The following is a 144,179-nucleotide window of genomic DNA, read 5'->3' as shown; positions in this document are numbered from 1 at the left end:
TTTCAATGAAAAAACAAAACACATACCTTCAGCTGCTTGTGGAGGTAGACGATCTCATTACTGTAATCTAAGCTACTTCCTACGTTTACTGTGTACCTTTCTTTAAAACTTTCGTTTCCTAAGATATGTAAATACACTACAGAGGAAGCGAAACTGCATTCCATGTACTATAGGGGCGTAACTGGGTGTGTAGCACATATAGGCCTTGGGAAATCCCAAGAATCCCTCAAAAAGTCACACAGGGTCATGTTACAATGGAAAAAAGAGACTTGTACAATCAATTGCTTATAATACAGGCAAAGAAACATTAGTGGTAAGTAGTAGAACCCAAGGATTGATACTACACTATATACTGGTGACAGAACCATCCCATTAACCCCTCAGCCTAGTCAACATGAAGATGGAAGGTTGGATGATGTTACAAAGGGGTAAACAATTGTGAAGTAGGGTGTTGAGAGAGGTAGAGATAGTCACCAGGACAAGAAGGTTCCAGTACAAAAAAAAAGTATTTATTTTAAGCTGCCGGCAGGTTGACACAAGACAAACAAGTACATTTAGGGCTCTATCTATAGCGATCTAAAATGCATGGTCACTGGCAAATAGCTCATACATTTAGGTAGTTTTGTTATGAAACGTCAGGCGCCTAGTGAAAAAAGGCGGCTCTTATGTTTCTTACTGTAATTGGGGGCCAAGCAGAGAAGCTGCGAGGCAACCCATAGTGTTTCTACATGTATGTGTTCTTATTATTATTATGACGAAACGCTCATTTGCCATTGAACCATACAGTAAAAAGTGGGGAAATTTGGCACATTGATTCGGTATAGTCATATGATTCATTTCACTAAGTTTCATGTCAAGTGTTCTAGCGCCCCCAATGTGTCAGATCTTGCATTACATCTATGCGCTTAACGTTTCAACCATACAAATTGAGGTATACTTGGAATCCTTGGATGAGGCCGAACTCAACGCCCCCCATGACGTCAATTTCCATGTTGGATCTTCCGCCATATTGGATTTAATCAAAAACACTTAAAAGGCATCAAAGGTCATAAAGTTTGTCCGATTTTGACGAAACTTGGCGCAGATGATCGTTAGACCATGACTCACAAATGCATTGCTTTTTGGAGCCATATTCAAAACCCATCGCCTGTCGTGACCAATCAAGTTTGGCGGCAAAGCCGTCAAACAGGAAGTGAAGTGATATCACCAAGGCTTTCGCGTATCAACACCAAACTCAGTATAGGGTCTCAGGGCCCAATTAGGAGGAGGCTCAATAAATTTGATGACTTTTGACCTATAGGTGGCGCTATAATTAGCAAAACTACATTTTGGCCTGTATGGGGTGATGTGTTTCAAATTAAAACATATTAGTGATCTCTGTTAATACTTTGGGAGGTCCTTAGGCTGACACATATCAACTTTGACATTAACATAATTGATTGGACCGCCATATTGGGTTTCATCAAAAACACTTAAAAGTTTTCACAGGTCACACATTTCATTAAATTTTCTTGAATCTTGGAAAAGATGATCTTCAGACCATGCCTCACAAACCCATTGCTTTTTGGACCTATATTCAAAACAGGTCGCCCGTGACGACCAATCGAAATTGGCGGCAAAGCCGCCAAACAGGAAGTGAACTGTTATCTCAGCCAAGCTTTCACGTATCAAACCCAAACTCGGTACATGGGCTCAGGATCCAATTAGGAGAAGGCTCAATAAATTTGGTGGCTTTTGACTACTATGGGGGCGCTATAATCACAGGAAGTAGGCTCATATCTCAGCAACACTTTCACATATCAAAACCAAACTTGGTGCATAGACTTGAGACCCCATCTTGAGGGTGCATAATAATTTTGGAGTCTTTTGACCACTAGGGGAGTGCTATAATCACAGGAAGTAGGCTCATATCTCAGCAACACTTTCACATATCAAAACCAAACTTGGTGCATAGACTTGAGACCCCATCTTGAGGGTGCATAATAATTTTGGAGTCTTTTGACCACTAGGGGCCAGTGCTATAATCACAGGAAGTAGGCTCATATCTCAGCAACACTTTCACATATCAAAACCAAACTTGGTGCATAGACTTGAGACCCCATCTTGAGGGTGCATAATAATTTTGGAGTCTTTTGACCACTTGGATGAGGCTATAATCACAGGAAGTAGGCTCATATCTCAGCAACACTTTCACATATCAAAACCAAACTTGGTATATGGACTTGGACCCCATTCTGAGGACACACAATCAATTTGGTGACCTTTCACCACTAGGGGGACTTTAGAGTTACAGGAAGTTAGCTCCTATCTCAGCAACGCTTTCATGTATCAAAACCAAACTTGGTACATGGACTTGGGACCCAATCCTGAGGACACACAATACATTTGTTGTACTTTGACCACTAGGGGCTATAATTAGCAATACTTTCCTGTATGGGGTGATCAACCTCAAACTTGTGATCTCGTTAATACTTTGGAGTCCTTAGGGCCACAACCTAAGGATGCACAATAAATTAAGTGACCGATGACCACAAAAACACTTAAAATTCACAACACTTTCTTGTAAAGATGATCTTCAGACCAAAAACTTTGTACATGGACTTGTGACACCATCCTGAGGACATGAAAAAAAATCTTTTGACTTTCGACCACTAGGGAAGGCTAAAGTTATATGAAATGAGCTAATATCTCGGACTTGAGAGGCTTTCAGGTATCACAGGAAAGCAAACTTGGTTAATGGACTTGGGACCACATCCTGAGGGCGCATAATAAATTTTTGGAGTCTTTTTGAATCCTGAGGACACACAATACATTTGTTGTACTTTGACCACTAGGGGCGCTATAATTAGCAATACTTTCTCGTATCAACCTCAAACTTGGTACGTGGAGTCGTGGCCACAACCTAAGGATGCACAATAAATTAAGTGACCGATGACCACAAGGGGCGCGATAATTCACAACACTTTCTTGTATCGACACCAAACTTTGTACATGGACTTGTGACACCATCCTGAGGACATGAAAAAAAATCTTTTGACTTTCGACCACTAGGGGGCGCTAAAGTTATATGAAATGAGCTAATATCTCGGCAAGGCTTTCAGGTATCGAAAGCAAACTTGGTTAATGGACTCGGGACCACATCCTGAGGACGCACAATAAATTTAGTGACCGTTGACCACAAGGGGCGCTATAATTAGCAACACTTACTCGTATCGACATCAAACTTGATACGTAGACTCGGGACCACATCCTGAGGACGCACAATAAATTTAGTCACCGTTGACCACAAGGGGCGCTATAATTAACAACACTTTCTCGACACCAAACTTGGTACTTAGACTTGGGACCACATCCTGAGGATGCACAATACATTTAGTCACCGTTGACCACAAGGGGCGCTATAATTGGCAACACTTTTTTGTATCGACACCAAACTTGGTACGTAGACTCGGGACCACATCCTGAGGACGCACAGTACATTTAGTAATGTTTGACCACTAGGGCGGCGCTAGAGGAACAGGAAGTGCTGATGCATGTCAGTTGCAGTGCAGTGCAGTTGAGAGACCCTTGGCAATGGGCAAGTGGTGCAGTAGAGACCTTTAGGCAATTGGCAGGCGAAGCAGTAGAGACCTTGGCATTGTCAAATTTATTTGCCATCTCGGCAGCTCAAGTATCTGCAACCAGCTTGGCCCCTCATTGCTGCTTAGCAGCTATATTTAATCATGGGTGTGTTTTGGGCATAACATCCTTTAAAGGGAATGGCAGATGTCATTGGGGGCCAAGCAGCGAAGCTGCGAGGCAACCCATAGTGATTCTACGTTTTCTTATTATTATAACGAAACGCTCATTTGCCATTAAACCATACAGTAAAAAGTTGGGAAATTTGGCACATTGATTCGGTACAGTAATATGATTAATTTCACTAAGTTTCATGTCAAGTGCTCTAGCGCCACCAATGTGTCAAATTTTGCATTACATCTATGCGCTTAACGTTTCAACCATACACATTTAGGTATATTTGGAATCCTTGGATGAAGCCTCAACTCAATGCACCCCATGATGTCAATTTCCGCGATATTGGACCTTATGCAGTTACTACCGTTTGTGTCGGCACCGGTGCCATATTAGAACCGTCTTTCGGTGCCCAACCCTACTTGTATACTATGGTTATGGTTATGGTTATGGGATTTGGCAAACGCTTTTGTCCAAAGTCCGACTTACAAATAAAACAATACAAGTTGGTAAGACTACATTAAGGAGAAATTAACAATAATAAACAATAACGTCAATGCAATCAATAGCCTAATGAAAATAAACAATGAAAATAAACAAATACTATAACATATAATTTACAAACCATAACTCAAAATAAATTATTTTCTACACAGATATGCCTTTAGACCCCTCTTGAAAGACCCAAAACTGTCACAGCAACAGAGAGTACATATACAACAATACAAACATACAATTGCAGATAGACAGGGAGACACCATTACTAGCAAATAGTTAGGCCACCGGAGCTTACCGCCACTAATTATTATTATTTTGACATTTTGAAAGATAGTGAGGAAATCTGCTGCAGTCTAGTTTTAGGTCCCCAGTGGGTCTTCCAGCAATTACCCACATTTTAGACTTTTTTGACCACACCAAAATCCAGGAGGCTCTCTCTGAGCCCAGATCTCAATCCTATTGAATATCTATGGTGGGAGCTCAAGGTTAAAGTCTATACTTGAAAATCACACAATTTGGATGAGCTGGAACAATTTCCCATGGAAGAATGGGCTAAGATTCCTAAAGAGAGACATATGGTAGTATCTGTAACTCAATTGGCACAAGAGGTTATTGTCAGTTTTGAGTCAGAAAAGTTACACTTTTTGCCTTGTCATTGGGGGCCTAGCAGCAAAGCTGCGAAGGCACCCATTGAGTTACTAGCTTTTTCTATTATTGGGGGTCTAGCAGCGAAGCTGTGAATGCACCTATTGAGTTATTAGCTTTTCCTATTATTATTCTGCCATTGGACTCACTCTAGCATCACCAATGGGTCAAAACTGGATTGCATTCATGCATGTGACCATTGAACGGTGCATCTGATTTTCACAAATCAGGCATTGTTGGAATCCCTAGACTCCAATTATGTTACTTTCCGCCATATTGAACCTCCGCCATATTGGATTTAGTCCAAACTCTACGAAAAGTTTCAGCGGTCACAAATTTCATCCGATTTTGGCTGAGATGATCTTCTGACTGAGCCGCACAAACGATACTTGCCAGATTTTTCAATTTCAACTTTGTTTGCCCGTGACAGCCAATCAAATATGGCGACAAAGCCGCCAAACAGGAAGTGAACATCTCGGTGACGCTTTGAGTTAACATAACAAAACTCAATACCATTAGTCAGGACACTGTTCCAATAACTCACAGCAATTTTTATGCATATACATTAAACGCTCTAGCGCCACCACCAGTTCAATGTTGGACATGCGTTCATGCGCGGGATCCTTGACTCTTTTGCCTGATTTTCACAATCGTCTGAGTCCTTGGACCATCCTGAGTTCATCGACCCCTATACTGTCACTTTCCGGCATATTGGACCTCCGCCATCTTGGATTTAGTACAAACTCTACGAAAAGCTTCAGCGGTTACAAATTTCATCCGATTTTTGCGGAACTTGGCGGAGATGATCTTCAGACTGAGCCGCACAAACGATACTTGTCAGATTTTTACATTTCAAGTTTATTTGCCCATGACAGCAAATCAAATATGGCAATGAAGCCGCCAAACAGGAAGTGAGCTCTTATCTCAGCAAGGCTTTGATTTTTGAAGTCCAAACTTGGTAGGGGGACTTGTTAACTGATTGTGATGTCGCACTAGGAAATTGGAATCATTTGGCCTCTATAGGGGGTGCTGCAATACAGAAAGTGAGCTCATATCTCAGCAATGCTTTGATGTACAAAATTCAAACTTGGTATAAGGACTTGGTTTAATGATTGTTAGGATGCACTAGGAAATTGGCATCATTTGGCCTCTATAGGGGGCGCTGCAATACAGGAAGTGAGTTCATATCTCATCAACGCTTTGATGTACAAAGTCCAAACTTGGTACAAGGACTTAGGACCTGATTGTGATGACGCACTATGAAATTGGCATCATTTGGCCTCAACCATCAGTTGGTTGAGATGTAGAGGGTTATTAAGATCGACTTTGAACACAGTGAACCATACAACTTTACAATCACACTGTATCATAGTGTTTTTGATGTACAAAGTCCAAACTTGGTACAAGGACTTAGGACCTGATTGTGATGACGCACTATGAAATTGGCATCATTTGGCCTCAACCATCAGTTGGTTGAGATGTAGAGGGTTATTAAGATCGACTTTGAACACAGTGAACCATACAACTTTACAATCACACTGTATCATAGTGTTAATGTGTTGAGTGAAGCTAGACATGTTTCGAATATTTTTGTTACCATGTGTGTTTATTCCTGCCGTTACAAAAACTAGCATCTCAGTTAATGTTAGCGATTAGAGCTAGCTCACGTCACAGGCGACATGTAGTCTTTCTCGTTATGTCTTTTCCACAACTGATAGCCGAAGAATCATATAATATACTGTCAAACTCGTAACATGAAAAATTATATTAAAAATTCACAGACAACATATGTTCACATTCATGGCACAATTCAAATGGGACCAGAAAATAATTATTTTCTCACATTCACTTGCATTGACGATTTTTCAATCTAGAGGTCCACTGGGGGTTTAGCGGATGGGCGGGACTTACCAGCTCTATAGGGGGCGCTGCAATACAGTGAGCTCTTATCTCAGCAACACTTTTTGATGTACTAAAGCCAAACTTGGTACAGTGACTCGGTACTTGATTGTGAGAACGTGATTGGAAATTGCTGTAATTTGGCCTCTAGGGGCGCTGTAATGAAGTAAACAGGCTTATTTCACAGCCATTCTTTATCCAATTGCCATCAAACTTTCTGTGAGTGCTTGCTCATGCCATGGCAACGCCACTCCTGCTAGCGCACTGCTAGGCCCCCACATTGCTGCTTGCAGCTATATTTTTTGCTCTTGTTTTAGTTCAGGGCATCAGTAAAATATTTAATTACCTAACACTAACATGCAGCAGACAGCTTTCCTGAGGTATAGTATAGTCTGCGGTATCACCATTTCCTACAGTAACTACACGTATCATTTTGTTTATTTTGGAGGATGTTCTTTCAAATTATTGTCCACAAAAGCTGTATGGCTGTGGGTATGGCTTTTGGGTGTATGTGGATACAGATATTGAGCAGCTGATCATGGAAATCATTAGTCTGGGTGAACTCAGACGAACTTATCATCAAATTTGAATTTGCTCTGCAGGTCCTGAACAAATTCAAATTTGCCAACAGGTTTGTCTTGGTTCACTCAGGCTAGCAAATCACCTATAAAATGTGTCATCAGTTTTGCAACTGCTGCAAAAGATGCACTTTTAGCACTTTTTTGCGCTTTAGCACTACTGCAGAAAATTTGAAAGTAGGCCGCTTTTCTGTTTAGCTAAACATTGTCCATCATAATCACAAGTTTTTTGTTTCCAGAAAGAACAACTTAAAAGGAAATGTTGTCCGCGTATAGTGTAATTAGATTATAGATAATTCACCTGCAGAAATAAAGTGTCCTGGTCAAGTCTGGAATTAGGGGGGAAAAGTTTATTAAGACAATAGACCAAGAGGACAACTAATAAAAAATAGACTAACAAAAGTATTGTAGAAAATCACATGCATAACAATATTTAGGCTACATTTAAATGTTCAATATACTGAATTTATTTTTATTTGTTAAGCAAAGAGAAAACCATAAAAGAAAACAGCAAAATCAGTTGCAAGACGAGTAACTTCAGGCTTTAACAGAAATAAGCATGATCAGGGCATGGCTTTCACAACATGGACTGAAAAAGAAAATAATCATGAAGCAATCCAAAAGTTTTATTATATTGGCCTCTTTAAAGAATTGTACAGCACCTCTCTTTCTTGCGTGTTGTAGACCTAATGTTGGAATCCATATCAATATGGACATCTGGTCTTTGTCTCGTCTTTGCCTTCGACTTTCCTTTAATGACCTCTTCCAAGAAAGTCTCACAACTAGCAATGTTGTGAATCTCATAGAGAAGGCTCTCGCTGAGCCGGTACGTGCGATCATGACTAAAATTTCTCAGATCCTCATGTTGAGTCACATAGACTTTATAGATTTTTCCATTTGAATCCAAGCCAATAATAAGGCGGTCAGAATTACTTCCATCTATGTGGTGAGTGAAATTCTTTCTTACATAGAGAGGTAGGTCGTTTGCTCCCAGTGAGTGTAAGTTACCAACTTCATAGTATGGGCTGCTCTGACTGGGTAGAAGACGACCATCTTGATAATTATCAATTCTGTTTTGGAATCGATGGAAGCCAAAGCGCCCCTCCCTTGGATTGTATATCATGACAATCTGGTTATTGTTGTCAAACGTAATATACTCTCTAGCAAACCAGAACAACAGCTGTAGCCCATGCCTGGGGGGGCTTGGCTGACCAAATCTTGAACGACTCAGGTCCTCAATTTCCATCAGGGGTTTAATCGTTGCCATGGCCCTCTGGAAAAGCTGGAAAAATATGTCATCTGTGATGAATCTTTATAGAAATATAATTCTTCTTTATCATTTTACATTTGAAATAATATTGCATGTACGTTTTAAGGGTAATTTCACAATCAGGCTTTGTTTCAAAAGGGTCAAAAATTATTATACTGTCTGTCATGAGTAAATATCCCATCTGAAGCATTTCAAATCTTACTTATGGGTAGTACACAGTCTGCCCTGCAATAAATATTTGTATTTTTGCCGTAAGATATGCATAATTAAGACACCCATTTTTATAAATATAAATAAATCTTGTGTAATTTGTTTTGCACTGAATAGCCATATCCCTTTTAAATTATTACTTGTCTCTCATTTGAAAGCTCCTGATGTTGTTAGACAACTGTAAAAAAATTGGATATATCTTGAGCTGTGTCTGATGGACTGTCAAACATTTGAGTTGGAGTGGACATTTTAGGTTTCTTTGGACAGTTTCTTTGTCTAAACACACAGATATTTTTCTTCTAAAATGGTAAAATGCTGATACTGTTTGTCTCAAACACTTTGTTGGATCATATTATGGTATCACTGCATGTTTTCACAGGTGCATAATTATGCTGTTATGCTATTTAATTGGATTTGTAATCACAATTGTAATTTCAATCAACTGTGCTTCACCCTCTGAAGGTGGAGAAGCTGATAAATAAAATCAAATGGGTTTCAGTTTCATTAAGTGAGCCTTTGCATTGACTAATCTGAAACTTTAGTGGTTAGTTTTTTACTTTACATGAGCCAGCCAAGTCAATGAGCAAAAACTGAACGGCAAGTCTCCAGAGACCCAGGAGATCATGCCGAAAATGTACTGAGCTAGAACAGAGGATGTCTACTTTGGAATCAAAGATTAATGCCCTTCCATCAAAGACGGATGAACTACGAGAGACATCTCATGAAGTGATTACAGCAAAAAGTGGAAATGCAGATAAATGTAACCCAGCAGTCTAATATCACTGCTAAAAGAGCAGATGAATGCATCGATATCACAAAGGAAAATGTGAATACAGAGCCTTGGCACAGGCAAGGTGCTAGACCAAAAAACAAAAAACGTAATACAAGAACTGTCCTTACCTCAATGCCAGTACTCAGATGTTAACTTCAGACCTCATATTAGAAATACAGACAGATCAACAGACTACTACAGGGCTTGTGGTCCTAAGGGAAACCCACAGCCCCTAAAACTATGGAACAGATTTGAATGCCTCCAGGACCTAAGACAGGAATTTCCCAAAGCAGGCAGCGATCAAACCACAATAGAAAGATGGGCACAGGCAAGAAGCAGCACTCGGCACCTGTTCATCCCACAACCCTCATTCTAGACGACTCAGCTGTGAGACTTTTAAATGGGGTTTAGGATGATTGTATGTTGTTTCCCAAATGCTTTAGTGTCTGACACAAAAAACAAACTTGCTTTTCAGTTGAGATTAATTTTATTGACAATTTTAACCTTTTCTGGAATCGCAGGGAATATTTCAGACCAAATAGCACAGAGCTGAGTTGGACTGGGGCCAAGATCTTACCGGAAAACTATCACCTCTCACTCCTGCACCCAACATTTCTTCCACCCTTGAGCCAAGCCTCTGATAAGCGCTCAGTAGCCATACAGACGGAACAAGCTGATGGCATCAACAACTCAGGATCAGCTAAACAAAAATACTCTGCACTTTACTCTGGCTGAAACAGAGATATGCCCCCCCCCCTCCACTGAAAGGCAGACCTTGGAGAAACATCAACAACCTGCTCAACAATGCCCAGCCATGTCCACTGGACAAGATAAGATGGGTGCTGCTGAAGTCATTCACTGGCGTCAAACTCCCTGGAATCTCAGCAAACAAATGGATGTAATGAGCATGAGGAGATAGCACCTATCAAAGCTGCTGAGAGGCTACTAGAAAGGAAGGGTCATGTTGCAACACCAGTACCAATACCCCTCCCCACCTCCTTGCCACCACAAAGACACAACAACATGGAATACACTACTGGAATACCTGCTGAAAGCGGAGCGTCTGCAACAAACTTCCCAGAACCTCAGCAGGCAGATGGAGACTCTGGATCAATATTCAACCCCAACCTCCTTCATTTCCCATCACCACCCCCAATCACCTCCCCACCCAATCAAACTCCCCAGGCCACACAAACCCCCCTAATCTCCCATCACCATCCCCACCCAAGCACATGATGTTCCCTGCAAGAATGGACAGACTGGGTCAGGAAAGGTTGCCACTCTCCTTGACACAAAAGGGTTGAAAGCAAAGGATACTGTTAACAATCTTGGTGTATTAATTGACAGTGATCTAAATTTCAACAGCCACATGAAAGCGATAACTACAGTAAATCAAAAATATTGCCAAACTTAGAGGGCTGATATCAAAACATGATGTAGAAAAACTCATTCATGCATTTATCTCCAGCAGGGTTGATTACTGCAATGGACGGTTCAAAGGCCTTCCCAAAAAGACTATCAAACAGCTTTAGGTGATACAAAATGCAGCAGCTAGGATTCTCACAAAAACTAAAAGAACTGACCACTCCAATTCTTAAGTCTCTGCACTGGCTTCCAGTAAGTCACCGAAATTGACTTGAAAGCACTACTTCTTGTTTACTGTATGAATCAGTAAATGGAGCAGGACCTACAGTACATACCAATCAGACATGCTTCAGCAGTACACACATTCTCGTCTTTCAGGTCTCAGGAGAAAAAACTGTTATAAAACCTGCTGTTAGAACTAAATATGGTGAAGCTGCTTTTAGCTGCTATGCAGCTCAGCTCTGGAACCAACTTTAGGATGACATTAAAAAGGCCCTTTGTTAAGCTATGTTTTTTTTTTAAATTATGATCTTTACCGTTTTACTATATTGCCATTCTATGCTTTGTTCTATATTTGTTATTACTGATTGCTTTTGTTTATGTAAAGCACATTGAATGACCTCTGTGTATGAAATGCGCTATATAAATAGACTTGACTTGACTTGACTTGACTAAAACCCCTGAAAGTGTCAGGGTTCGACCAAAACCAAAATCACCTGTGAATTCCATGACAACATCTCATAGTTAAAGCAGACAGGGCAGTGTATGTGTGGAATTTAAAGAAGAGAAATCCCTCCTAATATGAACAAATGACTGAAAGGGACAGATAAGGTGTGTGACCATTGTAAAGGTCTTATGATATGAAAACATGACTGTTTATTTCATCTTTTGAGGGGTACATAGCTTGCCTGGTAAGCTAAAGTCATTCATGAGTGAATAGTCTGGTCACTCACGATTGGCATTACAACGCTAGCATGGTGACGGGCATAGAAATATCATTAACTTTGAAATCATTGGTCAATCTCATTGATCAGAGTCGCCCAAACTATAAACAAAACAGGCAGTCAGGAAACAATGTATGTGAGTCTACATTTCTGCATTTTTTCCATCTACAGTTTTTGTTTGCAGTCTTGCAGGCATCGCTTCTGCCATTTATTAGTCCGTTTTGATTCCGTCATCATCATCATCATCATTTTCATTTGACAGAAAACTTTGGTGATGAAAGTTTAGGGTGATTTCCCAGAAACATACATGCTTCTGATGTTCAAATTGGTTCTGGGCATGTTGTTGGGAGGTTGTTGCTTGGTATGAAATATAGCAAAGGTACAGCATACTCTCTGCCAAATGGGGTCAATCAGTTGAGCTCTTTCTAAGACTAATGTCAAATTTCCGTCAGACGGATTTTTTCCTTTACTTACAACACCCACTATGTCTGGTAACGTTACACTTTTTTCACATTCAATTTGTTTAGATACAAAATGGCCTGATGTGGTCAAATTGTCTATTCATAGTATACATTTGCTAATATGAGTTGTGGAAGTGGTTTAGATTTAAAATGAAACACCAATTTGTGCATAAAAATGATTAAAGTTGCATTTTGTGCCAATAAATTGTATTTTTAACATTCTTTTTTCCAGTTGTCAAGATGCTCCTAAGTCTAGCCATTAATAATAACATATAATGTTGGAATATTATGACATACTTAGAGGTACACAGGCCTGTGTATGAAAAATGTCAAGCGCACACCCTGATTGTGAAACTACCCTTAAACTAAACGGATTGAAATTACTGCATTGCATCTGTTCATGAAGTAGCAGCTCTCAATATACTATAATCAGACACATTGTCCCAACACCCTCTTGGAAGTTTCCCAAAAACTACAGGATAAAAGCTCATCTAATTATTATTATTATTGGAAGGTCCTTTGTTAAATTCAACTGCCGGTATTTTGTTCAGATGCCAACTTAATCCACCTCACAACACTTTCTTATCCGTCATTAAATCATTTCTTCATTCTTAACTCTTTCAATGGAAAAACAGAACACATACCTTCAGCTGCTTGCGGAGGTAGACGATCTCATTAACCTACATGTAACCTATGTCTATGTTAACTCTGTGCCTTTCTTTGAAGCTTTCGTTTCCTAAGTAATGTACTGTAACTACAGAGGAAGCGAAACTAATTCCATGTACTGTGCTTAGGGGCGTAACTGGGTGTGTAGCAAATAAATTGGCCTTGGGCCTATAAAAAGGTTAAATATTTCCAAATTACTAGTATATCCCAAAAAGGTCAAACAGGGTCATGTTACACCAAAAAGACAGACTTGTACTGTATACAATACAAACATACATGATTTATAAAAATCAATTACTTAAAATAGGCAAAGAAACACCATTAAGCAGTAGCACCCAGGGATTGATACTACACTATACTAACTGGTGACAGAACCATCCCATAAACCCCTCAGCCTAGCCAACATGAAGATGGAGAGTTAGATGATGTTACAAAAGGGTTACAAATTTTGAGGTAGGGTGTTGAGCGGCAAAGGTAGTCACCAGGACAAGAAGGTTCCAGAATAAAGAAAACATATTTATTTTAAGCTGCCGGCAGGGGGACAGACAAGACGAATGAGTACATTTAACATTAAATACATTTCACCAGTAGCAAAGACCTCATACAGGCAATAACTGTAATTACTGTGAATCAGACAACCTCTCACCTCAGAGTCAGACGCCCGGAACAGGCTGAATCCCCATTACCTGTATGCAGGTAATAACAAAAAATTGGATCTCTGCTCTATAACACCAGTTAATAACACCCGCAACTCCTAAAACTCCTGATGTTTGTCAGCAGTTTGCTGATTGACAGAGGCTTACTGTCATAAGTCACTAGGCAACTTAAAACACCTCTGGTTAACCCTCTGTCTTTACAGATTCGAGCAGAGAATCAGCCAGCCCAGGCTCAGTGTCACGGCTCATTGAGGAGAAGCAAGCTGCTGCAGAAGGAGGGTCCTGGGGTCGTTGGAGAAGGCACTGCTGGAATCCCTGGAGCTCTCTGTGAAGGAGTCGCCCTGGATCAGGACAGATCTGGTTGTAGGAGAGATTGGATCTGTTTTCTGTGCACTTGTCTGTGATTTTGGTGCATTTGGCCCTGTGGGTTGGATGGGGGCAGGAGAGACACAATGCATTAACACTCACACATGAACACTGGCCAGTCAACAAAACTATGTCAGTGCAAGAATAGGTTGAGGTAAAAGGTTACAGCCATTGGTCAAGTATTGAGTATAAGGTATTAAGCATCAAGTACGGCCAAAGTCCAGGAGGGGTTTGTGCAAATGTGCTAATATACTGTAGCATGTAAACAGACTATGCAGAGAAGTCCAACTCTCCTCTACCCTTAAGTGAAGCGTTGAACAGTTCAATGGCCCTGGGGACAAATGACTTCTTCAGTCTATCAGTTGTGCATGACAGTACGAAGTCTCCAGCTGATCAGCATTAACACTCACACATGAACACTGGCCAATCTGGCCTGCCTGACTGGGTCGGATCTGAATTGGATCTGGACTGGATCTTATCATTCTGATCAAACTCTCTCTCTCCCCCTCTAGTTACAATAGAGATTGCTCAACACTGCTCAACACTGCTCATTGACCTGGACTAACAGATGGGCACCGGAACCTACCCCTTTATGATGAGTTTATAGTCTCCACGCTTCTCTGAGTCATGCAGGAGTTTGAGGCCTTCTTCAGTCAGCAGACCGTTCCCAAACTGGCCTCCACTCAGCCTGAGTGAGAGAAAGACAACAGCAGGGAAACGTTTAGGTGTGTTAGTGTGTGTCTGGCATTTGCTCTCCATTGGCAGGGCTACAGTGCTTAGAAGAAACACTCCTATAGACTACCGGTATATGTTACACACTTCTGGGCACTCTGAACTCTGAAACTGATTTAAACTCTCTCTCTCTCTCTCTCTCTCTCTCTCTCTTACACACACACCCACACACACATACACACATACACACAATCTTTTTTTCTCTCTCTCAAAGAGACAACTGAGATGATGTTATGTCAGCTTGGCTGCTGTTCTTACTGGATGTTGTCCAGAGTAGAGCATGCCTGCATGAGTGACAAGACCCCAGTGGCCCAGCAGGGGTGCACTATCCTGGGGTGGACCTCCAGCTGCACTCCCTTAAGACCCGGCACCAGGGCCAGGGCGCTCATCTGGCCATCCACATGCGCAGGTAAACCACCCCTGCAGAAACAAACAAACAAACAAACAAACAAACAAACATGCACTGTCATGGTCATGGGGATACTTAGGTATGCACATGTATGTGTACACACACACACACAGACACACACAGACACACACACACACACACACACACACACACACACACACACACACACACACACACACACACACACAAATCATAGTTATCACACATATATGTAATTTAATTTAATTCAATGTTTTGTATTTATAGCAACAGTTTATTTGTCCCAAAGGGCTTTCCTCCCAGGGCAAGCATTTCGGCAAACTTACATGTGTGCACACCAACACACTCGCACAAACACACAAGGTGACTTACTCCTTTTCTGTGAGCCAGAGTGTGTGGCTTCTCTGCAGGACGTCTGTCCACTGGAAGGACGAGAGGTCAGCTGCTCTGAACAGGCTGAGTGAGAGCGCTGAGATGGGGCCCGCGCTCCCAGACTGGACAAAGCCACAGCGGGACGAGGCCACAAGGGTCAGACTGCATGGGCGCACACACACACACAACATTATTCAGTATTCATGTTTAAAGGTGGAACTAATGATGACTTTAGGGTGTAGTCTAACAGGTGTGAGTGTGAATGCGATGGATCTCACTGTGATGTATGTGGTCTATTGGGTGTATATGGCTGGCTGTGTAATTGGAATTGGTCCACTGGGGGTGGATGTCATTATGGTATTGGGCTGTGGTCCTCACCTGAAGCAGTTTCTGCCCTTGGTCGTCTTTACTGTGAGGTACCAGCTGAGGTAGTCCTCCTCCTCTACTTGATTACTGGCCCATCTGAGACAAGACAGGGATGAAAAAACAAGCTTAGACCAATAACACAGAAACAGACATATTTTTAAAAAACGCAGTATGGAGTTTTTGTCTGAAGGTTGCAAGGTAAAAGCTTAAAGTGAATAGTCTTTGTGTGTGTGTGTGTGTGTGTGTGTGTGTGTGTGTGTGTGTGTGTGTGTAAGTATCTTACCTAACACTAGCTCTGCCCTTGGCATTTTGCACGTAGTGGACCAGGTGTTTCAGAGTTCCTGCTGTGAGGGCACTCAGGCTGAAATAGGCGTCCACAGACGTCTGCTTGGCAAGGGCACATAGGACCTTCTCCACACCGCTCTCAGACAGCAGGCTGTCTATTGTCCTAACCGGCCAACCATACAAATTAAGATATGAAGTGTGGTGACAGCATGGAGAAATTAACTTTGTAAAATATGTGACTCCAGCATGGAATTGTTTTAGTGAATTTACTTGAATTTCCCCTGGGGATCAATAAAGTATCTATCTATCTATCTATCTATCTATCTATCTATCTATCTATCTATCTATCTATCTATCTGTGAATTTGTGTTGAGTTGTGTCCTTACCTCAGACTCAGGGTTTTGCCTGCCCCCAGAGCACCAGCTAGGTTTGCTACATCTTCATCAGTCAGTGCTTCTACTTCCAGACTACAGGGGCAGCAGAGAGCAGAGACCATCATCAGCTCTAAGTACAACATACAAATCACAGACATGACACAGGGGGCAGCAGAGAGCAGAGACCATCATCAGCTCTAAGTACAACATACAAATCACAGACATGACACAGGGGGCAGCAGAGAGCAGAGACCATCATCAGCTCCAAGTACAACATACAAATCACAGACATGACACAGGGGGCAGCAGAGAGCAAAGACCATTGTCAGACCCAAGCACAACATACAAGATAAGACAAAAAGACATCACAGACAGAGAGCAGAGAGCAGTGAGCACTGTATCCAAGCACAGGATCCAAGTCATAACTCAGATAGCTAACTCCTGTCCTCCTTTTGTTCATGATTATTTATATAATTAGATTTGATTTAGCTGTACAATGAGATCATATGCATTTAGGTCATTCAGGGGTGCTTTTCCCAAAACCATAATTGCTAACCTGTTAGCAACTTAGTTGGTTGGCAATGGGAAATGGGAAACAAAGTTGCTAACTTAGTTAACTTAGTTAGCAACTAAGTTAGTTAGCAACTATGGTTTTGGGAAACATGCCCCAGTTCAGGAAAGTTGATGCTGATATGCTGGAATACTCCAGGTTTTCACATCTGATGAGGCCCGGCTGCAGCATGCGCAGTTTGGTGGGCGTGATGTTGCAGTATTGGAGCTTGAGACTCCCGACTTTGGGGCAACACCTGAGGCAGTAGAGCAGCACCCAGCAGTCTGTGTTGTTGAGGGGCAGGAAGCTGAGGTCCAGGCTTCCCCAAAAGTCCATGACGGCGGCGGTGTACTTGTCCTTGTGGTGCTCATAGAGGCAGTGGAGCAGGAAGAGCTGCATTTTGGCCTCCGACGAGATTTTGTTCTCCAGCTTCACCATGTGGGCTATCCAGCGCTCCAGCCGCGCACGGATCACATCCACTGCGGACGGGCTGATAGAGAACGCGTTGCTGAGGGTATCTCTCACATCTCTGTTCAGCAGGCCGCAGATGAACTGGACAACAGGGCGCAGGTGAGACTGTCACGCACCGTCACCCTGTCCCTCCACAGAGAGCAGCAGTTTGTCCATCTTGCTCTCAGCCTCGGCCTCATCCAGGAGAAGGTAGTGGAGAGTGGCGAAGAACTCCTGGAAGCGGAGGTGCATGAAGGTGAACATGGTCTGGAGCCGGCCAATCTTCTTCTTCAGAAACTTGCACAGGAATGGGACGCTGCTGGGATCAGAGACGGCCTCGGAGATGCTGCGCTCGTCGAACAAGACCTGCTGCCTCTCGATCCCGCTCTCGGCCAGACGCCCGATGTTCCTAAGCAGAACCTCTGGCGGCTGGTTCAGGTTTTGGCAGTGGTGCTCCAGCAGCGTGTTCACGAAGTGCACAAAGATGGCGGTAGTGGTCTGCAGTCCTGAGGTCATGTCCAGGCCGTCCTCGATCCTCTCCTTCAGCACGGTGCATATGATCCAGCAGATGACGGAGATGAATCAAGCCGTGTAGAGCGTCTCTGCGGCAGCTGCTTGTCTTTGAAATACTTGCGGAAGTACTTGCGCACAGCCTCGTCCGAGAAGCCTAGAATCTCGTTGAAATGCAGCTTCCTCAGGCCGTCCGAGGCCGTGGACCGGGTGGTGACCATGACGGCAGAGTCTGAGAGGACCTTCCCTCTAAACAGAGCACTTAACGATGCCTCCGTGGGAGCTGGTGTGGACACATCTGTGGGAAAAGACACCGAGGCTGCTTCTCGTGAAAACCTGAGCTCGTCGAAGCCATCTGCGATGATAAGCACTCTCTCCGGAGCGGTTCTCAACACCTGGGAGACGGCTGGCATGAGCTTCTCACTGGTGCTCAGGATCTCCACCATGCTCTTCTCTCCAGAGTAGTAATTCAGTTCCTTGCACTTCAGATGGAAAAACAAAATCAAATACGCCATCATAGAGCTTTCGAGCATAATCTTGCGCGTGGTGAAGGTTTTCCCGCTCCCGGAATTCCCCTGGAGGATGACGGCCTTCGGGCAGCGGTGTGGCCCTGAGCCCGCAGGAGCTGGTCAACACTAGTGCTGCGGTAGGCCTGAGTCTTCCTGGCACTGCAGACCTGCTGGAGGTCCTCGCCCCGGGAGCTCCGTGTAGCGCTCCTCCAGCTGAAGGTTCTCCCCGGGCAAGGAATTGTACTCCTCAAATACCCCGTAGGCGGTCCGCACCGACTCCTTATACTGGTCAATCAACTCACTCAGCTCTGAAAGACAAAAAAATCACTGAGATTACAGCGCTAAAATATCAGAGAGAGAGAGAGAGAGAGAGAGAGATCCTCCTTGTACAAGCCATACTGTATCTATATATCTATATGACTCTATATCTTTATCTCCATCTCTCTATATCTAGGGCCTTTACAGATCCCAGTTACAATTTACGGCATGTTTTTGACTGCCGCCAGCCAATTGTGCATTGCTATTGTATCCCATGTACTGTAAAACATCTTAAAATATCTTATTTCCTAGAGATAACAGGTCACTTTACGTATTAAATGTTATTTATAAAACAGCAGACCTCCTAAAACAACCAAACACAAGTAGGCGTGGATAGACAACTTCATGACAACTTTTGGAAAACAAACTTTATTTCTAAAAACAGTATTCACACACTGTGGTTTGGCAAAATTTCACACAGTACTCGTGCAGAGAAGCTGTCATGTCCTGAAATCAGGAAAGAGGGTGTGAGTGAGACGTAATACATATCATTTGCCTCTAGGGGTGCTGGAGGAATGTAATCAGTAACTGGGGAGAAAAACAGCAACAGCAGTGGTTGATAAATGTTATCTAGAAGACTAAAAATAAAAAAAGACATTAGAAGAGTTTTTATTAAAACCCTTGATTCTTGAACATTTTTTTTTTGTTGTTATATAGACATCCGGTTAACTTTGCCCTTGTTGGATCCTGCTGTACAGTGTGTGTTCACTGCATTTTATTGTTATGCTAGGAGAGTTACTTACCGGTCTCCAGCATGCCCTTGATGTCCTGGATGTCTTTCTGTGTCTGCTCCAGTTTGTCCTGCACGTCATTGATGTCCCTCTGGGTGCCGTCCACTGTCTCACGCACAGCGTCCACACCTTCTTTAGTGCTTGTCGCCAAGGTTTGCACGACTGCACAAAAGGACAACAAAACTTAGTACAGTATACACATTTCAAACCACAATACTGTATACACATTCAAACATAAGCAAGACAATGAGAACATCTCAGGCACGGCCAAACTTTAAACAGACACATACACTATGCCATAATACACTATGCACATTATAAACCATGATATGCTTTACACATTATAAACTATGGTACATTATAAAAATGAACACAAAGGCATGATAGGCCCAGAGAAAAATATCAAATATACCTCAGCTCAGCACACACAAAGACTCACACACACACACAGAGACACAAAGACAGAAAGAGAGGGAGGGAGAGAAGCTAGTGTTTGTTCTCACTTGTCTGCCATTCTTCCAGGTCAGCCCTCCTGTCTTCCTCGTCCTCCTTTTGCTGACGCAGCTCATTGTACACCTCCTGTAGACGGTCCCTGTAGTGATAATAAAGAAATATAAATAATAGGACAAAATTAACAAACCTAATGAATAATAGACAAGGACGAGAGTTGTTGGTCCAGACGAGGGCGAGAGTCTCCCATACCTGTGCTCCACCTGCAGGGCAAGGGATAGTGTGTCGGCTGCCTGGCTGAGTCGCACGTTGAGCGGGTCGAACTGTTGGCCCATCTCCTCTGCGTTCCACATGCGCTCGATCCAGCAGGCCTCCACGTGGTGCTGCACCAGGTCCTTGGCCGTCTGCAGCACCTCGCCCAGCTCCGTCAGGGCCTTGCGCACGAGCACGGTCTTGTCGCACAGGTCCTGCTCCCGTGCGGCCTCCAGCAGCTCCACCAGCAGAGACGTGCTTGGAGAGGCGCGCACAGCGCTTCTTATTGCTCTTTACCTTCTGGCACAGGTTGTACACCTTCAGTGCTATTTCCAGGATGGGGTTAAGGATGGAGCTGATGAGATCCATGTCTGGAATGAAGGAAAGAGAGAGAGAGAGAGAGAAGGAAAGAGAGAACATATATAATTTGATGTATACCTATATTTATTGCAGATAATTGAAACAGTTATGGGAGATTTTTCTTTGTTTGGTTTTGTTACACACACACATACTCACACACTCACAAAAGCCTAGAGTCTCAGTACTCCAAACAATACATCCCACACTAGGCCATAATCATTCCTCACTTATTCATTTGGCTGATGCTTGTTTGCGGCAGATTTGCAGAAAACTTGTGGGTGATTTATGGGAAACAAATGAGTTCAGTAGAAAATACTGGCAGAAGTTTGCCAATGTTGGCCGCTAGAGGCAAACTTACTGTACAGCAAAGTTCTGGCAACAAGTTTGCCACTAAAATTTGCGGCAACTGTTTGCCAGAACCCTCGCATGAAATTTCTGTAAGGGCAGTTTCCCTAGCCTGGCCCCGCCCGACTCATTCACAATGTGAATAGAGTCTGGGAACTCTCGATAGGGAACCGTTTGCAACACTGATGACCGGCACTAACTTTGAAATCATTGGTCCAGCTTTACCAGAGATTCCTAACGTTACGTCCTATTTCGCCTGAACTTTCCAAACTGACAATAAACAGCACCAACAGTCAGGAAACAATGTATGTGGGTCTACATTTGCCGTAAATAAATTTCTGCATTTTTCCAACTGCATAAGTGTTTTTCCAACAAAATAAGTTTTGGTTTCGTCTTCCCCTCTCGTCGCTGCTTGGCCTTACATTTTTCTTTGTCTGAGGGCAACAGTTATGAACTGTGGTATGCCAGACTAGATCTCAGGGGCGATTCTAGACCTAGAGCTTTGCTGGGGCACAGGCCCCCAACTCCCAATACATTAAAAAAAAAAATGACTGCCCACAATATGAAATTAATGGCTAGCCTGATTTGGACCATCACATATCTCCCCTATAGGTCACAGACATCCTCCTCCATACTCTGAATAGTTTTACGTCTAGCCCCCAGTATGTCCTCATCCGTTTCTTGCCTGTCTCTCTCCTCCTCCTCCTCCTCCTGCCTGGTATTGGACTGCCCAGCCTGTGCTCTTTCTCCCCTCTCTTCTCCCTCTCTTCGACCTTCTTCTCCTCCTCCTTCTCCTCCTCTAGCACTCTCTCCCTCAATTGTTGTAGCAGCCACTATCCAGCAACATCCAAACACATAGGCATAAGTAGGCCTATACTCTCTGCATGAATTTAATAGGCTTTCCTACTAACACAAGGGAAGCTTATTTTTAGTCAAAATTGAGATATACTTCCCTCCCATCCCAAGATATACTTCCCTCCTATAGACATCCTGGCAATACTGCAGTTCTTTGTATCTTAAATAGTGTTAATTTTGTCACCTATTTTTAATTTAGTCTTAGTCTTAGTCTTGTGACGAAATGTCCTTTTTAGTCTTTGTCATATTTAATCATTCAAATATCATTTTTGTTAGTCAAGTTTTAGTCAACTAAAAGTCTCGTAATTTTAGTCTAGTTTTAGTCAAAAGAAAACTAAAGCTATCTTAGTCAGTTTTAGTCAAAACATTTCAGTCTTTTTTTATAACAAATTATTTCAGTCAGTCAGTATGTTTACATGCACAGGTAAGTCGAGCTACAGTTATAGCTCGGCTGGGATTTGACCATAGACAGTAAAAGATTTGACTGGACCACTGTCATGATCTTCGTAGACCAGTGTTTCACAAAGTGTGGTCCGGGGACCACTGGTGGTCCATAAAGCTATCCCAAGTGGTCCACGAGCAGACCTGGTAAAATATAATATAGATGAGTTGTTTGCAATATTGAACCAACTAGTATGTAAATTCAAACAGTTCTACAACACTGTCTATGTCAGATATGCCAGTTTAAATCATATGAATCCTCTGACACAATTAAGCAAAGTGCAAAGACAATAAGCAAGGTGGTTCAGTGAGTATTGTGTAGGCTAATATACTGCTAGGTCTATTTTTAATTGTTTTTAGCTAGGTAGTCCGTGCGTTTCTTTTTATTGATTAGTTAAGTGGTCCTTCATCTGAAAAAGTTTGAGAAACACTGTCTTAGACTCAAGTATGAATGTTTACTCCACACGCTAGATGGCAATATGCTTCCAAACGCAACACAAACTCTCTATCTTAGCTAACTTGCTAGCTTAACTTTCCATATTAGCTTACTTGCTAGCAAACTTTGCATCATCAGTGTAACTAGTTAAATAGTTGACATTACTTGCTGAAAATTTTCGTATGGACATTCTGGGGGATGTTAATCTGTATATGTATGAGAGAAGCTTCAACTTCTGGGTATGTAGCATTGTGGCCTAATGCCTAGGTAGTTAGCTTGCTAACTCTGGCAGAAATCTCTGGTGTTCTTGTTCCATGTAGTTTCGTACAGGGTTGCAGCAGAGAATGTCTAGTTGCAGCAACAGCAACGAGACTAGCCTACAGGAAAGCTGCTGCGCATGAACCTGAACTCATTCGGAATATTTTGAAAACGTAACAGCTATTCTGGCTTCTCATTTTTTAGACGAAAATTAAGAGAGATTTTATCTTAGTTTTTATTTCATGCAAAACATTTTAGTCTCGTCTTTTTTCGTCAACAATAATGCATCTTAAGATAGTCTTAGTCAGTGTTTCAGGACATTAGTGCAGTCTTGTCATCGTCTCGTCTTAGTCATGGAAAAAAAGGTTGTTGACGAACATTTTTTCTCTAGTCTCGTCTGACGAAATTAACACTAATCTTAAATAGCCTACTAAAGCCTTGACTTTTGGTGATGATTTGCAAATGTAGCCTATAATAATCTACACAGATGGCTACTCTGATTCTGTGTATATTATTATAGGCTACATTTGCAAATGCAGCAAACTTATTTAAGTTTGCCATTAAACCATTGATCAAATCACAGCACTGGCTATTACCAGCATAAATCTTAATGTTACCGTTAATGTGGGCAAAATTATCATACCTCCCTCATCCTCCCTCACTGTTCCTCTCCCTCTGCCTCTGTTCAGGAAGAATTTTCTGATGTCCATCTCCATCTGAATAGTTTATCAGAAGGCTATGTTTAGTTTTACAGTAGGACAGCTTCACAAACAGTTTAGGCTACTTTTAAAGGACTCTCTCTACAGTATCAATATAAATCCTTATTAATTGTCCGCGATGTGTGCATGCAACCTACGCATGGTGTGGTGTGTGTGTGTGAGGGAGAGAGCAAGTTGGTAAACTGTTGCTAAATTTAGGCTACAATGACGCTAAGCATTGAAAAACAGATGCTAGTTATGTGGGTAACACTCTCTCTAACAGCGATCAACTTGTCATTTTTCTGTCAAACAAGTTGTGAATTTGTTGTAACATTAAACAGGGGACGACTTACTCTATGCTCAAAGTGATGTAACGAGCTCCAGCGGATTCCACAGTGTATGTGTGTGCAGTACAACGAAACACTCGGAAGAATCATGGGAACGATTTTCATTGGTTGTTGCGTTCAATCTTAGCCAGCTACATAGGCAGGGATGGATTACTGAACGGGCCTACAGGGCCCAGGCCCAGGGGCCCAAGGGGTCAGGGGGCCCTGAAGCCCAAGCCTTTGCATGGAATCATTGCCTCAATATCAACAAGTCAGGATGTAGGCTATGAATCTGATTGACTTTAGTATTGTCCATCCCCAAAATGCACCAGAATACAGGAAATCACATCAAACAATTTAAAAAATTTCTGGGGGAGGACCCCCAAACCCCCCACCCACATATACGACAATTAGTGGGGGGCCCTTAATACATCTGGGCCCAGGGGCCCGAAAGTTCATAATCCGCCCATGTACATAGGTGCTATTTCCTGATTGGCTATTATGGCCCCTTTCTTTATTCCTTGTTTTTTTTTTATTGGCTGGTAAGTGACAGGCTCTGGTCATGATTAAAGCAGGCACGGAGATGCGCTCAGGGATGCCGTTTCCAGCTAGAGCCGCGCTAGAATTTTACTGGGGCACTGGAGACTTTTACTAAGGCACGTGCCCCAGTGAATAAGGTCTAGTGACGCCCCTGCTAGATCTCCCTGAAAGAAGTTTCCCCAGAGCAACTCAGTGTTACGTGCATTGCTCAAGGGCACAATGGTGGAAACTGGGAACCAACTTACAACTGGGAAAAACCTGGCTACTGCTTGCTGCCCTTTTAAGCCCAGCTCCTTAACCACTATGCTACCACTCAATTGATCTCCTTGTTACACACTCGTCTTTCTTCTTACACAAGAAAACATCTCCTTTTACATTACAGTTCGATACCAATGACTGCAAAGTTAACACTGCATCAGGTAGGAAAGGGGGAAAGTATATGCACATCAGCCTTCACAAGTTCTCTACATGAGCAATAAAACATAGCACTGAGAACACAAACATTCAATCTGCCCCAGAAACTCACCTGAGTGTTTCAAATGTGTGCCTGCGCTCTTGGTATCCTTTTTGGGTTCTTGCTTTTTAAGCGCTGTCTCCATTGAATGAAACCCTTGGGAGCAAATCTGAGTCTTTTACATGCATACCCCTCCCTCGCCTCCTCCTGCCCCAGGGTCAGCCGATATCAGAGACAATACCCCCCCCCCCGCGTGCGCGCTCATCGAAAACCCACCAAACCTGATTCCAGGGGAGAGTGTAAGTGCATGCATGTATGTGCGTGTGAGTGTGTGCGTGTCTGCATGTCTACGAGCTAGTTTGTGTGTGTGCGTGCGTGCCTGCATGTGTATGTGTGTGTCTTTATGTGTGTGCGTGTGTTTATGTGTGTGTGTATTTATGTGTGTGAGTGTGTGCACATGCGTGCAGCAAGTACATTTGTGTGTGTGTGTGTGTGTCTGTGTGCACGCATGTGTGCAGTAAGTACATTTGTGTGTGTGAGTGTGTACACATGTGTGCAGCAAGTACATTTCAATCATCCTCTACCAGCAACCCATCAATCAACTCCACCTTATACAGGCTGATTGGTGTACACACTAAAAGGTGTGGAAAATGTACACATAAATTAATTTATTGCATGGCCCCCCAAGAATGGAATTCCACATAACTTGGCATGCAATCAGACGCTGTCATGATCATACACTTAAACTTTCGTGCAGTTTTGAATAGGTTTGCTGACAAAAGCACTGTACAAAGTGCAATCAAACAAATAAAAATATGTATACACATACATCTACACACTAACAAGGAACAGCACACAGACACAGAAATGACAAGCATCGCAAGTTGGACATTAGAGGGCCAAGAAGGCCAGAGAATACAGGTGAGTTTTGAGTTCCAATTTAAAAACAGTGAGGGAGGGGGCATTTCTTATACCAGGTGGCAGCTGATGTCACATGCAACATGACACAAAAGGTAGTACTGGAAAATCATTAAATCTATCCAGGAGCAGGATCTGGTATGCAGACTACATGTTTTTTTTTCTGACTATAGTTCCCTGTGTGTGTGTGTGTGTGTGTGTGTGCCCTATGTTGGCTTTAACTGAATATGGTCATGCTTCCTACAGTCCAGGCACATTCATCATCAGAGAGAGAGAGAGAGATAGACAGAGCAAGACAAAGAGGGGAGGGGAGGGAGAGAAAGATAGAGAGATAAGGACATAAGCAAAACAAAATCTAAATCCATCATTCATCCAGGCAATTATGTAGGAGGAAACTCTACCTGAAAATGTGAAGTAAACTGACCAGTTGTTTTGTGTGAGCAGATGCATACAGTACACACACTCATGCAAAGCTGACTACAATATAATAATAACTAGATGTACCGCAGAGCGGTACAAAATATGACCGCCGCCCAGTCCAGCACATTTTTTCCACAAAAATAAATCACACTGAAAGGCCTATATTCTAACTGTCTCACTAAATTGCATTATCCACACTCAATTCTGACTGGTATCTGCTAGACAACAAGTACCAAAACATGATTAGTTCATAGATTTCACATGTAAAATTCATTTTATACAACCCCACCTCCATCTTGCCTGTTCATAATTCTGAGAAATTCTTGAATTGTGTGCATGTGTGCATGTACATGTTTATGTTATGTGTGTGTGTGTGTGTGTGTGTGTGTGTGTGTGTGTGTGTGTGTGAAAAAAGTGGTCATCCTAGGCCCTACCTTTCTCAAGATATTCACAGAGAACTGTGTCTGCCCTACCTTCCTTTCAGGGGGTCCAGTCCAGTGGGGGGGGGGGGGGGGGGGGGGGGGGGCTACAGATCAAAACGAAAAACGATGGTTCCATGCTATCCATGTGGGGTTATATGCCCACCAAGTTTTGTGTACCCCGGTCTTTCATTGTCCCGGGAATCCTTATTGGTGTACATCACTAAATGTACACATAAATTATTTTATTGTAAGAAATGAACGAAAAGTACACAAAACTTCGCATGCATTCGGAGGGTGTCATAATGATCCTACACTTTTAATTTCGTGCAGTTTTGACCATGTCAGCCAGAGATATTGTGAAGAAAACACCTAATTTTTTGCTTTTTCATTTTTAACTAGGTGGCGCTATACATGAAATAAGTGGTAATAGGATGGGTTGACATGCCCCCTTAAGACCAACATACTTAAAAAAGGTGGACCTCCTAGGCCCTACGGTTCTCGAGATATTCACAGAAAACTGTCTCCGGCCACCTACAGGCCAGTTGGTGTATAGTAACATAAATTAATTTATTGTGTGGCCCCCCATGAACGGAATTCCACAAAACTTGGCGTGCATACAGAGGGTGTCATAATGATCCTACACTTCCAATTTCGTGCAGTTTTGACTATGTTAGGTCACAGATACCTACGATTACAACACCTCATTTTTACTTGAGATCAACATACAAAAAAAAAATGGTCCTCCTAAACCCTGCGGTTCTCGAGATATTCACAGAAAACTGTGTCTGCCCCTCGTTGCCCTCCTTTCGGGGTCCAGTCCAGCGGGGGGGCTACAGATCAAAACGAAAAACGATGGTTCCATGCTATCCATGTAGGGTTACATGCCCACCAAGTTTCGTGTACCCCGGTCTTTCAGTGTCCCGGGAATCGTTGGCGGAAATTTGGGCATGCAAAAAATAAAAAAAAATAAAAAATAAAAAATCTGACTAAACCTACATGACCTTTCGCTGCGCGGCGGTCATAATAATAATAATAATAAGCTTTACTTGTATAGCGCCTTTCATACGCAGAATGCAGCTCAAAGTGCTTTACATTTGAAACATTTAACACTATAATAGAGAAGAAAATAGTAATAATAATAGTAAATTTTGAGGCTAATGCAGCAAGTTGTTGCGGTAGTATATAGGCTTTGTTTACAAATGCCTACAAACAGCAAGCCCTTGTCTCGGACAAGTTCCAACACTGTGGAAGACATCATGTCTCACCCCCGTCCCTATGAAGCCACACCCAAGTGAGCTCAATGACTACAGGCCTGTCGCTCTAACATCACATGTGATGAAGACTATGGAGTGACTGGTCTTAGGTATACTCAGACCCCAGGTACGCCATGCACTAGACCAGCTACAGTTTGCGTACCAGGAGAAAGTGGGCGTGGATGATGCCATCACTTATCTCCTGCACAGGACACATTCTCACCTAGACAAGGAGAAAAGTGCTGTGAGAATCATGTTCTTTGATTTCTCAAGTGCTTTTACAGTAACACCAACCAACCCCTCAGACTGGGAGACAAGCTCTTGCAGATGGGTGTGGACGCTCACCTGGTATCCTGGATTACAGATTACCTGACCGAGCGGCCACAGTTCGTCAGACTGAAGAACTGTCTCTCTGACACTGTGATCAGCAGCACTGGAGCTCCACAGGGGACTGTGCTCTCTCCAGTCCTGTTCACCCTGAACACGTTCTGCTACAACACTGGCCACTGAGTCACAGGCCAAAATCAGCTTTGCCACCACACCTCTAAATTGGCCATCATAACCTTATTCATGGAAGACACCTCAAGGCTATTCCTCAACCCTGTTCACAAAGAGGCAGGATCTGCCCAACATCTAGTGTGAATCTGTTTCAGAGACAACCTGATACTTGACACCAGAAAACTCCAGCGTTTCCATAACAAAGAACCGTGAGTATTGACGATATTGTGTTCCAGGTGCTCTAAATTCCTCACATGTGTAGGCTAGCTCACTCGCTGAGAAAATTGGTTTCAATCTGCAGCTGTTAGGAATACATTTTGCAGAAAGAATAGAATATGGAGTGGAGAGTTTAGCTGAGAACTAACCCTGTCTAACTAACTAACCCTAACTAACACACACACACACACACACACACAATTAAGAGAGTACAAGAGAGAGAAAAAAATATAATAACTCATTAGTCTTCAATCATGAAAGCTCCAACTTACCCCCAAGGCCCTGGCTCAATTCGCCCCACAGTTACAATTTTGGAAAGAATTCCTTAGAATTCCTTAGTCTAGAAGTCTGTGGTCTACCTAGACCCTACGGTTCTCGAGATATTCACAGAAAACTGTGTCCGCCCTACCCTCCCCCTCGGGGGGTACAGTCCAGCGGGGGGTCGACGGATCAAAAGGAATGTCACTTGAATTTGATTAATGCCATGTCATTGTACCTCCTGGCAAATATTGTACAAATTGTTATATGACAATGAGTTTTTTGTACTCTTTGATATATGACCATGAGTTTTTTGTATTAATTTCCGTTAAGTGCACAGAGTTGCTGTTCGATTTGAGATGACACTATGCTTTTGAAATTGACATTCTATGCATGTAGCCTAAGCACACAGCACAGGTTACTGACAGAAATGAAGACAGAGTGTAAATGAAGACAGTGTGTATGTGGTTAGACAAGATTTGTTTAGGTGGTGAATGATACATTTTCTGTAGAAGTATATGGTATATGGTATATATTTTGAATGCCAATGCTTTCTAAATGACCACAACCAGTTGGTCACCACTGGAGCAACCAATGATGTATGGAGTAATTTGTCCACTTGGTTCTAGAAGGTCAGCAGATTAATAGTGTTTATAGTTTAGAGAATTGTGTCTGTCTTTTGGTAACATTATGGTTTGGAATGTTCGGTTCATAAGTCTGGTTATAATAGTGTTTAAGCAATCAAGAAAAACTGTTATGGTGCCCATCAAGAATTGAGATTGAGTTTTATTGTCCCCTACTTACCAGTAGAGGGAGATAGTGAGCTATTTAATAATGGCCTAAATTGAGCCTGTTCATGTGTCACTTGAATACTTACTTACCAATGTATGTTGTTTTGGTGTGCTTATTTGCACAAGCTTACACACCTCCAATTATGCACACATCAAAACTCACACATAAACACACACACACACACACACACACACACACACACACACACACACAGTAGTCTGTATCCCTGTCATGCTCCTCCCCTCCTCAAAGTCTCATTTGTCATAGCCCTCCAGCCCCTGTGACAGTCAGCCGTTTATGGCCCACAATTTATTAAGCTATTAACTTTTATTATTGCTCCCTCTGTCCGGGACACTGTCCACACACTCCAACAAGGCCGACTTGGTGGTGGGGATCCCGCACCATAAACACAAAAATCTATCATGGTCTCCTTTTTATAGTATGTGTGTGTGTATCTGTGTTTATCCTATCGTGTGTGTTTGAAAGTGCTCCACCATATGGAATGAATCCTGACACATTGTGGCACATTCGCCAGCTATTAGGCGTCTTTGCATTTGAAAGTGGTTCAGACGCCATAGCCACTTGTGCCATTAGTGCACCCAAGAAATGTATAAATTAAACAAAAAAGCACACGTGCCACTATTATTGGTTCTCCTGGATTTAATGTTCTTCTCCTTTAATATCTCATAAAGTTGGAGAACACAAACCAGGGAATTTGAGAGCATTCCTCTTTATATAATATTTCCAGATCATCCAGATTAGTCCTGTACAATCTCTTAAGCCAAAGTCCTTTTAGGCAAGTCCCTCCACTCAGCAGCCACTCTGCAACGCTTTTTGGGTAATCATCAGGCATCCTATTCGGCAGAAATGCGCGTGCGCAAGGCTTCACAACACCAACCGTGCTCCAGCGGCGAGATCACAACACATGATTGGCACGATGTCTGCACAACACAGCATATAATTGGCTCAATGTAGTCACATCACACCACATGATTGGCTCAATGTATATACACGTCAACGTTTTGGCGAGGAAGGGGTGGGATATGTGTTGACAACGGCCATATTGGCGTTACAAACTAACCCCATGCATTTCTATGGAGGATTTTTTGAGTGCTGTGTCTTCTCATTAGAAAGTCTCTGCTTAAGCTCACCTCACTGTTTTTGTATGGAGTTCACATCAGGGAACTGAGAACAATGGCAGAAACTTGATGTTGTATTACAGTGTAAGTAAACCATTTTTTTGGCCACTTATAAGGCCAATGATGGTGGTGTCATCTGCATATTTGAACATTTTGACTGAGTGGTGGTGAGATATCAAGTCATTGGTATAGATGGAGAAAAGCAGAGGAGCCTTGTGGAGCACCAGTGTTGAGGGTCAGAGGGCATGATGTAGCATTATTAACCTTGACTGCTTTTCTTCTGTTGCTCAGAAAAGTCCAGTATCCAATGGCACAGAGTTGTATTAATATTCATGCCTTGAAGCCTGAGAATAGCATGAGAGGATTGATTGTATTGAAGGCCGAGCTGAAGTGTGTTTTTGTTTAAATGTTTTATTTCTTTACGAGGATTTATTTATCAGAACAAATTTCCTTCCCTTCAAAGTCACATTCCCCCATTGTTTTCATTGTGAAATGAAAATAATATGGCAAAAGATGATTTGTATACCTTTTTTACTGGGTGCCAATGTGGAGGGCACTGTAGTGTGGATGGCACCTCGGATGGTTCATTATTGGTTGTGATGTGCCTGTTGGTCTGGGTTTTGGATTTTTGTTTGAAAATAATCATCAGATTGCTAAAACCATGTGGTGATCCTTCACTGCTAGAGGAGATGAATTACCCCAAAAAACTAAGAGTCAGCATCTAGTCTGTATGTCTTGTCTTCACCGTGGGATAGTGAGAAACGTAATTTCGATCTCTTTGTATGTCTGGAACATGTGAAGAAATTGACAATAAAGCTGACTTTGACTTTGACTTTGACTTTGATCTAGTGTCTGTTTCCCCCAATTTCTGTCTTTCTTCACCAGCAAACCTGACATGAACATATTCCCATGGTCCTTTGTGATTGGACTGATGGTTGATGATTTATGATGTACAGTGTAAAAACTTGCATGAAGTGTGACAAAAGAACACTATAGCATCAGTCAAGTCTTTAGACAATGACAAGGCTGCTAATTAGAATGAGTATTTAATGGAAATCTAAAAAAAGATTGCCAGCAGAATATCATACAGTTTTGTATGTGTGAATGAAAGAGAAAAAAAAGAGAGTGAACAATGGATGAGGAGAGAGAAGGAGGGAGGGAGGGAAACACCAGGGATGAGAGGCAGGTTCAACCTCATTAGACGTTTCTCTGGGCTGTCTAAGGTAATTAGCCTCATTTGTGACCCATTGAAGCAGCACAGCGAAGAGAAAGGAACAGAGGATGAGAGAAGCTAAAGAATAGAAGCACCCTCCCCTTTCTAAAATACTTACTCACTCTTTGCTCCTCTCCATCTCTTTTCCTAAACCCCACCCTACTGCTTCTCCTTTGCTCCTCTCCATCTCTTTTCCTAAACCCCACCCTACTGCTTCTCCTTTGCTCCTCTCCACCTCTTTTCCTAAACCCCACCCTACTGCTTCTCCTTTGCTCCGCTCCATCTCTTTTCCTAAACCCCACCCTACTGCTTCTTCACTGGTGCCTCCCTTGATGTGAGCTGTGATGTTTAATGCTTTGTAAGACAAAGACGACTTCTGAGAAATACTTACAACCTGACTTAGCTTCAACCTCCACCTGCAGCCATGCGTTGGCAGCAGCCCTCTGGTCTTTGATCCTCACCTACTCCCAGCGTCCACCTGTTCATATCACGATAAAATCTTGCTTTTTCACCTTCAAAGTCCTACATAACCTTGCTCCCCCTCAAGACCTGTGTTTCATTTCTCTTCCTCCTCTACAGCACCCCCCAGCCTTCCCTTATTTGCTTTAGCTTGTTTGTACATTATAATGCATTTTATAGGGATGCTGGGTGTGTGAGAAAAGATGCTATATAAGCTTATTCATATGTCTGGTTATAATAGTCATGTGACACTAACACGAGAGGGATGATTGAGAGGGATGGATGTATGCATGCATAGATAGATAAATAGATAGATAGATAGATAGATAGATAGATAGATAGATAGATAGATAGAGGGAGATAGAGAGGACAGAGAGACAGGCAGAGGGAGGGAAGGTGAGAAAGAGACAGGGCTGAGTGAGCGCTTGTGTGGCGGTATGAGAGGTAGGTAACTCGCACCCATCTCCCCAGCAGACAGGGGGCTGTATGAGAGATAGGTAACTCGCACCCATCTCCCCAGCAGACAGGGGGCTGTATGGGGATAGACCAAATCAAAAGCGGAGTGAGGTGCCGTAAGCTGGCCTTGCCAGCCATGCAAATGACAACACAAACTACTACTAACAAGGTCAAATGGTAACAGATGGGGACACTGTGGGCAATGGAAAAAGATTCCTGCCAGCCCACCCACCCAAGGACGCACGCACTTGTAATGGGAAAGCAACGACTGTGGTAATATCAATGCTGTCAGACGTTTTATCAGACAGACCCCTCTTCTGGCTGTCAGCCTTTTTATTGCCCCTCTCTTACGCACTACTCCGTTTCCGTGGCAACCTGACGTGGTTTGGAATCTCTCTCCCACTCTGTGTGCGTATCTGTCTGCTTTTTTGGCTCCCCGGTGTGGCCCGCCTGGAGTGTAAATACTGTGTGTGTTTGTGTGTATGTGTGTGTGCTCCTCTCTAGTCTAAGTCACTACACACTCTGTCTCTGATTATGAGAACAGGCCTGGGCCAGGCTCCAAGCCGCATAGCCCTCTAGTGGAGAACCTTGACACTAATTTAAAAATGTGTTGCCTCTTGCTGAAGGTTAGGCAAGAGAGAGACCAGTACCTGCAATCATTGTTCATTTTGTTTGTTGTGTGTATGTGCAAAAGTAAACATTTGTATAGACATGTATGTGTGTGTTTGCATTTGCGTATTTTGTCAAATTTTGTATTCCATTTCTGTATTTTCAATGAATCAATGTTTCTGTTTCCATGTTGTACACTTTGGCGACACTATGTCCTGTTAAATGGCCATGCCAGTACATTGTAATCGATTGAATTGAATTGAGAGTGGGTAAGAGAAGGAAGACTTGAGGAATGGCGAGGCAGGCAGTGAGTGGGAGCTCTTGTGTTAGTTTCATCTGTCTCTCCCATCCTAAAACAAAACAGCCCTACTTTAACAATATCCATGTCTGCTTTCTGTATAAAAATACTTGTATTAAAACTACTCCCACCAGCCAGCTTGTTATAGACTCCATTACATGTGAAAACCAGACTACAGAGTCAAACAGTTACAATAACACTCCCAGCAACTCAAACAGTTACAATAACACTCCCAGCAACTCAAGCAGTTACAATAACACTCCCAGCAACTCAAACAGTTACAATAACACTCCCAGCAACTCAAACAGTTACAATAACACTCCCAGCAACTCAAACAGTTACAATAACACTCCCAGCAACTCAAACAGTTACAATAACACTCCCAGCAACTCAAACAATGTTCTATTCTCTTCTCCTCGCTCCCCTCCTAGGCCACATTCAAACCCCAGGATGCACCTGTGTTTTGAGTGGGAGGTCAACACAGGATACACAAGGGCTTTTCTTCAGCTCCAGGCCTCATGACACCCTCCTCCAGTCAGAGGAGTGGGCAGCAGAGCTCTCGGGCCTGTCTGTCACTCTTCACGCCTGCGTCCCCCAGGGTTCTCACTCCGCCCGCCCGCCCGCCCGCCCACAAGCTCAGCTCATCTCTCCTGTCACTTCCACACAGACATTCTACAATATTCACGAGATCATCATCTCTCTTTATGCCACCATGTCTCCTGTACACCAACGACTGGTTCCGTGTAACCCAGTGTCTCTGCATATGCAGACAGAGATGGCACAATTCTACACCAGTGTGCAAATTTAAGAGCTTAAGATAGTTTTCCGGTAATGCAGCAACATAATCATGACGTTTGACATAACATCTAGGTTAATGAAAATATTGTCTTTCTCTCTCGCTCTGGGTGTGTGTTTGAGGTTCTAATCGGTTCTAAAGATATATCCAAGTACAGTATTATGGGGGTGGGGTGGGCAGGCACAGCAGGAGGAAGTCCACACACAATGTTGGCTTCCGAGACTTCCTGGCAAGGCACCCCACATGTGGATACTCTATTGGATGGGCAAAATATAGCTACACCATCACATCGAAGCCATCAGTGGATACACACACTACACTGACTACAATACAAATACTCTGAAAGATAACAATGAAGAAAGACGCTCACTTAGTTGGTTCACTAGACTAGAGGACTTGGAAAGGCTTATTTCTGTTTGCTTTTCATGGGAGTTTGTCTGTCCAAGTGCAAGGATTAGTTAAGGATTATTTCTTTGTCGATTGATATTACGATCTCTGTAGGCTACTTTGAGAACTACACAACACACTTACAAGGCTTTAAGTCACAGAACTACACAACATACTTACAAAGCTTTAAGTCAAAGAAATTGTGAGATGGCCAAAAGATGAGAGTTGTGCCCGGACCTTCCTGCAATACCGTAACCCTTGATAAGTGTGTTGGAGGATGGCCAGGCTTCTCGGGGATTCATCTCGCCGTCTTTGGCTTATATTATTAGCTGTGACAACTAGTAGAGGGAGGGCAGGGCTCTCACAAACCAGACTGCAAGAGAGGGGTGCCATCTTGCTAGCTCTCTTAACAAACACACACATGCACACACACTCATGGAGGCACTGTGTTGTGTAAGCTTTTCCTGGCAGTGGGGGCACCGGTCATCTGGCCTGATCTATAGGCTTTTAACAGTAAATGCCAGAGCACTGTGTGCAAGCTGCCTGGAAGCTGAATGTGTGTGTGTGTGGGGGGGGGGGGGAGTGGCCGCCTTGCCCCGCCCGAGCTTGCTCTTAGTCAGGCCCAACGGCGCACACACTCCGCTCTGATCAAAGGCATCTCACACTCCACCCTAGTGTGATCCATTACATCGGAGCGCGTCCCAAAAAGAGGGCTGGTGAGGAAAAGCTGGATACAGAGAGGAAGAGGGGGGTGCGGGTGGGTTGAAAGAGGGGCGATCGAAACAAAGAGAGGGGTAGAGAAAGAGTAGGAAGGAGGAGAGTGAAGGAGAAAGAAGAAACCCATTTAGAAAAAAAGAAGTAGCCATTTTTATACAGAGTTGGTAGGGCAGTATCAGGCTGTCTGGCATTGATTTCCAATAGCAGATTGCTTTGCGCCTGCAGACATCACCCTGGATCTTGGGGATTAGGGTGAGGAGGCAGCAGCAGCAGCACCACCACACTGTAGACAAAAAACTCTGCAAACAGTTTTCCATTATCCTCAGAGACATTAAGCTCTTCAGCCCTTCTGAACATCCAGTATTTTTTTTTTGTCCTGGCTTAGATTCCAGCACAGTTCTCACTGACACGACTGTGGTGGCTGTTGTCAGTATACTTTAACAGGCGAGGGAATATGACACTTTATAAGGCCAAGTTGAGACCGTGATGGAGAAGGAGAGGAGACAGATTCAGAATTGAAGAATATGTAAGCAGAGGATAGAGGAGATGGAGGGAGAGAGACCTATATTTAAAGTTGGGGAGAGAGAAGAGAGATAATTAAGGAGAGATGGAGAGAGTGAATGAAGGAACGTAGGAGAGAGAGAAGAGACAAAAAGAGACGGTAAGAGCCATGCTGGATTGTAAGTGTGGGTGGCTGTTTGCTGGTACTGATGTACTGAGAAACACCGAGCAAAGGCCCCCCTGAGATCTGGGTCCTCTTAGATAACACTGCATTTGTTTGCTCTTGTTTGTGTCAGTGACAGGGAGGGGGAAAACCAAAATGGGAGGATGAAGAAACACCAGCAAATGCACACAGCCCCACACACCGACACAACACACAAATCTGGAATTGCAGGTGGGAAAACAACCTTGACACTCTGTGGTAAGAAACAGCACATGTTCATTCAACTTGGCCTTTATTCACATAGCTGATATGCTGAGGGCAGCCCTGTCCATACATTCCACTGCCTCACACACACACACACACACACCACCCCTATAGGCAGACAGTCTGTGAGATGTGGTAGTAGATGTTGTCATCATCATCATCATAATCATAATAATAATAATAATAATAATGTCATAATAATATTGTCATAATAATAATAATAATCAGTCATACCACTACTACTAATAATAAAAGCAGCATTCAGTAAAAAAGCCTCAGCTGAAAGATGTGAAGGTCTGCCACAGCAATACAGAGTTGGTCTGCACGGTCCCACGATCATTCAGTTAAAAAGGAACTAGTTCCTGATAAATAAACATCATACTAATAGACAGCATAAACAGAATCGTCATCATAGTCATCATGGTCATCAGAATCAGAAAATAAAATGCACACATAATCCAATCAAGGGTAGAAACTTAGAAATAAAAAAGTGACTTAAGCTCTTTGAGAGGGTGTATGTGTGTATGTATGTCTGTTGTGCATATTTTAGTGCACTTACATGTGTATGTGTAACGGTACATACTGGGAAGACAAAGACATCCTCCCTGGACCCTATAATGGCTGCTATGTGAGTAAATGTGTATGCATATGGATATGCGCACGCGTGTGTGTGTGTGTGTGTGTGTGTCCCTGCAGCTCCTGCCAGGGTAGAGGAGCTGAAGGTCTTTGTCTCTCCAGTCAGCTGGACCTCTGGACTTGCTTTGTCCTCAGTCCCCTACAGAGGAGCTGGCAGGGGAGGACACACGTCCTGTAGTGCCTCTGGTGGAGACTTGAGGAACTGCGAGCCAATCCTGATACCATACGGAGAGTTCCGTCCACTTCAGTTCAGTTCAGTTCAGGCCAGTTCGGCTCGGTTTTGTTTGGTTTCGGTACGGACGGTGAGGTTTTGGATTGGTTTTCTTCTCGAAAAAACAAGGCCTCCCAAGGTTAGTGTGCTGTCTGAGCATGCTCATAACCACCCACTCCAGTCTCTTCTCGCTTTTTGTCCATCCCCACAGCACCTCAGGCGTCTCCGCGGCAACCAGCCGCAGTGTAGTGATGTAACTAACCACCCCCCTACCCCCCTCCTCGAAGTCACAGCCATCTCAATAACTTAAAAAATAAAAAAGACTCAAGAGGGAGAGAGGTAGAAGCAAGAAAGAGAAATGGTGAGAGAGGGAGAGAAAGAGAGACAAAGCGGAAGGGGGAAAAAAAGACAGATCATAAAAATCTCCCTTGCACTGATTAAAAACAGGGGAGCTCAGGTACCCCACCAGCGAGTGCCGTCGGCAGCTCATGAATGTAAACATATCCCATGGGGCTGAGCGGTGACCTACCCCCCCTCCTCCCTCCTTACACCCCCTCTGTCAGCCTGGTTCTGTGCAGTGCGGTCCAGTTGGGTGTGGTGTGACCCGGTTTCACTGGTACTGGAGGTAATTTTTAAGGGACTGGGGCAGAGGCAAGGTCTCGATCTCCTGTAGCCGCTCCCGGCCCAACGCCAGACGAGCCGCCCGCCGACACAGGTCCATCAGAGGAAGAGGCTCCGCTGCAGGGAGAGAGCGAACAGAAGAGAAGTATTACAACTCTGTCTCCTGACAAATAATGTTATACACCATCAGGGTTTTTTTCACCTGAAAAATCACTGAAAATAAAAATACAGAATAAAAGGTGTGGGGTGGGGGTGAAGAGACAGGGAAAGGATAGAGACCAAGAAGAAGTGAACTGGAGACAAAGAGGGACAGAGAAGAGAGTTGATCTGATGGGTTTAATGAAGATGTTTCTTTCTCCTTATTCCTCCCTCCCTGGCAGCTGTGTGTGTGTGTGTGGTGTGTGTGTGTGTGTGTGTGTGTGTGTGTGTGTGTGTGTGTGTGTGTGTGTGTGTGGTGTGTGTGTGTGTGTGTGTGTATATGGGTGTGTGTGTGTGTGTGTACACGTGTGTGTGTGTGTGTACGTGTGTGTGTGTGTGTGTGTGTGTGTGTGTGTGTGTACGTGTGTGTGTGTGTGTGTGTGTGTGTGTGTGTGTGTGTGTGTGTGTGTAATGTGTGTGTGTGTGTGTGTGTGTGTACGTGTGTGTGTGTGTACGTGTGTGTGTGTGTGTGTGTATGGTGTGTGTGTGTGTGTGTGTGTGTGTGTGTGTGTGTGTGGGGTGTGTGTGTGTGTGTGTGTGTACAGGTGTGTGTGTGTGTGTGTATGGGTGTGTGTGTGTGTGTGTGTGTGTGTGTGCGTGTGTGTGCACGTGTGTGTGTGTGTGTGTGTGTGTGCGTGTGTGTGCACGTGTGTGTGTGTGTGTGTGTGTGTACGTGTGTGTGTGTGTGTGTGTGTGTACGTGTGTGTGTAGGAGCAGAAGGGACACATCTGACAGGCTGCTTTAATAATGAAGGCTCTTTTCCACCAGTGTCATGCTCAACCCTGCATGGGAGACAACTCCAGTGCAATACATCTGTTCTACACACTTGCACGCATGCATGCACACAAAGCAAATGTGTTACACAACTGACATCACACACACACAGAACCAGTTACCAAACACCTCCTCAGCAACCAAGCCAAGGAGAATCATGGAAGCAACAGTCTCTATGTGGCCCAAACAAACAGCAGAAGTGTCCATCGTGTGACAGTCTGAGTTGCAGGGAACAGTAGTTTCTGCAGTATGTAATAGTGAAGGGAGTATGTGTTCAGTGCAAACAGAGGAAGTGATCTTAGGAGAGTGCAAAACAGAGAAATGCTGATCTTGAAGTGTAAACAATTAGCCTGGCTAACGCCAAACCTCATCTCATTGAGATGGGGTCTGGGAACTACACATTCATTTCTACACATTCGAGACGTGGTTTTACGAATGCCCAGAGCCGTTTATTGGGCACTACGAATGTCTATCAAATGTGTCTGTGCGTGTATGGCAGCATTGGGAAACCCAGGCTAGTAAACAATGAGGGATGGAGCGACCGAGAACCAAAGGAGGAAAAGGCAAGCAGAAGACTGGCCTCATCAACCAAAACAAAACAACAGCACAGTCATAAAGGACCAGTGGTGTTAGAGAGCTTGCTTGGCTCACGTGCAGGTGTTCGTGCACAAGCATGTGCACGTGCACAGACATGCAAACAGACTTGGAGTACTTAGGCTACATCAAACTAAATACAATTAAGTGCGAAATCGATCTCAGACGTTTAAGCTGTTATGATTTGGTAATGATCTGGCCATTCAAAATAAGCAGCCGGATATCAACTGTGAATCAAGCCCATTCACACCAACAACACGTGCGTACACACGCACACACACACCAGGGCTGTATCAGCAGAACATAAAAGGCTGGATTATTGCAAGAATTACCAGGAATTAAAGTCCAGAAGCCTATAAAACATTGCAGTAATCGTGGACCTCATAACACACATAACACTAATAAGAGAGTGTTGTGAGGTGAGACATGCAGCTGAGGCTCAGTTCCGTGTGTGAGCATGCATTATGAGAGTGTGTACTGTGTGTGTGCGTATGAGAGCGTGCTTGTAAATATCTGCATGTATGTATATGTGTGTGTATATATATATGTGTGTAAGCCTGTGCTAGACAGGCTCCCTGTGCTACAGCTAATAAACATCAAAACACCAGCTGGACTGCAGGACCGCACGAGAGAGAGAGAGAGAGAGAGAGAGAGAGAGAGAGAGAGAGAGAGAGAGAGAGAGAGAGAGAGAGAGAGGGGGGGAGAGTGAGGGGGAGAGGGGCACACAAATACACCGTCTCTGCAGCACTCCCTGGCTCGGCTACACAGCAGGGACAAAATACAGCTGAAAAATTGAGTGTGTGTGTGTGCGCCATGACTTTATTCTGCTTTTGTTTTAAAACCAAAATAGTCTTCGCCCATATGAGTGTATTCAGCTCCGCATCTGGAACGGTGTGTGTCCTACATTCCATTACACAATACTAACTCTCGGAAAGCTCACATAACATGAACATTCTTGTGGTTCAAATAAATAAGAAAGAGAAAGAGGAATAAGGACAAAGACATGAAAAACTCTGTGTGTGTGTGTGTGTGTGTGTGTGTGTGTGTGTGTGTGTGTGTGTCTGGAGTAATTAACACTGCTGCTCTGACACCGTCTAGCCACAGGTCATCTCCGCATGGCCCGCGGCTCCTTCTCAGGCTGTGTGTGCGCCCTATGTAGGTCGGACTTGGATGCACCCGGCCGGGCCCCTGGTGTGGCGCAGACTCACTCAGGAGGCCTGCAGGAGGAGACTCATGCGGTCTAGCTGGTGCACTAGCAAAGGAGGCTGCTGCTGCTCCACGCATGCATGCATGCACGGGGCTAGGAGTCTAAACTAGACAAAACAAAACAAAAAACAGACGAAGGAAAACAAACAAAACAAACTCAGAGGTGGGACAGATACACAGACCTCTGTCCTGTGATTTTCCTTGTCCTCCATCTCTCGTATACGATTACATAGTACAGTACATTAATGTTAGCTCTACTCAACACAAATGGGCCTCTACGCCTAGCCCTGTCCGGAGGGGGTTCTGCACTGGTGGAGGATGCTTCAGGACAGGAGCTCTGAGGCGGTTGCACATTGCTCACAGAGAGCACAGGAATGGAGCACAGTTCCACGCAAATCTCTCCACACCACACCGGTCAGCACAGCTTTCAGCCCAGTGATTAAGTACAGGGGTGAAGGTTGCTGACTCGGCAAAGTGTCCAGAAAGGGTGGACAGGAAGAAGAGAGAAAGGCAGAGAGGAAATTAGAGCGCCAGTGAGAGAGAGAGAGAGAGAGAGAGAGAGAGAGAGAGAGAGAGAGAGAGAGAGAGAGAGAGAGAGAGAGAGAGAGAGAGAGAGAGAGAGAGAGAGAGAGAGAGAGAGAGAGCGTATAGGACAGTTTATGGGAAGAGAAAAGAGAAGCTGAAGAATCTGATCAGCTTTTGTATCGGCAGACACACACACACACACACACCACTGTATACCCCTATATTTTACACAATGCCAAAGGTCCATTCCGCCCTCATTGATGACAGAAATTGTCAGCCTCTGCCCTTGTAGCTTCACATCACTGAGTCACCAAGCCTGTGGTAAGGCAATATTAAACCATCCGTATTAGAGTGGCGAAGGTTATATGTCTAGTTTAACGCCGGAGCTTGGCGAATGTGATATTTGAAATGTGTCTTTCAAAGATCCAGTTAGGGGTCTTAGAGGCACTTGGAGAAGCTGGACACACACAAACTCCCTCACACTTCTATTCACATGCGCACACACACACACTCTTCACACTCTCAGTGTCTCCTGCCTTTCTCTCACTTATTACACAAATACAGTCTCTTTAGCATTCTCTTTCCCTCTCGCTCACTCTCACACACACACTCTTCTCTTTTGGCTCTCACACACACAGCATGGTGGAGCTGTGAGACAGTGTGTTATCTGAAGATGGAGGAGGCAGGAGCAGGAGGGTGTGGCAGGCCACCGGCCCCCCGAGGTCACTGGATCCACTGACCGCCTTGGCTGCAGTGTGTACCAGACACAAAGGCTGAGGGATTATATGTGGGTGGGGGTATCTTTCTAATCTGTCTGACAGCAACAGAAGAAAACAAACACATAAATGAACTTATGTGTGTGTGTGGAAGGAAAACAGTGTTTGTACAATTGTTTGTAGTGTGAGAGAGAGAGAGAGAGAGAGGAGAGAGAGAGATATAGAGATATAGAGATAGAGATAGAGGGAGAGAGGGGGGGAGAGTGAGGGAGATTACAGCTACAGGTGAGCACAGACTGCAGCCTTAACTTGAGCTCGAGGGACATTACAGCTACAGGTGAGCACAGACTGCAGCCTTAACTTGAGCTCGAGGGACAAAGTGGTTAAAGGCACACAGGCTTGGCAAACTTCAATGAAAATGTACTTCCTGAATAGTGTTATATGTGATGTGACAAACAAGTCATATCAGGACCAGCTCTGACTTCAGACGGACCTAGGATTGTGTGTGTCTGGTTGTGACTAGTTTTAGTAATGCATGAGTGACAAATGTCTACAGGGATGTCTGCAGTTGAATAGGATCTCTCTCTCTCACACAAACAGATAAACACACAAACACACACAAACAAAAACCCAGACACACCGATAAACAAAGCTGTATAAAGACACACATGTAAGACTCTCCTACACACCCAGCCTCATTCTTTCTCTTCCTTTTATAGATAGATAGATAGATAGATAGATAGATAGATACTTTAATGATCCCCAGGGGAAATTCAAATTTCAAATTCAATTTTATACACATATCTGCAACACACACACAGGTCCCCTGAGGATGTGTAGTAAGAGTAGCGTGTGTCCTTGACGGGGTCTTCAGAAAAACACTGCTGGTGATTCTAACTGCACTGATAGCAGACACATGACAGACACATTATGTCCTTGAGACACAAAAGGCATGCAAGGGAAAGGAAGGATGATGTAACAATCACCCGCACAGCGTCCAATCGCGGGATCGTTCCCTTTTAATTAGGCAGTCAGATTGATGTGCGTGTCTTATTGGACTCGGGGAATGTAGGATGGTGTCGGAGATTAATTACGGCTTCTGTTCCTGAATGCTGGGAATTGTTAGCGGAATGATCCTGTGAAACAAAGGGCGGAATCTCATTGGTGATCTGATATGCCCCTATTAAGGCAGGCAAACTGATGGAAGCCCAGAGGAGACCATGAGGCAAACGCCAACATCTCTTGAGAACATGCACTTCAAATTGTGTCCGATCACTGTCCGATAAAAAAATAAAAAAACACCTTTAAATTGGCCTGGTGCTCTTTTTCCAGGAATATTCGATGTAATGAATCCCCCAGAGACCCACACTCCCCACACACACGTCTTTAAGCATGGGCGACACATGGGCCTAAAGTAGACCTGGTGGGGCGACAGAAGGCCTTGGCCACCGGAGATGATAGAGGATAGGCCAAGAGCAGAGGGGTCCTCGAGGAGAGCCAGTGCTGATATATGACTGAGGAGGGGGAGCGGGGAGAGGGCTGTAAATGAGGAGAATGTATGCAGTAGTGCAGGCCTGAGTTATGGGTCTGACCGCCCACAGGCCAGAGGGATCTCTACCTGATCAACAGATACACACTGAGCACAGGGGGGCATAAATATCATAAATAATACCAATACAAGATCCTACACTACATACACGCAGCAAGAAAGAGGCTGTAGCTGCTTTTCTCGCTTGTGTGTATATATATATATATGTGTGTCTGTATGTGTATACTGAAGTCTTATGTTAAGGCATCTGTTAGACTGTGTGCCCTGTGAGATCATTAAACAGCACGGAAAGTACAGAACACAACGTGCTCAGACAGACTGACCAACGGCCGGACGGAGGGAGCAGGCACCACTCACGCAGCTGATGAGTCACACAAGCCTCCCTCCTACCAATGCCACATCCCACTCCTCCTCACAGTTGCATTCTCACTCCCTGCTCCCAGTCTTCCTGTCCCAATTCCCTTCTTTCAGTGTCCTTTTCCTAGTTTTATCCCCCCACTCCCATTCTCTCTCCCAGTCCTTCCCCCTCGTCTCATTCCCATTTGCTCCCCAGCAGCGTTGTCACAGCCAGAGACGAGGGCTGGTAGTGTGGTGGGTGGCGCGGACTATGCCTCAGATGGACAGGGCTGGTTATGGATGGTGGCTGCATATTGAGCGTGGCACGCCTCAGACACACCTGATTTCCTCCACGGCCAAGGGGGACCAGACGCAGCAAGCCAAGCCAAGCCAAGCCAGAGGCAGAGCATGCACACACACAGTGTGACTCACCATAACACACGTGTGAGGAAGAAGAAAAAAAAAAAAAGGAAAGAGACAAAAAAATAATCAGCCCAGCCAGAGGCAGAGCAGCTTTGTCAAGCTGACAGTGGGCACACACACACACACACACACCAGACTGGTGTTTGGTTGACTGCACCATAACACTATACATGTGTAGGAAGAAGAAAAAAAAAAAGGAAGAGACAAAAAAAGATAATCTCCAGACTGGTGTTTGGTCTCTACTCTCTCTGACTCTCTCTGTCTGTCTGTCTGTCTGTCTGTCTGTCTGTCTGTCTGTCTGTCTGTCTGTCTGTCTGTCTGTCTGTGACTGTACATGTCTGTCTGGGTGTAAACAGTTTGTCTGTCTGACAGTGGTCTGCAGTCTGTCTGTCTGGAAGTCAGAGGTCTGTCTGGTGTCTGTCTGAAGGTCTGTCTGTCTGTCTGTCTGTCTGTCTGTCTGTCTGATGTCTGTCTGTCTGTCTCTCAGTCTGTCTGTCTGTCTGTCTGTCTGTCTGTCTGTCTGTCTGTCTGTCTGTCTGTCTGTCTGTCTGTCTGTCTGTCTGGTCCTGTCTGTCTGTCTGTTTGTCTGTTGTCTGTCTGCAAGTCTGTCTGTCTGTCTGTCTCTCTCTCTCTCTCTCTCTCTCTCTCTCTCTCTCTCTTCTCTGCTAAATACCTTAACTGCGCCAAATTACTTAAAACATCTTTCTCCCTCCCTGCTTTCACTCCTACTTTCCCTCCTTCTTTCTATACTTTTAACTCTCCCTCCATCTTTGTCCCTCTCTCTGCACGCCACAAAACAGCGCGGCTCTGATGAGGCTGTGGGCGTGGAGGCCAGAAGAGCCTCAGGGAAGGGGAGGAGAGAGGGATGGAGAGATGAAAGAGAAGAAAGAGAAGACGACCAACAGACTTGAGGGGAGAGTGGCTGGAGAGAAACAGATAAGCTATGGAGGAGGGAGATATGGCTTGAGGGAGTGTGAAACGTTGAGGGGGAAAAAGGGAGGAAGAGAGAGGAAGAAAGAAGGGGGCGTCGGCCTTGGCTAATGCCGACCATTCACAGTGAAAGATGGACCACCTGACATGTTCGTGCTGCAGGAACACGGAAGTCGGACAGTAATGACCTTTTCAACTTCAGCATGACTGACATGACTGAGACATAACCATAGCATCACCCCCCCCCCCCACCCCCCACACACACACACACACAGTTGGATGGGAAGTTGATAGCATCTCTTTCCCTGTCTACTTTTGACCGCACAAATGTGAAAAAGGAAGCAGACAGTACCAGACGCATATCCAACATCTCTCATGCCATTAAAATCACCTCAACAGCCACCTCCACCAGTACACAGGCTGTCCCCAAAATAACCACTTCCTGTAGCAGCAGCAGCTCTCGTATCCCATCACCCCCCCCAGCCACCCCCTCCTCCTCTGCCTCGAGGCCGTCGCTGCCGTTTAGCCGTAACATCACACCAGCCGCCGGCTCCAGTAAAGCTCCCCCGTTTCATTTGGCTTTTAATAAATCTCTTTTAAGTGCCTCTGGGGAGCAGGGGTGTGTGTGTGTGTGTGTGTGTGTGTCCTAAGAAGCCAGTGGCTGCTGTGGACAGGAGAAGAGGGGAGAGAGGGGGAACTGTCAGGGCCACAGCACTATAACTCGCATAAACAATTTACGGTAAATCTCATTTCACACACACCAGAGGAATTGAATCACAGATTATAATCCCAGGATGAGATAGATAGATATAGATATATATATATATATATATATATATATATATATAAATAAATAAATAAAAACATAAACAATGCAACCTTGTGGACATCATATATATTGCAATATTTACCAGAATGCCAAATAGGCTGCCTCTCACTGTTATTGCTACAGACAGAGAGAGTAGCCAAGAGCAGTAATATCATATCATATCAAAATTATGAGTCAACCAACCAGGAATCTCACTACCGAGTTGCCAGTCAGCATCAAAAATGACGCATCCCTCTTTAACCTCATGCTGAAAACAAACCAATGGCTAGATGGATGGACAGGCGGACGCATGATTGGATGGAATAATGAGTGTGCAGTTGGAGGAGCACACCATGTGATTCACTGCCATGTCCACATGCTTGTCTACTCAGCTCTGAATAAAACCGCCCATGTGACCACGTGACTGTGGGAGCGAGATGGCCCCATCAGGCAGGCAGTAAATAATGTGTTTTATATCTGCCTGATTGTGTCCATTGAGATCGGCTGCAGATTGAGCCCGTGTTGCGCTCGGCCGTGTAATGTAGCCTAAGCTCCCTGTGATGCATTTCATAAAAACAAAATCCCTTTGTAATTTCAATTACACGGCTTGCTGAGCACCAATCCAGCCCGTTTACACACACACATCTGGCACCAAAAGACTTTTATTAAGAAATCCTGGAGCTGAAATGGTGGGGCAAGGTGCGAACGCCTCCAGGGTCGGGGATGTGTTACCCAGGGAGCACTCGGCCTGATGAAAAAGTGCATCACAGTACGTGCTACAATGCAATGGTATGAACCACATGCGTAAGTGGAAAATAGGTCTACATTATGCCCTGTAGTAATGCGGCTTCTATTTTGCAGGTGGCTATGAATCAAGTACTCAGGAACAGCTGAATACCACAGCTGAAACCGTGTTTATTTCCAGGGACTACATCCCTGTATACACATATGAAGGCTAGTGTCTCTGCTATCTGTAAGCTATATGGACTAGTCTTCCTTCTGTCTGTAAGCTATATGGACTAGTGATTCTGCCGTCTGTAAGCTAGGCTATATGGACTAGTGTCTCTGCTGTCTAAGCTAGGCTATATGGACTAGTGATTCTGCTGTCTGTAAGCTAGGCTATATGGACTAGTGATTCTGCTGTCTGTAAGCTAGGCTATATGGACTAGTGTCTCTGCTGTCTGTAAGCTATATGGACTAGTGTCTTTGCTGTCTGTAGGTTAGGCTATATGGACTAGTCTTCCTGCTGTCTGTAAGCTAGGCTATATGGACTAGTGATTCTGCTGTCTGTAAGCTAGGCTATATGGACTAGTGTCTCTGCTGTCTAAGCTAGGCTATATGGACTAGTGAGTCTGCTGTCTGTAAGCTAGGCTATATGGACTAGTGATTCTGCTGCCAGTAAGCTAGGCTATATGGACTAGTGTCTCTGCTGTCTAAGCTAGGCTACATGGACTAGTGATTCTGCTGTCTGTAAGCTAGGCTATATGGACTAGTGATTCTGCTGTCTGTAAGCTAGGCAATATGGACTAGTGTCTCTGCTGTCTGTAAGCTATATGGACTAGTGTCTCTGCTGTCTAAGCTAGGCTATATGGACTAGTGATTCTGCTGTCTGTAAGATAGGCTATATGGACTAGTGATTCTGCTGTCTGTAAGATAGGCTATATAGTGTCTCTGCTGTCTGTAAGCTAGGCTATATGGAATATTGTCTCTACTGTCTGTAAGCTATATGGCCTAGTGATTCTGCTGTCTGTAAGCTATATGGACTAGTGTCTCTACTGTCTGTAAGCTAGGCTATATGGACTAGTGTCTCTACTGTCTGTAAGCTAGGCTATATGGACTAGCTAGGCTATATGGACTAGTGTCTCTACTGTCTGTAAGCTAGGCTATATGGACTAGTGTCTGCAAGCTAGGCTATATGGACTAGTGTCTGCTGTCTGCAAGCTAGGCTATATGGACTAGTGTCTCTACTGTCTGTAAGCTAGGCTATATGGACTAGTGTCTGCAAGCTAGGCTATATGGACTAGTGTCTGCTGTCTGCAAGCTAGGCTATATGGACTAGTGTCTCTACTGTCTGTAAGCTAGGCTATATGGACTAGTGTCTCTGCTGTCTGTAAGCTAGGCTATATGGACTAGTATGGACTTTTCTGCTCACTGTATGCTGATCTATAGGCCCATGTGCTGTGGGTGTAGTGGTAGGAGGTTCAAACACAGGCCTTCTGGGGGTGGGTTGGATGACTCAGAGAGAAATCGTCTTGCGGTAAGTTCCTCCTGGGGGTAAGCTGGTAAGCCACACTCATAACAACAGCTTGCAGTTTAGCTTGTAGTTACTTTTTCTTCCATAGTTATATTCCTATACAATGCATTTACATACCTAAAAATAGAGAGAGAGAGAGAGAGAGAGAGAGAGAAAGAGAGAGAGAGAGGTAGTTGCTTATGCAGTTGAGAGTCAGGGTGACCTTCAAGAGATGATTGAGAATATGACACATCAGTCAATCATTCATTGTCACTATCTCTCATCCTTCTCCGTCTCTCCCCTGTTCACAGTACCATGTCTTCCCTCGGTCTGTACCCATCCCTTTCACACCCCCCCCACCTCCCTGTTCACAGTACCATGTCTTCCCTCGGTCTGTACCATCCCTTTCTCACATCCCTCTCTCCCAACTGTCTCCCGTTTCTCCATCGAAGTAGCCATTCTTCTCTTATCCCCCTCTCTCCATACCACTCTCTCATTCTATCTGTCCCTCACTCACAGTTTCAACCCAGAGCAAATGAGTCATCCCATCCCACCTCCATCCCTGTCTCTTGCTGCCCCCCCCGCCCCTATCATTATTGGCCCTTTCCCACCTCCCTTGTGAGTTAGGGATGTCATTTTGTCCCTGGCTTTCTCTCAGGCTGTCACTCAATCACAGGCAGGTATTGCACTTTCCTGCTTGCTCTAGTCCCGCCCTCTCTCCAGTTTTCTCTTTCCCTTTCCCTAATGTGTTTGATCTGTCCGTCTATAATTTCCCCCTCTACCTCTATTCAATTTCAATGGCGTAGCAAAGCATTTGTAGACATAGATTCATAAATAACAAATCATTAATCATGAGTAATTACAGTCAACAACCAGTCCTTCTCATGTTCCATACAGGGCCCTGCCTCCCTCTCCCCACCACCCCTGTCTCTGTCTGTCAGGTTTGCAGTATGACCCCTCGTAGGTCATGTTCCCAATACAGTATATCTCCATCTCTCTCTCTCTCTCTCTCCACTGCAGCTTCCCCCTGTCTGCCTGCTCACACTGCTCTGAAAATGCCAGTCAGGACAGAAGAGAGGGAACTGGGGAGAGGTTGAGGGAGAAGTGAAACCGAGAGGAAGGGAGAAAGAGAAAGAGAAAGAGAGAGAGAGAGAGAGAGAGAGAGAGAGAGAGAGAGAGAGAGAGAGAGAGAGAGAGAGAGAGAGAGAGAGAGAGAGAGAGAGAGAGAGAGAGAGAGAGGAATGGGAGTGAGAGACCAATAAAGAGATGGAATGGAGACATGGAGGGAGAAAGCACCGACCGAACTGCCAACAGAGGAAACAGCAGCAGCAGCAGCAGCAACACCACAACAGGGCTGTAATGCACTCCACTGCGCACACACACACACGATTATGGGCTTCAAGAGCCTGAGCTTGAGCAGTGAGGCATAGGAGAGGCTTCCACCACACTGGCATCCTGCTGGGAGGCTCCGACACCGATCCCCATGAGGGCCAGGCCACGGCAGTTAAGGTCAGAGCACATCAGCAACATGAAGAGAGACCAGGGCCACCGTAATGAGCTTTCAACATGGACTGGCTCCTCTCTGTTGCCCTCTCCAGAGGGACCGTGATCGTAAAAACAGGGACATGGCAGGCTGTTTGAGGCCCTCTGATAGACCTCGCTGCCAGTACGCCAGGGCTTCACATGGAATCTGTAAAAAAGCACGGCTGCCATTTTGATTTCACATGCATCCTGAATGACAGGGCTGATCGGCTGTGTGTGTGTGTGTGTGTGAGAGAGAGAGAGAGAGAGAGAGAGTGAGTGAGAGAGAGAGAGAGAGAGAGAGAGAGAGAGAGAGAGAGAGAGAGAGAGAGAGAGAGAGAGAGAGAGTGAGAGAGAGAGAGAGAGAGAGAGAGATTAGCTCTGGGTATCTGATTTTATAAGTGTGTGAAAGAAAAAGAGAATGAGAGTATTAGAAAAAAGCTAGGCAGATTAGACAATAGCCCTCTGAGATATTAGCCATGAATGAGTGAGATATTAGCCTGTGCATGTGAGTGTGAGTCACTGTGATGTTTAATGCATACTGTGGAGGCCTGGAGGTAAGTGTTAAGACTGCGAACCCACTTGTCAAACATGCCACCACTCCGGCCAAGGACAGAACAACCCAGAAACCGCTGAGCTACGCCAGAACTATGAGCTGTGGCGAAACACCTTTCTTTATCACTCTCGCTCACGAACCCTTACATCAAACATCAATTTTGCTCATTAAAGCAGGAACACACTTGACCTCTCCTGTTCTCTCCTGTACCACCACATGCACACACACACACACACACACACACACACACCAGCCTCTCTCCCTCCCTCACTCACACACTCTTTTTCAGAAACACAAACACCCGCTTCACCTGTCTGCCCTTGCTCAAAGACCGACTCTCTTCTTGAGTGTGGGTAGCAGGTGACGGGGAAAGAGGCGGTGAACTCTCTGACACGCTCGGCTCTGCCCTTCTCTGCCCTGCATGCTAACATGTCCAGCAGGGAGCTTGCGCCCGCCTGAGCTACAAGCGTCAAAGGAAACAGAAATGACTGGGGCACAAAGGTCACTTTCTATCCCCCTCTCGCTGACACATAATCCCCCCGCACGTGCACACACACACACACACACACACACACACACGCAGTACATCCAGTAACGAGTCAGTTGCTGATGAAGATGGGGCCTGTTAGTCAGACACCCTCTGGACTGATCTCGGCACAGATGAACTGCGAACGCGTTCCCTCATCTGAACTGCAGTGAGGTGTGTTTGACTGAGGGCCTGAGAGAGAGAGAGAGAGAGAGAGAGAGACAGAGACACTCCCTCATAAAGAGACCTCACAGATGTGGACTACAACTGTGTGTGTGTGTGTGTGTACACACATGACAAGACAACTTCAAAACACATACACATACACACACACACACACACACACACACACACACACACACACACACACACACACACACACACATAGAGGCCAAGAGACAGACACACAGTGACACACACACACACACACACACACTAATCTCCTGCACAGCCAGATGGATGGTGATTTATGGGATAGGGAGGGCAAAGGGTGAGATTTGGGGAAAACATGAACTGAAAGGTGTTCAAGGACAGGAGGGCACACATACATGCACAGGGATGTGGACACACTTCACCCCTTCCACAGATGTAAGGAAACACACAAACACCTCCCCCACACACACACACACACCCACCCACCCCAAGACCCAGAACCAAACATGTTTGCCATTCCATAACAGCACACACACACACTGCAGCTGTGTGCATACACAGACTGTTATCTGGCAGGCAGAGCGGCAGCCGCATAGGCTACGCCCACACCATTTTGTTTTCCTGTTAAAATCCAAAACACATTTTTTCACCCCTCATCTACACTACTCAACAAAGAAGTCCACATTCTCTTCCTGACTGGATCTGGTCAGTCTGATGTGTCTTGACTCACCATGATGTCCATTACTAGTCTCCCAGTGGTGAGTGCAACACTGAGACATGATGAAATGTTTGTTTGTTTGTTTATTTATTTTAAAGCCATTTCAGCAACTAAGGCTACTGTACTTAATGGCCAGAACATTGTGTTTAAATATGTTTTTTTTTTTTTTTTTTTTTATCTGTGCTAGTAAGATATTCTAAAATTTTCAAAGGTGAGACCTTACTAAAAACATCAACCACAGAATTTTGGTGATACAGTTGTTGTCTTTTAGTTTTCAAGGCAGGGCCAAGATGAAATGTATTTACTACTGTAGCATTACTGTCTTTTATAGCATCTGCAGAGCAATGGTGACAATGGCACAAATGGCCATGTGATTTGTGCGAATGATCATGTGTTCCACGCTTCAGGTGTCCACCTTCTGTCTATAGGTGTCCCATGCGGACAAGATTCAGAATTTGCAAACCTGTGTGTGGACAGAGAGTGTATACAGAATGAAACATTTTAAAATGAAAACGGAGGAGTGTGGATGCAGCCATAGACAGGCTGACACGACGAGACAAAAACACACACACACACACACACACACACACACACACACACACACACACACACAATGTTGGCAGCAGTTCATCAGTGCTGAGTAAGAGAAAGACACAGTATGAAGTGTGGACAGCAAAGCCCTTCTAATCACCACAGCGGGGGGAGAGAGGGAGGAGGGTGGGGGAGTAGGAGCACGTGCTCGGCGCTCTTCGAGTCCTGGCCTGAAGGAATGCCACCCTCCCATCTACTGTGATCCTCCTCCCGAGCTCCTCTTTGATCCCACAAATCCCCTCTTTTGTCTTTTTCCTCTCTATCCACTCCCTCTCTCTCTCTCTCTGCCTCTCTCCCACTCACATTCTCTTCACCCACTCCTCTCGCCTTTATTCTATCTTTCCTCCTTCCATCAACTGTCATCCCTTTCTCATCTAGAATGTTATCCCACACCCTCTCCTTCCTCTTCTCCTCAGCCACCTCACCACCACAGTGATTCAGACCTACTGCGCCAGGTGCTACTTGGTGCGTCATCTTGCCCAGAGCTGCAGGGTTTGTGTGTGTGTGTGTGTGTGTGTGTGTGTGTGTGTGTGTGTGTGTGTGTGTGTGTGAAAAACACAGCCTTCCGTGTTTAGCAGAATAAAACAGCATACATAATAAAGATGCATGTGCTGACCATGGGGAAACTAGGAGTTAAGAGAGTATGGCCAATCCAAAACAAATGGCCATAAACAAGCACATGGCACAATAAACACACGTGTGGTGGTGCTGGTGTGTGTGTGTGTGTGTGTGTGTGTGTGTGTGTGTGTGCTCTTGCCCTCAGAGGACTCTGGTTGGTTTGCTGCTTAACAGCTTGTGTGTGCGTCTGGGCGTTGGATACGCTGCTGCTATTGCTGCTGGGTATAATAGACTGCTATATGCAGCCTGAGTTTGAATGGCAGATATGAGGGGGGAATGATATCCATTAACCCAGCAGCACACAGACGGATAGACAGACAGACAGACAAAGGGAGAGAAGGAGGGGGAGAGAAGGAAGGAGGGAGAGAGAAGGTGGAAAGAGATAGAGAGAAAAAAGGCAGGTGAGAGAGGTGGAGATAAAGTTTAAAATCAGAAGGCCAAAAAGAGAGAGAACTGTGTGTGTGTGTGTGTGTAAGTGAGTGAGAGTGTGAAAGCTACGTGTGTATAGAATCTTGGGCTCATGCTGTACCTGTGGATTTCAAACTGTTCAAACACACTGAAAAAATACAGTCAAAGTCACACCAAACCTTCCATTTGTATCTACCTACTATTGTACATTAGTTGACACACTGAACCACAAATAAAGTTAAATAATTAAGGTCATGATTCATTGCATAAGTTGGAGTGGAAAAATAAAACAGCCAATTCCTAAGGATTGGATAAAACTAACACCCTTTAATATAAATGTAATACCTCATGTTGTTCCCTACATGTAATTGCTTTTAGGTAACCGTCTGATGCAACAAGGGTCAGGCACACACAGCTGTGGCCCAGAGCAGTGTGTTCTCCAGCCCTTGATCCTTCAGAGAGGGAGAGCAAACAGAGAGCCCAGAGGTGCGTTCAAATCTGCCAAACACTGGCGAACATGACTTGTGGTGAACATATTTTCTCTGAACAATTCAATTTGAACGATTTGGTGTTAACATTCCATTGTAATGGTAATTGCATTGTTGCCTTAGTCAAGCTCACGTCCAGTTCCACTGTATGTTCGCGGAGAACTACCTCCTCAGACTGTTAGCAATTGTTCGCCGAAATCTCAAGGCTAACGGAAAACTGTTTGCAAACGTTCGCCCAGGTTTGCTTCCATGCACAGGTATTCAATCTGTGGGCCAGTCACAGGCCAATGTCATAGCAGCTCTCAGATCAGACCTCCAAGCTCCAGCTCATGACTGCCCATTTAGCCCATTACTGAGAAAGAAGTACATAAATGACAGATATCTGTGTGCTGAGTGAGGCATTAATCCTCTGTGAGGCAACTAAAACTGTATGAGGAAATCACGGACACATATCTGTATGTTGTGTAACACATTACTTCTAGTCTATATGGGCCAGACCTGATTGAAGGACATGGAGAGCATGCTATACGAGTCCCTGATGTAGTTCATCTGTGACGCGGTCCTGTAGTGAACCGGATTACGGGCTGCAGAGAGCACTTACTGCAGCTCTAGTTCTGTGTGCCAGAATGACTGATCACTGACCGGGTGGTGGGCATGTATGACATTAGCATCCATCAGACAGCACAGGAGCTGGTCTTGGCAGCTTTAAAGGGCCCACGTGCCATTCAGCACACAGGACATTACATGTGCAGCTGTTAAAGGTTACGTCTCTCTTCTCTGGTGCAGGGTTGTCACTTGAGTCTCAGAGACACAAATTGGCAATGTTGCAATTGTTACGGAGTTTGGTTTAGATTGTCTTTGCTGAACACACTTCTCTCTCTTCACCTGCATTTGCTATTTTCATGGCTTTTTAAACTGCTGCCCTTCCCTCTTCCTCTTGCAGTTAGGGTTTGCTGTTATCATCACAATAAAAGAGAACATAAAAAAAACATGTGCAGATCACAAACAAAAGCCCCACACCCATTCCTGCTCTGCTGGAATATGAGAGTGCATGTGTGTGTTTTTGTGTGCGCTTACATAGTCATGATCATTGTGATTTTATTACTTCACGGACAATGCTGTATTAAAACTCTACTCGAGTGTTTCTACTCCTGCCTGCCCTTCCTGGTTAACATTCATAAAACGTAATAGGCAGCCGTCCAAGCTGCAATCTGTTACTGGGCATGGTCATGTGCACACAACCCCTTTGCAATAGGAGGTGTATAAAGACCTCTTCTAAAGACATTCAGGCTTTCAAAGGCATCAGTTTGTGTTGACTTAACAAGCTGGCATTAACAGTGCTACCGGTACTAACAGACTTCTCAAAAGCCGAGGTTTCAATGACTATTGATGGTAGCGAATGGACGACGGGAACTTACAAGTTAGAGGTAAGGCGGTTTTCAGTTGAAAGTATTACTGTAGGTCCATGCTTTTGTCCAGAGACTTCTCTGTAAAATTCTCTGTAAAAATGCATTTTGCGGGGGGAATCCTAAAAGGCGAATGAGAGAACGAGACAGGGAGTGAGCGGGCGATAATCACTGGCTTCCATCATGCCTGTAGGGGACATGAATGCAAATGAAAAATGACTCTTGTTGTCTAAAATGTCTCTGCCACGCTGTCAAATCAGAGCCTATTCATCCCATTTGTCTCGCCCCGGATCCTTTAAACATGGTTTACACAAGAGAAGAAAAGGGAAGAAAAAAAGCAAACCCCTCTAAAATGCCAGAAATGGCAGAGTCAACAGTAATTGCTGCCAGGGGGATGGTCTACAAACAATAGCCTTTAAATGGTTTAGAGGAGCGGTACTCCATCCTGTAGAGTACCGCTAGAGTACCGGCAATGTGACGCTTGAACTCAGAACATACATACGCTGCTGCCCAAGACCATTTTTACACTTCCACTTTGCAGAACCAAGATGACTGCATGAATGGTGTCTTGCTGCTCTTATTTTTTCATTATTATATGTGCCCTCTTATTTACTTATTTACTTACTTTTTTGTTTACTTGAATGTTATGTTTGTCTGTGGACTTAAAATTGGTAAAATATGTCTTGTCTTCACCGTGGGATAGTGAGAAACGTAATTTCGATCTCTTTGTATGTCTGGAACATGTGAAGAAATTGACAATAAAGCTGACTTTGACTTTGACTTTGAATGCTAGAGTTTCTTTTGAGAGAATACACAGAGCCGACAGCGAGAAATCCATGAGGACCATTTAACAAAATGTGATGAAACAATGAACTGGATTATAACTGAGGACTACTGCTTTGTGTATGTGTGTTGCGCTTTTCTATGAACACTCACATGCTAATGCTAACAACAGTAGCGTGTTGTTTTTGTCTCAGGTTCAGAGCTGAGGCTGCTGGTGCTGGGGCCCAGCCGCGTGGGGAAGAGCTCTCTGGGCAACCTGCTGCTCGGTCGCCAGGCCTTTGACACGCGGGGCGGATGGGGCACCGAGGCTGCCCGGGGAGAGGCCAGCGGACGTTGCCTCCTATTGGTGGACTCCTACGGGTGGCGCTCGTGGGAGGAAGAGGGTGACAAGGAAGGGGATGAGGATGATGGAGAAAGTTGAGAGGAAGAGAATGAGGGGAGGAAAAGGAGGAGGAGGAAGGTGTCCAAAAGCAAGAAGCTGGAGCTGCTGGGCGCATTGATCCTTTGTGACCTGGGGCCCCATGCCCTGCTGCTGGTGCTGCCCCTGCAGCACTTCAGCCGGCGGGAGAGCGCCGCCCTACAGGCCCGCATGGAGCTGCTCACCCCCAGGGTCTGGAGCCACACCGTGCTAGTGTTCACGCTGGGGGACAAGCTGGATCCTGGACAGGGGCGCACCTTCCAGCAGTACCTAGAGGGCACTGGCGAGCAGCTGCACTGGGTGCTGGGCGCCTGTCGCTACAGGTGCCACGTGGTGAACAACAAAACTGCGCAGGACAGGGTGCAGGTGACCAGGCTGTTGGAAAAGGTAGAGGACCAGGTGACGGAGAACGGCGGATGGCACTTCTCACTCGTCATGTCCTGCCGCATGGAGGAGGAGTGGACGTGCAGGGAGAGGGAGGCCAAGGAGCGGTGGGAGAGGGAGGGGCAGGAAAAGCATCAAGAGGCATCACTGATGGACAACATGGCTGCGTATGGACACAGTCTCCTCATACTCAGGCAGGCTGCAGCCAAAGGGTTCCCCACACTGATGCCAGTGTGCCAAGGCTGAGGTGGGTGCACTACTGAGGCTGAAATATCAGATAATGTTTTATCCTTTACTCTTTCATTTATCATTTACTGACAGATTTTTTTTCATAGCAATTAAGCACTTTTAGGGGAATGGGGTATGGGGGGAAAAAAACTGGAACCGGTACAGATTGCTTGAATTAGGCTCAGAGCTGTTATTTACAACCTAACTGGAGCAAAATACCTAAGTGCCTTTAGACGGCCATAAGGAAGACGAAAAAGTAATTAAACAAGAAATTAATTCTGTTATTTTATGTCAGAGTGCTGTAAGTGTTTACTCGACATAACTCCGCAGACTAATGCATAGTGAGTATCCATACTCCCTCTAATGCATACTTAGGTTTCAACTCGAAAGCCTTGGGAGCCATTTGCCCCTGTGGCTTAAGGGGAGCTTAACTGCTTACTGATACAGCAAGTCCTCAGCACAAGGGGCCTAACGTACATGATCCAAGCCTCCATTATACTGTAGACGATCACGCTGTCTTACTTAAGGCTTTGAGGGAAGTCACTGTTGCGAGTAGGGTTTGGAGTTTTCTGCTTCTTACAGTATTTTCAGTCACAAGCCCACTCTGTTTCACAGCATGACTTGCATCTTTTTGATGTTGATGATGTAGCCTACCCTGCTGGTGCCACAATGTGTTAGGTCACCATGGTCCAGGAGTTCCAGACTTTGAGTCAACGTGTATGAGCTTTGGCTGTAACGATCAGTAAGGCCAGAGGAGACACACTCACACGGAGGCCTCTGTGGTCAACAGAGCGCTCATCCATGGACGGTAAAGACAACGAATGGAGAGACTATGGGAACTTATGGGGGCCACGGCCCCCTAATCTCATTAGATGCAATCTCCTCACCGCAGAGACAGAGGGACCACGAGGCTTACCCTCATCACAGCACAGATTGCATTGATTAATGGACAAGGCCCTTATAAAAGGCACTTATTCAGGACTTATGTAAGGCCTTATCAGGACAGGGAAACACAGGGCCAGAGGGGGCACACAGGTGGATATGAAAGGCACTGCATGTCAGATGACCAGCCAATTGCTTGCACTTGTTCCGTGAGCTGGGCTACTCATTCAAAATCCACTCCAGGTTGGAGAGTGTACAAGGGTGGGTCACAGTAAAGAGCTGTTACATTCTTTTTTTTCAATTCTCTAAAAAAACACCTTCTCTCCCTCTCTCCTTGTTAACACTCCCCTGCGTTGACTGATGGCCGTGTCGCGCAGAGATGATCCGCAAGCTCGCACTTTAACTGATTGCCCATTTGCACTTTGTCTTCCTCTAAAGAGGTGCCCTGGCTCCCCAGGCAGCAGAGTCCATCCATCAGACGAAAGATAAAGAGGAGACGGAGAGAGAGAGGGAACAGAGCATGTTTTCAGAGGTCTCAAAACTTCTACAGCTTGTGTCTACTGTGTGTAACAGTTGCATGTGTGTGTGTGTGGGGCTTTGTTCAGACTCGAGGCCATAATTTTCCACCATCTTCCAATCCATCAGCATCTGCCTCTAGAACAGCCAGGTCCCTGGGCATGCTCCTGGATTAGTGTTCGAGTGTGTGAGCGAGCAGATCGCACTGCTGCTGCTGATGCTGCTACTGCCGCTATTGTTGTTTGCCAATTACACTTATACTTCCATCCAAAACTTCTCTCCAACAGATGCAGAGCTCAAGCAGCTTACAGATCTTCAAACTCACGCAGACATTTGGAGGCATCACACGCACTTGGCTGCTAAAGACATTTTCTGGCCCTGAATCCCCGCCTGGCTACCTTTGGCAGCATTGGCGGCTGCTGACCTACACTCTGTGATTATGATAACCACCACATCGCCCACCCCCCTACTGCCCAGAATTCACTCAGAAACCACATCTACCACTGCCAGTCATAATTTACCATTAATGGGCTCTACCGCTGTCCATCACGGACGGTCGGCCCCTGCCTGGAATCTGCTGTGTGACGCAGCTCAGCTCTGGAGTTCTACCCACACAGCAGCAGGCACCGCAAGGGACAGGGGCTAAACTAAAGCCGCGCCAGAAGGCCCTCAGGTCTGTTCTTAAATCGCCTCGTCTTACTGGTACTTTACAAGCCGCCTTCAAAGATCGGAGGCTGCTCACCGCCACTTCAACACGGAGTATTTAAACAAACAGATCAGCTTGAGCTCATTGGACTCCACGAACATTTAAATGGGTTAATGTATAGTTGGTGCTTTAGTGCTTTATCTATACTATCCCTCATTTTTTAATTATGCTATCAGTGCTCCCACCATGAGCATTATTTGTTCAGGGAGCTACTATTTAATAAAGCTGTTCTTCCAACAGGTTACACGGTTATCTCTTCGACCCACAGTGCTCATAAAAACCTGATATTGTTGTTGATACTCTCACGCACCCCTTTGCGCACAGAGTCTACCAGTTAGACTGTTAACATAATAACAACCAAGCACTTGTGTGTTTGAAACTTGTGTGTTCATACCATTTCAAATCAAGAGATGATGTAACTCTTTAAATTAATAGACTGAGCCTGGTGAACAAGAGGGAGGAACAGAAGTGTTGGAGGACACTGCCAAGAAGGGCACCTGCTGTCTGTGTAGTCGGCAGCCAATTTCCTTTCTGCTGAATGTAATCTTCCCTTTAGGCAAGAGCTTCTTAGAATATGCAGATTGCCATTTCAGATAAGAGGGAGGATAGCACATCACTTGGGGACACTTTTCAGGAGACACGTGTGTGTGGTGAGGAGCGAATTGGATTATTAGAGCGAGAGATATCCCTTTCACGTCTTCTCCTCTGACGATTTTGTCTCTCCTCTCTCTCACACTCTCTCTACAGGAGGAGTTCCATTGACCTCATTCTACTGTGTGTGTGTCTCTCTCACACTCACACACACAGAATCATCAACCACCCACACATGTACAGATCCATGCATACATACATGTGCCCAATAATGCACTGATACACATATGTACACATTTACACCAATACATCTAGAAATACCTTTGTACGGAGTGGTGTTGTGAAGTCACCACCTAGAAAAGCACTGCACTGTAACGGCACACCGTTAAGGCCTCTGGCGGCCTGGCTTCCTGACCCAGCCTTCCTGTCGCCGCTGTAAGAAAACTCCCCAACGCAACCAAACCCGTTGGGGTGAATCCGATCTCCAACCTGATGAAACTGGCCAACTTCAGATCTAGAAACCTGCACTTGAGAAACCTGCAGACTAGAATGTGGCACGGTGCAGACTGCAGAGCGGCGGACTGACAGACATTAGCAGACATTTTGTGGGAAGTAATAAAAAAAAAGGGATTAAATTGGGTATTTTTTGGTGCAGGCTGGGGACAACTGACAGCAGATAGTTTGTCAAAGAGGGGAAATCTCATAGCCGCACAACCTCTCAGGTGTACACACTCACACTATGGCCCCATTCACACCTGGTACACAGTATTCAATCTAGGCCATCACACCTTTAAGCAGTTGCGTACACACCTGGCATCAAAATGCGATCTCACAAGTGCCTCTCATATCGGATCTTACATCCCCACAGAAGACCAACAGTGCTTCATGTTTTCCAACGACAAAAAGCCACAACCTTACTTATATATCTGAGGCAAGTATCTTGAATCAGGGATAGCCAGGCTATTTGAACATGTTGAACTTGAACATGTTGTTCCGTTATGCTTTCAGTTTATTCAAATCCAAGTGTAAATCGATAATTCAACAATGTAACTTCTCACTAAGACTTGTGTACAAAACAAAAAATTGCTAGTCTGATCCATGTTGTGATTCGTGTTTTCAGAAGCATTAAAATATATCCATCAGCCATCTAAACCATGCATGCGCTAGTGTTCCTAACAGATATTTTCCTTGCCAAAATGTAGCCTATTTAGAGCTTTATTTAAACTTTACGATAGCTAGTGGGTTTATATGATATCTGCATAATCCTGCTCACAGATTAATAATAACTACAGTACAACATCCTCTGATAGACACTGAACTCAAATCGTGGGGTTCTGCAGTCATTTTTAAAGCGTTAAAGGCTGAGAGGTAAAGGATTCAGGCACCTCAGCATGTCCTGTCCTTGTCCTTCACAAAGTTGGAATGCAATCTTGATTAACATTATTCCCTTTTTAAACTAATGCTGCTTACTGGACATTAAAAATCTTGTAATGTGTGGGTTTGAAATGCCTTATGACATTTATAAATGCCCATTTTGGTGTCTGGGCTCACGTCTGTTTGTGTGTAGACAAGCCGAATGCAATCTGCAAGATGTGATTTGACTAATAGCTCACATCTGGCATACGTTCACAGCCTGCACTGGAGACGAGAAATGCCCAAGATCGGACAGTATAATACAGACACAAGACACATCCATAAATACAGATGCCTTCTCAAGCACACACCAAGCAGATACACACACCCATACCAATACAAAGATTCCATTGGCTTGGTCTAGTATGGATTCTTGCAGTAGCAACAGTGGTCTCTGGAGGCCAAGTGAGCAGAGAGGATGGGTATACCATACTTTATCTATGTATTACCGCTTTATCTATACAATGCCTTTTACTTGCCTGTTATCTTATGTTTGGCCCTGTGATATTCATCTGTTTTAAGACCAGCTATGCAATAAAGTAATTCTTCCAACAGTAGCTCAGAGTCCCTAAGTGGTGGGTGGGGGTGGGTTGGGGATGTGGTGGGGTTTGAGTGGAGGCGATGCAAGGCCGGATCCATGGATTCCAGCTTGTGCGGTGGCAGGGAGGGGCAGAGTTCGCCTCGAGATCGATCCAGCACACCACTAGCGCAGGGCGAGGACGGGGATGAGACGAACGTCTGGCGCCCTGCGGTAAGACGACCTGAGCTCGAGGACATGCAACATTTACAGGGGATGTGCTGCTTCCATTGCCCAAAGGCACCGGTCACATTCCTCCAGAGGGCCTCCGAGACACCGGAGCCCTGCTGCTGGGGCCGCATCACCCCACGCCTCCGCCATTAGCCGAGCCCCTCCCAGAGCTGGGTCCAGCCAGGGCGGACGATCATAGAGGGGCTACGGTGAACAAGCAGGAGTAGGTTGTCCTTAAAGTAATGATCAAACGTGGCAACATTTTTTTTTATTTTTTTTCAGATATGTTGCCACTGCAATCACAGGACCCGTTCCTGGTGTCCTGATTGGGTGAACAACAAGTTTTCAGAATTTCAGTTTTCTAGATAAAGAAACAAACCAAAAAATGTCTCCCATCAGCGATACTGAGCTAAGCAACACTGCCCTCTGTATCAGCTCATTACAAGTAATTATAGGATCAATCTTCAGACAAACCATTTCATTTTGAAGTTCTCCAAGAAATACATAGACAAGACAATAAAACAGATCAGCACATCCATCTGATTCCTTTGAGGCATCCTTTAGACCTAAACTCCACCTGCCCCCTGACCCCAGAGGCTTCTTTTGGTAGTGTACACCTACATTTAGTCCCAATCTTGATTTCTCATCTAGCCTAGAGGCTTCTCTTCTTAGGCCCTGACCCTGAGCTCACAGCGATCTTAAAAGCATTGAGGATAAGTGCCACTGAAGCCCTGTTTGTGTGTGTGTGTGTGTGTGTGTGTGCGTGCATGTGCGTGCGTGTGTGTGTGTGTGTGTGTGTGAGTGAGTGAGTGAGTGAGAGAGACAGATAGAGCGAGCTGACCTGAAAGTGTGTGTGTGGTGATCTGTGGGGGGTTCCTGTGAAAGGAGGCAGGTCAGCTGAGGGCAAATATTAGCTCTGCCAGCGGGCATAACGACACAAAGATACCTCCCTCAGTAATAACAAGGCCCACTGTGTCAGGAACTCAATAAGGAAACAGATGCTTGCCCGATACAGCATCACTACTGTGTGTGTGTGTGTGTGAGAGATTTTGGGGGTGGTTTGTGGAAGTGTGTGTGTGTCTGGGTCTGGGTGTGAGAGAAAGAGAGTGAGAGACAGCAAACAAGAGAACAGAGCTAAGCTGGCAGCAACGTTTGTCTGTTGTGTTGGCTCTCCTCGGAACGGTTTTGTTTGGGCGTAACAATGGCTCTGCGGCAAGACTGCAGGATGGGAGCTGAATGCTGCTAAACGCAGCCTTTATATATTGGACTTGAACGCCCATTCACTAACAGACAAGACAGCAGCACAGCAAACACAGCCCTCTTCCAGCAGGGATGTGTGTGTGGATGTGTATTGACAAATAAATCTGTCAGAGGAGCGGGTTACTGGGCCAACACAACTGATCCTGGATCGGCTTAGAGGGCACAGCAACAGCAAATTAGACCCCTCTTTGTGTGTTTTCGTTGAAGTCAGTTATTGGTGTGGTAATGGACTTTCCTAGCAGTCCATGCCCCAAAGGCATTCTACAGAGACACTGTGTGGGAAATGGGAGCCATAGTGTGTGTGTTTGTGTGTGCGTGAGAGACTTCACTACAAGGCAACAATTCCACAGACCTGACTTTCCTGAAAGCTGCTGTGCCAACAGACTGGAAAGTCATGTGTGTGTCTATGTGTAAATGTGCGTCTTTGTTCTCACAGACAGCTCCAACTTCCAACCAGAAAAAGCCACTTTTAGCATATCACGTTCCATGGCTCATGCAAATAGGAAGAGAACATATGCAAAGGGCCACCTCAAAAAACAAAGTCACACACCTTATCACACACACACACACACACAGGGTCACTGCCAGGAGCCAGGTGTTCTGTTCCCGTGAGTCGGTTAAAAAGATGGGCACGTTATGGAAATAGACTCAAGCTTCTTCACTCACACAGACATCATGGCGGTTAAGCCATCCATCACTGCCAGAGCACAGCCCAGCCCAGCAGACACCTGGGGCAACCTGCGCTACCACTACGGGACAGACACCTGCGCGCTCTACAGGGAGACCATTACGGGCTCCATCACAGAGTCGTTGGGGACACGGAGTAGTTTAGTTCCCTCAACAGTCTTGCACAACAGTGCTGCTCACCGTCTGGATGCAGTGGTTTCTATTCACAATGCATTCCAGGTGAGGCCACCGCACACAGAGAGCTATAACGCCATGGAGATGAACATGAAAAGGATATCTAACTGTGAAATGGTTTTTTGAAAGATTCTCACTGAAAAGGAAGAGTCTCATTTCAACGTTGCCATGGCCACACCGACTGTTTTTTTTCTGTGTGTGGGTGTGTGTCTGTGTCTTTCTGCGCCACGGTCTTTTAGCGAGGCAGCGGGTGAAAGAAAGCCCTGAGGGGGGGTGGGAGACGAGCAGGTGAGATGTTTATTTCCTGCTCGTACGTGTGCTCATGCTTCCCGCGTTAGGGGGCCGCCTCGCATCTCTGACTCGCTGAGTGTCTCTCGCCCGCAGCCTCTCACAGAGGACACCCTTTTGTTCCGCTTTGCTTTTTTGTTAAATACACCCCCAGGGCAAAAGAATACATCTCTCTCTCTTTCTTGCTTACCGGTCTCTAATGTCTTCTCTCTCACACACACACACAAAGATTCAAAAAGATACCCATACATACAGACACACTACACAAACGCATGAACACACACACCAAGGGCATAGTGTGCACATTTGTGAAGCTGTGTGTGTGTGTGTGTGTGTGTGTGTGTGTGTGTGTGTGTGTGTGTGTGTGTGTGTGTGTGTGTGTGTGTGTGTGTGTGTGTGTGTGTGTGTGTGCCACCTTTGCCAAGCACTGAAAGGGATCAAAGGAGTATTGGGAAAAAGGAGAAGGCATTCTGTATTTAGAAGTTGGCCGCGGAGAGAGGGAGGGAGGGGGGAGGGAGAGAGAGGGAGGGAGGGAGGGAGAAAGAGAGACATCAGATTCCATCACCTTGGCTCTAGTGACTCATCTTCAAACATCTAGGGACTTAAGCTCCACCAGTGAGGGAGAGGGGGGCTCCTGCTCCTCCTCTACCTTACCAACAAAGATATTCTCAGTGCTCAGCACGCTATAAGACTTAGAGCCTCCCAATAGCACAGGTGTGTGTATGCATGGTCTAGAGATGCTCTGGTTTCTGCTCATAAATTAACGGTGTACAGAGAAGACAATCACAAAAAGGACTCTCTTCATAAGGTGCAGGAGGAGTGAAATAGCATCTGAAGAACCAGGAAATGGGTCATGCCATGGCAACATCTGAACAATCTAGGAAAGCACCATTTAGAGGACAGAGTCTCCTTTTCTGAATGGTAGAGCACGCTTGGCTATTAAGGCATTTAGTCTAACTGCCAGTAAAAATGTTACACCATACTTTGCCCGTATCCATTTTGGAACTGCAGAATTTATTCCGCACACAGCAAGTAATGCAAGTAAAGTAACAGGATTTCCTTGGATTGGTGGGTTGCATATAATAACCCATATTTACTTGAGTCTACAGCCTAGCATTCAGATTCATTACCTAGGGAAGTACTTCACATAAAGTGGGAGTAGGTGTTATTTTCAGAGGCAGCCACTGGAGGTTACATGACACATACTTGAGATTAAAATATCTGAAATGGAGCTCAGACGGTAACTCACACAAGCCATTAATGAAGGCATTTATAATACAATTCCAGGCTTTTTTTGACTCGGCCCATTAACAGCAAGATAGTTCACAACCACGGCTTCACCCTCCCCTGCAAACAGTTGTGTGCACACACACACACAGTTATGCATGCACACAGTCTCTTACAGCAAGCACTCATACACAATAACACATGGTTCTGCCAGTAGCACCTAACAAAACCAGTCTCTATACCAACACAGACACAAACACAGTCCTTAGGTCTGCTGGAGACAACCGCCCTCCAGAGCTCTTGGACTGGCAATTAAAAGATTCCGTGAGGTGGCGGCATGATGAGGCGACCGGCACTAAGCGCCCCGTTCAGCCACTCGTTTCCCCGCACGCCTCCCAGGATTAGAGCACTAGGATTAACACCAGCTGCTCTCTTTCGCAGGGAGAGGGAGGGAGGGAGGGGGGAGAGAGAGAGAGAGAGAGAGAGAGAGAGCAGAGAGAGAGAGAGAGAGAGAGAGAGAGAGAGAGAGAGAGAGGGTGAAGGAGGGAGAGAAGGGAGAAAAGAGAGAGAGGAGGTCCAGCAGTCACTGATGTGATTAATCCTGCAGGTTTATTCTACATGGGACCCGTGCTGCAGACACCACAGAGGTGGAGAGGAGACAGGACCAGGGCTGAGATGGATGAGAGAAACAGAGACAGAGACAGAGACACACACACACACACACACAGACACAACTGATGTTTAACTAGGTGTTAGGACTTCACTGGAATGCCGTGCTGTACTCAGGCAAGCAGCTCTAAATATTTACTCCTGGATGCTTCCCAGCATCTCAACTACGCCTCTGAGGCACCCAAACAACCCTCTCAGGCCAATGAGTCACTGACTGTAAATATGGGTCTACAAGTACACATGTGTATGTGAGTGAGTATGTGCACATATGCAAGTGCAAGTGAGAGTGTGTGATTAGTGTATGTATAGGTGTGAGAAAGCATGTGTGTGTATGAGCATGAGCAGACATACCCGTATGTGCTTTGTTTGTGTGTGTGTGTGTGTGTGTGTGTGTGTGTGTGTGTGGGTGTTTGTGTGTGTGTGAGGGGGAGAGAGAGACTAACCAGAGCAGAGAGCAATGTAAAGCATGCTGCTGCCTGCTCACCGGTGGGGCATGTGATGACTGGGAACAGATGAGGGGCACCGCTGGGTGCTCCATGGACGGCATCACACCAACACGCTAGCTAGCGCGCAAACAGCGCAAACAGCGCTGAGTCTCCCTCACGACACACACACACGCTCACGCTAACCCACTGACCCACATGCAACTACCCGCCACCACTCAGCCACCACTTGGCATAGAGACAGACACACACAGACACAGGAACAGAGATACTCAGACAGAAACAGAGACAGAGACACAAACACACGGTTGAAGAGTTTGGCTGGCAGACACAGGCAGTAAGGCTTGAAGGTTGTAGTTGCGTTTCCAGCTTTATCGGTCTATCTAATGTTCTGCCCGTCTGTCTGTGTCTTTATGTCTGGCTTCCCATCTGTGTGTCTGTCTTTCTTTTGATCTTGGGCCTAATATTAAAGACAACACATCATTATTTTAAAGACATGACATGAAGAGCTGTTGTCAAACCGTTTCTTCCATCATCTAGAACTTCAGAACCACTTCTCTGGGGACAGTAACTGGATGGCTGTCGCAGCTCAATTGGATGAGGTCCAAAGAGCCCTTCATAGCCTTCCTGTGAAGGCAACATGGCACTCAAACGCGCTGCTCTGTTGCAGTTAAGTTTATGTATGCCCGGCCAGCCTGTGAAGGGGGAGAGCATCTGTCCGTCCTCCCTCACGCCACACGACAGAGGGGTCGGTCGCACCACATGATACGCGTCTGTGGTGCGGCGCGTCTCACAGAGGGAATTCCTGGTTGCCTGCGTGGCTCTGATCCCAGCTGCGTTTTAGGAGCAGCTGCTGGGGTGACGATGGCAAGCAGGGTGGGCTCTCCCTCGCTGTCTCCCTCTCTGTGTCTCGTCCCCCCCCCCCCCTCAGCTATTTTTTCTAGCCATGGTCGTCACACCACACAAACACATATATATGTGCTATGGAGAGGAGATGCTGGTAGAGGGAGAGGGAGAGATCTGTGAACATAATACATAACTGTGAGAAGTCGTCAATTGATTGAAGCGCTTTTTGGCTACTCCACCATGAACAAAACTATAACTAAAAATAAGCAGATGTTTGAAGGCACGCATATTTGTACGACAAAGAGTCATTCAACCAACTTTATTTACCCAACAGCTGGGCATGCTCACGTGTACTTGGTCTTGCTCAACTATTTCTCCATCCACCAAAAATAACCTTGACATTAAAGTAATAAACAAGTCATCTCTGAAGTTGCTTAACAGGACCACAAATCACTTCAAAGCCCCAGAGTAGCCACTGACACACACACACACACACACACACACACTTTTCCAGCTCCCTCTTCCTCACACTAAACTATTGCAGACATACACACACATTTAACAAAACTTCCATTTCAATCTCCACAACACTGGCTTACAATAATGTCTGACTTACTTGGTTCTCACAAAAGCACATGCACATAGCTTTATAAGTACTATACAGATTTCAATCACCAAGTCTACTGATTTCTCTCAAAGATGCTTAACAGACTCCACAAAACACCATCTCCACTCATTTTCAATCATTATCTGCTACGCAATGTCTCTCTCCCTTACAACCAGACACACATAGCTCTGTCTCTTCTAACAAACACCAGGCTGCCTGTCGGCCTTCCTCTCAGCTTCGAACCTCACAAGAGTGTGTCTTTCAGCACACACATCCAGAGCCATTCCATTCGAAACCTCATCTGAGCACAAACATGGCCCATCTCCTCCACATTCCATCTAGCCTCAAACGACACACAAACACACACACACACACACACAACCGTCTGCTTTCCCCCACAGCCACACAATCAGTGCTTTCAGGAGTAGATACACATCGGAGGATTCCAGCAGAATTCCACTTGCTCCCATATGCCGCCTACTTTCTACACATACACACCATAGCCTGCATGTGTGCATGTGCAGGAGACTTGAGTCTTATTTTCTCACATGGCTTCTGTTCCCTCATCGTGTGTGTGTGTGTGTGTGTGTGTGTGTGTGTGTACACGTACGCTCTCTTCCACAATCCTCTACTCAATGGCTCTCCCCATGTCACACAGAGCTGTATTGATGTTTGTTGCAGTCTCGCCTGTCGTTTTAATGGAGCTCTGATGTCTTCATTGCCTTATAGCAACAAACATAGGCACAAAGAGACACACAGACACACAAACCCTGACTTATACACCCACCCACACCCCCGTATGCTGGATGGACAGAAATCCAATTGCAGTGGGGTGAGTGAGTGAGTGAGTGTGTGTGTGTGTGTGTGTGTGTGAGTGAGTGAGTGAGCGAGTGAGTGAGCGTGTTGGCAGGAGGCTGTCTGGATGAGTCACCAGTGGCGACGCCTTCTGACATCTCACACCTTCTCGTGCTTATTACCGACGCCTCACACTCCCATGCCATGACAGGCAGGATGGCAGCCTTCTCTCGCTCTCCCAACGTCTTTCTCTTCTCCCTCTCTCTCTCTCCCTCTCTCTCGGTCATCTGTCACTTGTCTTTACAGGAAGAAATACATCACACTGCTGATGATGAGCAGGACCTTATAACTCCTCTGGTGACACACACACACCTCCCTTCTCTATAACACACCGCCACACATACAAACTCATTCAGCTCGGTTGATCTGCGCATTTAGTCCTGAATGAGACGCTGTGGCATTTGAAAACTAAAGTGGAGGCTGTAGACAGGGCCATGGAAATAAGGGCTCTTCCCCATTAGATTCTATGCTCCGTTCCCAGCTTCACATGGCACTTTCAATCTCAGCATCTCCTCTAGCTTCACCACACACACACACACACACCTCATCAATTACAGGTAAAAACACAAGAGTTAAACATAACCTTTTACTGCTCCATCCTCCTCGATCGTATTTAATTGTGATTACGAACATGACTAATCGATTGCTGTAGAGCATCCCCCCTCCTTGGCAGCGCTAGCATACGTGCTAAGGTGTCATATTCTGCAATAGATGTGTATGCGCTGCTCCTCTACCACCTCAACTGCACCAGGATGCATCAACACGGCCTGGCTGACCACGGCAATGAGCCTTCCTGGCTCAATAAAGGTTCAGCCCTCTTTATCGCGTTCAGAACAGCAGTACGAGGAAACACACAAAAACACTTCAGGGCTCCTCTTCCCAGGAGACCATCACATTGAATATAACTGATATAAAAGGTTGAGCCTTGAGATTGTGAAGTTTTTGAAGGAGAACATGTCTTTCTGAACAGAGCAGAACAGAACACACCTGACAGAGTGCGAGAGAGAGAAGAAACGACAGAGAGAAAGAAAGAGCAAACATAAAAAGAGCGTGTCAGTGAGGAAAAACGATAAGGGAGAGAAGCTAAAGGCTAAAAACGGATCAGACGTGGTGAAATCAAATAGCACTCCGAGGGCCTCTAACAGCACACCTCAGGGCACGACCGCTTCATACACAAACACAGCCTGTCGGAGGAAGATTACAGCAGCAAAAAAAAAAAAAAACTTACTTGGCTTTACTGATACATTAACACTTCAAAAAAATGTGTGTGCGCACACACGTACACCATATCAACAGAGATGAAATGGAGACCTCATAGCTAAGCTCTACAAATAGTTGATGCAGGTAAGAGTACAAATAGGTCAAAAGTTCCTGTCATATCTAATCTACTATATGTTTGTTCTCAAGCTGTGGCATTCTAGTGATTTAGTCAACATTTTAGCCCAGACTCCACAACTGAGTTTCTCTTATTATCTCTCACCAGACACAACCAAAAAGTAATCAACCAAAAAGCTATTACAGAACATTATGCATATTAAGAGATCATGTATCAGTGGAGGCAATTCTCCAAAACATCCAAGCAATTCTGATGTTGAGAAAGTGAGACCTGCCAGAAAGGGAGGGACAGGAAGTAGAGAAAGAGAAATGTAAAGAGAAATAAGAGAGCATAGAAGAGAAGAGAAGAAAAGAAGAGATAATGGGGAAAGGTGTTGAAAAACAAACTGCATTGAGCCTCAGAGAGACAAAGACAACACATGTTTAAAGGAAAGACTCACGGTCCAGGCCATTGATGTATCTCATGGTGATCTCACAGTGGCCCCACACGGCGCTAACGATGGGGTAGAGCTTCTTGCCCTTCAGGCCGCGGAAGGCCACACCCAGGTACTGTCCGTCCACCATGAAGCTGAGCGTGCCCTCGTCCATGTCCAGCACCACGGTGAGCGTGTCGGGCAGCGCGAAGGCCTCCTCGGGCTCGAGGAAGCCCGGGTAGCTGGGCGCCTGCGAGGGCGGCCGGTTCTTGCTGTCGTGGTAGAGCTTGTTGCGGCCCAGGTCCCAGCCCCAGGACTCGCCGTCGCTGCCCACCAGCGCCGTGTAGCCCACCGAGTGGAGCGGCGCGCCGGCCGTGGCCACGCCGACCACGGCGTGTGTGCCGCGCTGGCGCAACGGCCAGTGGATGCGCCAGACGTGGAGGCCGCGCGTGTAGCCCACGCGCCCGCGGATGCAGTCGGTGCTCTGCGCCACTGGGTGCCGGTGGAAGGTCAGCCGGTCGTCGTCCTTGATGAAGATGTTGAGCGAGCGGTCGTCCGGGTTCCAGGCGTGCCGCTGCTGAAGGTCGGCCGGCGCCGATGGCATGTCCAGCAGCAGGTCTAGCCGCGCCGGGCGGCAGAAGTCCGGCCCGCGGAGCTCGCGCCGCACCGGTCGGAAGGACGGCTCACCGCCACGCACGTCCACCGACTTGATGCTCCCTGAGATCTTCTGACCCATGATGGGGGATGGGGGGGGATAGCAACAGGAGGAGAGAAGGATGGGAAGGGAGGGGGGGAGGAGGGGAAAGAGAGGGAAAGAGGGAGGGAGGGAAGGAGGGTGAGAAGGGTGCTACTTGGGGTAGGTTTGTCCTCCGCTGCCCAATGTTACCTCATCAAAGCAGCTTGTGTGTGTGTAGTGAGTGGGTTTGATGGTGTTATTCTCTTTAGCCACTGCTGCTTCAAGGAAAGCAAATGTCCTTCAGAATACACTCGCACACAGGTGTGCCGGCTTGTGTCAGACCTCACGCAGCGCTCCTACGTCACACAGCTGAGGGACCTGCAGAGAGGAACAACACACACAGAATTAATTTTACAAATTTAAAAATAATGTCTTTAATTTGGAAGTAACTAGGTGAGTAACATAAACATAACGCAAACATAACTCAAACATAAATCTAAACACATACTGAAAACTGACATGGTATGAAGCTATGCAGGCGCTCTCTCTCTCACACACACACACACACACACGCACGCACCTTCTTGAGGTGGTTGCATATTTAATAGACAGCATTTGGAAAGAACACAAAAAGCACACACACCGAGACTCACCGGAAGGAAGGAAGGAAGGAAACAAAAATAAGTAATAATTCATGTTCAACCCCTTGAGCTTCTGCCGTATGAAAGACAAAACTGAAGTGTATTTATGGATAGAGGGGGGACAATAATAATCCTACTTCAAATAATAAGGACAAAAAAAAAAAGAATTCTCCCCTTCAAAGCATGTACGCTAGGGAAATAGCATAATGATGGCAGTTCTGATCTCAGAGCCTCTGAAGGGGGGACCAGACGCCAGTGAAATGGGGAGATTGGGAGATGATGGTGGCACGGTAAATATACGCTACAGCACACGGAGAGGCCACTTCCTTCTACTGTAAGTGACGCACTGACCACTTCCAGGAATAAGGACGTCTTCCCTGTTCACAGGAAAAGGGGGGACACTCATAATAAACCAAACAAACACACACACACTCTTACATTATGAGCCAGTCATACTCTTAAAACATACGGGGAGTATGGGGACAGACTACACTAGAATTCCATTATAATATCATATTAATTTCTCTCTCTCCGTCACACACACAGTTCACACAAGGACAACAGCCACGAGGGAAGCACAGGCATGAAGAGAGCGCAGACAGCAGAGAAGGCAGCCAGACACAGACGCAGGCACAGGGTGAGTGCTTCTAATATTAAACCCGTCCAGTCCAGCGGAAAGAACTAAACGAGGTCAGGAGAGAGAAATGGGGAGGTGGAGAGAGGAAGCAGGCTCCAGGCAGCGCACACAAATACGGACCAGACCACCGTCCAACGTCCCCACATGGACCTACCAGGGCCACACTCCCCACACCCACCCAGCAGGAAGCCGGTATTAAGGGGCCCCCAGTCGCCCAGCTCAAGGCCAACAGATGAAGCGGGGACATTCCCAGTCTACTTCTTAAAAGGGCAGAGGTATTTTAAGGAGTTGTAAGGACACGACTGGGGCCGTGCCTTGACCTGAGACATTACAACCTGGTGTGACCAAGAACTTGAGGTGCCTTGCTCCATTGTTCTCCTTGAGTCTTAGCGAGTGGTGTGTGTGTGTGTGTGTGTGAGTCTCCTGTTACAGGGAGCTAAGACGGGAGATTTTTTTATGAACTGGACGTCAACAGCCGGGTAAGCAGTTCCGATTACACAACATCAGATCTGCTGAATTGTATTGGGAGAGAGAGGGGAAAAGGAAAAAGGAAACGCCATCCACCTCATTCAAAAGCTGACATCGTAGCTCACTTCACCAACCCCTCCTCTTGGTCTACTGCAATCTAAGAGCACACCTAGCCGACGGTCAGACGTCTGATGAGGTCAGGCCGGTCGATAAGTGCCTGCAGCCCAAATCAATGTGGAGTGCAGAGCACCATTCACATGTCCAAACTCCAATGGCTTGTTTGCGGCTCGGAGCCATCGTCAAAAAGAGTTCCTCTGATTGGCCTTTCAAGTTGCCTACCTAATCATCAGATATTCCTACACAATCCTGGTAGTTAAGTGTTCTGCCTCTGGATGAGTGGAGGGACCCATCATCAGCACCAGCAGCAGAATGCAGCCTACATGCTAGTTGACTGTGGGCATTCTTAACGGAGTGTGAAAGGGCAACTTCTTTTCACCACAAAAAGGCAACACATGGCAATCCAACCATCAACCGGCATTGTTGCTAGTGCTTTGATGTGTGCGCTGGCCAGCTCTGAGCCAACCCAAAGCAATTACCACCTAGCAGAGTAGACAACTCGGAGATTGAGATGGAGTAGACGTGGGGAGCTGATGCCTGTGTGTTTTTAGGCAGGGGTGGCAACCTGACTGCTGCGCTGGACACAGGAGCTAATGGGCTTCATTAGAGAACTGCTGACTGGGACCAACGATACAGTCAACACACACACACACACGGCATTAAAATGGGTCTCAGTGGTGGGCATAATGCATAAGTCATCCGAGGGGTGTGTTTGCGCTTGCCTGTGTGCGTGAGCATGCGTGTGTGTATGTGTATGTGTATGTGTGCGGCTTTTGCTCATGACCTTATGGCAGCCATCTTTCTGTGACTCATGTCTTACGTGACTGAATGACAGGGGAACCTCACCCAGAAGGACCAACGTACCAAATGACCCACCAGACGTGACGTAATTCCACTGCACTCCGAGCAGGACAACACACACATGCACTAACACACATGGACATGCAGTATTGCACACTACACACACCTAAAACATCTGATGTGACGCCACACAGCTCCACCCTGCTCTGAGAAGTGAGACCACTAGCATCAGGCACACCTAACAGCTGCACTGTGCATGCGCCCAGAACTCTAACACTGGCCCCAGAAGCGCCGATGTGAATGCCAATGTGCCTGCATGCTGCTGACCAGTGGTGGCTGGAGGAGAGAGGGGAGGAAGAGGGGGAGAGAGATAGAGATAGAGAGATATAGATAGAGATACAGATAGAGAGAGAAGAGGAGACCAAAACCAAGAGTCTGACTCAAAAGCAAGAGCAAGGTGGTGTGTGTGTGACCTGATTCCGATCATTTGAACAACACCACATGGTGCCGGTCCAGTGTGTGAGTGTGAGTGTGAGTGTGTGAGTGAACTGGCATCATGCGCACGGGTGCCTTTCTTTAGGAGAGGAGGGCTTTCTGACCTCTGTAACCATGGTGACCGTAGAGGCGACATACACGATGAGTGTGGCCCTCCATCCCGCCTACGGTGTCCCCGGCGACGGTCACTTTGAAGAGACAGCAGGCAGAGACTCACCATCTGGTGTTTACGACACAGCCACACCGAGCTAATGGGTCATATTCCTCAACACGTCTCTCTCCCTCTCTCTTGCTGGTCCCTCTCCCTCTTTTTGAGGTCCTCTTTTGTCCACCTTTCACATCAAAATAGTCCATCCCAACAGTTGCAGCAAAGAAATGGGTCGACACACACACACACACCTCTGTACAGCTGCGTCAGTTATCAGACAGCCTTTTGTTATGGAAAATATTGTCTGGGAATGAGTTATGGCAAAAATATGCAAACTCTGGGACAAGCGTGTCTGTCTGTGCTGCATCAGCATTTCAGGAAATCAACATCTTAGTGGGGGGAAAGAACCCATGACGGGCAGCCAACCTGTCTGCCTGACAACAATTTACACCACCTTTTAAAGCTTCCCCAGCTGCCTTAAAACCAAATTTAGAAAGTGTTGTTTTCCGTTTGATGTATTCGTTTGATCAAGTTTGTTTTAGATCTCGTGGACGTCTATTGGGGCACTGATGGCATGCAAACATGCAGATTATACAAACATCATCTCTGAAACTCCCTGGAAAACACTAACACAAAGCGAACCCAGGACATCCAAGCCAAAGTCACTATTTATCATGCCCTTTCTCGTGCACACACACACACACACACACACACTATTCATAAAAACGAGGTTCATCTGCAGTGCTGGGGTACAAACAGTATATCCAAAGCCATAAGTATAGTTTGTCATTCAGCTCTTCTTGGAAAAAAACTTCCCAGAATTGTGGGAATACAGGACTGGAGTTAGTTCTAGGGAAATACGTCAGGTCATCCAGTAGTGAAACAAGGGCCGCTAAGCCACCATCAACACCAACAGCTGTACAACTGATCAGACCCAACAGGGGGTTCCTACTGACTCAAAAACAGGGAGAAGAAAGTCAGGGAAAATGGAGGGATGAGAAGACAAGCGAAGCCTGACCGAAGAGAGACCCTCTCTCCTTCTTAAAATTGAGCAGAACAAACTGCTCTAAACACACACAAACTTAATAAAAACACTATGCCTACACTATATGAGCCATCTGCATAGTGGTGTGATGGCAGACATTTGTCAGTGAGGACATGAGGGCAGAGGGAATGCTTCACCCCAAATCACCTCTGATGCTGCTCCCCAAGCTCCTCTATGATGCTGCACATCAGCATCTGCACATTAACCTTACATACTGCAGAGGAGTCCAGGGGCTGTTTTATAGGAAGCTTACATTTGTCCAGCTATCCGTTTTAAATCCACACATTTGAGAATATATTCTAAGGCCTAGTCCACACGTACCAAACCGATCTTTTTTCCCTCCGTTTTCCCTGGAACCGTATCAAGAATATTTGCGTCCAAACGGATCCATCTCAACACGTTACTTCATACCCCAGGCCTATAGGTGCCACTGTTTCTTTACAGAAATTGACCAAAACTTATGCTTTACAAACAGACAAAATAGGCTACTTAATTTAAATGGCTAGTGCAAGGAAACCAGAATTGTTTCTGTGGACTGATGGTGAACTGTCAACTGTAGTCAACTGTAAAACTAATAAACTTTATTTTACGGTTTGTGAAGGGTGCAATCCCATCCTTCATTTGGCTAATGCAGGTAGGCCTACTAATCACCTTTACTTTCTTTGGTTGTAGGATAGTCCATGATTCACATTAGTTTTGGCTATCACCGCAATTAGGCTACTAAACGCAAGGCTTACCCAAGTTCTAGGCTATTCTGTCGCCACATTTATAATATTGCTATAAAACCTTCGTTAGTAACAGTCAATACGTTTGCCTGCATCAAATCGCGCATTTGCATTCAGTGTGCTACCATCGGCTTAACGTGAGTTCTAAGCGTCTTTGTATGCTTAGATCTTATTTCACTCGACTGTGAATGCATGTAGGCCTATATATGTTGTAAGACATGTAAAATAAATGAATGACACTGGCACTACGCACAAATTAATGTAGCCTAAACTTACACCGCACTTTCCTAATAACTTAAGTTCTCTCGCGTCACTGACAGTAGCTAGAATGCATAAAAAAACACCGGGGATAAACGGTGTTCAGTCCACCAAGTCATAAGCTATCGGCTCGCCTTTCAGTTGTGATATTTATCCCACAGGAGTGTAATGCGTAGGTAATGTCATGTATGAAAACTAGTATTGTTAGACAATACTATAAGTGCAAGTCCAGGGCAGCTGAGGTGTGGCGATGACATCATCAATACGCAAGCAGGATGTGAGGTTTCGCTGTCTAAACGAATTCAAAAGGGCTACGGTTTCAGATTTTTCCACTCTGGGACTAGGTTTCAGAAAAGTGCGGTTTCGGGCAGTGCGTTCACAGGATTCGTTTGGACGCTCTGCCAAGACGAAGCAAAACCTCTGTGTTTAACCTAAAAAGCGTCTCCGTGTGGACAGGCCCTAAAGCTTCAACACAGTTTATTTGAACAGATAATGTTATGGAGCGTGACTCTAAAGGGCGGAGGTAGGCACATTTCCTTACGCTTTCAAGTGTGAGCCCAGCAGGCTAGTATCAAGTATCACTGCTCTATCAACTGTGCTACAAGAGGCCACCTCAGGGCTGGTCTCCAGGGGAATCAAACTAAGGGCTGTGCCACCCATCTGCAGGGCTGCTGCCGGGAGGGGAGTGTGGTTGGGGGTGTATTCTGCTGTGTATGAGGGTTTGTCTCCGGCTTTGGTAGGTGGCCTGTCCGATTTGGTCCACAAGCCATCCATCACCTACACCACAGTCACAAATATTTTGTGTGTGTATGTGTGTGTGTATGAATCCATCTATAATCACTTAAGCACACACTTCACACTTAAAGATTCTCTCTCTTCAAGTGCAACCAAGCCACCGTCAGGTAATGATTGGCTCCAGCCAAAACACACACTAATATTTCCATCTCTTGTAGAATGTTAAATGGTTAGCATTTGTATTGTTAATGTTGCAGCTGAAGGGCCATGGGCATACTGCAGGGCCTCTCCTCACATCCAAACATGCACAAGCACAAATAGTACACCCAAGAATATGTTTATCTATAGTCAATCTCTCACAAATGTGGAGGCACACACACACTCACTTCAATCTCCACGCATATATGGGGGAAGTAGAGGGGGGTATTCTCATAAATCCATCTGGGGTCTTATCCACCCACACATACACAGCCCTGTCCATTTTTTTTCTCCCCTCTAAACATTCAATGTTGGATTGTGTGTGTTGTTGAACCACCTAAACTGCTGAGTTGTCTGTCTGGTCCCTGTGGCACAGCTTCCGTCAGCCTTGAGCCACTCATCACTGTCTGTCCAGGGCCCGTGCTTCAGTCAGCACACAGCTTAAAGGCCTGACGCTACCTGCTAATATTAGCACTACAGTAGCATCATTGGGGGCGGCATGGGCTGGGTGGTGCTAGTCCAGTCGTGCTGTAATCCTCTGCAGCTAAATCTGCTGCTAGTCACAGCACTCAATCACTCGCTTAGCCTGGGAGTGATTACCATGATGCAGACTTGGCGATACACTCATCCTCAGAATCTGCCTGCAAGACAGACGCACGCACAGGAACGCACACTCATGGAGAAGCACACAATACACTCACAACAACAGAATTGCTATGACACAGACTAGTTACACTAGTTTGTAAACATTTGCATGATAACTACAAAAAGCTGTTACATGCAAAAAAAAGCCATACAAAAGCAACAACAATGGCCTAGTGCATTAACAAATAATATTTGAGCTCACTGCTAATGCTCTACACGTGCATCTGTTCACGTTTGACCGTCGTCCTCTCAAAAGTATGCAATTCAAGAGGGTGTATCTGTCAGCATATTACAATATCACAGGAATGGAACTCAAACGACCTTACTTATTTTTTTTTCCCCTCTCTCTCTCTCTTTCTCGCTCTCTCTCTCTAGCCTTCTTCAGCTGCACAGAGCCCTCAAAGTGACAATGAACAGAGATAAATGAAAAAACAGGAGAGAACAGGAGGAGAGAAGAGAGAAGGATAGAGACAGGAACTGAGGAACGGGGGTAGGGAAAGATAGCGGATGAGGGGAGGAGAAGAGAGAAGAAAAAAAGAAGAGAAGATTATTTAAAATGAAGACAGAAGGGAAAAGGAGGCAGATGATTAGGAATAGGGAGAAAGAAGAAAAGGATGAAAAGAGGAAGAAGAGAAGAAGAAAAGGATGAAAAGAGGAAGAAGAAGAAGATGTGGAGATGGGTGAAGAGAGGATACACTGAATAAGGGACAGAGATGAGAAAGAAAGGACAGAAGACGAGACACGAACATGAGCAGAGGCAGCTCAGCATGTGCCTGAGCAAACACAAGCTCCACGCTCCCTATTCACTTCACCCCATGAGTGTGTGTGTGTGTGTGTGTTTTCACCTGCTATCACACACGTGCACACACAGCACTGATTAAATAAATTAACACAGAGGGGCACAAACACAGACACATGCACATGTATATGAGCCATAGCTGTTCATGGCCACACACACACGCACACACACACACACACAAGGTGTTATCATCTCAGGTACGGTGATCTGACTGGCAGTATAGGTTTAAACCCATTAAGAGGTGGGGGAGAAGATCCTAAGGCATTAGTGACTTAGGCATAGTTAAGTCACTGAATAAAGCTGCAATTTCTAAAACTGAAATGTTTTGCTTCTGCCTATTGCTCACGCCCTGCAGTTGAAGTGAATTGAGTGCTGATTTCGGTCTGAAGGATCCTATGGCCTGGAGCTAAACGAGGAAAGGCTAACACATTTCGCAATAAAATTAGCAAAATGTAAGCTTGCAAACAAAGTATACAAATCTGATGCATCTACTCTGGATCGGTTCCTCCTTACAACAAACCCACTACAAACAGTTCTGTTACACCCTCTCCACACGATTTGGTTCCCTTGACTAGTCACACACACGCACACACACACACACAAACAAAAGACTTAATCCTCAAGGCTAAGCAGTAACCACACACTTTCTGTTTTCTGTTCTATTCGTCTCTGTCTCTGTCTCTGTCTCTGTCTCTGTCTCTGTCTCTGTCTCTGTCTCTGTCTCTGTCTCTGTCTCTGTCTCTGTCTCTGTCTCACACACAAATACATTATCCATCACACACACATATATCCAAACTGTCTTTGCTTACAGTAATAGTGTCCTCCTCAGTGAGACTCCAGCAAACCTTCCATCCGTTGTGTTCAACCGTAGGTGCGGACGAGCGCAAGAGTAATCCACAGAGCAAGAGCAAACCACAGAGACAGAGAAAGAGAGGGAGAGCCCAGAGGCTATGTCCCGTTAAAGAGGGTTTTGAGAACAGAGGATCTGTCCCCACATTTGACACCCCCACCCCCCCCCCTCCCTCTCTCTCTCTCTCTCTCGCTCCCCCTGTCTCTCTCTCTTCCTTTTTTTCTCTCAGACCCCCTGCGTCCACCTCGGTGACCAACCACCCACTCCCACTCCGGTTGCCACGGTGGCACGCTTACAGGGCTTCCCCGTTTACCGCTCTCCGCTTAGGCTGAGCCGATCAACTAGCAAACGGCTGGAGAGGAGAGGAGAGGAGGATAACAAGAAACAAAGAGTGAGAGCGGCAAAGAGGAAGAGACAGAAAGAAACGAGAGAGCGAGAGCGAGAGGGAGAGAGAGAGAAAGACGGGATGCCAAAAGTCGATCCGCTAAGCCCATCAGGCTGGCTTACAGATACACACCCGCCGAGAATGAACGCAAGAGAATGAGTGTGTGTGTGTTTGTGTGCGTGTGTGTGACAGGAAGAGGGAGAGAGGAAAGGGGGGTGGACACGGAGACGCCCATTACCCCACCCACACACACACACACACACACACACACACACACACACACAACCTCCCACCTTCACTGAGCACTCCTCAGCCAATCAGACAGAGGTTGACACGGCAACATGCTGCTCGTGCTCAGGGCAGATACAAGACCATACTCCTCCTCGAGGAAGGTCCGATCACCACCGCTTCATATCTGCCTGAGGGGCCCGATGCAGCCCAGATCTGGCAACTCATCTGGCACAGAAGTGGCCAGGGTCTGGCAACCCAGCCTAGAAGCTTATTGCATTGCATGGCCGAGGCGTGGGTAGGCTGTGCCTCCAGGTGCCAGAGAGTAGCTAGGCTCCCATCCAGGCTAGATCTGAGTCCCATAATGGGCAGAACCTGTGTGGAGCGTCAGGGTGGACAGGGAGGGTTGGAGGCAGAGGGAACCCTTTTCAGGCTTCTTTCCCCCGGGGGGCTGCATGGATGGAGGGAGGGAGAGACAGAGAGCAAATACACAACCAGACACACAGTGACTCACAAACAAATATCTTCCCTCCAGAACCAAAGAGCTCATTTAGCCCAGCCTTGCTTGTGCTGTCCCAAACACACACACACACACACACGCACACACACACACACACACACACACACACCCTAATGACCGAGATAAAACAAACATCTCCAGTGAAAAAACACCTACATAAACAAACACACAGCCCCACGGTCAGCTTGCTCTGAAATACTGCTCCAAGCACTGTGTGTGTGTGTGTGTGTATACCAGTGTTTCCCGTACATTGACTAATCGGTATAAGATCAAATCCTTGCATTGAGCAGCGCTTTTTATGCACGCAGCCTTTCCTTGCCCCGCCCGCTCTCTCTCGTAGCCGCTGTCCCTCCTCTGCATGTGCATTTAACAAAATGGGCTATTCACTATTGTTGAAGGATTGTTGTTGCCACATAGAAGCATTGCATAGAAGACGTCTGGCTAAATTACTATTAAATCCACTTAGCATCGTGACCATTTGTTCAAAACTGCTGCATTGAAGTTAACTCTGCTAAGGTCTTATCACAACATAGTAGGCTACATTGAGGAGACTAAACTAAGTTAAGTTATGTAATCAAGCAGTATCTCAAAGCTAACGTTAGAATACTGTTTGGATGTCGAATTTAGCATGCTTAGCCTACTTACAGCTACTTGTCAATTTCATTGAAGGGCTCATTTTATTGACTAGGACACTGAATGTTTGCAAAATCCCGATGTAAATGGAAAAGTGTTTTCCAAAATTCAAAAGTGCTTGTCCCAAGGAGAAGTATGAACCTTTATTTTAACTATGTAGAAAACATTATGAATTTTATCCACAAACCAGCAGCCTTTTAACAGTGTTACAATTGCAAGGGTTCCCTCACGAATGTCTTAAAGTGACAGGCACTCAATTAGACCTATACATTACCAAGATGATCTTAGTGTACACCCCCCCCCCCCCGTTGTCCAAGTCAGCTACCGCCACAAATTGAATCCAATTCTGTGGGAAACACTGTATACTCAATCTTCCAGTGTGACGCATATTTCCTGTCTATTTCCTCCCTAAGCTGGCCACACACACACACACACACACACACACACACACACACACAAACAGCAGACAAAATAGTCGCTCACCTCAGACTAGACTACCATACTCAGCCTCACACACACAAACACACATTCACCTTCACACTCAATCAGTCTCTTTCAAACCAGCAACTTCCCCTCCCCAAATTCGCTCCAGTGAGTGCTATGAAAAAGAAGAGCGTGTCCTGACGCAGGCAGACACACACACACACACACACACACACGTAAAGCATTTCTACAAATAAACACACGCTCTAGGCAGCATGCAAATGGCCCACTGTTGTCACTGGGAGAGAGACAACCCAAGACAATTCAGAGACTGTGCCAGTCTCACACACACACACAAACACACAATAAACCCAGGTACAGTAAAAGGACACTGCAATATGAGAAAACGAATGAATTGAAATCCAGTCAAAACACTGAATAGAATACTGAACACTGTCCATTCAGCTGACAAAATTAGCAAGGCCAAGAGTCATACACAACAGTTTGCCCAAAAAGTGTGTGTGTGTGTGTGTGTGTGTGTGTGTGTGTGTGTGTGTGTGTGTGTGTGTGTGTGTGTCTTCAAATAGGAGATTAGCCTCTTTCCCCAATGTGCCCTCTCTCCACTTGTGTGTGTTTGTGTGTGTCCTCTCAGCTGGGCTGGGGGTGTAAATTGCCATCTCGTTTTCTGCTTGAGGGCACTTTTAACACTTCTGGGCCAGCATGTGGTAAAGGTGGGGGCACAGAAAAGTGGGACTGAAATTGGTGTGTGTGTGTGTGTGTGTGTGTGTGTGTGTGTGGGGCTAATCTACAGGACAAAAGGAGGCCCTGGTTAAGATAATGAGCCATCAGGGCCGACCCTGCTGACAATGAAGTGGGCTGCAGGGCCGAGGGGGAGGGTAGATGGAGAGGGGAGGGAGAGGAGAGGAGAGGGGAGGGGGTGGAGAGGCCCTACGCCTCCTGGCAACACACACACGCACATCATCCACATAAGTCAGCCAACGGGTCATGCCGCAAAGACTTCTGGGAAGGAAGGGACCTCAGGGGATTTGACGAGTACTGGGAGAAAGGAAGGCAGGAGTACGAGCAAAAGAGAGATGGAATGAGGGACAAGCAAGTGTGAGTGTGTGTGTGTACACAATAGGCACGGCAACGTGTTGTGGGTTTGCATCTGATTAAATGAAACACAGCATTCAGTAGCAGAGAAGGGCACAGCTTTTTAGATATGGGATGTAAGAGAGACAGGCATGTGTGTGTGAGTGTGAGTGTACGTGTGTGAGTGAGTGTGAGTGTGTGTGTGTATAAGACAACAGAAGAGGGGGGATCTCACTGCTCATCTGGCAGCCGACACACTGACCCAGGACAGATGGCAAACAAACACGAACATACAGACACGGAGGAAAAGGGGGAAGGGCAGGGAACACACACACACTTTCGCACACACGCGTTCCCTTTGTGCTACTGAGACAAGGCAAAACGCCCATGCATTCACTACTACACACGCGTACACTCACGCAGATGGATGGGGACACAATGCACCGTGTGTGTGTGTGTGCGCGTGTGTGCTACACCATGAGTGTGCATCTGTATGCAAGGTTCAAAACATGAGCGTGCTCTCTGTCAGTCACACAAACACACACAAATTCAAGCCACTGGACGGCTGCCTCTTTGTGGGAGCACAATAGTGGCCTCGATCATGTCTTGGCCCACACACAAGCAGCACTCTCTGCCTAAACGGAGTAAAGCCTTTTCACTCACTCACACATACACGCACCTCTAATATAGTTGCAGCTTAAGGGCACTCCTCTCCAGTTCAACCTCTTACTTCTCCAGGGGAACTTCATCCAGAACAAGACATCTGCAACCTACAACAACATACATCAGATGTATTAGGTCAACAGGACAAATCTGAACAGCCAAGACATCCTGAACCCCCACACACACACACAAACACACACACTCCCTGCCTGCTTGAGCAATCATTAAGGGCAGATGAGGCAAAGGACACCAAAACTGAGTAGTTCTTTGCCTCCATAACACACCCAATTCCTTCAGCTGCCCACCTGCCTTTGTAGAGCGTTGCCTGCATCTGGCCCTGATGGTCTAGCAGCATCAGATTGGGGCACCCGGTCTCAAACACTGCCTTCTGGCTAGTTAGGACACCCCTGCTTCTCACCGCCATCAGAGCATCGGACCCCTGCCTTTGGTAGTGATCGGACCCTGGCAGGTCACAGATGCGGTAGCATCACATGAGGGTAGATCTTAGTCTGGTTCCTCTGAGCTACTTCTCTACTGCTCTACGAGACAGGAGCTGGTGCTGATCTGATGGCATCAGATCGGTTCAGAACACTGTGGCTCTACACAAAATAAATTTCCTTTGGCTCTATAGGCAGCAGAACCTTCTGGAACAGATGTCTGGACCAGGGGCCACATACACATCAGAACCTTCTAGAACAGATGGCTGAGTCAGGAGAGGGAGCCTAGCCAGCCGAGGGAGCCTAGCCAGCCAAAGGAGATGAGATGTGCTTTAGACAACAGAAGGTGATGGGGACAGGCTTTGAGACCACACTCGCACACTCTCTCTCTCTCTCTCTCTCTCTCTCTCTCACACACACACAAACACTCATAGAGCAGGAGGAGCCCAGAGTATCAGGAGACTACAAATCTTGAGACCATACTGGTAAAGAAGATGTGGATGCACGCACACACACACTACATATAGTACATATTGCACACACACACAGTACACATTGCACGCACACACTATAGATAGTACACATTGCACCGCACCACCCACCCACACACACACACACACACACACCTGAGGGCAGATTTGAGAGCAGCAGGTAGAAACATGGTCAAAAAAACATCACAATGGGGGCAGCAACAGGGAATCAGCCAATCAACGCAACCTGAGCGCACACACTCAATTAAGCTGGCAAGCAATGAGACCAAAGCTTGCTGCCCATCTCTGAGACACACACACACACAGTATTCATCTTCATATCGGCCTGGAACAGGGGTATAATGAGTGGCTGTGCCGGCAGTCGATAGGATAGCTGATCAGGCAGAGTATAACAGCGCTTGTATTAATCCTTTTAGTGCTCCCAATCAATGTTGTAAAGAAGCACAGACACACACAATCACAAGCATATTCACAAATGTTCAGACACACAAAATATGTGTGTGTTCAAACACAGAAATGCACAGCCCCTCTCCTTTTCACTCTCAATATCTCTCTCTCTCTCTTTCTCACACACACTAATCCTTTCGGTGTTCCAATCAATATGGTGAAGAAGATGACAGAACAAGGCCAGGGGAAAAAGGAAAAAAGACAAGTGTGGCGTGTTCTTCACTCCCACCACATCACCCCACCCCACCCTCCCCCACCCATCACACTACCCCACCCCACCCCACACACCACCACCACCACCACCCCCCCCCCCCCCCCACACCACCCCACACTACCCCACCCCCCACACACCACCACCACTACTGTTCCGTTGAGCTCTTTATTCTTCCTTTCAGGGAGCGGCGCATGCACCTACAACAGTGATTCTCAAACTTTTCACGGCAAGGAAACGTGGCTATGAAATATGTAGGTTTGTCCTACAATTACAAAAATCACTGTGTGTGTGTGTGTGACATGTTTATTTTGCCTCTGACCATCCCTGTGGCCCCCTGAGTGACCTGGTGAATATGAGGGCTATCTGGTCAGATGTACTCCATGAGAGGTCAAAGTAACACAAAGGGGGGGGGAGGGAGGGTTCGTTGGGGTGTCCATGATTGCTCTGTTGCTCCTCTTCTTCCATCCTCTACCCTCCCACCGGCCCCCTCCTGAGCCCTAAGGTTCTGCTCCCATCCTCCCTGCAGCTGCTGCTCCGTGTCTGACCCCCCAAAAGCACCCCACCGTGAGGTCACTGCTCCAGGCCAACTTAGGGTCCGTCGTAGTCACCCTACCCCCTCCTCTGCCACCCATGTGTCCCTGCACACCACACACACACACACACACACACACGTTCTGCCCTCTCCCCATGACTCCTGCCCCCAGTGCTCAGTCACTGCCCGACACACTTCTGCCCACAATGGCCACGCTCATCCTGCGTCAGTCAACAACCTCTTCTACATAAATCACTCGCTCCCCCTCTACGACGACACCCCCCATCTCATCACTTCAGCGTCTGTCTGCCAAACGGGCGCCTGTCTAACATGGGTTTGTGTGCAGAAAACCAGGGCCTCACACACGTGTGTATGCTGGGAATGGGACGGGACAGTGCTGGCCCCCACTATCCACTGATCAGATGATGGGGTGCTGGCCCCCACTATCCACTGATTAGATGATGGGGTGCTACCAATGACTAGAGAGCGATGGACAGCATACACCCTTTCAAAGGACAAGCCAAAATGGAAAAATGGCAGAAAAGTAATGAAAATGTTTAGTTCTGGGCGATTTCATGTTTAATAACCATACACTGGCTGGCTCCAAAAAGCCTTTAGGCTATGCAGATTCTGGCTCAAATTGTGCCAATATAACCATCTAATTTTGGCTTCCTTCTCTTCCTTCCTTCTCTGCTAGGCTAACTGAAATGACAGCGTGGAAGCCTATCGCAATCATCCCTGCTGTGTGCATTAATGACACATCAACAGTTGTGTATTATATTTTCTGTCTTCATCTCAGGCAGTGAGGAGGCCAAAAAAACAAAACCCAAGGACAGAAAGCATTCATAGGGAAACAGAAGGATGGATGGATAAATAGATGGATGCAGAGCCAGAGGGAGGGGTAGTGGGTAAAGCCAGTTTATCTTGCTGAAATATTCAGAGGCTGGCTCCTGTTACCTGCCTGGGCAGCAAGGTGCGGTGCGGACAGCCGAGGTCTGCTTACCAGCCGTTAACGTTAACTGTGCCATCAAGGAAAACCTGTTTTGAGCATGCGTGTCCATGTAAAGTAAATATGACCTTTGCTCCATAAACATTGCTGTGACGTACTGCTCGTGTGAAAATGTATTGGGCCGCGTTTGTGTGTAAGCGGTTTTGTGGGTGTGATCATGGCCAGACCTGCATGGTGCATGCTGAATTATTAATGGTGACTCTCCAGCTCTCCAGTAATCAAAAAGCATTAGCAAGCACTCCTCAGGACACACACACACACAGCATTTTACAGGACAGCATTGGCTCAGTCATCTGTGGTCTATCCCAGCATGCTCTTCAGGGTCAGGGATCGACAAGGCAGAGTCAAATACGCCCCGCCTCGCGCATGCTGAATGACCAACCATCAACCACCGACTGGGTGTGAATGACAGGCAATCAGTCCTGTTGAGAGCATCAACACTGAGGAGGATGCTGCGCCCAGAGCTCAGCTCCACCACCGTAAAGCCTTTTGCAGTCGGTGTCAGGCCACACTGACCTAAACACCAGAGATCGCTCAGGGGTGCTTAGGGGGACAGTAGTAGTATAGAGACAGACACAGACAGAGACACAGACAGAGACAACATGTTTGAGGTTTGGTGCCGATTAAGAGGCTCAAAGCTGAAAGCCCATTTTTAAAAGCCACTTAAGTCATTCAGTGTCAGACAGAATCCTGGAGAATGGTTGCTTAAGAATGTCTTAAGATTTTACTCAAAGTTTGTCTAAACAATGTTAAGGTCCCAAAACTAGCAACATTTTTGTTCAGTTCCATTTCTCCCGCTATTATACACTCAAAATGCATTCTCTTGGAAGCCATGTTTGGGCGCCATCAACATCTAAAAAGTAGGATTCCTAGTTGGACCAAACTTGTAGGATGAAAGCCAGACTTAGTATGACTTGACCATTAACAGTACTAAATGCCTAGCCTGACGAGCCAGACCCACATTAAAATGTAGGGTCTGGGCACTCACCGTTCGCAGTGCTCAGTCCGAGGGGCGGGATAATCGGTTGTCTTTCAAATTCCCTCTGCACGCAATAGGACAGCGCTACGAGTCCCATGCGATATCCATCTTATTTGTTTTTAAGTAGCAGGGAATTCAAGCCAAACCATTGCAACTCTGCCATCAATCATTATGTTAAGCCTGCCTAACTACTCTATACACGATTTGATTGGCCTGATAGAAGTTTAATTTTCCGAGCTCACAAGCCAACGGAGAGTTGCTAGACTAGCCCTGGCAGCAAATGTATTTTGCTGCCGCTAGGGTGCGTCTAGATTTCTAGGCTACTAAATGCCCATATGGCCTCAGATTCAGAACAAAAATAGTAATACCAATGGCATTATAAAGTAAATTGTTTTATCCCAAGTGGCATCAATCCATATTTTGTCTGCATTACTTTAATTAATTAATTAATTTTGTGTGAATACTTTAGGTCTGTAATTTGCATTTTGATGAACTAAAATGGTATACTGATTGCGGTCTGCTCAAAAATGTTATGGGTTCATACGTAGTGGAAAGGTGAAGCATGGTCCAAGTTTCATGAAAATTGACAGACAGATGGACATCGGGACGGACAGACAAACCACACTGAAAACATTTCCTCCAAGAGGAGGCTAAAAACAAAAAGTCATTCAGTGTGTTTTGGAAAGCTGCGTTGGGACTCTGGCCCCAGAGCTGTAAAAGTAGAAGGCTACAGAAAGAAAGTCAGCGGACGGAGCCGGCCCACGAGTCTCTCTGGTGGGTCATTAACACGCTGCTGTTCAGGATGTCACTGGGAGATGAGCGAACATTTGCATTAGCCAAGAAAAGCTAGCGGAAGACAGAGAGGAGGGCCGACAGAAAGAGAGCAACAAAAAGATCAAATGTGGTTAGCGTGACTTAAACGCATTATCGCACAAGAAAGTCCACTAATTGATGCCAACAGGAGTCTGTGTAGATACTTAGCACCAGTGTCCCTGATGTGCATCTATGGGGCACTAGTGGCATTATTTTAGCTGTAATGTTCCAGAATTCACGAAGGCTGATTATTAGGCTAAACCAATAAAATAAACAGAGGCTGACCAATCACACAAACTAATGGCTTTGTTACAATTTGTGAGGGCTTATAAACACAAAAAAAATGCTTAAATAAATATTTCCCAGGACTACCCAATCACTACATTACTTCTCCCTACCAAAGGGGCTGTGACCTAATCTAGATAAGAAATACAATGTCGATAGAAGACACACAAGGCACAAAGAGAGAAAGAACAACAAGAGGTAGCATAGGAAGAGGTGGGAGACAGGGTATGGGCATTGGTACATCTGAAATATGGTGCGGCTTACTGGGTCAGCTAGTGTGCATGTCTGTTTGCAGAATATTAGGTCAGTGAGAGTGTTGAGTCAGAGGTCAGGGAGTGTTGAGTGCTTGTGTGCCAGGGTGTGTGTGTGTGTGGGGAGGGGTATTTGTGTAAAAATTGGACCTAACTGGCTGGGCCTGGTTGGTGCACATGCAAGTGTGTGTGTGGCATGCTAGCAAGTTAGTCTGATTTCCCCCATCTCATCTCCTGAGCTCAGGAATGCCGGAGTAAAGAAGCATACACAGACAGCAGAGGTGGAGGAGGTCACACACTCAATCACCCACAGACTCACTTAAGCTCTCTTCAGCTCAGGCAGGGGGCATGCATGTGTACACACACACACACACACACACACACACACACACACACACACACACACACACACACACACACACATACCATTTGTCATCGGAGTGGTATGACCTATAATGAAAACCCTAGGTATTCCAAGCTCCTCCTGCAGATAAAAATGTCCTTAAGCAACACAAACTGAACCTTGGCTACCATAACCATACCATAATGGGCTGATGTTGAGGAGCTGTTAGGCTCAGAAAACACAGAAGAGACTAAGCATAAACCCACAGAGTTCTCAGTATGCTTGAAGCCTTAGAACAACGATTGCCTTCAAGCAGATTGCCTTCATCTATAGAGGCCAGTCAATGCAGTCAATCATAAAGGGTTACATGAAATAAACTACAGGGGTCTACAGCACAATCGTTTATCTGGTCTATTAACAGCTTCTAGGATAAGGAGAAACCTTGTGTCTGGTCCTAAAAACAACTGAACATCTGCTGTAACATTCTTAACATATTATTCTTGAATCTTGAGATGCTTATGATCTTTAATGTTCATATCCTTATACATCACCTATGGCTTTGGCAACCTACATAAAATAGCAATGCTGTTCGATCATCATGTGAACAGAGCTTCAGGCAAATCCAAATCCATGAGTGGAAGGGGAAAAAAAAAAAAAAGGAGAGAAACTGGGAGAAGACGGAAGCAGAGGCTTGTTATCCATTACGACCCTGGAACCCTTGTAAGAGAATTCCAAGGGTTTCCATGACAACAGCGGAGTGATGGCACATATGATGCACGGGAAGAGTGCCTTCCATCACGTGCTGAAGAGAGGGAGGAGAAAGGGAATGAGAGGGAGAGAGAAGAAAGTGTGTGAGAAAAACAGAGAGAGAGAGAGAGAGAGAGAGAGAGAGAGAGAGAGTTGGGAAAGTGGGCCACATGAAGAGCGCCATAATGAGTTCACTTGAGACACCTCACCACCCCACCTCCCTGCCAGCCGTACGCACACACACACACACACACACTTCATTCTTCTCACCCCCCAGCGGCAGAGCAGTCCTATTTGGCTATACATTTCCCAGGGGGTCCCGTGCGGTAGCACTGGCTGTCACAGTCCATCCTCGGGGCCTCTGTCCCTGCCGGGCAGTCCAGTACAGTCCCTGCCTCAGGGGTGCAGCGGACTCGGGGACAGAAGGTGACAGGGTCCTGCGTACAGGTCAGAGAGAAGCCATGCAGGCCTAACAGCTCTGAGCATCTGAGATCCACAGTGTATGGGATACAGGAGAGGACCGGTAGGCCAGGGGAGTGTGGAGTGGGAGGGGTGGAAGGGGCAGACTGGCACTTCTGAGGGAGAGAGATGACAGTTCAGTTGCATTTCATCAGCTGCCATGTTGGTCCCACTAGAAAACAGAGTTGCAATGAAGTCTTAGTCAGCAAATTTTAGGTGGAGGCAGGGATGTCACACACACACACACACACACACACACACCACACCTCTGACCCTGTGACCTCTGAGCTGCTGGGTGTCCAGGGCCTGTCACACACTCTCAGCCTCTGTGTCTGCTACACTGCCCAACCGGGAGCTCTGCCGCCATGGTTAGCTCTCAGGCCACCAACGACGACACCACCACCACCACCGCTGCCCATCCGGATGACAGCGATGGAGCTTACCCTGGAGCACCGCAGTGCTGTTCTCTCTTATTGGCAAAACCTAGGCCAGACCATCCATGTCCATGTCTGAGTCTTCACTCTTCACTCTTCACTTTATTCCTCCTCACTCTCCATCCCTGCCTCCCTCCTCCAGAGAAGGCCTGAGACCATTTCTCTTAGCAGAGTGGAACTAGAAAGACAAATGTTCCCCTCTCCGTTTGGCCATCCTTTCTTTCCGTCTCTCTCGCTCTTGCTCTGTTCGTCTGGAACAGATATCGGTTCGAGGTGACCCAGGCTGAAATCAATAGCTACTCCTTCAATTAGTCAGAGACACATGAGGTGGGACCGTAAGGTGAGCTTCCCCTGCTTGCCAGCCTGCCAAACAGCCATCTGTTCAAAACAAATGCAATGTCCTGGTTTCAGATGAGTGTGTGTGTTTGTGTGTCACAAGGCTAAATATGCCCACTGACGTAATCATACCTAAGCTTATAGACCTCTATCAAAGACAGTACCAATTTGTTACTCTGACCATCAAGACCCCAAACACACAGACATGAATTCAAAATGAGACCCAAGATCGCAAACCGTACCAAGGGTTTCAAACTATTAAAATGACTGAATATCACTACATACATCTGCTTGGTGAATGCCAAGGAGTTTCAGACCTTTTTGTGTTTGTTGAAACACTGACCCCTGAAAACCAATCAGGTGGCCTAAATTGATCTGGGCTCACCAGTCAGGAAAACAAACCTAGCGGCAAAGCCACTTCACAGCAATTGAATGATTCAATGAGGCCATGTCCACACCAGCTCGGATTCGCTTGTATCGGACACACTTTTGTTACGATTTGCCCCCCCCCTATGTATTCGAGCCAGCAGAGTGGAGCAGTTTGGATCCGCTTGCGACCCTGAACTCGTTTTGTGCCGGAGCCATATCGGACGAATGTGGAAGGTGGGTTGCAGAAACCATCTGAAAAGAAATTACGCACAAGCGAGAGATAACACACACATGACAACACAGTGGGGTCTGACCCAGTTTCCAGTTTCCTCTCTACTCCACTCCCCCTCCTCCAAAAAGAAGGGCAAAAAAAGATGAATAAAACAAGAGAAAAAAGGAAGATACACATTACCAATACACACTGTGTGTGTGTCTGCTGATTTGGTTACACAATACACTCCACTTCCAGCTTAATTTTGTCCCTAGACTGGTGACCTGGGTGAGCAAGCTTATCCTGGCTTGTTGGCACTGGCTGCAATGCGGTCAATGTCCAAGGTAGCCCTATATGGTAGCTGGCCATAGCCCAACCCCTCCTCCACACATGTGCCTGCTTGCCCTCTTAGTGAAATGCAACAGTGCCAGCCTGACACCAACACACAGAATCTCGCTCTCGCTCTCAAACACACACACACACACACACAGAGAGAGCCAAGTTGCTTTGTGTCATCAGATTGCAGAGTGGATGCCCTACATGTGTGCATCTGTCTATGACGTACCTAGCTTGGCTCCCACAACAGCACCACTGAGAACTGACACCGATTGTCCTAGCAGAGACAGACACAGCAATACACTGCCAGTGTGCAACAAAGGCACAGACATCAGAGATAGAGATAGAGAAAGAGATAGACAGAGATAGAGAGAGAGCTGGAGCAGAGGGGGGAGAAGGAGACAGAAGGATCAAGTCATCCCTCTAGCCCAGGGGTTCTCAAACTTTTGTGGGCCGGGGACCCCTCGTGGAGTGGAAAATTCTCCAAGGACCCCTCATAATCGCAACACATAAAACTTAAGATAATCATATATAGCCTTTTTTCTGTTAGATGCGTATGTCATGTATTGTGCCAATACCACAATAGTAATGTTAGCAAACTTTGACAGTATGTAGGATTTTTCAAGGATTGTCGTTTCTTTGTCAAATGTAGGCCTATTGTGTTGAATGCATAGTGTTTGTTTCACATAACTTTCATTTTGTTGGCGGCTAACTAATAGTAAAGTGTTTTGACGTATTGATGTAACGTATCAGCAGATCAATTGGGCAAATACTGGTACTGTAGCATTTTTCGACAATTTCATATTTTTTAGCAAACTTTGTCAGGGACCCCCTGACAATGTGCTGCAGACCCCACTTTGAGAACCAATGCTCTAGCCTCAAGTTCTACCTTTTCTCCCTCTCTAATCGTCATTCTACCTTTTCTCCCTCTCTATTTGTCATTCTACCTTTTCTCCCTCTCTATTTGTCATTCTTCCACATTAGTGAGGGAGGGAGGGAGGGGAAAAATAAATGTGTCAGTCCATCAAACTTTTACTTCCATCTTTTCTGTAGGTCCCAGAGCACATTTAGGCAGGCCAGATGCCTTTCTGTTCCCAGCCCAATCGAAAGACAAGGGCCCAGAGGACACTATTACGCTTATACCAGTTTGCCTTCTCATCAGCGCTGCAGTACACAAACGTGTGTGTGTGTGTGTGTGTGTGTGTGTGTGTGTGTGTGTGAGTGAGATAATGCACACATGACAGCACATGGCTTTGACAGTGGACAGTGATTCCAAGGCAATCCCATAAGCGCTTAAAGAGAGAGGGGAGACATGCTGGAGATCGATACTGAACTGGGCCGCTCATGAAAGCTCAACAAACCACAAACCTGATTAGGTGTGTGCTATGTGGTCACACTTAAGGCACTAAGAGCGTTTAAAAAAGGCAAAAATTATCAATTGCATTCGGTCAGGCTGAGATGCAGGTAGGTTTTTGTCCACGGCAAGGGTTGTGTCTGGAAAGTGTTTTGGAATGGGAAGGCAAGAGCTTCAGACACGGGCGGTGTATGTGTGCGGATCTGGATTCTCCTGTCACTCGTGACATCACCTAAACCTGCCCAAATTTAATAAGGGGTATTTTTTAGGCAAGTCGGGGTTGACAAAAACTGAATTAAATTGGTGTTAAACAGTACTACAATGTTACCTGGGTAAGCCAGTTACCTAGCTTGTTAGTACAGGCAACAGGCAAACACTTCCCTAGACCACACCACTCTAGTGATGGAGTCTTGCCATTGCAAACCTTCTGCTCCTTTTCACTCATTACTAGCCATGTTTACATAAAATTGCAATAAATGTTAAAATAGGCCTATGGTCCGGAAAAATGAGGCTGTGTCTCCACTGACTGGAAGATCGATTGGGTGTGACACATTCATGGGGCTGTGAGTCAACACTCATTCTGAAAACAGCAACTGGCGTGTCCCAAAGCACCGCCAAGTGAACTTGACACACCTTGAACTTCAGCTAGCATGTAACAGTGGTCCCTCAACACCCTGACATCCCAGTACCAACCAGACATCCATCAATCCTCCTTAGTGTCGCGTCCCAGGTTAGTAATGAAATCACATTTCACAGAGACATAGGTTGCCAACACAGGGCAGTCATGCTATTACATCAAGAACAAGAATGGACAAGCACCAGCAACAATGACTTGCAGGTCTGTTTGATGCTCCTGGAATGCGCAAAAAAGGAAGCAAAAAAGGAAGGAATGAGAAAGAGACAGTGTGCATAAAAGAAAAGGAAAGGGCAGAGAATGACAGGCTGAACGGGAAAAAAAAAATTGATTGATGTAGCCTAACCCAAAAGAGAAATAAGGACAGAGCGGGAGACACGGAAAGAGTCTGCGCTGGTATCATTTAAATGCAAATGGGAGCCAGGACACTAATGGAGCTGCATGCCGGGCTTCATTTATAAATACGAGCGCCTTGCGGAAAGAAATAAAACTACTCGTGCCGCACCATTACTCACGCAATGCAGGCTTGTGTGTATTTCAATTGCGGCCCCCTCATCGATTTCACCAACAACATGCTCGTCAGGCACACTAAACTACTAGGAAGTCTTTAGCTACTCCAATCATGGCAACAAATAAATAACACAAAAGACAACTGGGTCTAGGGCCAGTCAAGTCAGCTTATGTAGGGCATTCAAGCTAATGGAGTGAGATCAAAGCGAAATAAAAAGACAATACCATGTGTATGGATATCATTCCATGTTGCCTTGGGGATAGAAGGCCTAATCAAAACAGCAGCTAGTATGAGTAATTTCACACTAAGGTCCAAGCAGGACAGACAAAGTAGGCACCCATTATAAAATCTCAAGTGAAGTCAGTAAGGGAGTTTTTTCCAGGCCAGCTCTACATTTTGGGCTCTAGTCCTCTACGAGCATGTATTGTTACGGTGTGTGAAAGGTTGGTTTCCCGGCACTTGAAGATGTGCCCTCTGTTACCTGAGGGTTTTGCAGACTTCTCAGCACAGTTGGTTGGAAGGGTGTGTGTGGTGGGGTGGGGGGGTCTGTCTGTCTGTGTGTGTGTGTGTGTGTGTGTGTGTGTGTGTGTGCTGTGCTGTGCTGTGCTGTGCTGTGTGTGTTCTGCTGAGCTGGCGTCCCCCTACTGTGCCTGACAACAGCAGATCAACACAGCATGCCTGAGCACTGATCAGAGAGAGAGGAGGGAGAAAAAGAAAGAAAGAAAGAAAATGCCCAAAAGTGGTCTGCTAAGCAGTCGGAAAACAACTACAAATATCCGCAGATTTTGAAATAAAGGGGAGGAAAGATCAAAGGAAATACATTCCCTGCATACATTTTGTTGCATCACATCGGAGCAAATATATACGCCCCGAATAAGTAAGCCCAAACAAACATGTTTAACAAACCTCTGCAAAACAACAGCTACAACACAGCCAAACTCTTGCAGACATCTTGACTTCCTTCAACTCCACATGACTAGGCTAATATACTCCACACCCATCTCACTGATCTGCCAAAAGGATTTTAAAAAAAAACAAGAGAGAAAGATTTGAAGATGGCCCAAATCAAGTTGGAGTAGATCGATCCCATGTGTTTGTTTAAGGTGTGTTTGTTTGTTTGTGTGAGTGAGTGAGTGAGTGAGTGAGTGAGTGAGTGAGTGAGTGAGTGAGTGAGTGAGTGAGTGAGTGAGTGAGTGAGTGAGTGAGTGAGTGAGTGAGTGAGTGATGGTGGGGGGCCATCAGTGGGGGGGGGGGGGGGGTTTTCATAGCTCAGGTTTATTGCCGCTGTGACAGTCAGAAATGAAAGGACGAGAGAGGGGGCAATTAAGCAAAGCATTTCTAGCAAGACAAACACAAGGGAAGCAACCAGAGAGAGTGAAATGCTGAGGACAGGATGGATGATTGATTGTTTCCATGGAATCAACAGAGAGATGCACACAAGCCCCCTTTCCTAATGATCTCGCATGCGCACACACTGACCAAAACTGCCCACAACCAAACACCTCTTCTCTGACTAGTTGGCCTGATCATAGGGTGCCACATACTAGGGCTGCACAATTATCACCATCGCAATCCTAATCACAATTTAAACCAACGCAATTACCTAATCGCAAAAGCTACAAATGATCGTGCACAGTTAATTTTGTCACATTTCTATATTTATTTCATCCTCCTTCACTACATTCACTTCACTTTCACATTTTTATATATGCGTAGTGTATGAGGGGCACAGAAATTCTGATTGGTGAGCTTCATAATCGGTCGGGGTGCTGTGCTTCTTGTGCACCAGGCGTGCTCACCAATCAGGGGTGGCACAAATTAGAGACATTTGGAATATTGAACTGAATTGATTAATTAACATTCAAAAATCATATTGCAAAAATCAGTCAGAAAAATTGCAATTAGATATTTTCCCCAAATCGTGCAGCCCTACCACATACTATACCACCCCCACAACCTGAACAGAGCCATCCATCACAAATCACCCACTGGCCATACCAAATAGGGCAAATTAAAATGGGGGCTCACCACAGGGCACCTGGACCCCCCTACCTCTCCCCACCCCAACCACCACCAGTGGCCAGCTGCTGCCAGCCCTGACCGGCCTGGTCTCCGGCAGCTGAGCCCACTATCAGCCCTGGCTGTGGATCTGCCCCATCTGCGGCTGGACTAGACTGGGCTGGGCTTTATCGTTGTAGAGCTCCACAACAAAAGGAGAGGAAGCCTCCAGTCATCCCCCAAAGGGCAAACAATGCCCGTGCCCCAGCTGCCAGGGGGACACACACGCCAGAGGTCCATTTGACAAAAGGCAAGCCCTCGCTGCCTGATTAAAATGCCATGTGAAATGCTGGAGAGGATACAGTAGCTAATTACACACAATCAGTTCAGCATATCAAATGCCCAGATGCCTCACTTTGTTCAGGTGATGCCGTGCGTACTTTCTCAGCAATAAGTGACTATTGCAGTATTAGGAGATTTCATCTACACTCCTGCTTGAGTTGTTGAAATGCTGTAGATCATTGTGTGAGAGAAAAAACAATAGCAGAAATTCAAAACCCAGACTTGGAAATCCAACCCAGGAGCTCATCCTATATTTAAGTGACACCGTGCTATAGGCTACATTCCCAGATTTTCACATGGGTCTGCCTGTGGGGTATCCACTCTGCCTGCCGAGTGTTGCTGGCACCAGCAGCCGGGAATGGAACACATAAAAACGCGAAGCTACTGTGAACTGGAGGGAGTCCACAACATGGCCAGGCAGAGGGTTCAAGGGAAGAGTGCCGCCATGCCAGCGCAGGAAGGAAACTACAGCAAAGTCTTCCTTTGTAAGATAGAACTGTAAGAACTGTAAGCTCTCAGAGAAAGAGAGAGAGAGAGAGAGAGAGAGAGAGAGAGAGAGAGAGAGAGAGATTGAGAGAGAATCTGTCAGAGCCCTGGATGCTGGGGAACATTTGCATTTTGATGAAGTCCTAATATGCCAAAGGTCCATCCATAAAATTGTCAAGCACTTATCTTCAAAGTTGAAAAACAAATTGGAATTGGGGAGAGAGCAGACTCAGACACAGTAACTTACACAGCAGTTGGCCCTTTTGATTTCTGATGGTCTGGCTCTAAACGTTTTCGGAAGGCCATGAGTACGACGTGGGCAACTGAGGCAAATAAAGTCAAAATAGGAACATTTGCTACCTTTTTACCCTCCTCATGGTTGGCTGATGTGATGATCAACATGGCCCTACACCAGACCTGCAGGATTACCATATGCTGGTGACTTGCAATTTCACTAATTTAAACACACAAATCTGGACGGATGTTATCATCAATGGGACACCACCGGAGACGAATGGTCAAATAAAAAGGCTAAAAACATTCACGAACACGAACATTCAGCAAGACGTGGGTTTTCCCAAAAGAAACAGATGGACACGTCGTTCAAAAATAGCCATGGTCCAGAGGCCACAACAAGAATGTTGAGTAAGCTAAGTGAAAACACAGCCCTTTTGTCGTACAGTTTAGGGCAGCGCTATAGCTAACGTTACTGAAGTTATACCAAACCTATCGCTAGGTTGATAACACACGTCGCATTTCATACCGTGTTCCCAGAGGTGGTAACGCATAGCGCAATATAAGCAAAAATAAAAAAAGCTAATTTCATTTTAGGCTTCGGTATTTCACACAAGATGACCGTGTGGTGACCGTGGTAGGTTTTTATCAGTTTGCATGGATAAATAAGGCAACAAAGTGTATAGAACTGCACTTCACACAAAAGCTGCGGGAATAGCCAGTGTAACAGGGTGTTCGCTGGCTAGCTGGATTAGCTTGCGCGAAACACGAGTTAGGTTTGGCTTTCTGGAGAAAAAGAATGTCGGTCCTATTCAAAACCAGTATAAAGCACAATATTCGACTATAAAATACAGTTAAGTACAGTTGTCACACTGGGAAAGAAAACAAATAAAGCTGAATTGTCAAAGATGCGTAACCAAGACCAGTATCATAACATGTAGCACTCACCTTCAGGAAGTTAACTTGTTTCAAAGGAACTGATGTTTCTGTGGTGAAAATGATATATCCTCAAACTAAACATCAGCTATGTTATTTCTGATGTGTGGAAATGTATTTCAAGCAAAAAGGTATCTTTCAAGGCGGCCGCACAACGAACGCTTAACGTTACAGCGAATTACCCCGTCGTCGCGTTTGTTTCTTTGTTGCCTGCTTCAGCAAGGCAACCCTATCCGAGCGTACTGTTCACTTTTCCGTGTTAAAGCTGATTGGACGATTGGAGTGCATGGGAGAGGACGGCCACGGTGGTGTGGAAAGAGCGGGGCTTAACTGATTAGGCCCTGTCGCTGACCCCGTCTGCACGTTTCTGTAATATGAGATCATGGACATGGGCCACACGGGCAGAAAAATGAGACAAGAGAAATACATTAATTCATATATTTTCGTAGCCTACATGCCTTCTGAAACAATGTTGAATTAATACAACCAGTATTTCATGGTTTCTCAAAGTAGCCTAGGCTGGCGAAAAGATTGTTTCACACTGTTTTAAATAAAATATGGTCAAATTAATAGACTAAAAGTAAAGATGTAGCCTTGCATGTAGATTTATGTATAGAGATACAGGCTATATGTAAAACAAACTCTTAATGTTATTCTACTTCACGCATTTAAGCAGCAGATCTGGCCAGTGTTTGTCCCTCTCTTCTAACACCGCGTTGTTCATTGTGTAACCTATTTGTTAGTTTTTCATAGTAGTAGCATAGGTTAGGCTACTTCTAAAAAGTTTATTTGTAGTGCTACTATTCATATATTTTATATTAATTGCGCCTATACCTGATGACTGACTACCTCAAAAGAATGTTAATGCGCAAAACAGAATCCTATGGCACGATGCAAGGAAAGACCAACGGTACATTTGGACATAAGTGAAATGAATGGCGACGAATAGGTATTGAACAGGGTCGTTCAATCAGGTGTATGGGTAGACAGGTCCATTTTTTTTTTTTAATCTTGAATTAATTATGCTAACAGTTGGGCCTGATCTCTAGCCTATCTGCCAAATGTTGACTGTTGTGCCGCGGCATTATCTTCTGAACAATGCTGACACCTTGAGGTGGATAGTTAACATTACAACGTGGAGGTCTTGCATGTAAGCTTTGTATGAACATGATTGTGTTTGCAGACAAAGAGAGCAGTACAAAGAATATTTTTAGTATTTTTTTTTTTTTTTTTAATTTTTATTATTATTTAGTTGATTTTTTTTTTTTTTTTGTACAAAAGGAGGTATAACACATAGCCAGCTAAGAATAGGCCACATTTTAAGGTGTAAAAAAGCCCAAACAAAACAAAATCAGAACTTAATGGAGGAAGGATAAATAAAACATTCAACAGAAATTATCAATGCATTAGTGTTGAGTGATCTGGTGCTTGGGACACCATAACCTCCCCAGAGCATTTCATCACCAAAAAACGGGTTCAAGAATGGTGAAATGAGACAAAAAGACCCATAAGCTCCCTAAGCACCCATCATCACCTCCAGAGCTCCCATCATCTTGGTGTCAATTGATTTTTATTATATTCAGCAACTGCAACAAACATTCTTCAAACATGCCTTGGTGGACTCCAGTTGGCGGGATTTATTTTAACAGTTGTCAGCTCTGCTGTGTAATGCCTGCAGTTAGCAAGCCAAATCTGGGCCGACCGTGTCAAGAATAATGAATACAAGCTTAAGAGATGTTTGCCATCCCTATGGCCACCTTGCTTTTGCTTTATAATGCCAAGAGGGCATGGGCTATTCCACAGTTGACTGGCTGTGGTGGTGTCTGCATCTGGCAACCTGTGCAGCCCACAGTGGGACCCTCCTCTCCAGGCTCACTTGGCTCATGGCTGCACACAGCAGTATTTGTTTTCCACATGGGTTGGTTAGAGAAAGGTAGCATTTAATGTTTCTCACATTCTAATAAAGATACATTTATTTATTTTTTGCCACCTTTGAGTGTACTGAACAGAACTGCTTTGGTGGTTAAATATGGCCTGTCCGTTTCGGCTAACTTATCAAAGAGCCTGAATAAGTGCAACTCTGGAAATTGCCTTTGAGGAATTTGTCATTGTTAATAAATACAGTATGATAGTGTAAGATATAGTATTTGCACTGAGACAAGTGCTCAATGTTGAGTTGAATGTTGTCACATAATACCACACTGTTCAGAGGGATGACTAGCCCCTTACAGTATACACTACAGAGCCATGTAGGCTAATAGCAGCTGCAGGAAGTCCCACACGGAGTCTGTAGCACCTGTCAGAATCTGAAGGGACAGATGAGTACCGTATGCTGATAATGACAACATAAAAAACATGGAATTCAAGCGTTCACAGTTCAGTGGAGGGAGACTCATGTTCAACCCAAATACTACCGAAGCAAGTTCATGATCTGAGCTCGCTACTTGCATAAGGAGAGACACATTCACTGTGACATCTACCCCGAGTGAGGACTGTGGTCAAATGGCCTTGTAGAGAGAAAATTCTCACAACTCACACGTTACTGAGGAGGACCAAAAGCTGGCTGGTTAGAGAATGACAAAAATAACTCTATAGTCTGTTTTGACACAGAATGATGAAATTGAAGAAACAGGAAACCACAAGGTGCCCAACTGAGAGTGACTCAGTTGATTAGACTAAGATGAGCTCCTTCATAAACAATAAGGAAAGTGGGGCTGCATGTAAACATACATCTGAGATGAGGACACTGACCTTTTACAGATCCACACAAGAAAAATTAAAAGAACTAAACAAAATAACTAAAAATTAAAAGAACAAAGCAAAGTAGAAAACAAAATTATAGACTCCATTTGGGGTAACTATGGAGTCTAAGGCCAGCATGTTGTACCAAAAAGAAAGAGAAAAACAAAGAAAAGAAAAGAAAAGACAATCAACCAAAAACACATCGACACACCATATTGCGCATGTTGCGATAGATTCAGACTTGTTTTACATTGAACAAATGCAGTTGATTCAAATAATACTTTTGAAACTGCAGCCTACTGCATGATCATAGGACCTAGATTATGGACAAGGGGATATTTGATATGCATATCAATACACATATAGGAATATCCTTCACTAAAAATGAATCAAGTACACTGAACTGTACAATATCTTCAATGGACACTGCTAAGCAAAACACTGTCTTGCTCCCACAGTAATACTGTTTTTTTTATTCTTTCTTTTTTAATATATATTTATATATTTATAATACAAGACTAAAACTATCGACAAAAAAAGCCACGGTGGGGGTGGGGAGAAGGGTACCTCCCCGGATGTTAATGTGCATGTGTGCGTGAGTGTGTGTCAGGGCCATATCTGAGTAGACACCCCGAGTCTGACACTCAAGAACAAAGGTCTGTAGGTGCTGCCGTCGGACTTAAACACTGACTAGTTTCAAGTAAGCAGCCTTTCCAGAAGAGACAGGTCTGAGACAGGTCTGGATGTTAAAGAAAAAGAAAAAAAAAAAAAAAAAAAAAAAAAAAAAAAAAAAAAATGCCTTTAATAGATGTGCAGACAGGGGGCGCTCTCTGCTTTACAGAGCTCATCTGCAACCATGACTACTGAAGACTTCACCTCACAACTCAACAAACCCCATTGAAATTACATCTTGCTTGCATGAAACACATGTCTACGTGAAGGACTAGGGTTGTAATGGGCTAAAAGGGTCAGAAATATTTGGCCGAGAGCAAAGCGGAAGGTCGGCGTGTTACACATTGTTAGTCTCTTGCACTGAGCTGAGGGAGGGACACCCTGGCGAGCGGAGGGGCATGCTTGAACACAGCATTGTCTTCAGAAACCAAGTTCTAATTCTACAGGAATCTGTGTACAATGAAACCAATACAAATTAACCGTGGTTGCGTAAGTGACAGTTTGAAAACAAATGACAAACTAAAATCATAATAATCATCATCATTATTATCATCATCATCATCAAAAACAGAAATGGTGGCGTATTTGTATCAAGCATTAATTTTCAGTGTTTTCACCCATAAAACAGGGGTTACAGTGTCAAGCATCCCCCTCCATCTGATTGTCTTCTCAAATGGCTCCTCTTCAAGAGAGGAATTATGGAGAGACAACAGAGTTCAAACGAGATTATCACTAATGGCTGGTTCAGTAAGACACCATCCATTACAAACAACCACCCTGTAGTGTGGTCATACGATTGAACTAGCCCCCTCCTCTCTAGATCACTTTTTCGATCATTCCCTCCCTCCCTCCGCCCTTCCTCTCGATTCCCACTCTTTCCATCTCATTTCTCGGACAACAGCACCCTCTAGTAGCCTGGGAGAACTCCTAGTCCTCTCCCATTTTCCACTGATATCCATCTCGTTCTATCCTTCGATCTCTTTTCCCCTTCTCCTTTTCTTCCTCCTTGGCCGGGTTTGGGGGGGGTTAACCGTTCAGCAGGTAGACCACCAGTTCGTAGGTGGACATCATGATGGCGGTGTTGGGTATCTGCCGGACCAGATGGGTAGTAAGACCACGGTAGAGGGCGCGGTAGCCCTCCTCACGTATCACCATGCCAAAAGTCTGAAAGAAGGAGCGGTACTTGCTACCCTCCTCTCGAAGTCTAGTGCGGATCACCTCTGTAGGAGAGACAGAGAGAAGAGTCACTGTGCCATTCACAAAAAGCTCATCATCCCTTCAGGTGCTATTATATGTAGCCGTTTGTTTTTAAATCACACATAAAAGCATTACAGCATACAAATGCTTTGAGCATAACTTCAGTGATGAAACACTATGGTAGGGATGTTTTTCTCTTTGAAAGGGTCTTTTTTAACAGTTGTGTTAACTATTTTAACTGAATGTTACTAATAAAAAGTAACATGTCTCAGAAGAGGCTTTTGTATAAAGCTTTAGAACTAATTAACAGGAAGTTGTTTCTTGTTTTTCTTTGAAACCTGTTCCTGCCCACAACAAATTTCATGTTTACTATGTGTGTTTTTCTATAAATTATACACATCTTAAATAATTCAGGTTCAGGTACTGATCAGTAAAGGCAAGGTTTGCAAGCTGTATGTGAAGATGCAGTCAGATCCTCCTTTCAAATATGCTCATTTGCCGTAACCCAACCAACTTTTTTTTTCCTCCAAGCTTTTTCTGCTGATTTTCTGACTGTTCGACCAAATTATTCTTTTTTTTTGCCAATAAAGGTACAATTTCATTGAGTGTTTGGTGTTGTTTTAGACGTGAAATTTAGTCAATTTTATTTTTTAGTTGAGTAGAAATGTTTTAGTTTAGTAGAAATGTAGTCGATTACCTTCACTTAACTATACCTCATGTCTAAAATTAATCACATATTTGTTTTGGTGATTGGGAGTAAAACATACACTTAACTACCTACTGATTATTTTTTTTCCCAGATTTGGATGAGCAAACAAATTTATTTCTAAGGATGGCCTCAGTTGTTAAAAATAGAGAAAGACTCGGAAAAAGACTAACCATGTGGATAAGCAATAGAGGTGGCACAGGTTTTGGATGTGGCTGCTGCCAGCATCATCCCTACGAAGTCTGATGCGTCCTTCACCACCTCCTCCTCCTCGTCCATGTTGGCCTGGACCTTGGACTCCAGCAGCTTGCGTTTGATGCTCTCGTATATCACAAAATGGATGACAGTCTCTGAGATGCCAGCATAGGATGCTGACATGCCCCTGTAGAATCCCCGGATCCCGTCTGCCTGGTACACCCGTCGGACACAGTCAAATGCACTCATGTGACGCTCACCTCGGTTCCTACACAGCATTGGATTAGTAAAATGTCAAATACATCAAAGGCTTTCTTTAAAAAAAAAAAAAAAAAAAAAAGTAATCTCGATTTTATTCATCGATTTAGTACAGAGAGGATCTGTTTGTTAAAAATGACCCAAACACACTTGTTTCACTCACCTGGCATCAAGTTGCAAGCGGGTCTTGATAAGCCAGATTGGATTGGTTGCTGTAATTGCTGTAAACCCTGGGAAAAATAAGACAGGAGGTTCAGAGGAGGTAGTAACAGACAGTGCATGTCAACACACTCATGGACAATCTGTTGGCCTAGTGCTCTAGACAACATCGCCAGTAGTGATAAATCCTCAATCCGTAAATTTTACCAATCCACATGAAAACTCATTTAACATGGGTTTATGGCTGAGTTATTTGCAAAAGATATCCAATGCACTCCATACTACTTGAGCTTAATACTTGAGGACTTTGAACGGCCTATATTACTGACCAACTGCATCCTGCTCAGGAATGCATCCCTATCATCATTATTATTGATGGTAACACAGATGTCCTCTTAGGAAAAAAGGTAGAAGTCAAGATGACCTCTCAGAAGTGATTTCAGGCCATAAGCCATAAGCTCAGGTTAAAGAAGTAATCCTCAAACTCAAGCATCTGAACTGATATTGTAACTGGCCAATATGTGAATACTAACCCTCCCCCAACAAAAATAAACATTTGAGTAACAATGTTGTACAAGAATAGCTATTAATATTAATTTATATATATTTTTTTCACAATAACTCAGTGAAGTATACTTGTGCGGTAGCTCTTTTGAAGAGCCATTTACTAGTGACTAAAACATCAATAAAATGTTGTGAGGGCAAAGGCTGTGTAAGCCTATCTCCACATGCTGCATATCAATGGCTTCCGTGGGATGGGTTGTTAATTGTCGCAATGTTCAAAACTAACACAAAATATGACAACTGGTATCCCTGATGGGTCAAAGTCACTCCATGCCAGTACAGCAAGGAAAATTACAGACACGTAAGGTTTAGACACACGGAATTAGTATACATGTTAGCGCCGAGAGGTCAGTTTTTTTGCTTTTTGCTGTTGTTCGTTTTTGCTTTTTAAAACGTGCAGTGAATAGTGCATGGGTTGTGCAAATGCAATGGCTTTAATAAGTGATATACATTCAACTTGGGTTACATGAACTACCCATTTTGAATTCTCTATGCTGTGTTATCGACAGACTAGCTCTAGACAGCTGGCTTCAGTTTCACTAAGTGGATGTGTGCACAATAGTTTTTTTTTTTTTTTTTTTTGATGAGAAGATTGTAGTATGATCTAAGTTCAGATACTCTGAGATCAAGTCAAGGTGGATACCACCCCCACCCCTCCTACCCACCACAACGAAACAAAGTCAACCCCAATTGCCAACTTAGAGTATAGCAATAATAGCCTTCATGAAAGTCTATGACTATCCTGCTCACACAAAAACGTATTATTTTTCTTATGCTAGTAACACATCTATGCATGTCGTTCTGAACCTAGAGAAAGGTGGGGAGGTGGTGGTGGTGGATGTGGGTGTCTACAGAGGGGAGGGGAGGGGGTTGAAATTCCTAAGGAGCAATTGGGTGGAAAGTATGAGAGAAGATCTGTAGCAGTAGCAAGTAGTAGTGGAAGAGAGGAAGAGGAGGAGGAAGAAAGAGAGGAAGAGCAGAGAGCGTCTCTGGCGAGTACTCACGGGGGAGGGGGACAAAGCTACTCCACACAGCTGCAGTAAGAAGCCTGCAGACATTGGCTGCCCCGCAGGGCCCCCCACGCAGGGCTGCCAACTACAGTATAGAGCCCTAAAATAGACACAGGCTTGTCTGTACCACAGTCACAAGCAGTAGCAGCAGCAGCAGCAGCAGAAGTCCCCCCCTTTTTTTTTTTTTTTTTTATTTTTTTTTTTATTAAAGAAGATGATGAAGACAAAAAAGCACACTCAAAATACACACTACGTGGAATGGGATGGAATAGAGAATCATCCGTTATTTCCCATGACCCCACACTAACTCCCCTGCCACCTCGCCTTCATCAAATCCCCACCCGCCCGCCCATCACCCTCCCACCCAGTGATGCTGTGCTCCTTGTTGAGAGCACGAGAGCACAAGAACATAAGAGACCTGTTTGGACTCTGGTTTATCCTTCTCTTTCTTTTCACACAAAATGGGTAAGTGCCATCAGAAGGGCAGTGAGAAAGAAAGAAAGACAGAAGGAGCAGAAAACAAGGAGGAGGAAGAAAAAAGGGGGAGGATATAGAATGTAAAAGAAATTGCAAAATTCTTCTTTCAAAAGTTCTGAAGCCTGACAGATCACAGCAGTCTTGCTCTTAATCTTAATCTTAATTAAACTCAAAAGATGGAGGGGACAGAGCCTAGCTGATGCTACAAGAGCAGCAAGAACAGTGTCGTCATTGCCATTATCACAACAATTTCATCAGACGTACATGTTGGAGGGAGAAAGAAGTCATTGGGGTGAAAAGGGGGCAAAGTATAAAGTGAAACGGTAATAAAATGTTCGGTCAAGCAGTGCAAAGTAAATAATACAAATATATATTTTTTAAAACTGGGACATGCTAACCTTGTCAACCTTGTTGAATAAATAAGGCAATGAGTATGTTTCACAGTTAACAAATACAATGTGTAGGGCTTTCTTAGAAGCATATGATTGTGCATAAAATGCTATTTTCCTTAACCAGTGATGATATGATGACTTGAAAGACATTTCTGCTGAATCAGGAACAAGGCACATGGTTCACTTCAGACAGAATAAGACGTTTGGTGTAGAAGCATCTGAAATGTCAGGCAGATCATGCTTAATGGAATTTAAAATGTCATGTTTAGTCAAATGTAGGACAGAGGTTATGTCCATATGCCTATACCGTACAGCTGCTATGACATATTGCACTCAACATGTCTAGTCTGCTGCTGGGACAATGTACTCTTGGCCTACAGCCTGGGGTGTCATTTAACATTCCTGGAACAGAAGCCAAGAGCCATACATCTCCATGCATGACACTGCAACATTACCATACCTGGGTGTCTTTACTGTACAGCCAAGTAGACATGGCTCTACTAGCACGTATGTGCACGTCAGACTACAGGAATGACAGCCTTCCCATAGGCTCTTGGCCGACTGCCTTTGTTCTATATGCAACGTCTACGTGGCCGTGGAATACTGCCCTACTTTATGCAGTGATCTGACCTACATTTGCAGAGGCACAGGCATACAGGAGACGAGCTGGCGAATGGGGTCTTGATTGGCGAAGTTTGATCTACGCACCCAATGTGGGAAGTGTCAATCACGGGTGAAACTGAGGCGGTTTGCAGGAAAGTGAGACGACTCTGATATACCACTCGGATAGAATGGCTGGGAAAATTTTCCACTGCCTTTAATGGCATGGCTAAACAATATTTTTGGTGTAGCCATGTTATAAAATTTTACAAAAGGTAATTAAAAGTGTTTTACAGCATGGCTTACTACAGAGCATAACACACCTTAGAAAATATTTGGTGATTATGACATTATCTCTACATCTTTATTTATTATTTAGTTATTTAGATATGATTCACTGCAATAAAGGACTGTTTTGACATGGATTATTGCTTAAGTGTTACAAACATTTAAGACAGGTCTGTGTCTCATGTGCAGTGTGTCCTAGTGCAAGTTAACACAACTTCAATGAGAAAAGCTACTGTATTACAAACTGCTTGATAACTTTGACTATCATACAATGCTGGGTACACTTGATAACATAGGTAGGCAGGTCCATAAACATTAGATAAGTTGACAAGGTTACCATGCCCCAGGGCTGACTACTCTTGGAAGTAAGGGAGAGGAGTGTGTGTGTGTGTGTGCATGTGTGCATGTATCATTTGCAGTTATATTATGATTTAATTACCTTTACAGGGGGTGACAGGCTGGTTAGGGCCAAAGTGTCAAGACTGTGCAATAACAAGGGAGATTAGGAGACAGGGGCAAAACAAAAATAAAAACAAAAACAAAAAGAACTAGCTACAAGCCTGCAGCTACTGAGTATATGATAAATATAAAAAAAACAAACATACATCAGCATTTCTATCATAATCATAAGCATCATCATCATCATTACGGTTAGGAGAATCATGTCCATACCAGTGAGAAGAGGAGACTACCTGAGGCGTCCGCGGATCCGCCTGCGCCAGTCGCGAGGACCACCGCTCACTCACTGCGCATCGCGCCCTACATGTTAGCGTCCTCAACTACACACAGCACAGACAGCGCAGCGTGTGAAGCCAGACTGTTTAGTAGCACACTGGTATGTAATGACCTATGGCCTCCAGCCCTCAAAACAAGAGGAGAAGAAACAAGGGGGAACAACTAAAACGGAAGAAAGAAAAAATGGAAAGGAAAGCACAACCCAAACTTTAAGGACCTTAATTTAAGTTTTTCCCTTTTCTTTTCATTAAAAGAAAAGCACTGTTTTGTAGTGTATTCGGAGGTGTTACTGTACCAGAGTTTTGTGAGCAAAGGGCTCAGTCAATACTGGAGCTCAAATGAAATCCATCGATGTAGTCCAGAGTGACAAGAACGTCCACTCAAAAGCAGGAACGTTTCCCGATTTTTCCATTTTTAGTTATTAAATTGATTTGTTGATTGATTGATTTTTTTCTTGTAAAATATTGTCAGAAAATACACAGTGTGGATATCATGACGATTCTGACAACCTGGTCATATTTTACATTTGTACATATATTTATGTATGTTTTTATTTTCTTATTAACAGTTTTTGAGATTTAACTTCCATTTTCCCCTTTTGTCTGAGGGTAGAAGTCTGAACTCTGAAGACAGGAGATGTTTATGAGTGGATGGATGGGCCGATCCTGAAAGTCTTCAATTGTGCTTTCGGACAAACCAGTCGTGCTTTTTGCTTTTTCATTCTACCCATGCTACCCCATAGCTAGTAAATTACCTCAAAATGGAGGGGAAAAATAACAAATAAATTTTTTTTAAAAACATCTAAAAGGTGAGGGCAAATGTCCTAGACTAACCATGCCCAATCAGTCGTTAAACAACTAAAAACAAATGTGCTCATTCTTAAACCACAACTTCCAATCAAACAAAAATATCAAAACAATGTAACTTATTTAACAATTGAAAAGGAGGCCAATTGACTGATAAACAAGTTACCTACACTTAATATTTAGCGAAAACGTCTTTGTGACATTACATCCATTTTTAATAGAGCAGAGACTGAGAGCGAGTGCAAACTGTAGCATTTCTACACAGTCTGGTTAAATATGACAAAAAAGGGGAGCACTGTTACAGTTTTAGTATTCTTCAGTCAGAGTGGATGCAGCGGTTAACGGCTCTCCTCTTACCTGCTAAGGCGGCCGAGACCATGTGCACCTGTGTGGAGTCGGGCTCGAACACGCCATTTAGTTTCTCCTTCGCTGTCGAGTAGGCGGCAAAATATATGGCTCTGTGGAAGGAAAAAGGACAAGGCTGAGTCTACGTTTGTCTAACTACAGTATGCACCAAATCATGGTAATGGTCTCAGATTATACACCAATCTGGTAAAATATAGTGGCAATCTGGCAGAACACGTGTGTTGGAACGGTGATCGATCAGGTTGAAAAAGTGCACAAACAAGAATTTTTCTGGCCTAGATGGGCTGGCTCGGTGTGAACTGAGGTAGAACGCCAATAAGACGAGTGTTCCTCTGTGTAGTCCGACTCTACGGACATGGCTTCTGGCTTGTATGGGAAGATTTTTCCAAGTCTACATCCGTGATGTCTCTAACGAACCCAATCATTCTTTGGCTATTGTGATGACCAGGGCTGATTACTGACACCCAGTCAGAATAAGGGGTTTGCTTTGTGCCCTATATAAATCACAACAAAGCTCTCCACAAACTCCATGGTAGCCAAGTAGAATGAAAAATCACATGCGGAGGAGTGCATCTTGGCTTCCACTTTGTTTGCACACGTGCGCTACATGACAATGAAGTCTTTGATGTGAAATGGAATGCTGCATTATGCAACTCCTCAGAATATTGCATCCACCTTATGCTGTTCTTACTAAGCTTGTGATAGATGACGCCTGAATAGCAACTGCTCAGACTCTATCAGGCCCAGTTGTGGCTTTGTGACTCAACATTGTACAGACTCAATAGCTAAGTACCCTAGCAAGCACCCAATGCTGATGTGTGAATGACTAGTAATGACAAAAGCCAACAATGATTCACTAAATATCTTAAATGAAATGTTGCAATTTTACTCTTTAAGCGCTTTCAGATATAACCTCCGGAGTATATGCAGAGGTTTGTCAAACGGCGGTCCTACCCTTCGGTGGTTTCAGATATGATGCTAACCTGCGGACCTTATACTGACCTTATAGGGATGTATGTGTGAACGACATACACGCACATTACAGAATCTCTGTGTGGTAGTCGAGAGAGGGGTGGGGGTTTGTAAAGTTCACAAGATCACGAGATATGGCCCTTAGAATATATCGCGCCGCTGCCTGTCACAGCTGCTTTTGTTTACAAAGTGTAGCCTATGCATTATGTAGGCTAAAGAAGAGAAATCTATTGTACGTAGGCTAATACTTGAAGTAGGCTAGTCACGTAAGTGCGCACTTGAAATTGACCTACAGTATTTGTATGTGTGCTTCGAATAAACACATGTATCCGTTTCAACGTTATGTACCAGAATTACTTGGCTATATAACCCCAAATCTGGTTTGCGTTGGAGAGAGAGCATGCACAAACTTTATCGTAGGTTACCAGACAATTCAGTAGGCTAACTCAAGACTTCAAGGCCATCATACAACGTTTTTAAGCAACAAACAAAATACTAACCGTGAAGTTGTTCTCATGGTTTATTTTTTCCAAAAGCATCCTCTCCCCATGTGTCTATTGCAGTTACGTAAGGAGCTTGGAACAAAGTTGCGTTTTCTTCGTTTTCATTTTCTCTAGCCATATTTATGCTCAACAAATATCAGCAAGCTCATCTCTGAGGTCATGAGAAGGCTATCAATGAACAGAAAACCGTGTTGGCTAACAATTTATTAAATGCTCCTGTTATTGTCGTCAACGACGTCGCTGTAGGCTACTGCCTTTTCAGCACCTTCTGCTTATGATTCAGTCTTTTGAATTCGTTTGGCCTTGCCATGCAGTTGTAGGCTACAACGTGCCGTTCCCTTCATGTGTTCTATCAAAATGTTGAATGCCCTAATGGACCGTAGCTCCGTGATGTCTGCATCTTTCTATGCCACTCCACCATAACACTGGCATTTAAGTCAGATCTAAACACATGGACGCACGAAAGAAACGTCACCAACACACCCTCTTACTTGTTGTGAATTTTACACAGCACATTTACATAATGTCCGGAGGAAATACTGGGGGAGTAGTAGAACAACCAGCTAAAGGTTATGTCGTTCAGATATACGGCCCCACCGTTTAACATCGGCAGAACCTCCGGTCTTACACGCATGTCTGAAAGCGCTTTTTGAGTATAGGTCCGGCCATATCTAATATAGTGTGCCTGTATGACTCGAGAGTGCCCAATCAGACATGGTTACGTAAGGTAAGGGCACATAAATGAACAGAAGGCGCACACATTCTTCATTAATATTCTCTCTCTCTCTCTCTCTCCAAATCTAAAAGTCATTTAGGGCAATGTTGTGTCTCCCTGTCTCCCTGTCTCCCAACCCATAAAGCTCTGATGCCCAACCAGCCTCTGGCAATGCAGAGGGGTCAAATCAGTCTGTATTGGATAGCATAGCCCACATCACATGACATGGCATTAACAGTGGATTGAATCAGTGACAGAAGGCAATTTAGAATAGGAGAGGGAAAAAGAAAGGAAGGGAGGGAGGAAGAGATACAGGATTACGCAAATAAAATTTCCGTTGCGGCTTGGATTTTAATCCCTGTGTGTTGTGTGTGTGTGTGTGTGTGTGTGTGAGAGAGAGAGAGAGAGAGATGAATGGATGAATGTTGTGCCTTCTTTATTATGTAAGCCACAGAGACAGTTTCACTGGGAGGACGCGGGGCGGATTTAAGGCCTATGGTGCTGCAACACTGTTGCAGACGGAGCAGCCAAAAGCCCAGCCGACCGTGGGCCCTTTCCAGATGAGCTGACCAGGGGCTTAATGTGACAGCCTGGTTACCGAGTGCCTAGTATCTTTCCACTTCCTCCAAACCCACTCCCCCGCACTGTACTCAGCCAATCAGGGGCGTCTGCACTCCAAAGCATCCGGGGAACACATCTGTCGGGTTTTCACCAATCAGATGTGCAGGAGCGTGCCAGACCAGAAGGAAGGTTTAATTATAGTTTTGCAAAGACTGACAATACTCGCACTCAATGCAACTGAGATTTGGTGCTTCAACACGAGTGGTGTGTTTACAAATGAAAGGGATTGTAAGTATGTTTATATGCTCATGCAAGCACTTTCTGTTGTGTCCTGTTTTGCTTTTGGCTGTGAGCACGTGGACTCGCGTTATTAGGGCTATTGAAGTGCCCTCCTCTCCTCTACGGTGTTCTTTCCTGCTTTTATGTAACAGCCTGTTTAGTCATGAGCGGCTAAACGTGTCCCAAAAAAAAGCATGGGCAAAGATATACACAAAAATATACTAGGCCAGAGTAGACTCTCTCTCCCCCTCTCACACACACACAAAAATATGTGTACAACATATAGGCCATTAAACCAGAAGGCTTTGCACCTCATATATATATATATATATATATATATATATATATATATATATATATATATATATATATATATATATATATATATATATACACACACACACACACACATAGCTACCACTTACATAACAGGGCATGGAAAAATGTCCTACATGCTGACCCGATTCATTCACACTCGCAAAAGAACATTCAAGATGTAGACAAGGCAATGTTATGAAAAGAAAGCTTCACAATTTGCATGTCACAATCAAACTGAAGCTCGAATAAAACACACTAAATTGCCAACAGCCAAACCTCGTCCAATTAGAACCAGAGTTTGGTAGCTAGGGACAAGTGTCTGGGTCATGATTGCTAGGGAGTGGTGTAGTGCTCTGGTGAGTGAGGGAAAGAAACTGTCTGAGAGAGAGAGCTAGCTAATACAAGGTTAAAGCACAATTGTATAATGTTCCACATATGCTAAACCAGCGAAAGCTATTGTTAAAAAATGCTATGGCCATTCGTGACCAACACAACACCTACCTCTGACTCAGTCCACTGGTTCTAATGCGAGTGACATTCACAGGCAAGCGCAGCCTATCTATTTGTCTCTGCCTTGGTCTGGCATTCTGGGTCTTGAAGCTTTGATTTTAGGGCTGCTCGCCTGGACTAGACTGAGTTGTGCAACAGGAGAGTATTTATTCACATCTCATGAGTCAGGTGCATGTCTGCTACACAACAACAACAGCAGCAGCAGCATCTTGAGATCATCTCAAAGAATCCCTCCCACATGCGTGCATAGGACACATGTACGTGCTGGGAAACACTGTGGCAATCTTCTCTAGCCCTTCAATTTCATTACAGTGGATTGAGAAACTATGTCTAGGGGCTGCGTATTGTATATGTTAATATGTTGTATATGTTAAAACTGATTTAATCAAATTGTGATTCAGGATCGATATGGGTATATACCACATACTATTTCTAGTAATAAACAGCATCTTATATTTGGGGAGGTGTTTGAAAAGCTCTGAAGGAGACACAAACTTACACGCGCAGAATCACTGTCAAAGACTAAAAATAGTTAAGAAAAGGTCAAAGGTTTTTATCAAATTCTTACCATTCGAGGTACATATGGTTATAGTTGCTTTAACTGAAATAATGAATGTAACAACAGGTTTTCTTCTATGTGTTTGTAATTAAATTAGAGAGTGCCATATAATGGGGCACAAAGGTAGTAATGGGAATGCTTTTAGTGCTTAGCCATGACAGTCATTGTGCATAGCCATGAACCTGAAAACTAAGCTAAAATAAAATAAGAGTCTAAATGTTGATCCATAAATTTTACAGAAATGTAAAAAAGAAAATCTATAAAATAATAATACAATAATAAAGTACAACAGATCTAGTTGTTGTAGTGGATAGATAGATAGATAGATAGATACTTTATTGATCAAGTTCAAGGAATTTTAGTGTGCAGTACTTATGGTAAGATTGATGTGGAGGCAAGGCTGCCGCTATGCAGTGTTATGCAATGTCACATGGGAGGTGGGGCAAAATCAGGACTTAAGGGAGGAAAAAAACTTCCTCTCTCATCTTCATCTTCACAACTGTGAGGAAATGAGGGCAAATCCCAACAGGAAACAACCCAGGAAAGATATTAAAGAGATATATCTGTTCTCACACACCTTGCGGAAAAGCCATCCGATCATGCTCACACAAACAATGGACAAAACACACACAGTCTTGCCAACGCACAAACAATGAATGAAAACAGCAAGGTATACTCCGTTTTTCATCATGTACACACACTCTCACACTTGTGTCAATGTATCGATAACAGAAAGGTATCACAATACCCTGAAATTACAAATGCTATGATACCCAATCTCATTGGTATCACTATCTGTGCTTTTAGTGGTGTTTTTATCAGGTTTTGATAAAAGCCTTATTTGTTACCAGTTAAAAACAAAACAATTTTAAGTTCCATGCTTGTCATCTACAACTATTCTATTACTTCTATAAGTGATGTTTAAAAGGAAACTTGGCAACTATTTCAACGTAATAAACCCGTTTAGAAATCATTTGGATGGTTAAATGACCTGTTCCGGTGAAAATGGTGACTTTTCCCGCTGCCCCTAGCGTCCCCAGGCGGAAAACCAACCTTGCAACATTGAGACTACCGTCCCGGAAAAAGAAGTGAGAAACAAGAAACTCGTTTTAAATCGTGTTTCTCACCTTGTAACATCCACATTGTCTGCCGAACTTATGCTAACCGTTTTGCTAGCTTGTTAACAAATCCATGTGCTTTATCGTTACCTTTTTCCAGTTTGAATTAGCATAATGCACAACTTCTCCAGCAGAGGGGGAAATCCTGCCAAGTTTCCCTTTAAGGTTTCCCCGGTGGTTCTGTTTCAGTATTGGTATTGAGATATATAGGCATGGTATTGTGTAAAACCCATAATTTTGGAGACAACGCTAATACCTAACACACAAACACACACACATAGGCTTGATGAGCGACGAGCAGCCAACCGACCAGCTACCTGCTCTTAGTAAGTCCCCTGACAGCTGTGTGTGGAGAACATCCTGCACAACAGCCCTGTGTTTCCATTCCTCTCGTCTCGCTTGCTCCACTTACATCACCGCCTGTGAGGCCAGATCAGAAGAACGAGCCAGCGCGGGGCAACGGGGAACAGTGGCCTTGTTTGTCCAAAACTGCTGGAAGCCCAGGAGTGTTTGCTTAGAAAGCGGCGGTCGCTTAGCGTTTTGTTTAATGAGCTGTGCGGGGCCAAGAAAATAACACTGACAAGGTATGGCTAGCTAGGTCCCAGATTCGTTAATGCAGTCAGGCACCACTGTAACATCCCTCAACGATTACAGAGCTCAAGGGCAGCTTTATATTCACTAACCCTGCTAACTACCATCAAGAGCAGTTTTAAATCAATTGTTCTGTCTAACTGCTGGTATGCTATGTGTGCTCCCTTTCCCTCTTTATGTGATACAAACTTTGGTAGAGTAGGGAGGGTTGAGGAGGCTCCCATGTGACCAAAGACATACAGGATAGGAGAGGAGACATGTCAGTCATACTGTACCTAGAAGGAGCCACGCCCACAAGGTTAGGCCCCAGACCTCTAAAGAGTGATCGAGGTCCTTCTTTCTGCAATATTAACCTGAAAGAGACAAGAAAGAGGAGTGTGTGGTTAGATTCAGGTCACAATGCTTTATCAAAGATATAGATGGTATATAAACCTATTAAAAAGTATTACATCCAAAATTAAAGGAACATGAACATATTTCTGATGGGGGCAGTAGCACTCAGGATGACAGAGAACACATGTTTGGAAATCACACTGTTTGCATTTCAGAGACCTTTTTCTTTTAATGCACTTCCAAATACGAAGGTTACACAGAATTCACGAGAATGAACTTCGACGTTAGATCAAATTCCTCTTGATGGGGCTTGAGTGCCAGAATAAATAAAGTCGTTCATAACTTCTGCCTGCTTAATAAAACAACACGAGCAGCATGGGCTAGCTCAGCTAGCCTCTAACACTATCTCTGATATGGCAAGCTAGTCTAGAGCTGGCCTGATCTGAATAAGGCTTGCATATGGCCTGCAGACTGTGATTATGCTTAGATATCATAGACTCCACAGAGCCGTCTAGATTCATCCGTTGAACAAATTAGTCAGTATTTATTTTTTTTGAAACAGTCCAACTTGCATCAGGCTAAACTACAAGCCTTAACACTAGCCGTACACTACATCCCAGCCAAAAATGTCTTGTAAAAATGGCCCCGAGTAGCTACAGCATTGGGAACCACCTCTGGAACAAAACTGTGTCACAAACTGTGGCCTGGGTCTATATCATTCATGTATGTGGCTGTGATCTGGAGCGATTAATGCTGGAGATGTCCTGGCACATGTGTTGCTCAGATGCAGTTTTATTCTGGCTGAACATGGCCAAATTTGAATGAACTGGGTGCCGGGTGCCCGAGCACCCAACCCCCACCCCCCCCAACACACACACACACACACAGTCTAATCCCCTCTTTCTTTACTGCAGCAGGCACAACTGGCCTTGTGGGTAAAATACCTCTCCACGACTCCTCCTCCTTCACTGCTGACCCACTTTCTCATGTCAAAGCCTGAGTGTGTGTGTGTGTGTGTGTGTGTGTGTGTGTGTGTGTGTGTGTGTGTGTGTGTGTGTGTGTGTGTGTGTGTGTATGAGAAGGAGAGAGAACCAGTCTTTTTTACCCTCCCCTTTTTCCCTCTAGAGTGCTGAAGCTGGTTCAACACACTTTTTTTCTGGAGGCCTAAGAAATCAAGACACAACCAAGGGAGAAGGGAAGTTCCCTAAAAACCAAGCTGCCACACCCCCGATATTCAGCAGAGCACATACACCACTCTATAATAGCGGCCCCTATTATACAGTTTGAGTGGGTCTCCTAGAGCAGGGGTCCCCAACCTTTTATGTACTGTTCCGTGTTGTGCATGCATTACTTGAAAAAAAAAAAAAACTAGCTCCAGTTATGTATGAACAGTGAAGGCAACGAACTCTTAAAAATGTGAAAAAAGTGAACTTGAAGAAGCGAAAATTGAACAATATGAACTATGAAAATCGAACAACTTGAAGCTACATCTATCATGTGTGAACATGCTTAACAAAATATGGTAACAAAACATGGGAACTAAAACGCGTGCATTACTTAATATAATCAGTGGGAGCCCTGTGCTTGTTTCCCCTGCAACAAGAAGGTTCGATCTGGGGGTGATGGAAGACAGTGACACCCTCAGTGTGTTTGAAATGTCCAGTCGATTAGCAATTTGGTCTTAGTTGCAGTCATTGCCGAAAACCCGCCTCGCATAGATCACGTGGTGGGAAATGGTAGCAACGTTTTCAGCGCTTTTACGGCTATCTCGGGATATTCTGCTTTGGTTTTCATCCAAAAACCCGCCAGAGAGTTTCCTCATAGCCTACTTACTCTTAAGACCACCGTCATTTGCAATTTCGATCAACCGCTCTTCCTCCTGCGCTGACAAGTTAGGACTATTCGGGATATTGACAAATGGGTTGCGGACCCACTCATTGGTTTGCCGTTGATCTTTGGAGGATGGGAAGTAACGCTCAAACTCATTTGAAAGCGCAACAAGGTGATCGCGCACCAGCTGCGAGAGAAAGGGCCCTGCCTCAGTCTCTCCCAAAATCCTCACTACTGTTTGGAACATATCAAATACACCCCGATCCACTCGTCGTATCCACAAATCAAGCTTGGCTTTAAATGCAGCGACTTTATCTGCCAGTTTAAAGACAGTCGTCATTCTCCCCTGCAGTGACAGGTTGAGGTCATTAAGCAACCCGAATGTCACACAGGTAAGCGAGTTTTGACACCCAGCCCTCATCACTAAAATATGCAGCTAACGGTGACTTTTTTTCTGTAAGAAAAATATCCTCTGACATATCATCAATTCGCCTATGGACAGTGCTTGCAGAAAGCGGTACCTGAGCTATTTTTTTAGCTGCAGCCTCCCCAAGGAGTTCATTGCACATGCCTTTACCAGCAGGCAGAATTAACTCTTCCCCAATAGTAAAGGGGTTCTTAGATTTAGCAATCCGACTAGCCACTATGAGGCTTTTAGCGCAGCCACGTTCACCGATGTGGTTGCTTTACGCACTAGTTTTTTGTCCTTCTTGCTCGCGTTTCTTACGCTCAAAGAACTCAAGGGGTTTGTCTTTAAGTGTAGGATGCTTGGACTCAAGATGTCGAATTAGCTTTGATGGTTTGATTGCTTCGTTTGACAACTTATCGCCAAATACCACACATAAAGGACTTGGTGCATGCGAGTCACTGGTCTCTGCGAAACCATATTTTAAATATGACTCGTCACATTTCGTATTGAATAACCCTTTCTTTTTCTTTGTGGTATCTGGCTCACCATCGTCAGTGGGTATTATTGCGAACGTGACATTATTGCGAATTAAATTGAGTTTATTTAGTTTGCATGCATTTTTTTTTAAACTCTTGTCGTAGGCTACGGCCCGGTTAGGAATGTCCCGCAGCCCGGTGGTTGGGGACCGCTGTCCTAGAGGTCTAAGCTATGCCTCTGGAGCGACACCATCCCCCACTCCCATCAGGCAATAGGTGTGAACATCTCTGTGAGCGCCAGGTGACAGTCTGGACATTCCTTGGTCCATAGTTTGCACCATAACAGTGGCCCCATTATGACATTGCCAGTTATGGAGCTTTGTCCTCGTCACCCATGGCTAGCACAGGCGGCATTCACTCACGTAATCTCTCTTATTTTACACGGTCATCCCAAGGAGAGAGTTGGGGGCGGAGGGAGAACAGCCCTGGCCTTGTGCGTCTCTTAAATCCCTGACTGCGCTGAATAAAAAATGGGCTTGTGATATTTGTTTTCTTAGCTCCAAAGTCAAAAATAGGGGCAGCGGAGGGTGGTGGGAAGCTTCAACCAATCAAATGCTGGCAGACACAGGAAGAGCTGCTCCAGCGGCAGACTGGTGTGGGATTTCTGCACTTGGCAGGATCTAAGGAGCTCAACAGCTCTGAACCAGTTTCTGCCTCCCCAATCATGTCAAGCATTATTCATCTCCGCCAAGACCCCATAGGCATCACCCCATATGCATGCCAATCTTACCACCATAATGCCTGTTAGGGATTCATAATGGAACATTTGTTACAGAAAGTGTAGCAATGTGTACACAGGATACAGACTAGGCCTATGTCCTATCATGTTTTACTGCTCTGTGTTGATTGAGAGACAGATAGCCACAACATAGTTCTCGAAGAAATAGGCTAAGCAAAGAAATGCAAATAGTGTGGATCATGTGGCTGACAGCACTGGTATTTAGGACAATGACTAACCCATTCAACCCATCCATCCAGTTTTATGCTCAGAATAGGGCTGCACCATATGAGGAAAACATCTAATTGTGTTTTTTTCTGAAGGATATTGTGATCGCAATTTGCAATACGATTTTTGAATGTTAATGAATTAATTCAGATCAATATTCCAAATGTCTCTTAAAGTTGCACCACTTCTGATTGGTGAGCATGCCTACTGCATGAGAAGCACAAAACCTCACCAATCAGAAGTGCTGGGCTTCTCACGCTGCCAATCAGTAAATTTTGGCATTTGTATTATTAGGCAACATATTACTACATTATCTTTTGTGACCTTAAGTGACCCAGATCCCCCAAACCCAATTTAGATCTACTGAGAGTTTTCAGACATTGCTAACAGTTGACTATGGTATCAGAGCATTTCAAGTCAGCCAGTGCAATAGGGCTGGACAAGAGTAGTTATTCGATAGCTCAGTTTCCTGGGTTATTTTTCTGTGACTTTTGAAGACCATCAAATGGCTAAAAAAAATCAGATGGGCTAAACAATATTAGCATCCATTCACTGCCAGAGACACTGAAGTTCCCTGGAAAATTAAGTGTTTGAAGCATTTGTCCAATAAAAGTATAACTTTTCTGCATTGAAAAAGTGCATATGCTAAAGTGCCACTGAAGCTGCAATTGAATGGGTTTAAATCAGTTATGCTGCCACATTAGCTCATGGTGATCTAGCCCAGTTGATCTCTTTGGCCAAATATATTGATATAGAAGAGGTTGGTAGGTTGATCTATACACAGTTGTAGCCTATTTGTTCATATTGTCTACATATTATCATTTTAATGGGGGCAGAGCTTCCATTGGAGTCTTAGAGCTGCTACCTATCATAAGCAGAGCAGTGCAGTAAACAAGGTGCACTTTCAGACTTCATGTCTGCAGTGTGTGTGTGTGTGTGTGTGTGTGGCTGGGGTCAGTCAACACTCACTTGAGGCAGTGCAGGGGACCTGGGGGGGACATGCGGGCCACGCTGGCCCCGTTGACGCCGCTGAGCTGCACCTCAGACACGTAGAAGGTGGTGACGGAGGATGACTGGAGCCTGGTCTTCACCACCTCCAGTGGGCACGTCAGGATAGCACCCACTGTGCCCCCACAGCTGCACCACACAGCCGAGAGACAAGGAGAGAGAGAGAGAGAGAGGAGAGAGAGAGAGAGAGAGAGAGAGAGAGAGAGCATGAATTAAGGTGTGGACATGCAATTAAGGCACAATGCCAGTGTTTCCCATACATTGACTAATCTGTGGCAGGGCGCCACAAAATAAAAATCGGCCGCCACAGATTTATATTCTGTTTTATTTAATTTAGGCTAAATTAAATATAAGGTCAAATCCTTGCATTGCCATTGAGCTGCGCTTTTTACGCACGCAGCCTTTCCTTGCCCCACCCGTTCTCTCTCAGAGCCATGCCCCTCCTCTGCATGTGCATTTAACAAAATATTCACTATTGTTGAAGGATTGTTCTTGCCACATAGAAGCATTGCATAGAAGACGTCTGGCTAAATTGCTATTAAATTAGAAATGTCAAACAAATTTCGCCTACGTAGAACTCGATTGCACAGTTTGCGTAGCCTACCGCTTTGTTCTTCTCCATAGTTTGATATACCAAAAATCCGAAGTAGGCCTACTTCCACATCGAACTCCTCAAGTTATTAGGGCCTATCTCTCGTCTCTCTACATGTCGCACAGGTTGATCGCGTTGTCCTCCATTTTTTGGTAAAACACAAGCAGCACAGCAGCTGATTGAAACAGCTGTTCCCGGTGCGTAAAATTGGTGGGAATTTTCTTTTTAGCTTTCGCAATGTTTACTGCACTTCGGAATTCTTTTATATTCTTATATTCTTGTTTGTGAATTTTGTTACATCTATCTTTTTTATTTGCTTATTTCGTTTAAAATTAATAGTGTACATATTAGGTTAAAATTCCCTATTTTAGTTTTCGAAACTTGTGTTGTTTGGTCCAATCGATTTTCGAACGTAAAGTGACAGCCCTAATGAAGAGCGAAAGTGGAAAAAGGGGCAACAAGTTTGCTCAGGTCACAGTGAGTCAGCTATACGTGCTCATACTCACATGCATGCCGCTTTAACTAGGCAAGGGCAGGCGAATGGTAAACCCGCTAACTTCACATTCACTTACACACATTCAATTCTTTACTTGAATTGACAAGTTACAGGATATGCACCATAACAAGATCCAAGTTTATCTTAAAGCAACACCAAAGAACTTTCATTCTGTCGCACACACGCTATTTGTTTATCCAGCACCGGCTTTGCAAATAACGATGTCCACAGACAAGGTAGAATGTTTTGCATGATTTATAAAAGTACGATGTATTGCGACATCAGCAAGTCAAAGTTTCTTATGTCTCATTCCATCGAACTACAGATCCGCTACCAGATCTGGCAAACTTACATAGTGCGGTTATAGCCGATAGAGGGCCGTGAAGCAAATGCAGAATTGCCGTTCACCCTGTTACAAGTTGATGAACCACTGAAACGATTTTGGAAACATTATTTTAAGGTACAAAAAAACTCTTTGGTGTTGCTTTAAAAAAGGTTTCCTTCAGCTGCACACTCACTTGTTCCCCTCCAAATTCACTCACTCTCGCACACACAGACAGGCAGACACGCACCCTCTCACCTTGATGTGATTTATCTAATCTTCCCTAAGGCCAGGGTGGAAGTAGGCTACAACTGCCTGCAACTGTGAAATGCATGACGCCTGCATCTCTTCATCAGGGCTGCAGCTTTGTAAAAAAAGACATTTGGGCGCGTAATGGAACAATACGGTCAATCCCATTACCTACACTGAAGCACCTGCACACTACATGCCTTCACATTCCTTCATTTTAGCAGACAGTTGTATCCAGGTCAACATTATGAAAACGACATAATGAAGCATGTATATGAAGCATGTATATTCAACATTTTCACCAGAGCATGCTGGGCTCTGGCATCACAAGCACACCGCTGAAGCTACGGAGCCACGGCAGTGCTAGCTTTCTGTGGAAAGGCCACACAAACAAACAAAGTCTTTTAGGCCTTAGTTAAGCTCCTGAAGACTACTCATTGTGAATATTATTAAGCCAATAAGACCAAAGCTAATCTAGGGTGAGAGGGGCAGCAGGACTGGTTTTGTGGTTGTGGGTGCAGCACATGCATAGAAGACCAGAAGACCTCTCCTTGGAATCCCATACAGCATTTGGCCCCCTATCTCTCCTCCCGCCTTCTCCTCCTGTTGCTGCTCCTGCTGCTCCTACTCCATAACAGTCTATTTATACGCTGCCTTTCAAAAGGACGACCCACATACTAGCAGGCGTGAACTTTGCCCCAGATAGGGGTGTTCTCGTGGCTGTTGCTACTGACTCTGTTGCTGGAGACCAGCCCACTAGCCGCATGTGCAGGCCTCCACTACGATGCAAAACAAACTCAGGGCTAGTCAGTCAGTTAACCCCAGTGTGTGTGTCCCCTGCAAACACACAGTGGAAACTTTCTCTTTCATGGAAGGAGATCTCATTCACAATAAGTGGATTGTGAAAATAACAATGTAGAATCAATGTTGAGGTCTGTGCCACACACCAGTATGCAGCCTTAACTGGTTTAGTAAAAGGGGAAGTGCTTATGGGGGAAGAGTTATGAAGTCAGTAACACAGAAAATTCAATGGAATGGAGACGGGGGGGGGGGCAACTTTTCCCACTTCCACAAAATGGCGATTCTTAGGCAATCATTACCAGATTTTTCTTTGCTACAGAGAGACACGGCTGTTGTTTGGTTGGAAGAGACTTATCTGACAGTACAGGATTTAAGCTTCCAAACTCTTTTTAACCAGGCCCAACTAGCCTTGTCGACTTTCATCTGCGCAGCCTTGACCACAACACCAGAAATAGATATGTCTACAAGTACTGCCTGCTTACTCGCAAAACAAGTAGGCTATTTTAGATTGGGCTTCAGATCAAATATTTACACAGCCCCTAAATGCCTTAAAGGACAGTGAAATAACACAATCTGACATGTTAGTATCAATACATTACCCATAAAATAAGCATAAAGAATGTTGACCACAAAGGCCTAATTGTATTGCTTTACCATGACAAAAAATATCAGTGATTCAGCTCCTTTGGCATATTATAGGTCTACTACACTGAAGAAAGAGAGGAAGGCAACATAGCTGAAACTGCTTAGATGCTATGTTATATATTTAAATATAGACTACGAAGAAACTGAAAAAGGCTTTAAATAGCAAATACATGTGCTGATCATCACCAAAACCTAATGAATGGGTCCCCTTGACCAATTTATCGTAACAAACATATGGCACCTTTGGACTTTCATAACAGCCTAACACTGCTGTAACAACTTAAGCCTTCGCAACATTCAGCAGGCCAACAAACAAAACATCCAATGCAAAGTACTCAGTGTTAGACCACAACTTGTAGGAGAAAAAACTAAACTCAACATCTCATCTGTTTGGAATTCTGCTCACCAAAAATCTTGGAAAAGGATGGCATCTATTTCAGAATTACGTCTAATACAGACACGTGAATGAGAAAGTCTTTTCAAGGTAAACCTGTAAACCTTTCTATTTATGTGTGTACAGTATTGCAGATTACCTATTTTTCCAATGTCCAACATAAAAAATGAAATAAACTTGCATTCAGATTAGAGTTCATCATGGGCTTCTTACTTAAAAGGTGCAATGTATATTAAATCTGCTGAAAGCTGAAGGTTTCCCCATTGACAACAGTGATGCATCATTCCACCTTGCTTGGGAAGGATGTTGATTTCTAGTCTTATCTGAGAACTTTAAAAGGGACTGGAACAGAACCAACTGTAGCCGCACAATTCATTTTTTTGCAGTCTGGTCATGAAAGTGGTCTTGCAGGGGCAACAGGACTCAGCTTTCCAGCAGAGCCCTCAAATTGCCAAGCACCTTCGCCCAAGCAGAGATTGCTTGGCAGAACATGCTAACTCCAACCACCGAAGTCTGCAGTGCAAAAAGCAAGAACATACCGCCTGTTCCCAAACTATGATAGCAGTGTGCCAATTCATTTAAGGAGCCGATGTGATTCTATTACATGTTTCTATTGTTGTTGTGGTGGTTGATATTAGTATTATTATCAAGACTACAGCTCAAAACTCTCTTCCACAGTGGTGCTTCTGTTGGAATGAATAAGAACTGCTTCACAGTGGATGTGCTTGGTCATGGATCAGGACTGGGATGAATGATGTAGTTGAGGCAGCAGGGCTTCATGACATAGGGCTAAAGAACACCCAACTTCAGTTATGTGTTGTACCGCCTTGATTCGAGAGATGACAGGCTTCCTAATAACACAGCTTATGGTGATGGTGTCACTGTCCACACTCCACAGAAGGGCCTAGACCTGTGCCTTGACTGCAGAAAAGTCTGTGAGTATTAATTTAGCCTTTTCCAAAAGGTTGGAGCACCTTGACCAATTTATCTACAAAAACATTAATTTGTTAAATGTTCAGGTTGCAATCAATTCACCCGTTTTTGGACGGCATCAAGGGGGCTATATCCAACTGGTCCACCAGCCTGCATAAATGACTGCAGGCTCTGTTCATATTCAAAGCTTAAAGTAAAGGGCCAAACGTTTATTTGACGCTATACCTTCCCTCAGTGTGTGTATGGTGAGTCATCTGTATTTTAATCGTACGTGCTTGATTGACTGCCCTTTTGACCTTGAAAGGTAAATACATCTCGTTGCGTTCAATGCTACTTATAAGCTATATATGATTGGTTCGCTTGATTGGAGTTAAATTGTGGTGGATTTTGACGTTATTAAACGTTGACTACATAACACGAATGTATTTCTAGAAGATCTACTTCTACTTACGGCAGTGAACATTATGTGAGCAATCGAACTGACATTTCTTACAGCACGAGAACAGATACGTACACGGTGCTGAAAGGTTTTCAGCTAACATTTAACGTTACATCGTTGGTTTTGTTTTGATCGTAACAAGTCGTGCCTGTGGAACGAAGGCAGTTAAAAGAAACCGCTGGCGTGTCTACCTCTGCACCACACTGTCTTGTTTGACATTAGCTAACGTTAGCTCTAACGTTAAAGCTAACGTTGACATGCTGATGTAACGTTGCTGCAAGGAAATTAGTATAGTGGCATACTTATAACCAATATGATAACATAGACAAACATATTCTTACACACCATCATTGCTACTTGTATACAACAAAATAACGATATTTGACGATAGCCATGAAACTGACGTTATGATTGCTCTTGACGAGGACGCGAGTGACTCGCTCCATTATGCACTGACACACCGCAACGAACACCGAAGGCTAGGCCGCAGCTTCGAGGGATAACATAATCTTATTTAGAGTAGCGTTAGATTGGAAGACAGAAAACGCCATAATATAATATAATAGTCAGATCGTTTGCTTGACAAGCGGGCTCTGTGTGCTAAATTGTGCTATTTTGATGTGTGACGTAGTGACTTCCTTCAAGTGACATAACAACAACGTTAACGTTAATGTAGCTACTCACCCTCCAGCAAAGAGATGAACCAGGGTGTCCCTTTGACTCATTCTTTCTCATATCCTAGCCCGCTGTTAGGAGGCACTGCAATGGGCTAACGCGCCGACCAGCACGTCGACCACGTTCCGATTCGTCGATGCACTTCGCTGCAACACTGTGAACGGCGTCTTCCAACAGCCCTATTCAATAACAAACACCCTGGCTAGCTAGCTAATGCGCAGAAGTGGCTAACTTGCTGCGCGCTGGCTAACTGTTAGCTAGCTAGCCGGTTATCAAATCGCTAACGGTGACCAGACTGACGACTTTACTGCTATATGCTGTCCTCTTCAGTCCCGAGTTACGTTGAAGACGATAAAGGCTGCAAAGACAACAATAGCCTTGTCGATCCCAATGTCAAATAGACTCTGTCAGCTCAGATCGCAATCCAACTCTTGTTGGCTCCGTTGTGTCCGCTCGGTCCGCAGGCTGCAGCTGTGCAAAATGAAGCAGAGAGTGAAGTCCGTATTTACAGTCGAATCACAAGCCAGAAAACAGAGGCTGTGATTGGACGATGGTACCAGTACGTCACGTAGTCCCCACCCGATCATGCTCTCTTCACATGATCACACATAGATGTGAAAGAAGAAGAATGTCAACACACTTGTACGTTTGACAAATAATTATTACCAGCTTACATCTAACGTTTGTTGCCAAATGATTAACTGTATTTTTATTGAAGTAGTGATTTTAGAAATAAACCATCTTAGGAAATTATTTTGAAGTCAATAGCCTGCCCTTCAGAATGTCATTCAGGCTCACAGTAAACCCCTTTCAATATTTGCGACTACACTGGAGCCCCAGAACATAGAACATATCTACTCAACCTAACATCAACCAGTATTACGCCTACTCCTTATTGAATACACCTATTTTGTAGGATTGGTTTTGCATTCATTTGTATGCATAAAATTAGGTCATCTGGGCCTGACCTAAAACTAACTGCAAAACTGTAGCCTAGGCTAATTAGTATGGAGCCCAGGAGGTGTCATTGCAAGATATTTTTTGTGTATCTAGATTGTGTGCAAAATTTAGTTTATTGTGTGCTCATTTTACTAAATCATGTGCACGTTTTACTAAATAGTGCACTCATTTTACTAAATTGTGCTATCAATTTAAATCATGCACACATTTTACTTAATTGTGTGCACGTTTTACAACAATTAAAATGAGCGCACAATTCAGTAAAATGAGCGCACAATTTAGTAAAACGTGCACACTATTTACTAAATCATGTGCACGTTTTACTAAATCGTGCGCACTATTTACTAAATTGTGCTCTCATTTTAAACCTCAGTAAAATGAGGGCACATTTAGTAAAACGCAATTTAGTAAAATGAGCGCACGTTTTCTGGATATAGGGAGACCAGGTAGTTGTAACACGGGGAGAGTTGAAACACATTTCCACAAAACAGGAATAAGATATTAGAGATATGATCACCTCAGCACTTGCACAATTTCACCACAATCCCACATGGTGATTGTTAAGCCTAAAATGTCACCCGTTCTAATTTTACATATGAAAACCTGATTTTGACATAAGAAAGTAAAATTTTTCACCAAGGCTATATTTACAATTGAAGATACAACCACAGGCCTCATATTAAACTTACCCCACATGCATTCACATTAGCACAATTGCTAGATTTTAGAAATGTTACAGAATGCTTCAGTATTGGGGGGGGGTAGACCTGTCCTACACCTCACTTGGAAACTGCATCCTCTCCTTTCGACGAATAATTTATGTGTAATTTTTAATCATCATTTAATGTATTTTTTTCTGCCACTGTTTTTGTCAGTTGTAGCTTATCAACACTGGCACATCTGTAGTACACGTTTTGTGCAACATTTTATACTATCGAGTCAATTTTACACAGAGAAAGACACACATACTCACAAACACACCCATACATACTGTACATGACTCACAATGGATCACCTTGTATTTTACATGAAATTACAAGGTCTGTGATTTTCTTGCAAAAATTTGAGTTGGTTCTATCTGAAGTACACAAACGTGGGTATTTTGAAAAAAGGTTATTGTAGCTAAAAAAAAATTAGCGAGTTACAGGTGCTGGAAAAAAATGTTACAACCATACCCGGTCTCCACCAACCAAAAAATATCTTGCAATGACCCCTCTAGGGTTCCGCAATTTAGGCCTTACCTGCGCCTAAATTAGGCCTGACTCTTCACCCTTGAAGAATATAAATCAATATTTTCAGGTGAATCATGTGTCTTGTTTCCTCTTTGATACATTACAATCACAGGAAATCAAGGATGGAACCTGACCATAATGATCTGAGATGTGTCATATGCCTGTTGTGCTTGTTTTTGTAGCCAACTCCTCTCTGAGCAAAATGTTCATGAATCCAGGTGAGCATTTAGAAAGTCAAGTTGTTTGACAAACCTGACCATTTAACAAAATTGTATAGGCCTACCCATAAGGCATCATAATGATGCTGATGTTGCATATAATGTTGGTTGAACTTGCATGTCCTCAATGATATATCAGTGCAATTCAGTCAAAAGGTATTTCAAAGGCATTCCAATAAGACACAGACGTTGTTCAATAAATGCTTTTGCTACTATTTCTGCAAACCAATGAAACTGTGAGAGTCCTTATGTGAGAGGCCAAATCAGCTGACTAGGGTTCCACTCTCCCTTATGAGAAAATCTGGTTTGCTAACTCAATTGCAGAATAAAATGCATGCGCCTTTTGGTTTCACAATTAGAGCACCAATTTTACAAGTTGAGATCATGTGCGTGGTGGGCTAATCCAATCTGGGACCTTCCTTGCCATCAGGGCACGTGGGAAGTTGTAGAGGCATGACCTACCAACCCTCACGATCCTCTGTCTCTTCATTAGGCTCATGTGAGCTATTGTAGTGGCTGACAAATCCATCTCTGTCCTGAGTCAATGATGGAAAATAGAAATGTGATGAATTGAAAGTAGAACAGGTCAAAAAGCGGGTCCCTTTGTGTATAGCCTGTAGTCTGCCTGTGTCTGAGCAGCCTGAACAAGTCTTGAGTGATAAGGTGTGACATTCAAGCATGTTCTTTCAGTTTATCTTTAGTCACACTCATAGAACATTGCTGTGAATTACTGCATGGGCAAATAGATAGTGCCATTTATGATTGACGTCATTTAGGAATGAACTTGAATTTAAATACCTAAATACACACACACACACACACACAAATGGAAATTGGAAATGTTATGTGTAAACACATGGCGTCATGGACGGCAGAAACTTCTAGTCACCCCTCTGACATTCCATTGTTGATGAGCTTAACATGGGAAAAGATGTCTGTCCTGCCACTGTGCTTTTTGTCTGGTGCAGCACAGGGGAGTGCGGGTGCTGCTGGGTGAGTCGTCTGAGTGGAGTGAGCTTCGAGTAAACAGCAGGGAGGAGGTGAATCCACCACAACAGTGTAGAGGTGAGCTGCGGCCATTGCCATCATCCTGCCATGGCCTCTCCAGCCTGATATAAAGTAGTGGAGCAGGCTTATTGATGGTGGACTGGATCAATTTGGAAATAGGAAATCTGAGTCAAATAAATATTAAAGTAAAGTAATAAAGTATTCAGTCAAATAAATAACATATTGCTAGAGGTCAAGTGAGCTTGTAACTCCTCTGATAAAGCAAGTACAAGTAAGTTTTCAGCTTGTACTATAAGTCACCTTGGACAAAAATAGCTTAACTAAATTGATAAATGGCATGCAGTGCAAGTGAAAATCTGCCAAGGTCACCTCAGAGAACATCACATTCGAAAATGCACTGATTGTCTGTTACATAAGATTTGGTAATCGGTTGTGTGTTTGAGACAGTAAATGAGTAAAATAAATGAACGATCTTGCTCGCTTGGACAACTCGGTTTATTTAGAGCGACCTGGTAGTCTCACGCCAGGGCCAAAACCAAGTCACGAGAAAGCGGCATTGGAATTATGGTGAGATTAGAGGCGTGCTGGGCAGCATTATGCCTTACATAACCAAACTGTCCGCAGCGCAGCTAGCCAGTGTGGTCCACTTCCGAACAGGAGGACTTGTGTATGGGTATGTGCAAAGGAAAAGGACTTTTCATGGCATTGATGCAAAATTGATCAATTAAGTCTTTATTTTGAAAGTAGTGACAAAGACATGAAAACAAATGAATAATCAATGGCATCAGATCAATGACGGTGAAAAGTGCCCATGTGGACATGGTGGAGAAACAGTAACAATGTCTTGGGTTTAATTCCCACACCCACCATTCCGAGTTCATGACACTTTGAACATCACAGTGAACACAAAGCAGTTTAGTATTTTTATTAGCTGCATTTAATGGTGTGATCTGGTCAAATTTCAATTGGTGATAGTCCTAGTTGTTAAGTTGTGATACAATGTGTCAATACTGTATTTATTTTCCCAGGTCCAACTTAGCCAAGTGTGGCTTGTTTTTTTTTTTTCCACAGACAGTAAAATGTCTTGGTCTTTGTAAAGCGTCTTTGAGTGTCTTGAAAAGTGCTATACAAGTTAAATGTATTGTTATTATTATTATTATTATTAAAAAATATTTTGGTTTCCGGCATTCAGAGTATCCAAGTCTACTCACCTACCTCAACCTAATAAAATCCTATTTTTCACAGAGGCCTGGATATTACCCTTGATTATATAATCTGGCTGCACAGCTATACTAATTACTCTGTTAGAATCGAGCGACTTTTTTAAACCTTCACTAAAACAGGTGATGGAGGTTCATAGGTTATGAAAACAAGCTTGCTACGCTCGTAAACTCTAGTAAACTCCCAAAGAGCTCTTGGGCCCTGAAACGACATACTCATTAGAATAATAATAATGATGATAAAAGATTTCAACTGACAATTTGAATACCTGTAACGTTTGTCAGTGACCTTTATTCTAGTACATTTTTATAAAAAAAAGTCTTTTAACCAAGTTTCCCTAGTTCGAAGTTTCTCAAATCTGTTTCCTAAATGTTCTGGTTTTGAATGATTACATTTTAGACATTTTATATACTGTCTCAGATATCATGCAATGTCACATACTGTATACCACCCCTTTTCACAAGGGACATATAAGAGTATTTTGTTTCCTTTCATTTATCATTTGGCCTTCAAGACAAGCTGTTGTCTGCAGCTCAGGAACCATGTATCTATGGCCTATGGAAAAGTACTGACAAATAGATAAACGTTTCTCAAGCACATATCAGTCAGCGGGAGCCTGCTTGCACATTAACCCAACCTATTTGTGGTTTGTTGTATCAAGCTGGAGGACAAATACACACACTAAGTGTAAACAGCCAAACCAAACTAAATCCCCAAAAAATCAATCTCAGGTCTTTTTATAGTCCCCCATGCCATGTGCCAGAGCAAGTCTGGGATCTATTCATTCCTCATTTTTGAGCTTGAAGGACACACATTTTATTTCCATTAAATGTATTATTGTCTATGACCACACACATTCCTTTTCCTATTGACTGCATGTCCTAATCAAGCTCATTTCACGGATGCTCATGGAATGTACGTTATTTCCGAAAAAATCCCATTCCTATATATTTCAGATATGAACAACAGAAAACACATAATTTCACTGCATGGTGACAACTCTCTGCAGTGACACAGACTTTTTCAGGGAAAACTATGGTGCATAAGGCTCCATGTAGTCTGAATTAACAGTTTTTTACTGCAGATTTGACACTGTTGATTACACTGTACAACAAACAGAGGCAGCTGACAAAAGTGGAATATTAGCAAGTAAAGACATAAACATCACTGTTGAGAAAGTTAAAAATCAGTTTTCACAAGTTAATATCCATAAATCTCAGGGTCCAGATGGAATCAGCTCCTTTTCAAAGACTGTTCCAGCATTCAGTTGGCAGGTACTGACCCTGCCCAATGGAAACAGGCCCGAATTGTGCCAGTGCCTAAACACAGTAGGCCTAAAGAAATTAATGATCTGCTACTTGTTGCTCTGAAGCGTTTAGAAAAGATTTTAAAACACCATGCTGAAGTATCACCATCTCTAGATCTGTATCAGTTTGCATACCAATCAGACAGGGGGAGGGGAGTAGAAGTTGCACTGCAGTAACAGTATATATGAGCAACTAACAGTATATATGAGCACCTAGAAGAATCTCACAGTTTTGTGAAGATAGTTTTCATAGAGTTCAGCAGTGCATTCAACACTATACAACCCCACATGTTGGGAGGCAAACTATTCAATCTTGGCGGTAAAGGATAATTCGGGTAGCACTTTGAGTCCCTTTTCTGGTTTGCCGTACAAGGAAGCTGTACGGAACTCGGTGTCTAGCGCATAGACAGCTAAAACGCTCACGCTAGCTTTCTGAGAGACAGAGAACCGAGCGAAAAGACTACAACCAAATGTAAACAGCCCCCCTTTCCGTTTCCGGTAACGCAGTAATATCAACGAGCAATGAGTCTTCCAACAGAAATCAATGGGATTTTACAAAATGCCAAATAAAACACGACAGAAACTGTAATTCGCTACGCTACTTGTTTTGGAACATCACTAACCACTCGGTTTGTGCATGCCTGTAGCCAGCTACTCTGAGGTGATTCTAAACTAGTCAAAAAGTTGAGACAGGACCCATTGCCAACATTTCAGTGTCCACCACTCTAGTTCATCCAGAACAAACCAGAAAAGGGACTCAAAGTGCTAAATACCAGAATTATCCTTTAACTCAAGGCTTATTCTATGGATAAACCACTAATCTGACACGGTCAGATTTAATTCAGTTACCTCTTCTCCTATGACCAACACAGGGGCCCCACAGGGCTGTGTGCTGTCTCCCATACTGTATACACTCTACACCAATCAGTGAAGAGCCCTTGCCCCCAAACACACCAATTTTAAGTATGCGGATGACACTGCCCTTGTGTGGCACCTAAAACCCGGAAATACTTCATTGGCTGGCTTTGAGGAAGAAGTAGGAAGCTTTATTAAATGGCGTGTGGACAACTTTCTGGCTGTGAATGCCAGTAAAGCAAAACGAATAATTATTGATTTTAGATATCACATGGGAGAGATACCACATATCATTGTCAACAATACACCTATAGAGAGAAAAAAAGGTGCAACAACGGATGTTTTCCTGAGGAAATGAAATAGTTTTAAGGTTGAACGTTATATCCTTTTTTATATCCATTGACCGTTATATATGTTTTATAAAGCCGTCCTTCAGGAGCATCTTGTCTTTTGGTTTGATTTGTGTTTTTGGTAACATCAGCAGATCAAGACAAGCTACAACACATGATCAAAATGGCTAGTAGGGTCATTGGGTGTTATCAGATGTTGACTACTCAGTTGTGTAAAGATCTAATATTGATCAAAGCTGAGCGCATCCTCAAGAGACCACTACACAAAACATTTCAAGTGAGTTAGCAGGGCAATGGAAGGATGAAAGATAGATAAGAAAAATAAAAAACACTAGGTTCAGCAAATCATTTGTCCCCTCTGTGATCAGGCTCTTCAATGAAAGAACAAAGGACTGGTGCTCCTTTTAACTTATTGAATTGCACTGGATGAATTTTAGGTTAATGTATTATCTGTGGAGAATGTGTGCAGTGTGTGTGTGTGTGTGTGTGTGTGTGGAAGAATGTGTGTGGAAGAATGCTGTTGTGACTTCAAAATTGACATTGAAACCTGAGTGTGAAAATGAGCGCTGTCACTGGATTTGTCATTCAGGACTGGAGGAGATGGCTTCACCGCAGATCTAATCTACATCCCATGATGTACCCACTGCCGGCCGGAGGACTCTGGCTTCCAGTGTCCCATGACTCTGCACGCTGGACATGGTGTGTGTGTGTGTGTGTGTGTGTGTGTGTGTTTGTTTGTTTGTTTGTGTGTGTGTGTACTGGGTGGGGCAATGTGCCGGCCTGTTAATTAAGGGCACGTTTTAGAGTGAGTTCATATGACTCACACACACACTTGCACACACACACACACCCTTCTCCTCCAGCTCCTTCTCCATGCTGTTCCCTCATGTGCTCTGATCAGAGACGTTACTCTGAGTTCATATGACAGTGGTGCGTCCGGCCATTAAAGCAACCGATCGGCAGCCAGGGCTCGTAACCTTTAGACAGTGTCCTCATTCACCTGGAATAAGCCCCTGTGTAGATAGATAGATAGATAGATAGATAGATAGATAGATAGATAGATAGTTTATTGATTCCCAATGGAAAATTCAAGGTCCCAGTGGCTTTAAGACATCACACGCAAAATAAACTACAACATACACAGAATGATAAAATAACAAATGTACATGACTCATATGGACAGTAAAAGATATTAAATCAAAGATCCACATGAATTTACTAAGGGATGTATAAGCGTGAGTCACTTGTAGTGACATGGCAGGGACTAACCCTGTGATTCAGTATTTTTTATATAATGTTCATAAATATACAATGTTCATAAATATGCATGGTCCCTATCAAATAAACCAATAAGATAAAATAAAAAAAATTGCAGTGGTAAGGTGCTCTATGAAGTGTGTGTCATATAGTGCAAGTCCAACAGACAATTTGTAATTTGCCACTGGGTAGGATAGCTATGCTACTCACTCGGTCCATCCATCAGAATGGCCTCAGCCTCAGGTCACATACCATCAGCAGCTGGTTCTGGTTCTGAGTCCGGGGAGTATCCATTCCAGGTACAGTTGCTCTCTGGAATATGGTTACCTTAAAAAACAAAAACAAAAAAAAAAACATTTAAAACCTATATTTGAATGGCATGCTTAAGGTCAGTGCCCCACCCCTATCTATCTGTCTATCTATCTATTTATACTGCAACAGACGCTCAGCTAAGCGTTCACCTGCGACACACACACACACACACACACACACACACACACACACACACACACACACACACACGCACGTGTCCATCCAGAGTTTGTGCATGCAGACAGTGCATGATATGGAGGTCAGAGGAAGCCAGGTACGTTTCAAATGGCACACCAGGGACTTTGACCAGTAAGGGTCAAGTCCAACTAAGCAACAGATTGTGAGTTAGTGACTGAGAGAGTACAGAGTATTACACTTACAATCATGGCATAGTGATGTGTGTGTGTGTGTGTGTGTGTGTGTGTGTGTGTGTGTGTGTGTGTGTGTGTGTGTGTGTGTGTGTTTGTGTGTGTTTGCCTCCATAGAAACAGTGTTTGAGTGTGAGTTGCTAATGTTAGAATTTGTGTGAAATTTGCGTGTTTTTGAATGCATTGCAAGTTTTTGAATGCATTCATGTTTTGCTGTATTTGTAGACAGTGACAAAATTTCAGGTTTCCAACAAGCACTGGGGTTTTCAGTATTTTGTGGATGACTTTTAAGATTAAGGTGAAGATTAAGGTGTACTTTTTATATAGTAAGTATATTTACTCTTTTGATCCCTTGAGGGAAATTTCGTCTCTGCATTTATCCCAATCCGTGAATTAGTGAAACACACTCAGCACACAGTAAACACACAGTGAGGTGAAGCATACACTAATCCCGGCGCAGTGAGCTGCTTGCTACAACAGCAGCGCTCGGGGAGCAGTGAGGGGTTAGGTGCCTTGCTCAAGGGCACTTCAGCCGTTCCTACTGGTCGGGGTTCGAACCGGCAACCCTCCGGTTACAAGTTCGAAGTATAGGCCACGGCTGCCCTTTTTGTTGTCTTGGGCTCCAGCCACCGCATCACACCGCATCACATAGACGCATAACATAAATAAAAATATGTGTACTTCACTCCAAGACATTGCATCACACATTGATCCATTATATAAGTAAGTGTAACATTGAAAAACATCACACTTCCATGTGATAATACAATTTCCCAATAACAGAGGATGTACACATGGGAGAGATACATGAAGGTGGAAAATGACCATGCCAAGTGCTGTTTCATTGAGCACTATTTATTTCTTTGTGGTTGTTTAGACCTTGTGGCCTCATACTTTTTAGACCCAAATGTAGGTCTAATGACAGTAATGCAATGGAGTTTTGGGATTGGTATTGATCTAACAGGGGCCATAGCAAATCTTTATTAGTTATTCATTTAAAAAACACATCAATGAAATTATTGTTTCACCAGTATAAATGTGTGCAAATCAATAGTTAATTACATTTAGTTATTTGGTCTGGATTTCATCAATACCTCTCTAATGCGTTTCATGATTCATTGTAGTTTTACTAAGGTCGCTTTAATTTGGTAAACATTGTGTGTCTACCCTGGGTAGAGTTGGCTCTCCCAAGTGACTATTTAGTGTTACTGCATCTACTGTTGTCTGCTCTGTGGTGCACATATTTTGTATGTAAAAATGTACCTGTGTAATTTTTGTATATCCAAAACAATATGAAATTATATTGGGAATAAGGGAATCATTTCGATTCCCTTTCCATGTTAAGAGATAGTGGCAATAGATGTCTGTGAAGAACATGTGTTTGCATGCTCTGGTGTGCTAAAGGCTGTCCTCCAGGTGGCAGCAAGGGTCTTATTTAATAGCTTTGATTTGTTTGTTTTTTGTGTTTTTTTTTTTTGGCCTTTTATGCCTTTAATTTACAGGACAGTAGAGAATGACAGGAAGCAAGTGGGAGAGAGAGTCAGGGTGGGATCCGGAGAGGACCACAGGGTGGGAATCGAACCTGGGTCGCCGGCGTACGGTGCAGGTGCCCCAGCCAGCTGCGCCACGGCTGGGGCCTTTTTTTTTTTTTTGTTGATTTGGGTTTTACATCAGAATATTAGCAGAGGTTTGAAATCAAATTTAGATTTTAATCATGACTATCACTTTCTGAATTCCTCGACACAAGCCTAAACACATTTTGACTTTGGTCACACTTGAAGCTTGCCTGGGTGAACCCATACAGTGCATACGGAAAGGATTCACAGCGCTTCACTTTTTCTACATTTTGTTATGTTACACCCTTATTCCAAAATAGATTAAACTTATTTTTCCCACAGAATTCTACACATAATAGGCCAAGTTAAAAGAAAGTTTATTTGAGATTTTTGCAAATTTATTGAAAAAATGAAAAAACGTGTTGAAAAAGTGTGTTGAAAGGCACACACCTGTCTATATAAGGTCCCACAGTTAACAATGCATGTCAGACCACAAAACAAGCATGAAGTTGAAGGAATTGTCTGTAGACCTCCGAGACAGGATTGTCGACCATCACTGCAGCACTCCACCAATCAGGCCTGTATGGTAGAGTGGCCAGACTGAAGCCACTACTTAGTAAAAGGCACATGGCAGACCTGGAGTTTGCCAAAAGGGACCTGAAAGACTCTCAGACCATGAGAAACAAAATTCTCTGGTCTGATGAGACAAAGATTGAACTCTTTGGCGTGAAGGCCAAGTGTTTGGAGGACACCAGGCACCGCTCATCACCTGGCCAATACCATCCCTACAGTGAAGCGTGGTGGCAGCATCATGCTGTAGGGATGTTTTTCAGCGGCAAGAATTGGGAGACTAGTCAGGATTGAGGGAAAAAAAAATTGTAAAATTTGAATTGAATTTCAATTGAGGTCAAAAACAGGATGTAGAATTAAAAATTTAATTAAAGGAAGTAGAATTGAAATTCGAAGAAATTCATATACATAGTTTAAGGGTAGTGTTTAACAATAAAGCTTCAAAGTGTATGTCAGATATGTTTGCATCAGACACAGAACATATAACTTAAAACAGTAACTAATTAATTACATTTCCAAAGTAACCTTCCCAAAACTGAATGTGTGTGAGATTCAACACATTCTCTTTGTTCACTTTGGCACTCTTGTGCCATGAATTTAATTCCACTTCCAATTCAACTTCCTGTGGGGCAGAGCCAATTCAATTCAAATTCCAATTCATGAATTGAATGGAAGTCAAATTCTGAATTTTGCACAAGCCTGCTCCAGAGCGCTCTTGACATCAGACTGGGGCAACGGTTCATCTTTCAACAGGACAATGACCCTAAGCACACAGCCAAGATATCAAAGGAGTGGCTTCAGCACAACTCTATGAATGTCCTAGTGGCCCAGCCAGAGCCCAGACTTGAATCCCATTGAACATCTCTGTAGGGATCTGAAAATGGCTGTGCACCGACGCTTCCCATCCAACCTGATGAAGCTCGAGAGGTTCTGTAAAGAAGAATGGGCGAAACTGGCCAAAGGTGTGCCAAGCTTGTGGCTTCATATCCAAAAGACTTGAGGCTGTAATTGCTGCCAAAGGTGCAAAGGCTGTGAATACTTATGTACATGTTATATTTTCATTCTTTATTTCTAATAAATTTGCAAACATTTAAAAAAAAACTTTTTTCATGTTGTCATTTTGGGTTATTGTGTGTAGCAAAATGAATTGAATTCATTTTGGAATAAGGTTGTTAACATAACGAAATGTGGATAAAGTGAAGCGCTGTGAATACTTTCCATGCACTGTAGATTTTAGTAAGCTAGATACCGCATTGGGCTCCAGAACTTACGTAAATAGAACCGTCATATTGGTGGGGACTACACTGGAGGCCAATGGAGAAACATGTGACTCTGACTGGAAATCAGACAGATGTCTTTGATTGTCAGTGTTTTACGGTATCTGGCTATCATGTTACAACGTTTTACAACTTCCACAGGCATAAACAGCAGTGAATTAAACTTAAATACATTAAAGACTTACAAAATCATTTCAGAAGTGCCACAAACATATTTTTTGGTAAACAAAGGTTTGAAATTCAGTCGTTTACTCAATTCCAAAGAAAATACATATTCCTGTTTTGTTTTGGTGATTCTGAAACAGACGTCCTTTACAGACCAACCTGCAGAGTAAATTCAAATTTGCAAACAGGTTTATCCGAGTTCACCCTGGCTAGCATCATAGCTGAATTCCTCAACAGCTCTCAACAAAAATCTGTTTCACAAGGATGACAGTATATCTGACTATGTTGAACATGTTTTTAAGCTAGAACAGTGGTGTAAGACCAGCTCACTTTTACTCAATGCAGATAAAACAAAGGAGCTAATTCTTAATCAAACAGGTGCTCCAACACCACTGATATTAACTAATCAAACTGTTGAAATTGTTAACTGTTTTAAATATTTGGGAACATACATTGATGATAAGCTGAACTGTACTGAAAATGCTGATGCTATATGTAAAAAGGCCAGCCAAAGACTGTTTTTAATTAGGACATTGAAGGGATTTAAAAAATATATACAAAAACTCTTTTATTCCAAATGCAATTTCCATGGTCAACACACAATGGAAAAGCTAGGCAGAAGGGAGTTGTAGCCAAGAGCACTACAAATGGGCTGGAACTGGTGCTTTCTGCCTTGTATCTGATGTGTATGCATGTGTGTGTGGGCCTTGTATCTGATGTGTATGCATGTGTGTGTGGGCTCTTGAATTTCCCCTGGGGATCAATAAAGGATCTATCTATCTATCTATCCATCTAGAGGGAGGGGATACGTGTGATGTGTGTTAATCCTGTGGATTATGTCTGTGTGTAATGGAATGAATGTGTCTACTCTATGTTTCCTATATGTTTTATACTATTACTATCAGTGAGACCAAAGACAATTTTAATGCAGGCATGAGAATAAAGTATATTTATTCTATTCTATTCTATTCTATTCTATTCTATTCTATTCTATTCTATCTTTGACATGTTACTTAATTTCTCACTGAAATGAATGAATGGATATTACCAATAAATTATATCAGATTGTGATTATCCCATTTAACTTAGCTGTGTATATACGTATAACATTATTTGACAATGAATCTACATGTGAAGACATTGCTTTTGTACAGCTCTGCAGATAATTACAGTAACATAGAGAATGACATGAGCAAGTGACCAGGAAGTTGTCACATGCTACTTAATGAATTAAACGGTTTAGGAGGAGGAAATTAGGTAATTCAACGTTTGCACGGCAAAGTCATACAGTCAACATACAGATTAAATAACGGATCAAATAAAAACATTACAACATGTGAGTGCTTTATAGTATAGAAGCAAAAAAACACGCTTTATATGAAATGAAAGAACTCTGTTTTGTAGATGGCAGTAAAAGGAAGTGACACTTTTTGAGAGAGGTTTTCATCTTTTGTCTTTACCAGGTTTGAGTCTTTCCTATCTGACAGACGTGCAAGCCCTTACTTGCTGTGAGCCTTACAAATACTCATTGATTCTGATGTTTGCGTTCAGAAACAAATGACTGGAGTATGACATGTCTAAGAAAAATGGCCTGGCAGCTGGTATTTAACTTAATCCATCCGGTACAGGCAATATGTTCTGTACTCTAAAGTTCAAAGTGGAAGTTTCTGGATATAATTGAACCCCTTTTGCAAGAAATCTGATTGTGATTGTGTTCAAGTTCAAGTTCAAGTAATTTATTGTCATGTACTCATAAAAACACAAAAAGAAATTCAATTCTTGTGCTCTCAGTTCACCCCACCAAAGCTCAGACCAAACCTATGCCCTTGGTTTGCAGACTGTCTATGTAGGACACGTCACATGCCTGTGTGTGTGTGTGTGTGTGTGTGTGTGTGTGTGTGTGTGTTGTGTGTGTGTCTGTGTGTGTGTATGTGTTTTTGACAATTAACATGCTAATTGACTCAAATATTGACTCTGAAAACTATTAGCATGTCAGCAAATACAACATGTAATTTATAGCTTTTAGAAAGCTCTCCAGAAAGATCAGGGCAGTGAGCTTTCATCTTTCAACATGAAATACTGCAATCATGGCTGTGAGGGAAATGTTCATTGCTGCCCATTGATTATATTCAGGGAGGTCATTATGTAAGAACTTATTTCACCACAGCTCTTCAGAAAAGCCTAATGTAGTGAGCAGTCTGGACTACAGATATAGCAGGATATCCATCTAGACCTTTCATGAAGCTCAATGGATAGAGCACAATGCAAAACAAAACTCCAAAGGGAATACGGATGCTGTACATCTGCATGATACAGTAAATCACTGCGACCGACCGAATGAATGAATGAGCAAACAAACGCAAATGAATGCAATCCAATTGGTAATCAGTGCCTAAAGAAAAGAACATTGTGTGCCTGAAGTTAGAGATCTTCAACGCCATAAAATGTATCATAATTCTTTTTCAAATCTTAAACAGCCTGACCCATGCCTGAATTCCTGCACAGTGCCTGAGAACTTTTCTAGCCCTTTTAAATAACAGGCACACCAATAAATCTGTCACTATTGGGGCAGCCGTGGCCTACTGGTTAGCAACCGTAACCGACTTGTAACCGGAGGGTTGCCGGTTCGAACCCCGACCAGTAGAAAGCAGCTGAAGTGCCCTTAAGCAAGGCACCTAACCCCTCACTGCTCCCCGAGCGCCGCTGTTGTAGCAGGCAGCTCACTGTGCCGGGATTAGTGTGTGCTTCACCTCACTGTGTGTTTCACTAATTCACGGATTGGGATAAATGCAGAGACCAAATTTCCCTCACGGGATCAAAAGAGTATATATACTTATACTTAAACTATTGGTGACTGGTAACTCTTTTGAATGGGACAATAAAAGGAGGGGGTCACGTAATATTTTATGAAATTATTAACAGTCATTCACCCTAGATCTTTGACCTAGATGTGCTGTCTATGTCACAGTTTGAGCTGAAACAGAAAGAGAGCGAGAGCGAAAGTCAGACAGGTGGGACACAATAAGACATGATGTGCCATAATCCCATAATCGACCACTAGGTGGAGACATAAGACCGTTAGCAAACTTGTCTCCTCTGCTTGTGGAGACAGGATGATTTGAGTCAGGTTACTTTCAGTTGTGTTGGGCAGACGATCTCACTGTTCTCTATCAGATTAGGGGGGTGTTGATTGGACAATAAGTTCTCAGTGGCCACCACAGAGCAGGGTGCTGAAGAGTGACTGCCTAGCTCCAGATAAGATAAGCACTTATTGGAGTATGAGTCAAGGAGGTACCGACAGACAGTAGCTTCACAGATCTGGGCCACATTCAGGCCAGATCTGGGCCACATTCAGGCCAGATCTAGGCCAGATGTCTTCTGGCATCAGCTGCTGTCCAGACATATGTACATCTTGACTTGTGCTGGGTGTGGGTTTATGGAGACATCTCTATCATTGATTTCTTGCAGCTGTGAAGAGCAACATTCTCTCTCTCCCTCCCTCCCTCCCTCTCTCTCTTCCTCACCATCCTCTCTCTCTTTCTGTTTCACCTTCTCTCTCTTTCTCTTCCTCTGTTGCCGCAGACAGACGGGGGAAACTGTTGAAATCTTTGCTGCTCAGCTGAAATAGTCTGCCATGTACTCCACAATTTGTGACATCCCCATGCCTTTGTTTCTGTGAACATTTGGAACATGTTGTGTGTGTATTTGTATGTGTGCGTGTGTGTGTGTGTGTGTGTGTGTGTGTCTGTGTGTGTGTATGTGTGATGTGTGTCTGTGTGTGTGTGTGTGTGGGGGTGGGTGTGTGAGAGTGTGTGTGTGTGTCTGTGTGTGTCTGTGTCTGTGTGTCTGCGACCACAAGCTGATTGATCTTCAAAGACTTGTGTGGTGTGTGTGTGAGAGTGTGCATGTGTGTGTGTGTGTGTGTGTGTGTGTGTGTGTGTGTGTGTGTGTGTGTGTGTGTGTGTGTGTGTGTGTGTGTGTGTGTGTGTGTGTGTGTGTGTGTATGTGTGTGTGTATGTATGTGAGGTGACTGCAGATGGATTCAAGCACCCTTCTGTCTCCCTCATAGTCCTCGCCCCCTCTCTCTCAATGTTGTCCTCACTCTCACTCATGCTTTCTTTCTTCCCTCGTTACCTCTACCCCCCCTTCCGCTTTCAACTCTCATTCTCCCCCTCTCTCCATCTCACCTAAAGC

The 144,179-nt window shown here is 44.4% G+C and overlaps 3 protein-coding genes, 1 long non-coding RNA gene and 1 pseudogene across 9 annotated transcripts; 1 reads left to right on the top strand and 4 right to left on the bottom strand.

Moving 5' to 3' along the window:
• Positions 1-13,585: 13,585 nt before the first annotated feature.
• LOC125306150 lies at positions 13,586-16,757 on the bottom strand. The gene is made up of 7 exons (XM_048261343.1): positions 16,592-16,757; positions 16,204-16,368; positions 15,933-16,016; positions 15,555-15,716; positions 15,053-15,214; positions 14,649-14,750; positions 13,586-14,117 (listed from the first exon to the last, which is right to left on the bottom strand). Exons 1-7 carry the CDS (start codon positions 16,735-16,737, stop codon positions 13,880-13,882), a joined length of 1,059 nt encoding a protein of 352 aa, XP_048117300.1. The 5' UTR covers positions 16,738-16,757; the 3' UTR covers positions 13,586-13,879.
• Positions 16,758-17,313: 556 nt separating this feature from the next.
• On the bottom strand, positions 17,314-20,650 carry LOC125298053 (annotated as a pseudogene).
• Positions 20,651-38,252: 17,602 nt separating this feature from the next.
• Positions 38,253-99,805, bottom strand: spsb4a (splA/ryanodine receptor domain and SOCS box containing 4a). 6 transcript variants are annotated; one of them, XM_048245291.1, is made up of 4 exons: positions 99,442-99,804; positions 84,258-84,348; positions 71,087-72,113; positions 38,253-38,426 (listed from the first exon to the last, which is right to left on the bottom strand). In XM_048245291.1, exons 3-4 carry the CDS (start codon positions 71,793-71,795, stop codon positions 38,299-38,301), a joined length of 837 nt encoding a protein of 278 aa, XP_048101248.1. In that variant the 5' UTR covers positions 71,796-72,113; positions 84,258-84,348; positions 99,442-99,804; the 3' UTR covers positions 38,253-38,298. The 6 variants fall into 6 exon arrangements, with proteins under 6 accessions (XP_048101248.1, XP_048101256.1, XP_048101275.1 ...); XM_048245299.1 differs by lacking the exon at positions 84,258-84,348 and having other exon boundaries at positions 99,442-99,805; XM_048245318.1 differs by lacking the exons at positions 84,258-84,348; positions 99,442-99,804 and adding an exon at positions 91,060-93,354.
• LOC125295824 lies at positions 57,287-59,744 on the top strand. Its single transcript, XR_007193693.1, has 2 exons — positions 57,287-57,418; positions 59,085-59,744. It is a non-coding gene; the product is annotated as an uncharacterized LOC125295824 (long non-coding RNA).
• Positions 99,806-103,861: 4,056 nt separating the features above from the next.
• slc25a36a (solute carrier family 25 member 36a) lies at positions 103,862-127,820 on the bottom strand. The gene is made up of 7 exons (XM_048244763.1): positions 127,340-127,820; positions 121,746-121,913; positions 116,998-117,075; positions 110,588-110,688; positions 105,363-105,429; positions 104,920-105,209; positions 103,862-104,063 (listed from the first exon to the last, which is right to left on the bottom strand). The coding sequence occupies exons 1-7, from the start codon at positions 127,378-127,380 to the stop codon at positions 103,870-103,872; spliced, it is 939 nt and encodes a 312-aa protein (XP_048100720.1). The 5' UTR covers positions 127,381-127,820; the 3' UTR covers positions 103,862-103,869.
• Positions 127,821-144,179: the final 16,359 nt, after the last annotated feature.

This window comes from Alosa alosa, chromosome 1 (genome assembly GCF_017589495.1).
Source record: "Alosa alosa isolate M-15738 ecotype Scorff River chromosome 1, AALO_Geno_1.1, whole genome shotgun sequence".
Lineage (NCBI taxonomy): Eukaryota > Metazoa > Chordata > Actinopteri > Clupeiformes > Clupeidae > Alosa > Alosa alosa.
This window is presented reverse-complemented; position numbering and strand designations above follow the sequence as displayed.

Excerpts from the sequence above, each read along its gene's own strand:
- LOC125306150 (XM_048261343.1), bottom strand. The coding sequence starts at position 16,737 with ATGTCTGTGATTTGTATGTTGTACTTAGAGCTGATGATGGTCTCTGCT. Across the intron at positions 15,215-15,554 it reads CTCTGGCTCACAGAAAAGGA|GGGTGGTTTACCTGCGCATG; the intron begins GTAAGTCACCTT and ends TTGTTTCTGCAG. Across the intron at positions 14,118-14,648 it reads TATAAACTCATCATAAAGGG|GGCCAAATGCACCAAAATCA; the intron begins GTAGGTTCCGGT and ends TCCAACCCACAG.
- spsb4a (XM_048245299.1), bottom strand. The coding sequence starts at position 71,795 with ATGGGTCAGAAGATCTCAGGGAGCATCAAGTCGGTGGACGTGCGTGGC. Across the intron at positions 38,427-71,086 it reads ATACATCAATGGCCTGGACC|CGGAGCCTCTTCCTCTGATG; the intron begins GTGAGTCTTTCC and ends CTCTCCCTGCAG.
- slc25a36a (XM_048244763.1), bottom strand. The coding sequence starts at position 127,380 with ATGAGTCAAAGGGACACCCTGGTTCATCTCTTTGCTGGAGG. Across the intron at positions 121,914-127,339 it reads GTTCATCTCTTTGCTGGAGG|CTGTGGGGGCACAGTGGGTG; the intron begins GTGAGTAGCTAC and ends TGTGTGGTGCAG. Across the intron at positions 110,689-116,997 it reads GTGGGCGTGGCTCCTTCTAG|AGCCATATATTTTGCCGCCT; the intron begins GTACAGTATGAC and ends TTCCTTCCACAG.